Below are 143,482 nucleotides of genomic sequence, written 5' to 3'. Positions count from 1 at the left end.
GTCCGAGTGTCGCCTAGCTAGGGGTCTCACACTCCGTCCGAATGTCGTCTAGCTAGGTGGCCCACACTCCGTCCGAGTGTCGCCTAGCTAGGGGGCCCACACTCTTTCCGAGTGTCACCTAGCTAAGGGGCCCACACTCCGTCCGAGTGTCGCCTAGCTAGGGGGCCCACACTCCGTCCTAGTGTCGCCTAGCAAGGGGGCCCACACTCCGTCCGAGTGTCGCCTAGCTAGCGGGACCACACTCCGTCCGAGTGTCGCCTAGCTAGGGGGCCCACACTCCGTCCGAGTGTCGCCTAGCTAGGGGGCCCACACTCAGTCAGAGTGTCGCCTAGCTAGGGGGCCCAAACTCCGTCCTAGCGTCGGCTAGCTAGGGGGCCCACACTCCCTCCGAGTGTCGCCTAGCTAGGGGGCCCACACTCCGTCCGAGTGTCGCCTAGCTAGGGGGCCCACACTCCTTCCGAGTGTCGCCTAGCTAGTGGGCCACACTCCGCCCGAGTGTCGCCTAGCTAGGGGGACCACACTCCGTCCGAGTGTCGCCTAGCTAGGGGGCCCACACTCCGTCCGTGTTTCGTCTAGCTAGGGGGCCCACACTCCGTCCGAGTGTCGCCTAGCTAGGGGGCCCACACTCTTTCCGAGTGTCACCTAGCTAAGGGGCCCACACTCCGTCCGAGTGTCGCCTAGCTTGGGGGCCCACACTCCGTCTTAGTGTCGCCTAGCAAGGGGGCCCACACTCCATCCGAGTATCGCCTAGCTAGGGGGCCCACACTCCGTCCGAGTGTCGCCTAGCTAGGGGGCCCACACTCCTTCCGAGTGTCGCCTAGCTAGGGGGCCCACACTCCTTCCGAGTGTCGCCTAGCTAGGGGGCCCACACTCCGTTAGAGTGTCGCCTAGCTAGGGGGCCCACACTCCGTCAGAGTATCGCCTAGCTAGGGGGCCCACACTCCCTCCGAGTGTCGCCTAGCTAGGGGGCCCACACTCCGTCCGAGTGTCGCCTAGCTAGGTGCCAACACTCCGAGTGTCGCCTAGCTAGGGGTCCCACACTCCGTCCGAGTGTCGCCTAGCTAGGGGGCCCACACTCCGTCCGAGTGTCGCCTAGCTAGGGGGCCCACACTCCGCCCGAGTGTCGCCTAGCTAGGGGGACCACACTCCGTCCGAGTGTCGCCTAGCTAGGGGGCCCACACTCCGTCCGTGTTTCGTCTAGCTAGGGGGCCCACACTCCGTCCGAGTGTCGCCTAGCTAGGGGGCCCACACTCTTTCCGAGTGTCACCTAGCTAAGGGGCCCACACTCCGTCCGAGTGTCGCCTAGCTTGGGGGCCCACACTCCGTCTTAGTGTCGCCTAGCAAGGGGGCCCACACTCCATCCGAGTATCGCCTAGCTAGGGGGCCCACACTCCGTCCGAGTGTCGCCTAGCTAGGGGGCCCACACTCCTTCCGAGTGTCGCCTAGCTAGGGGGCCCACACTCCTTCCGAGTGTCGCCTAGCTAGGGGGCCCACACTCCGTTAGAGTGTCGCCTAGCTAGGGGGCCCACACTCCGTCAGAGTATCGCCTAGCTAGGGGGCCCACACTCCCTCCGAGTGTCGCCTAGCTAGGGGGCCCACACTCCGTCCGAGTGTCGCCTAGCTAGGTGCCAACACTCCGAGTGTCGCCTAGCTAGGGGTCCCACACTCCGTCCGAGTGTCGCCTAGCTAGGGGGCCCACACTCTGTCCGAGTGTCGCCTAGCTAGGGGGCCCACACTCCGTCCGTGTTTCGTCTAGCTAGGGGGCCCACACTCCGTCCGAGTGTCGCCTAGCTAGGGGGCCCACACTCCTTCCGAGTGTCGCCTAGCTAGGAGGCCCACACTCCGTTAGAGTGTCGCCTAGCTAGGGGGCCCACACTCCGTCAGAGTGTCGCCTAGCTAGGGGGTCCACACTCCCTCCGAGTGTCGCCTAGCTAGGGGGCCCCCACTCTGTCCGAGTGTCGCCTAGCTAGGGGGCCCACACTCCGTCCGTGTTTCGTCTAGCTAGGGGGCCCACACTCCGTCCGAGTGTCGCCTAGCTAGGGGGCCCACACTCTTTCCGAGTGTCACCTAGCTAAGGGGCCCACACTCCGTCCGAGTGTCGCCTAGCTTGGGGTCCCACACTCCGTCTTGGTGTCGCCTAGCAAGGGGGCCCACACTCCGTCCGAGTATCGCCTAGCTAGGGGGCCCACACTCCGTCCGAGTGTCGCCTAACTATGGGGCCCACACTCCTTCCGAGTGTCGCCTAGCTAGGAGGCCCACACTCCGTTAGAGTGTCGCCTAGCTAGGGGGCCCACACTCCGTCAGAGTGTCGCCTAGCTAGGGGGCCCACACTCCCTCCGAGTGTCGCCTAGCTAGGGGGCCCACACTCCGTCCGAGTGTCGCCTAGCTAGGGTGCCAACACTCCGAGTGTCGCCTAGCTAGGGGGCCCACACTCCGTCCGAGTGTCGCCTAGCTAGGGGGCTCACACTCTTTCCGCGAGTCGTCTAGCTAGGGGGCCCACACTCCGTCCGAGTGTCGCCTAGCTAGGGGGCCCACACTCCGTCCGAGTGTCGCCTAGCTAGGGGGCTCACACTCTTTCCGCGAGTCGTCTAGCTAGGGGGCCCACACTCCGTGCGAGTGTCGTCTAGGTAGGGGGCCCACACTCTTTCCGAGTGTCGCCTAGCTAGGGGGCCCACACTGCGTCAGAGTGTCGCCTAGCTAGGGGGCCACACTCAGTCCGAGTGTCGCCTAGCAAGGGGGCCCACACTCAGTCCGAGTGTCGCCTAGCTAGGGGGCCCACACTCCGTCTGAGTGTCGCCTAGCTAGGGGGGCCACACTCCGTCAGAGTGTCACCAAGCTAGGGGGCCCACACTCCTTCCGAGTGTCGCCTAGCTAGGGGGCCCACACTCCGTCAGAGTGTCGCCTAGCTAGGTGGCCCACCCTCCGTCCGAGTGTCGCCTAGCTAGGGGGCCCAAACTCCGTCCGAGTGTCGGCTAGCTAGGGGGCCCACACTCCCTCCGAGTGTCGCCTAGCTAGGGGTCCCACACTCCGTCCGAGTGTCGCCTAGCTAGGGGGCCCACACTCCTTCCGAGTGTCGCCTAGCTATTGGGCCCACACTCCGTCCGTGTTTCGTCTAGCTAGGGGGCCCACACTCCGTCCGAGTGTCGCCTAGCTAGGGGTCCCACACTCCGTCCGAGTGTCGCCTAGCTAGGGGGCCCACACTCCGTTAGAGTGTCGCCTAGCTAGGGGGCCCACACTCCGTCAGAGTATCGCCTAGCTAGGGGGCCCACACTCCCTCCGAGTGTCGCCTAGCTAGGGGGCCCACACTCCGTCCGAGTGTCGCCTAGCTAGGTGCCAACACTCCGAGTGTCGCCTAGCTAGGGGTCCCACACTCCGTCCGAGTGTCGCCTAGCTAGGGGGCCCACACTCTGTCCGAGTGTCGCCTAGCTAGGGGGCCCACACTCCGTCCATGTTTCGTCTAGCTAGGGGGCCCACACTCCGTCCGAGTGTCGCCTAGCTAGGGGGCCCACACTCCTTCCGAGTGTCGCCTAGCTAGGAGGCCCACACTCCGTTAGAGTGTCGCCTAGCTAGGGGGCCCACACTCCGTCAGAGTGTCGCCTAGCTAGGGGGTCCACACTCCCTCCGAGTGTCGCCTAGCTAGGGGGCCCCCACTCTGTCCGAGTGTCGCCTAGCTAGGGGGCCCACACTCCGTCCGTGTTTCGTCTAGCTAGGGGGCCCACACTCCGTCCGAGTGTCGCCTAGCTAGGGGGCCCACACTCTTTCCGAGTGTCACCTAGCTAAGGGGCCCACACTCCGTCCGAGTGTCGCCTAGCTTGGGGTCCCACACTCCGTCTTGGTGTCGCCTAGCAAGGGGGCCCACACTCCGTCCGAGTATCGCCTAGCTAGGGGGCCCACACTCCGTCCGAGTGTCGCCTAACTATGGGGCCCACACTCCTTCCGAGTGTCGCCTAGCTAGGAGGCCCACACTCCGTTAGAGTGTCGCCTAGCTAGGGGGCCCACACTCCGTCAGAGTGTCGCCTAGCTAGGGGGCCCACACTCCCTCCGAGTGTCGCCTAGCTAGGGGGCCCACACTCCGTCCGAGTGTCGCCTAGCTAGGGTGCCAACACTCCGAGTGTCGCCTAGCTAGGGGGCCCACACTCCGTCCGAGTGTCGCCTAGCTAGGGGGCTCACACTCTTTCCGCGAGTCGTCTAGCTAGGGGGCCCACACTCCGTCCGAGTGTCGCCTAGCTAGGGGGCCCACACTCCGTCCGAGTGTCGCCTAGCTAGGGGGCTCACACTCTTTCCGCGAGTCGTCTAGCTAGGGGGCCCACACTCCGTGCGAGTGTCGTCTAGGTAGGGGGCCCACACTCTTTCCGAGTGTCGCCTAGCTAGGGGGCCCACACTGCGTCAGAGTGTCGCCTAGCTAGGGGGCCACACTCAGTCCGAGTGTCGCCTAGCAAGGGGGCCCACACTCAGTCCGAGTGTCGCCTAGCTAGGGGGCCCACACTCCGTCTGAGTGTCGCCTAGCTAGGGGGGCCACACTCCGTCAGAGTGTCACCAAGCTAGGGGGCCCACACTCCTTCCGAGTGTCGCCTAGCTAGGGGGCCCACACTCCGTCAGAGTGTCGCCTAGCTAGGTGGCCCACCCTCCGTCCGAGTGTCGCCTAGCTAGGGGGCCCAAACTCCGTCCGAGTGTCGGCTAGCTAGGGGGCCCACACTCCCTCCGAGTGTCGCCTAGCTAGGGGTCCCACACTCCGTCCGAGTGTCGCCTAGCTAGGGGGCCCACACTCCTTCCGAGTGTCGCCTAGCTATTGGGCCCACACTCCGCCCGAGTGTCGCCTAGCTAGGGGGCCCACACTCCGTCCGAGTGTCGCCTAGCTAGGGGGCCCACACTCCGTCCGAGTGTCGTCTTGCTAGGGGGCCCACACTCCGTCCGAGTGTCGCCTAGCTAGGGGGCCCACACTCTTTCCGAGTGTCACCTAGCTAAGGGGCCACACTCCGTCCGAGTGTCGCCTAGCTTGGGGGCCCACACTCCGTCTTAGTGTCGCCTAGCAAGGGGGCCCACACTCCGTCCGAGTATCGCCTAGCTAGGGGGCCCACACTCCGTCCGAGTGTCGCCTAGCTAGGGGGCTCACACTCTTTCCTCGAGTCGTCTAGCTAGGGGGCCCACACTCCGTGCGAGTGTCGCCTAGGTAGGGGGCCCACACTCTTTCCGAGTGTCGCCTAGCTAGGGGGCCAACACTGCGTCAGAGTGTCGCCTAGCTAGGGGGCCCACACTCAGTCCGAGTGTCGCCTAGCAAGGGGGCCCACACTCAGTCCGAGTGTCGCCTAGCTAGGGGCCCACACTCCTTCCGATTGTCGCCTAGCTAGGGGGCCCATACTCCGTCCGAGTGTCGCCTAGCTAGGGGGCCCACACTCCGTCCGAGTGTCGCCTAGCTAGGGGGCCCACACTCCGTTAGAGTGTCGCCTAGCTAGGGGGCCCACACTCCGTCCGAGTGTCGCCTAGCTAGGGGGCCCATACTCCGTCCGAGTGTCGCCTAGCTAGGGGGCCCACACTCCGTCGGAGTGTCGCCTAGCTAGGGGGCCCACACTCCGTCCGAGTGTCGCCTAGCTAGGGGTCCCACACTCCGTCCGAGTGTCATCTAGCTATGGGGCCCACACTCCGTCCGAGTGTCACCTAGCTAGGGGGCCCACACTCTTTCCGAGTGTCACCTAGCTAAGGGGCCCACACTCCGTCCGAGTGTCGCCTAGCTAGGGGGCCCACACTCCGGCCGAGTGTCGTCTAGCTAGGGGGCCCACACTCCGTCCGAGTGTCGCCTAGCTAGGGGGCCCACACTCCGTCCGAGTGTCGCCTAGCTAGGGGGCCCACACTCCGTCCGAGTGTCGCCTAGCTAGGGGGCCCACACTCCGTCGGAGTGTCGCCTAGCTAGGGGTCCCACACTCCGTCCGAGTGTCGCCTAGCTAGGGGGCCCACACTCCGTCCTAGTGTCGCCTAGCAAGGGGGCCCACACTCCGTCCGAGTGTCGCCTAGCTAGGGGGCCCACAGTCCGTCCAAGTGTCGCCTAGCTAGGGGGCCCACACTCCTTACGAGTGTCGCCTAGCTAGGGGGCCCACACTCCGTCAGAGTGTCGCCTAGCTAGGGGCCCCACACTCCTTCCGAGTGTCGCCTAGCTAGGGGGCCCACACTCCGTCCGAGTGTCGCCTAGCTAGGGGGCCCACACTCCGTCCGAGTGTTGCCTAGCTAGGGGGCCCACACTCCGTCCGAGTGTCGCCTAGCTAGGGGGCCCACAATCCGTCCAAGTGTTGCCTAGCTAGGGGGCCCACACTCCGTCCGAGTGTCGCCTAGCTAGAGGGCCCACACTCCGTCCAAGTGTCGACTAGCTAGGGGGCCCACACGCTGTCTGAGTGTCGCCTAGCTAGGGGGCCCACACTCCGTCCGAATGTCGCCTAGCAAGGGGGTCCACACTCCGTCAGAGTGTCGCCTAGCTAGGGGGCCCACACACCGTCCGAGTTTTGCCTAGCTAGGTGGCCCACACTCCCTCCGAGTGTCGCCTAGCTAGCGGGCCCACACTCCGTCCGAGTGTCGCCTAGCTATGGTGCCAACACTCCGAGTGTCGCCTAGCTAGGGGGCCCACACTCCCTCTGAGTGTCGCCTAGCTAGGGGGCCCACACTCCATCCGAGTGTCGCCTAGCTAGGGTGCCAACACTCCGAGTGTCGCCTAGCTAGGGGGCCCACACTCCGTCCGAGTGTCGCCTAGCTAGGGGGCCCACACTCCGTCCGAGTGTCGCCTAGCTAGGGGGCCCACACTCCGTCCGTGTTTCGTCTAGCTAGGGGGCCCACACTCCGTCCGAGTGTCGCCTAGCTAGGGGGCCCACACTCTGTCCGAGTGTCACCTAGCTAAGGGGCCCACACTCCGTCCGAGTGTCGCCTAGCTTGGGGACCCACACTCCGTCTTGGTGTCGCCTAGCAAGGGGGCCCACACTCCGTCCGAGTATCGCCTAGCTAGGGGGCCCACACTCCGTCCGAGTGTCGCCTAACTAGGGGGCCCACACTCCTTCCGAGTGTCGCCTAGCTAGGAGGCCCACACTCCGTTAGAGTGTCGCCTAGCTAGGGGGCCCACACTCCGTCAGAGTGTCGCCTAGCTAGGGGGCCCACACTCCCTCCGAGTGTCGCCTAGCTAGGGGGCCCACACTCCGTCCGAGTGTCGCCTAGCTAGGGTGCCAACACTCCGAGTGTCGCCTAGCTAGGGGGCCCACACTCCGTCCGAGTGTCGCCTAGCTAGGGGGCTCACGCTCTTTCCGCGAGTCGTCTAGCTAGGGGGCCCACACTCCGTCCGAGTGTCGCCTAGCTAGGGGGCCCACACTCCGTCCGAGTGTCACCTAGCCAGGGGGCCCACACCCCTTCCGAGTGTCGCCTAGCTAGGGAGCCCACACTCCGTCCGAGTGTCGCCTAGCTAGGGGGCCCACACTCCTTCCGAGTGTCGCCTAGCTAGGGGGCCCCCACTCCTTCCGAGTGTCGCCTAGCTAGGGAGCACACACTCCGTCCGTATGTCGCCTAGCTGTGGGCCCACACTCCGTCTGGGTTAGTCGTAGCCCCCAATGCCGGTTCAGCTTCGCCTTGGTAGCAGTGTACAGCAGCCCGGCTGAAGGTAGCTGTTCCTGCCTTTATCCACTGGGTATGCTGAGTCCGGTTGGGGCATTGTCTTTGCAGGTAGCCCAGCTGACGGCAGGTGTGGCATCGCGCCCCAGGGGGACTGTGGTAGGCCGGGTTTCCAGATGGTCCCCCTACAATCTTTGGTGGTTTGGGGCCCTCCAGGTCCATGGGCGGGCCCCTAGTGACCACCTTTGATCCGGACAACTGCGGCCTCCTGGCATCATGATGTTCATCGGCCAGACGAGCGGCTTCCTCAAGTTTCGTTGGCCGCCTGTCCCGAAGCCATTCCTGTGTCTCAGGGTTTAGTCCATTAAAGAATCGTTCTAACAGGAAGAGCTGGAGGACGTCCTCATTAGTGGTTGCTTGGCTCCCTTGTACCCACTGTAGCAGTGACCGCCGTAATTTACAGGCCCATTCAGCGTGGGTATCGGTTACGCGTTTTATAAGTCTGCGGAACTTTTGGCGGTAGGCCTCTGGTGTCAACGCATACCGGGCCAAGATCACTTCTTTGATCCGCTCATAGTCCATACAGTCCTCATCAGGTACCGTGCGATAGGCATCCGCTGCCCGGCCTGTCAGCTTGCTGGCCAGAATCTGAACCTGTTCCTCCGGCTTTACTTGATGAAGGGCACACTGCCGCTCAAAGTCCTGTAGAAAGCCATCAATGTCTTCCTCTGCCTCCCCCAACTGTTGGAAGGCATTGTACTGGATCTTTTTGTGGCTTACTGTTGAAGGTACCTGGTCGAAGGCCAGTGCTTCCCCTGCTCGCTGGCTCTCCTCTCTGCCATCTGCATCTTGGCCAGCTCCACTTTGGTCCGCTCTATCCTGGTCCGCTTGGCCATCTTTTCCTTCAGATCAGTTCGCACATCCGCCATCACCTCTCGTATGATCTCTACTGCAGGGTTTAGGCCATAGAAAGCCAGTCTGCTCTTTATCTCCCTCTGGAATTCGGTCTCCTCCACATTCACATTGGGGGGCGCTGCACTGTCGTGTTCCATGATGGCTGCTATCAAATCCGCTTTTGTTTTGTTTCTGGCGATCAACCCTTGGGCTTCCACCAGATCTTTTAATGTAGTCCTCTTTAACTTCTGGTAGTTATTTTCCATTCATTCCTTTCCTCCTGTAGAATGGGTATCAAATCCTGCTGGCCGCCACCAGCGTAACAGGGTCTTCCAAGCTGGGGTACCTCTTTCAGTACCACCCCGTGTTTTTGGAGGTCCGCTCTGCGTTGGCTGGAGTCTGAATGAAGGATGCTGGCTGGAATTCCTCTGAGTGCATGGGCGCATATTAAAGATCACTGCTTCTCCATGTATTTCCAGTCAGACAACACTTTACTCACAGGACACAGAATATATCACACAGATACAGAGGGCCGGCCAATAGACAGGCGTCAGGCCAGACATGCATTACAAAAGCCGCAGGTGGCCGGAGCTGCGGATGTTTACTGTGGTAATTAGAAAGGTGGGGGGAGGGCGGACACTGCTGATACATGTAGGGAACCTATTATATATACATATAACTGCACAACATATTCTGGGTGCTGAGTGGTTCTGTAACACCATATACCCATCATACATATCCTCCATCCCATAGTCCCGTGCCCATATACCCATCATATATATCTTCCATCCCATAGTCCCGTGCCCATATACCCATCACACATCCTCCATCCCATAGACCCGTACCCATATACCCATCATGCATATCCGTCTTCCCATAGTCTCGTGCCCATATACCCGTCATACATATCCTCCATCCCATAGTCCAGTGCCCATATACTCATCACACATCCTCCATCCCATAGTCAACCATTATGACATGATAATGAGCGGCGGGGCTTGCAACCTATGATGACATCAGCGTCACCATGGCAACCATTATGACATCATAATGAGGGGCGGGGCTTGATACACACACTTTTTCCCCATTATGTAGATAGGGGCTAAATTGTTTGGTGAATTAGAATGCGTGGGGTTAAAATTTCACCTCACAACATAGCTTAAGACACTCTCGGGGTCCAGACGTGTGACTGTGCCAAATTTTGTGGCTGTAGCTGCGAAGGTGCGGATGCCAATCCCGGACATACACACACACACACACACACACACATACATACATACTGTACATACACACACACACACACACACATATACATACATACATACATACACACATACACACTTGAGCTTTATATATTAGATATCACCTATTCTATACCCTGTGTAATACTCCTATAATGTGTACATATATATACTGTATATACACCCCTGCTGTATACTCTGTGTGAACCTATATACATCCTGCAGTATAACCCTATAATATGTGCATATATGTACACCCCTGCTCCCTTCAGTGAACGATGGGTGTCAGCGACCCAGTAAGATCCGTTTGCAGTCTCATGGGGACTAAAATGGCAGTTGTCGACGGCTGATGAAAACGAGCGCCAGAAAGCCACACTGCCCATCACTACTTGTCCTATAATTCACAAGTCCCTGTCATGAAAACCATCTGCCCCAGAGAAGCTCTTGAGGACTTACCTTGCTTTCTCTCTTCCCTCTGTTACCTTAGCTGCTGTCCTGGTCACTTGATCTCGGTGTTCTGACTTACTGTGATGTCACATCACCTTATCTCTGAGTTCCGGTCTCTGGAGTCTATTGTGACATCACAATCACGTGACATCATACCGTGTGGTGTGCAGGGCCCCATCCAACAGCTGATGTGCAGTATGTACACCCCCTGCTCTATACCTGTGTAATATTTATGTACAACCCTGCTCTATACCTGAGTAATATATACACACCCTGCTGTGTACCCCTATAATGTATATATACACTGTGTTCCAAATTATTATGCAAAAAATATTTCCTCATATTTTCTCTAAATTACCTATATGAATTGCAGTCATTGTTATTTTCCAGTCATCTAATATTCTAGTATAATTGCAATGTTTTTGAATAAATTGCCTATGAAAACAGTATATTTTTAAAAATAAGAAACGCTCAAAATGCATGTTCCAAATTATTATGCACAGCAGAGTTTTCAACCTTTTTATTTTTATTTTGAACAAAAAAATGGTCAATTGTGAAATTATAAGCATTATCAGCTTATTACAAAATGAAATCAAACAGATTTCAAGTCAAAACTTTCTTCTAGGTGATGTTACATTTGCACATAGGACCCCTTGTTGGAAAGAAGCTTCTGAACTCTCTGGTCCATTGAATTTGTCAGTTTTTGGATGGTTTGTGCTTCATTTGTTTTGCATGTGGACAGAATACCCTCCCAGAGCTGTTTCTTAGATGTGAACTGCCTCCCGCCATCATAGACACTCCTTGTGATGGTGCTCCAGAGGTTCTCAATGGGGTTGAGGTCAGGGGAAGATGGTGGCCACACCATAAGTTTGTCCTCTTTTATGCCCATAGCAGCCAGAGATGCAGATGTGTTATTTGCAGCATGAGACGGTGCATTATCATGCATGAAAATGATCTTGCTGCGGAAAGCACGGTTCTTCCTCTTGAACCATGGCAGGAAGTGCTGTTTTAGAAACTCCACATAGATTATGGAGTTCATCTTTACCCCTTCAGGGATCCTAAAGGGGCCGACAATCTCTCTCACCATGATTCCAGCCCAAAACATTACTCCACCTCCTCCTTGTTGGCGCCTTAGCCGTGTTTTCATGGGGTGTCCATCAACCAGCCATCCTCCACTCCATCCATCTTGACCATCGAGCGTTGCACGGCACTCATCGGTGAACAAAACATTTTGGAAGTCAGTCTTCATGTATCGTTTGGCCCACTGGAGCCGTTTCTGCCTGTGTGCAGTGGATAGAGGTAGTTGACAGGATGGCTTACACACAGCTGCAAACCACTGAAGGACCCTGCATCTTGTTGTTCGGGGACGTTGGAGGCACCAGCAGCTTCAAAAACTTGTCTGCTGCTATGACAAGGCATTTTTGCAGCTGCTCTTTTAACCTGACGCAATTGCCTGTTGGAAAGAGTCCTCAATTTTTCCTTATCAGCACGCACACGTGTGTGCTGGGAATCGGCTACATACTTCTTGATTGTGCGATGATCACGATGAAGTGTCTTGGCAATGTTGATTGTAGTCATGCCTTGATCTAAATATTCCACAATTTGTTGCTTCTCAGCACCCGACACATCCTTTTCCTTTCCCATTTTTCCAAAAAATGTAGGCTGCTTAATAATGTGGAACAGCCTTCTTAAGTAGTCTTGCCTTTATTTGGACACACCTGCCAAACTAACTTGCAAAGGTATCTGCAATTGCTTTCAGTGACATAAAGAGCCCTGACACACATCACCATTATTGAGTTTAAATGACAAACAAAAAAATTCTAACCTTATCACTCCTAATCTCTTTTTGCATAATAATTTGGAACACAGTGTACTGTACACCTCGCTATATACCTGGGTAACATATATACATTATAGGGGGTTGTAAGGTTTGCACTCAGCTGCATAGGAGGATACAGGAGGCACATTCTCTTCAACGTTCATGTGGGTTTATTTGCTTCATAAACCATGAAACCCACAACAGAAAGGTAAACAGTCCTAAACCCCTTTCTGACATCAGACGTACTATTCCGTCCACGGTACCCGGGCCCGTATGACCGGGGACGGGATAATACGTCTAAGCGATCAGCGGCCCTCCCGAGGGGGGGACGCCGCTGATCGCTGGCGGGGTGTCAGCTGATTATCACAGCTGACACCCGGCACTATGTGTCAGGGGCTGTCACGGACCGCTCCCGACACGTTAACCCCTGGCACACTGCGATCAAACATGATCGCAATGTACCAGGGGATTAGGGAAGCATCGGCAGGGAGGGGGCTCCCTGCATGCTTCCCTGGACCCTCGAAACGATGTGATCGCGCTGTTCCGAGGGCCTTCCTCCCTGCAGGCCCTCGGATCCAATATGGCTGAGGGAGCCTTCGGGGGCCTGCAGGTAGGCATCTCAGCAGGCATTGAGCAAGCCTGTGCAGCACCTGTCAGATCGCTGATCTAATTGAGTGCTGTCCAAACTGTCAGATCAGCGATCTGACACATTACAGTAATGTCCCCCCCCGGGACAAAATAATTTATAAAAAAAATCACTAAATAAATTAAAAAAATATATATATATTCCCTAATAAATTAAATTTTTGAAAATAAAAAAAACAAACAATTAAAGTACACATATTTAGTATCGCCGCGTCCATAACGACCCGCCCAAAAAAACTGTCCCACTAGTTAACCCTTTTAGTGATCCCCTTCAAAAATTAAAAACAAAGCAAAAAACAATGCTTTATCATCATACCGCCGAACATAAAGTGCAATAACATGCAATCAAAAAGACAGATATAAATAACCATGGTATCGCTGAAAACGTCATCTTTTCCCACAAAAAATGAGCCGCCATACAGCATCATCAGCGAAAAAATAAGTTATAGCTCTCAGAATAAAGCAATGCAAAAATAATTAATTTTTATATATAATTGCTTTCATTGCATAAAAGCGCCAAAACATAAAGAATGACATAAATGTATCACTGTAAAAAAAGTAAAAAGTATCGCTGTAATAGTACTGACCCGAAGAATAAAACCGCCTTATCAATTTTACCACACATGGAACCCTGTAAACGCACCCCCCAAAAGAAATTCATGACATGCTGGTTTTTGTTCATTCTGCATCCCAAAAATCGGAATAAAAAGCGATCAAAAAATTCACATGCCTGAAAATGGTACCAATAAAAACGTCAACTCGTCCCGCAAAAAATAAGACCTCACATGACTCAGTGGATCAAAATATGGAAAAATTATAGCTCTCAATATGTGGTGATGCAAAAACTATTTTTACAATAAAAAGTGTATTTTAGCGTGTGACAGCTGCCGAACATAAAACCCGCCATAAATAGTAAATCAAACCCCCCGTTATCACCCCCTTAGTTAGGGAAAAATAATAAAATTAAAAAAAGCATTTATTTCCATTTTCCCATTAAGTTAAGGGCTAGGGTTAGGGCTGAGATTAGGGTTAGGGGTGTGTGGGAGTTAGGGTTGGAGTTAGAATGGGGGGGTTTCCACTGTTTAGGCACATCTCATGGCGTCTAATCTCAATTCCAGACAATTCTGCGTTGAAAAAGTCAAATGGTGCTGTAACTGGGTCTACCCAAGCTGGGGTACCTCTTTCAGTACCACCCCGTGTTTTCGGAGGTCCGCTCTGCGTTGGCTGGAGTCTGAATGAATGAAGCTGGCTGGAATTCCTTGGTTACATGGGCGCATATAAAAGATCACTGCTTCACCACGTATTTCCAGACAACACTTTACTCACAGGACACAGAATATATCACACAGATACAGAGGGCAGGCCAATAGAAAAGTGGCAGGCCAGACATACATTACAAAAGCCGCAGGTGGCCGGAGTCTGCCGATGTTTACTGTGGGAATTACAAAGGTGGGGGAAGGGCAGACAAAAGGAGAATATCGTGTCCCCTCTACCCAGGGGCGCAGCCTGTGGGCTGATGCACTAGGGACATGCATCTCACATAGAACCTATTATACATACCAAATAGACATAATATTGAAATTTACTTGGTGCTTCCAATAAATAATAGAAAAACCGAAAGAACAATGGAAGTGTTACACCGCTCCGCCATACTCACCCGGCCTCCGCTCCCACGCCACAGTCTGCCTCTGCTCCCATGCCGCATCCTCTCTCCACCTGAAGGCCGCGGCGGTCACCTGAGACGGGCTCGCGACCGATGCCTTCCCTGCATGCTATGCGCATGCGCCATAGGCCGCGGCCGCGCCTCCTTCCTGCTTCTTATGCTCTGGCTGTGCCCTGACCTGGAAGCACCTTTGGACCAATGGCTGACCAGACGGGGCCATATCAGGCCGCTTCCCCCTGAGGGAGGCCCCTGATCGTTGTGTTTCCTAACACTCTGGCCTCGCTTCATCGTGTGCACTCTGCTCCTGCAGTTCCAGTGTCGGCTGCTCCTCACAGCAGCTTCTCAGTCCTGCTACCCGTGTTCCTTGTTCTCTTCCGCAGTTCTGTCTCCAGTGTTCCTGCCGTCCTGCTACAGTCCTGTCTTCAGTGTTCCTGCCATCCTACTCCAGTCCTGCCTTCAGTGTTCCTGCCGTCCTACTCCAGTCCTACCTTCAGTGTTCCTGCCGTCCTACTCCAGTCCTGCCTTCAGTATTCCTACCATCCTACTCCAGTCCTGCCTTCAGTGTTCCTGCCATCCTACTCCAGTCCTGTCTTCAGTGCTCCTGCTGTCCTACTCCAGTCTCAGTCTTACTCCGGTCCATCCTGAGCCGCCCCTCTCGGTACCGGCTACTGTGGTACTCGAACCCCTGGGCCTGCTCCTAACGGTCCCTGTATAGGGGTCGGTTCCACCTGGCAGCTCGCCCGGGGACCCTCGGTGCCACTGTCCAGAGGGTCCACTCCCGGAGGTTCCTGCTCCAGACCACCCACGCTAACAGTACGATCAGGCCATGGACCCCGCCGGTACTACGGCTGCTACCCAGAAAGAGTTGCTATTCCTACGGGAGAATCAGGGGCGCATTATGTCAGTCATGAAGTCGATGGACACCCGTTTGTCGGCTTTACAGGTGGCCGATCCTGGAAATGCCACTCAGCTGGCCAGTCTTCAACAGGAGCTGGGTCAGCAGCAAGATTATCAAGCCCACATTTTGTCCTACATGGCCTCCTTTGATAGTCACTGGTCGGCCCTCCAGGCTGCCACTGCAGTGCCGACTCCTCCTCCTGTGTCTACTGCTCTCCCGACGCCCCGCCTCGCCAAGCCACCTCGTTTCACCGGGGATCCCAAGCTCTGTAGTGGGTTCTTAAATCAGTGTAGTCTCTACTTTTAATGGCTGCCACAGCAATATCCCTCGGATCGAGCCAAAGTGGCCTTCATCATGTCCCACCTGGAGGGAGAGGCCCTGTCTTGGGTGAACCCGCTCTGGGAACGTGACGACCCGATCGTCTCGAGTCTCCCGGTTTTCCTGGATACGTTTCGTAAGGTTTTCGATGAGCCGGGTCGGTTAGCCTCTCTCACTGAGTCACTCTTTAACTTACACCAGGGCTCTCTCACAGTCGGACAGTACGCTATTCGTTTTCGCCGAGCTCGGCTTGAATAACGCGGCTTTGTTGGGGGGCATTCTGGCGCGGTCTTTCTAGTAGAATAAAGAATGAACTCGCAGGTCGAGATAACCCGTCCACCTTAGAGGACCTTATCTCGCTGGCTACCCGCATTGATCTGCGCTTTCAGGAGCGTGCTCGGGAGTCAGCGAGAGACAGGCGGTCCTCCAGGTCAGTTTCTCCTTTGACCCGGTCTGCCAGCTCCCGTTCGGTCGGGTCCTCTTCCTTCTCTTCGGGTGAGCCCATGTAGATAGATCGTCTCAGGTTGGCCGAGTTGCGTCAGAGAGAGAGACGGGCACAAGGTCTGTGCCTCTATTGCGGTGATTCGTCACACTATATCAGCACCTGTCCTAAGACACAGGGAAACAACTCCACCTAGGTCAGGTAAGAGAGGCCTTCCTAGGTGATGATGATCCCTCTCAACCCCTTACGATTTCTGTGCTTTTGGTTTCAGGGAGGAGGCGTGGTTCCGAGGTGGCCTACGTGGATTTGGGCTCAGCGGGTAACTTCATTCGGCCGGAAGAGGTGGACAAATACCAAATTCCTGTAGTCTCACTATCTAATCCAATTCAGATTGCCACCGTGGATGGCAAACCGCTACAGGTGACCGTCACCTTGGTCACTGAAGAGGTGGAGTTGCAAGTCGGAGCCTTACATTGAGAGAAGATAGCCTTTTACGTTTTACCTAAGCTCTCTCACGCCATTCTACTCGGTCTTCCATGGTTAAGGACTCATCAGCCTGTTCTCGACTGGTCTTCTGGGGAGATACTCCGCTGGGGGCACCCGTGCCAAGCTCACTGTCTGGCTCCTGTCCCCCAGGTGGCCACTCCTCGGTCACCTCCAGACCTCCCGGGTCTTTCTCCAGCTTACAGCTCCTATGCCGATGTTTTTGATAAGAAGGAAGCGGAGGCCCTCCCTCCACACCGCCCGTTTGACTGCCTAATTGAACTTGTTCCCGGTTCAACCCCTCCAAGGGGCAGAATCTACCCTTTGTCTCCCGCAGAGACCACCGCCATGTCTGAGAACGTCCGAGAGAACCTCGCCAAAGGCTTTATACGGAAATCCTCTTCGCCCGCGGGAGCCGGGTTCTTCTTCATCAAAAAGAAGGACGGAACTCTTCGGCCATGCATTGACTATAGGGGCTTGAATGAGATTACCATCAAGAACAGGTACCCTCTTCCACTCATTCCGGAGCTGTTTGACCGTCTCAGAGGGGCTCGGGTCTTTTCCAAGCTGGACCTCAGAGGAGCCTACAACCTGGTCCGTATCCGTGCAGGTGACGAGTGGAAGACTGCTTTCAACACTCGAGATGGCCATTACGAGAACCTGGTCATGCCCTTCGGTCTTTGCAATGCTCCTGCAGTCTTTCAAGAGTTCGTCAATGAGATCTTCCGGGATCTCTTGTACTCCTGTGTGGTCGTGTACTTAGACGACATCCTCGTCTTCTCGTCGGACCTCTCGTCCCACAGAAAGAGTGTCCGCCTGGTGCTTCAGCGTCTTCGGGAGAACCGCCTGTATGCGAAGATCGAGAAATGTCTCTTTGAACAGACCTCTCTGCCTTTTCTGGGATTCATTATCTCCGATGCTGGTCTAAGGATGGATCCCGAAAAGTTGTCTGCCATCCTCAAATGGCCTCGCCCCGTCGGATTAAAGGCGATACAACGATTCCTCGGGTTCGCCAACTATTACCGACAATTTGTCTCCCACTTCTCCGCGATCACAAGACCCATTTCTGCGCTCACCCGTAAAGGGTCTACTTCCAAGGATTGGTCTCCTGAGGCAGAGGAGGCCTTTCTAACCCTAAAACGGACCTTCTCCACGGCTCCGGTCCTGCATCGCCCTGAGAGCGACCAACCTTTTGTACTCGAGGTGGACGCTTCCTCGACAGGTGCCGGGGCGGTACTGTCCCAGAGAATCGCCTCCGGTCGCCTGCACCCTTGTGGCTTCTTCTCGAAGGCCTTTTCTCCATCCGAGTGTAACTACTCGATCGGTGACCGGGAACTTTTGGCCATCAAGTTGGCCTTGGAGGAATGGCGCCACCTCCTGGAAGGAGCTGTCCATCCTTTTGTCATCTTCTCGGACCACAAGAATTTAGCCTATCTCCAGTCTGCCCAGAGACTTAATCCTCGCCAGGCCAGATGGTCCCTATTTTTCGCCCGATTTGATTTCGAGCTCCTATTCCGTCCTGGCAACAAGAATTCCAAAGCCGACGCCCTGTCCAGGGTCTTCCAGCCACACGAATCCACGGAAGAACCTTCGCACATCATTGATCCCACTAGGGTCATCACCGTGGCTCCGGTGAACTGGCTTACTCCTCCACCTGGCTTGACGCTTGTGCCAGAGAATCTCAAGCAAAAGGTTCTTCTATGGGGGCACTCTTCCAAACTGGCCGGCCATGCCGGAACTAAGAAGACCCTTGATCTTATCACGCGTCACTACTGGTGGTCCACGCTTCGCCAAGATGTACTCGACTTTGTGGCTTCTTGTCCATCCTGTGCAAGAAACAAAGTGCCACGGAGACCTCCGTCCGGCTTGTTGCTTTCGTTGCCCGTCCCTACGGTTCCTTGGGAGAACATCGCCATGGATTTCATCACCGACCTACCCTGCTCTGCGGTCTGCACAGTCATCCTGGTGGTGGTGGATCGTTTTTCCAAGATGGCTCACTTCGTCCCTTTGCCCGGTCTTCCCTCAGTGCCGGAGCTGGCCAAAATCTTCATTCGTCAAATCTTCAGACTTCACGGATTACCTCGACGCATTGTGTCTGACCGAGGGGTTCAGTTTACCTCCAAGTTCTGGCGTTCGCTTTGTAAGCTCATGAACGTTTCCCTCGACTTCTCCTCGGCCTACCATCCACAGTCCAATGGACAGGTAGAGCGTACCAACCAGACGCTTACGGGGTACTTACGGCACTTCTCCAACGCCCACCAGAATGATTGGGTCAACTTACTCCCCTGGGCAGAGTTCGCTTATAACAACCATGCTGTTGAGTCTTCGGCCAAGTCTCCGTTTTTCATCGTTTTTGGCAAACATCCTGGTGTTCCCCTTCCGATAACCCCTGCCTCCGAGGTACCCGCGGCCAACGCTTTGTCCTCCGAGTTTTCCAAGATCTGGGCCGAAACCAACACGTCACTCAAGAAGTCCGCTGATCGGATGAAGAATTTTGCCGACAAGAAGAGATTGGATCCTCCACCCTATCATGTTGGGGACAAGGTCTGGGTCTCATCCAAATTCATCCGGTTGAAACTGCCATCCTACAAGTTGGGGCCACGCTACATCGGTCCGTTTGAAATTCTTGGGCGTATCAACGAAGTCGCCTACAAATTGAAGATGCCTGCTTCCCTCCGGGTCCCGAACACCTTCCTTGTCTCTCTCCTGAAACCTGTGGTACTGAATCGCTTCCATTCCTCGCTTGATCCTGGTCCTCAGCCGGTGGGTGCCGACGACGTTTTTGAAGTGCAGGACATTCTCGCTGTGAAAAGGGTTAGAGGTAGGACTTTCTTTCTTGTTGATTTGAAGGGTTTTGGTCCTGAGGAGAGATCCTGGGAGCCTCGGGAGAATATCAATGCTCTCCGTATCCTCAGGAGGTTTCTTGTTAACCTCCGGGGAGGGCGGCTTAGGGGGGGGTACTGTTACACCGCTCCGCCATACTCACCCGGCCTCCGCTCCCACGCCGCAGTCGGCCTCTGCTCCCATGCCGCAGCCTCTCTCCACCCGAAGGCCGCGGCGGTCACCTGAGACAGGCTCGCGACCGATGCCTTCCCTGCATGCTATGCGCATGCGCCATAGGCCGCGGCCGCGCCTCCTTCCTGCTTCTTATGCTCCGGCTGTGCCCTGACCTGGAAGCACCTTTGGACCAATGGCTGACCAGACGGGGCCATATCAGGCCGCTTCCCCCTGACGGAGGCGCCTGATCATTGTTTCCTAACACTCTGGCCTCGCTTCATCGTGTGCACTCTGCTCCTGCAGTTCCAGTGTTGGCTGCTCCTCACAGCAGCTTCTCAGTCCTGCTACCCGTGTTCCTTGTTCTCTTCCGCAGTTCTGTCTCCAGTGTTCCTGCCGTCCTGCTACAGTCCTGTCTTCAGTGTTCCTGCCATCCTACTCCAGTCCTGCCTTCAGTGTTCCTGCCGTCCTACTCCAGTCCTGTCTTCAGTGTTCCTGCCGTCCTACTCCAGTCCTACCTTCAGTGTTCCTGCCATCCTACTCCAGTCCTGCCTTCAGTGTTCCTGCCATCCTACTCCAGTCCTGACTTCAGTGTTCCTGCCATCCTACTCCAGTCCTGTCTTCAGTGCTCCAGCTGTCCTACTCCAGTCCTGCCTTCAGTGTTCCTGCCATCCTACTCCAGTCCTGTCTTCAGTGCTCCTGCTGTCCTACTCCAGTCTGAGTCTTACTCCGGTCCATCCTGAGCCGCCCCTCTCGGTACCGGCTACCGTGGTACTCGAACCCCTGGGCCTGCTCCTAACGGTCCCTGTATAGGGGTCGGTTCCACCTGGCAGCTCGCCCGGGGACCCTCGGTGCCACGGTCCAGAGGGTCCACTCCCGGAGGTTCCTGCTCCAGACCACCCACACTAACAGGAAGCTCAAATACCATAAAAAATGGATTTTTATTTAGTATATGCAACAATGCAAATTTTACATATTTTCATAATAAAAGACAAATTTTATTTAATAAATGCAACAATGCCGATTAAAAGCGGGTAACACCAATACAACAAAATTGCTGTACAAATATCCTATGGTATAGATGGATGATGCATTCCCTGCATAAATGTATGCCCAGAAAAAGTTGTGCTTAATAAAGAGTACAAAAAAGGTTATCTTACCAAAAACTGTCCAAAAGACTAGCCTACATGACCAAATCCTTATAAAATATGTATGTATATACAAAGGCTAGTACCAAGTATTAGAGAGAAGTCTCTTTTGATAGAGCAATGCAAGCATAACAATAATAAAGTGAATAAAGTGACTGTGCAAACAGAAGAACCAATTCCAGATAAACAAATCTACAAGAGGGACAAGTCCATGGTCCTTAAAGTATATAATTAAATTGCTATACTAGCATTGCCCAAGATGGAGCAAATAACCGAGACAAACAAGTCTCATTACCATAAGAAAGTGCTACAAAAAAACACTGGTTATGCAAAAGGTGCCCATATAAGGAATCTGTATCTATACCTGTTAGCAGCAATGACCCCAACGCGCGTTTCGCACTTGTCTTTGTCTTTGTACATCTCCCCTGGACAAAGCCAAGTGCGAAACGCGCGCTGGGGTCATTGCTGCTAACAGGTATAGATACAGATTCCTTATATACTTTCTTATGGTAATGAGACTTGATTGTCTCGGTTATTTGTTCCATCTTGGGCAATGCTAGTATAGCAATTTAATTATATACTTTAAGGACCATGGACTTGTCCCTCTTGTAGATTTGTTTATCTGGAATTGGTTCTTCTGTTTGCACAGTCACTTTATTCACTTTATTATTGTTATGCTTGCATTAGAATCATAGAATCATAGAGTTGGAAGGGACCTCCTGGGCCATCTGGTCCAACCCCCTGCTCAAAGCAGGATTCGCTAAATCATCCCAGTCAGATGTCTGTCCAGCCTCTGTTTGAAGACTTCCATTGAAGGAGAACTCACCACTTCTCGTGGCAGCCTGTTCCACTCATTGATCACTCTAACTGTCAAAAAGTTTTTTCTAATATCTAATCTGTGTCTCCTCCCATTCAGTTTCATCCCATTGCTTCTAGTCTTTCCTTGTGCAAATGAGAATAAAGTTGATCCTTCTACAATGTGACAGCCCTTTAGATATTTGTAGACAGCTATTAAGTCTCCTCTCAGTCTTCTCTTTTGCAAACTAAACATTCCCAAATCCTGCAACCTTTCCTCATAAGACAGGGTTTGCAGACCGGTCACCATTCTAGTCACTCTTTTCTGAACTTGCTCCAGTTTGTTGATGTCTTTTTTAAAATGTGGTGCCCAAAACTGGACACAATATTCCAGATGAGGTCTGACCAAAGAGGAGTAGAGGGAAATAATGACTTCACGTGATCTAGACTGTATGCTTCTGTTAATACATCCTAGAATTGCATTTGCCTTTTTTGCTGCTGCATCACACTGTTGACTCATATTCAGTCTGTGATCTATTAGTATACCCAAGTCTTTTTCACATGTGCTGTCACATAGCCCTATTCCTCCCATTCTATATATGCTTTTTTCATTTTTATTGCCCAGATGTAGTACTTTGCATTTCTCCCTGTTAAAAACCATTCTGTTAGTTGCTGCCCACCTCCAGTTTATTTAAATCGTTTTGAATCCTCTCTCTCTCTTCTCTAGTATTAGCTATCCCTCCTAGCTTTGTGTCATCAGCAAATTTAATCAGTTTACCCTCAATTCCTTCATCTAAATCGTTGATAAAGATGTTGAACAGTACAGGGCCCAGGACAGAGCCCTGTGGTACCCCACTTGAGACATTCTTCCAACTGGATGTGCAGCCATTTACGACCACTCTTTGGGTCCGATCACTAAGCCAGTTATGAATCCACCTAACAGTTGCCTTGTCCATTCCATACTTAGTCATTTTTTCAATAAGGATTGTATGAGAGACTTTGTCAAATGCTTTGCTGAAGTCAAGATATACTATATCTACAGCATTTCCTTGATCCACCCAATCAGTGATACCGTCATAGAAGGAAATTAAGTTAGTCTGACATGACTTATTAGTTACAAACCCATGCTGACTCTGTTTAATCACTTCATTCTTATCCAGGTATTGACATACATGTTGTTTAATAATTTGTTCAAAGATCTTTCCTGGTATAGAAGTCAGACTCACTGGCCTATAGTTGCCTGGGTCCACCTTCTTCCCCTCTTTGAAGATAGGAACAACATTTGCTCTTCTCCAGTCTTCTGGCACTTCTCCTGTCCTCCAAGAATTTTCAAAGATTATGGAGAGGGGTTCAAAAATTTCTTCTGCTATCTCCTTCAGTATTCTGGGGTGTAATTCATCTGGACCTGGAGACTTGAATTCATTTAGGTTAGCTAAGTGTTTCCTCACTATCTTTCTGTTTATAGATATCCTGGATTCTTCTATTCCCTTAATAGGACAGTGAATAACAGTTGATGTTACATTTCCTTTCTGAGAGAAAACAGATGCAAAATAGGAATTTAAAAGTTCAGCCTTCTCAACATCCTGTCTTACCATTTCATCATTTTCATCCTGTAAAAATCCTATAGCATCTTTGACTTTTCTTTTACTTTTGACATATCCCCAAAATCCTTTATTATTGCTTTTGACATCTCTTGCAAGCCTCAATTCATTTTCAGCTTTAGTTAATCTGATTTGTGCCCTGCAGGTTCTGCAGACAGCATTATATTCTTCTTTAGATATGCCTCCCTCTTTCCATTTTATAAACATTTTTTTCTTCCTTTTTAGCATTGCTCTATCAAAAGAGACTTCTCTCTAATACTTGGTACTAGCCTTTGTATATACATACATATTTTATAAGGATTTGGTTATGTAGGCTAGTCTTTTGGACAGTTTTTGGTAAGATAACCTTTTTTGTACTCTTTATTAAGCACAACTTTTTCTGGGCATACATATATGCAGGGAATGCATCATCCATCTATACCATAGGATATTTGTGCAGCAATTTTGTTGTATTGGTGTTACCCGCTTTTAATCGGCATTGTTGCATTTATTAAATAAAATTTGTCTTTTATTATGAAAATATGTAAAATTTGCATTGTTGCATATACTAAATAAAAATCCATTTTTTATGGTATTTGAGCTTCCATTGTTCTTTCGGTTTTCCTATTATACATAAATATAACTGCACAACATATTCTGGGTGCTGAGTGGTTCTGTAACACGGCTACCCTTTTCAGCGACGCGATCGGCATACACAGTCTGATCCTCAACGGATCGGTTTGGGGATGACCGAAGTTTATGGGGTTGGTACAAGTTCCGTTTGTCGACTTAGTCCATCGGCGTTACCGGTTTGTTTGCCGGGTCTGTGGTGGATGGTGAAGTCCAGAGGTTGTAGGGCTAAACTCCACCGCAGCAATCTGGCGTTGTCTCCGGAGACCCGATTAAGCCAAACTAGGGGATTATGGTCCGTTAGGAGGGAAAACTGTCATCCATACAAATACGGTTGCAACTTCTTGAATGCCCATACTACCGCCAGGCACTCCATCTCGATGGCCGCATAGCTTACTTCACGGGGCAGTAGTTTCCGACTCAGGTAAGCTACCGGGTGTTCTTGGCCGTCCGGCCCGACTTGGCTCAGTACTGCCCCCAATCCAAACATAGAAGCGTCTGTGTGAACAAGGAAACGTTTAGTTGGATCGGGTGCGGCCAATACAGGGGTATTGGTGAGGGCGTCCTTTAGTTGGCGGAAGGCTTCCTCACACTCTGAGGTCCAGGTTACCTGGCTGGGTTGGTTCTTACGGGTCAGATCAGTGAGGGGCTTGGCTACGCTGCTGTAATTGGGAACGAATTTCCTGTAATACCCCGCTGTCCCTAGAAACGCCATGACCTGGGTTTTAGTGCGTTGGATGGTCCACTTGGCTATGGCCTCAATCTTGGCTGGTTCTGGTTGCTGTTTCCCTCTTCCCACCCAATGCTGTTGTGAGTTCATTTTCCCCTCCGTCACTGAGGCCTGGTGAACTCCCTATTCTAGTGAAGGAAGGTAGTGAGCCTGATTATCAGACACCTGGGACTAATGAAGACGATTGGCTGAGTGGAGTCACTGACTGGATTTAAGGCAGCCTACGCCCTTTCTGCCCTGCGGGTGATTTCTCTGTGGACTCTTGGACACCAGTCTGATTCCTGCTCTCCTAAAGCTAAGTTTTCTGTTTTGCCTTTTTGCATCTAAGATTTGTTTTTGTTTTTATTGCTTTTTGGATTCTGCCACTCCCTGCTGGAGTGTGCAGTGTTCCTTGAGCTCTGTCTTCTGAAAGTACCTGAGTGCTGATTTAGTTTTTGAAGCTTAGTTGCTTCAGGGCCATTTTTATATCAGCTTGTTGGCTTTTGTCTCTGATAGGGTTTTGGCAGATTGCAGACAGCAGCCTTCCTATCCGTTCCTATCTAGGTAGTGCTTGGGCCCCGTCTTTGCTCAGCCTGTCTTTCTGTCTGTGTAAGTGTTTTCATCTTGCTTCACCGTCATTATATGTGGGGAGCTGCCTATTGCTTTGGGGTCTGCTCTGGGGCAGTTAGATTTCCCCTTTCCTTCTTTAGACCTATGTATCTCTCCGGCTGTGATCGAGGGGTCTAGGTCATCGTAGGAAACCCCCACGGCTACTGCTAGTTGTGTTGATAGGTTCAGGGGTCTGCAATCTGATAGTTGCCAACTTCTCCGGTTTTCAGGACTTAGCTAGCATTTCTGTTTTTGCCTCCTACGGTGACTCAATCATAACACAATGCCCTAAATACTGAACCTCTGCTTTGCCCACGTGACAATTGTTTGGGTTCAGGGTGATTCCGGCCTCGTGGATCCTGTCCAATACTGTCTCTAGGTGATTTAGATGCTCTTCCCATGTCGCACTGTAGATGGCCTTCCCATGACGCACTGTAGATGGCGATGTCTTCCAGGTAGGCACAAGCATAGTCCTGGAGACCATCCAGAAGCCAGTCAGCCAGCCTTTGGAAGGTCGCCAGGGCATTCTTCATCCCAAATGGCATAACTCGAAACTGGAATAAGCCGAACGGGGTGACAAATGCCGACTTGGGAATAGCGTCAGGACTAAGGGGAATCTGCCAGTAGCCTTTGCATAGATCGATGGTGGTCAAATACTTTTCCCCCGCCAGCCGGTCTAACAACTCATCCACACACGGCATGGGGTATGCATCCGTCACTGTTTTCTCATTGAGCCTACGATAGTCTACACAAAACCATGTAGTCCCATCCTTCTTGGGCACTAACACTACGGGGGATGCCCAGGGACTGACTCTTCAATGACCCCTAAACGCAGCATCTCTTGTATCTCTTGTCGCATCCCCTCTCATACAGACTCAGGGACGCGGAAGGGGTTTTGTCGCAGGGGGGTCTGATCCTGGGTCTCAACCTTGTGTTGTGCCAGGCGAGGGAACCCTGTTCTCCCCGAAAACATCCTCTGTCGCTGCCTCAACAACTCCTCCGCCTGCTGTCTCTCCCGGGGGCCTAGGTCTTCACCCAAGTGTACCTGGTCCCATGTTTTAGACTGAGTCCTTTCCTCTAAGACATTCGGCAAGGGAAGTCCGGCTAAATCCTCTGCTTCAGGTGCACAGATGGCCACTACCTCTTCAGGGCGCTCCCGGTAGGGCTTCAGCATATTCACGTGGAACCTGCGGATAACCCTGGGGTCATCACAATCGGAGACATTATAGGTTGTTTCGGCTATTTTCCCTACTACCTGGTACCATGCAGCTTAAAACTTATTCTGCTTAGTGGGCTATAACACCAGGACCTTCTGTCCTATTTCCAAAGTGCGCTCTCTGGCCCTCCGATCGTAGCATATGCGCTGGCGCCACTGGGTCGCCTGCATGTTCTCACATACAGCTTGAGTCAGCTCCTGTAGGCGGTCCCGGAATTCCAGCACATAGGGTACAATAGGTACACCTTCTATGAGGCCCTCCCCTTCCCAGTGTTCCAGCACTAAGTCTAGGGTCCCCTTACCCGTCTCCCGTATACCAGCTCGAACGGGGAGAACCCAGTGGATTCTTGGGGCACCTCCCGATAGGCAAACAGGAGGTGTGGCAAGAATTTCTCCCAGTCCCTGTATGTCCTGGTAAAAGTCCCTATGAGCTGTTTTAATGTCCCGTTAAAGCGTTCACACAACCCATTGGTTTGCGGGTGGTACGGGGCGTTTCTAATGGACTTTACGCCGCACAGCTTCCACAGTTGGTTGGTCACCTCTGCTGTAAACTGGGTACCCTGGTCCGAGATAATCTCCCGGGGAAATCCAAGCCGTGAGAACACCTGGAGCAGGGCGGCCGCCACCGTCTCTGCCAGTATGTTAGGTAACGCAACCGCCTCTGGATACCGTGTGGCATAATCTACCACTGTCAATATATACTTTTTCCCTGACGGACTGGGTTTGGCTAATGGCCCTATCAGATTGACCGCTACTCGGCTAAATGGTTCCTCCACAATGGGGAGGGGGCGTAATTTGGCCTTGCATCGATCCCCCCTCTTGCCAATGCGCTGGCAACTGTCACAGGTCTGGCAGTACTGACGAACATCATAGGTTACCCCCGGCCAAAAGAAGTTTTGTGTCAGACGATGCCTTGTTGCGACTGACGCCGAAGTGCCCGGCTAAGGGTATGTCATGAGATTCTCAGTAGCTCCTGCCTATACTTCTTGGGAACTACCAGCTGTCGTTTCATAGTGGGGCTCGTTCCTGTGTGGTGCTGCTCTGTGATCCGGTAGAGGAGTCCCTGCTTCCATACAAACTGTTCCCCTTCCAGTACCCCTCTCCCCTCCTGTGCCTTCCCACGACATCCCTCTAATGAAGGATCCTCAAGTAACTCCCTCTTAAATTCATCTGGGGTGGCCCAAGAAATGTGTCTGTCTGGCTATGGGAATACATGTAGGGCTGGGATGTCTTACCTGGGCCTCCTCTGAGTGTGATTCCGCCTCCGCAGCTCGAGCTTGTCTCCGGGTGGTCACAGGATATGTCTCAGCCAGAGGGGCCACCGAGAATGCAGACAACATGGGCCCCAAGTCATTTCCCAGCAAGACGTCTGCAGGCAAATCCTCCATCAAGCCGACCTCAACAAGGCCATCCACGACTCACCATTTCAGGTGAATCCTGGCAGTGGGCAGTCGATGTATGGCTCCCCCTGCTACAGGGACTGCCACTGTCCCGTCCGTCTTCTCTTGGTCCCGGACGAGATGAGGCTTCTCAAGGGTCAAAGTTGCTCCGGAATCTCTTAGTCCCTGCATACGTTTCCCATTAACCCACACGACCTGTCGATGCTGTTGTCGATTATCTGCCCGGGCTGCCTGCACGGGGTCTACTTCATGCAGCACTTCTTCCATCTCTTCCACTCCTTGGTTAGTCGTAGCCCCCAATGCGGGGTTAGCTTCGCCTTGGTAGCAGTGTACAGCAGCCCGGCTGAAGGTAGCTGTTCCCGCCTTTGGCCACTGGGTATTCTGAGTCCGGTTGGGACATTGTCTTTGCAGGTGGCCCAGCTGACGGCAGGTGTGGCATCGCGCCCCAGGGGGACTGTGGTTGGCCGGGTTTCTAGCTGGTCCCCCTACAATCTTCGGTGGTTTAGGGCCCTCCAGGTCCATGGGCAGGCCCCTAGTGACCACCTTTGATCCGGACAACTGTGGCCTCCTGGCATCATGATGTTCATCGGCCAGACGAGCGGCTTCCTCAAGAGTCGTTGGCCGCCTGTCCCGAAGCCATTCCTGTGTCTCGGGGGTTAGTCCATTAAAGAATCGTTCTAACGAGAAGAGTTGGAGGACGTCCTCCTTAGTGGTTACTTGGCTCCCTTGTACCCACTGTAGCAGTGACCGCCGTAATTTACAGGCCCATTCAGCGTGGGTATCGGTTACGCGTTTTATAAGTCCGTGGAACTTTTGGCGGTATGCCTCTGGTGTCAGCGCATACCGGGCCAAGATCACTTCTTTGATCCGCTCATAGTCCATACAGTCCTCATCAGGTACCGTGCGATAGGCATCCGCTGCACGGCCTGTCAGCTTGCTGGCCAGAATCTGAACCTGCTCTTCCGGCTTCACTTGATGAAGGGCACACTGCCGCTCAAAGTCCTGCAGAAAGCCATCAATGTCTTCCTCTGCCTCCCCCAACTGTCAGAAGGCATTATACTGGATCTTTTTGTGGCTTACTGTTGAAGGTACCTGGTCGAAGGCCAGAGCTCCCCCTGCTAGCTGACTCTCCTCTCTCCGCTCTGCCATCTCCATCTTGGCCAGCTTCACTTTGGTCTGCTCTGCCATCTCCATCTTGGCTAGCTCTATCCTGGTCCGCTCGGCCATCTTTTCCTTCAGGTCAGTACGCACATCAGCCATCACCTCTCGTATGATCTCTACCGCAGGGTTTGGGCCATAGAACGCCAATCTGTTCTTTACCTCCCTCTGGAATTCGGTCTCCTCTACATTCACATTGGGGGGCGCTGCACTGTCGTGTTCCATGATGGCTGCTATCAAATCCGCTTTTGTTTTGTTGCTGGCGATCAACCCTCGGGCTTCCACCAGATCTTTTAATGTAGTCCTCTTTAACTTCTGGTAGTTGTTTTCCATTCATTCCTTTCCTCCTGTAGAAGGGGTATCATATCCCGCCGCTGCCACCAGTGTAATGGGGTCTACCAAGCTGGGGTACCTCTTTCAGTACCACCCCGTGTTTTCGGAGGTCCGCTCTGCGTTGGCTGGAGTCTGAATGAATGACGCTGCCTGGAATTCCTTGGTTACATGGGCGCATATAAAAGATCACTGCTTCTCCATGTATTTCCAGTCTGACAACACTTTACTCACAGGACACAGAATATATCACACAAATACAGAGGGCCAGCCAATAGAAAAGCAGCAGACCAGACATACATTACAAAAGCAGCAGGTGGCCGGAGCCTGCCGATGTTTACTGTGGGAATTACAAAGGTGGGGGGAGGCCGGACACTGTTGATACATTAGGGACATGCATCTCACATGGAACCTATTATATATACATATAACTGCACAACATATTCTGGGTGCCGAGTGGTTCTGTAACACGGCTACCCTTTTCAGCGACGCGATCGGCATACACAGTCTGATCCTCAGCGGATCGGTTTGGGGATGACCGAAGTTTATGGGGTTGGTACAAGTTCCGTTTGTCGACTTAGTCCATCGGCGTTACAGTTTTGTTTGCCGGGTCTGTGGTGGATGGTGAAGTCCAGAGGTTGTAGGGCTAAACTCCACCGCAGCAATCTGGCGTTGTCTCCGGAGACCCGATTAAGCCAGACTAGGGGATTATGGTCCGTTAGGAGGGAAAACTGTCATCCATACAAATATGGTTGCAACTTCTTGATCATAAAATATGACATAGAATATCAATATATGCAAAAAGACATCATACATTAAATATTGTGAGCAGACTATGTGAAACGAGGGTACATATATAGTTTAAGGTGACCTCAATACCCTAGAGCGTAGCATGGGTGGTCTGCCATCACAACAGGTGCATGTGGGACAAAAGGTGTGCTGCCACTAGTCATGCCAGTCTCCTATGGACAAAAATAATCCCAAGAGTAGCAAGCATAATGCTAAACCACAGTATTGAGGGCTCCCCAAGGTATAAACATAACAAAAGTATTTAAAGTCAGTAAACCTAGGATCATGTTACAAACTGAAGGAGCACTGGATTCTGAGGCGTGTTGTGGGACTCAAGTCCAATGGTTAGATGTAACAATACAGGGCAGGACAGTTGGAATACTTAAATCAGTAATAGTACATCATTAATAGGTAATTAGCCGTCATGCTTCCAGTCGTGAGGGAAGGAGAAACAGACCCCTTGGTGGGTCTAGTTTCCAAAATGGGGTCACTTGTGGGGGGTTTCAACAGTTTAGGCACATCAGAGGCTCTCCAAGCGCAACATGACACCCGCAGACCATTCCATCAAAGTCTGCATTCCAAAATGTCACTACTTCCCTTCAGAGCCGCGACGTGTGCCCATACAGTAGTTTTCTCCCACATACGGGGTATCAGCGTACTCGGGACAAATTGCACAACAACTTTTGGGGTCCAATTTCTCTTGTTACTCAAAGGAAAATAAGAAAAATTGGGGACTAAAAGATCATGTTTGTGGAAAAAATATGATTTTTTTATTTTCATGCCCGGGCGTTATAAACTTCTGTGAAGCACTTGGGGGTTCAAAGTATTCACCACACATCTAGATAAGTTCCTTGGGGGGTCTAGTTTCCAAAATGGTGTCATTTGTGGGGGATTTCCACTGTTTAGGTACATCAGGGGCTTTCCAAACGCGATGTGGCGTCCAATCTCAATTCCAGCCAAAAAGTCAAATGGCGCTGCTTCCCTTCCGAGCTCTGCCATGCCTCCAAATAGTCGTATACCCCCACATATGGGGTATCAGCGTACTCAGGACAAATTGCCCAATAAGTTTTGGGGTCCTGTTACCCCTGGGAAAATAAAAATTAGGGGTGAAAAGATCATTTTTGTGGAAAAAATTTGATTTTTTAATTGTACGGCTGTATGTTATAAACTTTTGTGAAGCCCTTGGGGGTTCAAAGTTCTCTCCACATATCTAGTTACGTTCCTTGGGGTCTAGTTTCCAAAATGGTGTCATTTGTGGGGGGTTTTCACTGTTTAGGCACATCAGGGGCTTTGCAAACGTGACATGGCGTCCGATCTGAATTTCAGCCAATTTTGCATTGAAAAAGTCAAACGGCAGAATAACTTTTGTGTCCAATTTCTCCTGTTACTCTTGGTAAAATAAAAAAAATTGGACCTGAAGTATTTTTTTTTGTGAAAAAAGTTAAATGTTCATTTTTTTAAAAAACATTCAAAAAATTCCCGTGAAGCACCTGAAGGGTTAAATAAGTTGCCCACTACCATAACTTTTTTTTTCATAAATCTTGCTATTATGTGCCACTAAAAACATCCACTGTGTTTATTTTAGCAATATTACCTTTTATCATGCTCTAGCAGCACATCCTCAGTGCTGGCTCCAGCTCTCATGGGGTTAATCGACAACTTCCTTTCTCCTGACTTACTGTGCTCTAATACTACAAGTTCCATGATGCATTGCACTGCCCTGTAAGCCAGCACTTATCACACCCACTCCAAACCACACCCAAACCCCTCCCTCCTCTATCTTCAAGCTGAAGGATCTTATTGTAAGGGTACGTGCACACGTTGCGGATTCAGCTACGGATTTTTCCTCGCGGATTTTGCTGACTCCGCAGGTAAAGTGACCTGCGTTTTACCTGCGGATTTAGTGCGGAGTTTCTGCAGATTTTGTGCGGATTTCACACCTGCAGATTCCTAGAATGGAAGAGGTGTAAAAACGCAGCGGAATACGCACAAAGAATTGACATGCTGCGGAAATGAACCTGCAGCGTTTATACTGTGGATTTTTCCGCAGCATGTGCACATTGGTTTTTGTTTTACATTGGATAGAATGGTACTGTACGCCGCAGGAGATTCTGCTGCGGATCCACAGTAGAATCCTCAACGTGTACTACGGATCCGCAGCGGATTTGGCCCTGTGGATCTGCAGCAGATTCTCCTGCGTTGCACAGTACCATTATTTTCAATGTACAACAAAAAACGCTGTGCACATGCTGCGGAAACTCCACAGCATAAACACTGCGGGTTCATTTCTGCAGCATGTCAATTCTTTGTGCGTATTCCGCTGCGTTTTTACACCTGCTCCATTATAGGAATCCGCAGGTGTAAAAACGCAGGGGAAATCCACACAAAAGCTGCAGGAAATCCGCATGACCGCATATGGCGACTCCAGTTTTTCTCTCTTCTCCCAAAAAACCTCCCCGACTCCTAGTATCCCCTATTCTTAAAATAACACAGACTACCATTTTTTTCTTTGGATAATTGTGGCCACAGCGGCCGATTTTATTAACAAACAATAAACATTAACAATAAACATCCAAATATTAAATGCAAATAATATGAGGGGAGGGTTCTTGGAGCTAAAAGATCTGGCTATAAAACCTTTTTGGCCCAAGACCAAGAACTAAACCACCATGTTACCCTCAGCCGTCCAACCCAGCTCAAGGGCACCGTAACTCCCGTTCCGGGAGACTCACCACCAGAGCTCCCGAGGTAAAAACCCCGTCCAGAGCCCATAACCAAAAAGCCAGATCCCCCATACTATTTTTAAAACTGTCGGGAATATTACTTCCAACTCCTTCCCCGACCAATCACCGTCAACTCCAAGAACCCCACCCCCCGCCAACCACAAACAGCCCTGACCACCTCAGGCTCGTGAGTGCCCCAAAACCACCAAGGCCCTCTCGATCCCCTCCTGTATTGACAATGCCCACAGGTCAATGCCGATAGAATTTAAATGAACCCCATCACCCAACCAAAAATTACCGACACCTGCCTCCAACTCAAAGTGCCTGACACTAATGCCCCCATTCCTAGACACAAATTCCGACACTGCCCGATTCAATTTGACCCTTGCCCTGTTAATGCCCTTTAAAGACCTCGCCTGCCTCCACTTTTTCCTCGGAACCACGTCCGACCATACAGTCAACACTTCCGGGAAAGATGCCCACAATCTTAAAAAATCGGAACGTATGTCCCTAATTAAGTCCCTCACTGGCCTGACCCCCAAATCGTTACCTCCAGCATGTATGACGATAACATCGGGGGTTCGGTCCAGGCGGACGGACTTGGCAAATTCCGGGAACACCCTGCTCCACACCATACCACGAAAACCCAACCACCGAACCAGAACCTGTCCCCTCCTAAAACCCAACTGCCTACCATCTGGCCTCGCATCAGCTCGCAGCGCACCCCAATACACATACGAATGTCCAAATATCCAGGCAAGCAAGGGGTCGCCACCTGAGAAAACATAACAGATTATGGAAAAACAAATTACTGGACAAAGCCACAACCCCTATTAACGTCGAACATACAGTAAATAGCGATCCGACTGCCACCCGCCAATTCCTTTGATTGCCTCCGCCCCCCAGACCAAGACTGTCCGCTTCAGTTGCCGCCCCAATCCTAAAAGAATGGGACCCGTACCTGTCCTGGGGAAGGCCCAACTCCAACAATCCCCTCTTCAAGACTGCAATGAACTGGAAGCGAGACAAATAGGTGCCATCCGCATGGCACAAAAGAGGCCCCGTCCTACCTGCCCACACATTCCAATATGATTCCAAACAACTACTTGGGCACATTAGTGCCCCACCAATGCGCCCCAAAACTACCCTTCTGCCCCTACCTCCCCCTAGTTGATCAGTTTTAGAACGCCGGATCCAAAAAACGATGCCCCCTGACCAAAATTCCACATCTTCTGCCTGCACCCCACCAGGTGAGACCTTGCTGCATGACACCACCTCACCAAAAAAGGCCAAAGAAAAAGCCAACCTAAACAGCACCAACTCGAATCCTGAAGTACAAATACCCTCCAGGACTCTGCCTAAGCTTTCCAACGTATTAAACGAAATAGGTCTTCGTTTATCACAAACTTTCTTACCCCTACGAAAGCCTTTTAACGCCTGTCTTACCAAAAAATTCTTTGTCACGTCCGTCATCCCCTGTAACTTGAAACCGAAAGCCATGCCCGACACAAATTTGTTTACCTTAGCGGCGGACCAACCGCTATCGGCCGCCTTCCCGACCAAAAACAATACCGCCAACATCCTATCCTCCTCACTATCAACCCCATCCCATTCTGCCATCCAACGCTGTCATACTCGCCACGAGGATTCGTATGCCGACCAGGTCTGCTGCGATAACGATTCCCGGATTAGTCTTCCCGCTCTTCCAAAATCACCTTCCACAGCTGAGAAGGGCATTCCACGCCCGCGGCATCCGCTCCTGGTGCCAACTCTCGAAAACGCCCCCACTGAAAACGAGACAAAGAGTCTGCTATTGAGTTCGTAACACCGGGCACATGCACTGCCGAAATCCCTGCATTCAACTCCAAACAGCGAAGAACCAAAACTCTAACCAATCTGATCACTGGGGGAGAAGAGGCCGACAAGCTGTTAATCACCGCCACTACACTGGCGTTGTCACAATGAAAACGCACTTTCCGGTTCGCAAACATAGGACCCCACACGAAAACCGCCACCACAATAGGAAACAGTTCCAACAATGCCAAGTTTTTCGTATGGCCCAGCAACTTCCATGCCTGAGGCCAATGCCCCACGCTCCACTTTCCTTTGCAGTAGGCGCCGTAACCAGAACCACCCGCTGCATCCGTATAAATCTCAAAATCAAAATTGCTCAATACCTCCTCCTGCATCAGTGACCGACCATTGTAATTCTGCAAAAAACGCTGCCAAACCAACAAGTCCACCCTATGCTCTTTATTCAAACGAACAAAATGGTGCGGAGCCTTTACTCCTGCCGTCGCACCTGCCAAGCGACGAGAAAAAATGCGGCCCATAGGCATGATCCTACAGGCAAAATTCAAACGCCCCAACACTGAGTGCAACTCCTTCAGGGTCACTTTACGCAACTTCACAATCCTATCCACCTCCTGTTTCAACAATGACAACTTGTCCTCTGGCAAACGACACTCCATCCAAACCATGGCTGCCAACGCATTCCTACACAACGGTGAATCCGGGGGACCAATAAAAAGAAAGTCATCCAGATAGTGAATGATCGATTCCACACCCGCAACATCCCTTACCACCCACTCCAAAAAAGTACTAAACATCTCGAACAACGAACACGAAATTGCACAACCCATCGGCAAACACCTATCAAGGTAGAAATTCCCGTCCCAAAAACAACCCAACAGCGGAATGCTTTCTGCATGAACCGGCAATAACCGAAACGCGGACTCGATGTCCGTCTTTGCCAACAAAGCCCCTGACCCATAACGTCGCACCCAATGCACCGCCGTATCAAAGGAGGTCTACTCCACTGAGCACAACTCTCGGTCAATACCGTCATTAACTGACAAGCCCTTTGGGTAAGACAAATGTTGAATCAAACGAAACTTGTTCGGCTCCTTCTTTGGCACTACCCCCAATGGGGAAACAACCAAACCCGCCACTGGAGCCGCGGGGAACGGTCCCGCCATCCTGCCCAATTCCACTTCCTTATTTAACTTCGCATCAACCACCTCCGCATGCATTACTGCCGACCGCAAATTTTTAAACGAAAGCGGAACCACATGGCCGGGAGCCGGAATCCTGAAACCCTCAACAAAACCGTGCCAAAGAACACTAGCCTCTGCCCTAGATGGGTATCTATTTAGAAAGGGGGCCATCTTTTGAACTCTCACCGGGCTCTCCCCCTTGACCGGCACCCACGATTGGCTTACCCTTCCCCTTCTTAAAACATTTTGAAGCCCCGTGGGAGCCACCGTTACAGTGGGAGCACGCATGCCTGAACTTGCAGTTGGTCCCATACTTGCACTGCCCATCATTAAATTGCCAGCACGTCCCTGACTTTTCTCTTCCTCCCTGGGTTGCCTGACCACCGCTTCCATGACCTGCTGGCTGACTACTACCGCCCCCGCTCCCGTGAAAGGACTGCCCATACCTCACTGGAGCCATCACCTTCAACCACAGCCCGATATCTTTCTGGTCCCACTTTATCTCTGGCCTTACCGCCTTCCTCTGTCTAAACTGCTCGTCATATCGCAGCCACGCCTGCCCCCCGTATATACGATGCGCCTCCCCAATAGCATCCAAATAACAGAACAAGCCAGAACAATTATCCGGAGACTTTTCACCTATGACACTCGCCAAAATAGCGAATGCCTGCATCCAATTCACAAAAGTCTGTGGAACCAGACGCCACCTCCTCTTTTCCTCCTCTTCTTTCTTACTATCATCTTTTTTCCCCTTATCCAGATTAAATTTTTCTAACGGAAGCAGGGAAAATATCTCAACATACTCGTCACGCCAAATCTTTTCTTTCACCTCTTTTTTCAAATGGGCACCCAGAGGCCCCTCAAAACACACATAAACCTCCCCCTTTGCCCTATCGTCCAGTTTTATCTTATCCCCCTTATCCGTTTCCGTCTGCACCGAGACAGATACCCCCGCCGATGCTCCCTCATCACCTTCCACAGAGCGAACCGCCTCACCTACTGACTGAGTGACGGAACCACGCCCCACTAACCATGCCCCCGCCGGGGATGGAGCTGCCTCCCCAATTACCCCCCCTTCCATTCTCCTCAATATTTTTGACATAGTATCTAAAATATCCCTCAGTCCGGGCACCTCAGCCCCGGTAGGACCCCTACGCCCCCCCTGCTCCCTAACATCTCCCATCCTATCTCCAATCTCTTGTAATACAGCCCCTGCGGGCAACAAACAAGACATAGAGCCATACTCACCAAGCTGCGCGGGTGCTGTGTCCCCGCCAGCCGGATATCCAGAATCCTGACGCCTTCCGTCATCCTGAAGCACGCTCGGCTGCTCAAGGCCCGCGCCCCTGGCCTCCTCGTCACCAGGGGGAACCCGAGCACGTGAATCCCGACGCTCCCTTGAACTCCCGCCTGAACGGGATCTGCGACGGTCTCTAGACCCGGACCAGCCTGACCGGTCCGTATAACACTCCAGCCGACTACCGGACATCCGGTCGGGGGTGCCCATCGCTCTCTCTACCCTCCTTTCTGTGTTGGGGCCAGGTCGGGCGGTCTCCAACTGCCTCCTCCCACCCGCCGCTCTCTCCGCCGTCCGCGCTGTGTTGGGGCCAGGTGGGGTGTCCTCCCGCTGCCCCCTCCCGCCCGCTGCTCCCTCTGCTCTCCCTGCCGTGTTGGGGCCAGGCAGGGCGTCCCCTCGCTGCCCCTACCCGCCCGTCGCGCCACTCCGTCTGGCGCCCCGACTGCCAGGTACCCCGGAGCAGTCCTCATCCCTGGGGGTACCTGCCGCCACTCCAACCGCCGCCGTCCTTCCTGTCGCCGCCCGCTGCCGTCCCCCCCGTGTGGAAGCAGACCTGCCACGGCCTGCTCCGTCTCCCTGGGGCCGGCTGGACGCTGCTGGGCCCCGCGATGATTCGTCTCCCGCCCGCGACGTCACATCCGGTCTTGCTTCCTGCTCCTGCGCGGCCTCCGTTCTCCGGCTGTAAGCGCCCACAGGCCGGCTGAGCGGATTCCTGCCGGGACGGGCGCTAGGAGGGGAAGCGACCCCAGTGCCTGCGCCGCCCGCAGGGTCCCTGGAGGGGCTCCGCAGCCGTCGCCTGCTGCGCCGCGTCACCTTCGGCGACAGCCTTTCGGGGGGTCTGGTCCTCCTTCCTCGCCGGCTGGTCCCTGGAAGGTCTGTTGCTCTGAGGAGGGAGGAAAGCTAGGTTTGAAGCCATCCTCCCCTCCTGGACCGGGCTGCCTCCTGAAGTCTGGCCATCAGCTGCTCCACAGTCTCCATCTGGTTGCTGTCCGTAAGGTAGGGTCTTCTCTCCTTCAGTTACGTTGGTGAAGTGTGGCTTTTCCCGCACTTTTTCACTGACCAGGCTGCCCCCCCCACCCCAAACCCCTCCCCTGGCCCATCCCAGCCAATCACTATTACCCGGCTATAACAAGTTCAAAAACTTACCCGCCCATTGCAGTCATGGGGGGATTCCTTTAGGCTGTGCCCCCTCCAGCCCCCTTCTGGAAATCTGCACTAAATCCGCAGGTAAAGTGAAGGTCATTTTACCTGCGGATTTAGCAAAATATGCAGCACCATCCGCAACGTGTGCACATACCCTAAGGCGATGTGTACACAGTGCAGCATCTGCTGAGGAATTTTCCGCGCAGATTTTACTAAATCCGCAGGCAAAATGAAGGTCATTTTACCTGCAGATTTAGTGCAGATGTACTGCGGATTTACTGCAGTTTTTGTGCTGTTTTCCCCTGCAGTTTTAGGCTGTGTGCACACGATGCGGATATATAGCGGATCCGCAGCGGATTTTACCGCGCAGAAACGTTGCATTTCTGCATTGTGATGTACAGTAGCCTTAAAATCAATGAAAAAACAAACGCTGTGCAGACGCTGCGGATTTTTCCGCGCGGTTTTCCTGCGGTACAAAATCCGCAGCATGTTACTTTTGTGCGGTTTTCCATCTCCCCTGTCACCAAATCCGCAGGGGGAAAACCGCAGTGGAAAACCACACAAAAACCGCAATAAAACCGCAGGAAAAATGGAATAAATCCGCAGGAAAAATGCAGGTCATTTGACCTGCGGATTTCTTCCATTCTGCGCGGAAAAATCCGCAGGGCTAAAAAGTCCGTCTGCACTCAGCCTTACACCTGCGGATTTCTAGAATGGAGCAGGTGTAAAACTGCAGCAGATCCGCACAAAGGAAGTGACGTGCTGCAGATTTCAATCTGCAGCAAATCTGTGAGGAAAAAACCGCAGCATGTGCACTGCGGATTTTCATTTACATTGCCTTTAATGGTACTGTACATCACTTGCTGTTCTGCTGCAGATCCGCAGGGCAAAATCCGCTGCGGAACTGTGCACATACCCTAAAACACATTGCAAGCATCATGAGCACACACACGAGCGTGCACAAACACAGACAATGTTTTTTTAAAAAATAATGAATATGTACCCATGTACATACCTTTATAGTGCTGAAAGCTATAAGGCTACTTGCACACGTTGCGGATTTTTCCGCACAGAATCCGCATATCTTTGGTAGAAAACGCTGGTGCATTTTTTATGCAATTTTTCATGCATTTTTTTTTCAGGCGGATTTGTATGCGTTTTTGTAACCTAAATAAAGATATGTTACGAGGGGCGATCCAAAAGTAATGATAATCAATAATAAACACAATGAATATAGTCAAAAAAAATTTTTATTTTTCTACATAGTCTCCTAACAAGTCTATACATTTAGTCCATCTCTTTTCTAAACTTAGAATTCCCTTCGAAAAAAATTCTTGATCTTGACCCTCAAAAAACTCCCCAACAGCGGTTATCACGTCGCTATTGTTGTCAAATTTCTTGCCCCGAAGGTGTTCCTTGAGCCGAGGAAAGTGAAAGAAGTCACTGGGGGGCTAGATCTGGCGAATAGGGGGGGTGTTCCACCAGTTCCAAGCCCGCTTCTTGAATGGTAGCCATGGCAACTGCAGCTTTGTGAGCCGGTGCGTTATCTTGGTGAAACAGCACTCCAGCCCGCAGTTTGCCACGCCTTTTCTCCTTGATAGCCTCCAGCAATCTTATTACTTGTTCTGCGTAGTAGGAGCCCGTAATAGTGGCTCCCTTCTCCAAATAGTCCACCATAATAATTCCTTCAGCATCCCAAAAAAGGACGCCATAACCTTCCCTGCTGAGCTTGACACTTTGAATTTCTTCGGCGTCGGTTTGTCGGCTCGTTTCCATGTCATCGATTGTTGTTTCGTTTCGGGATCAAAGTGGTGGATCCAGGTCTCATCCATGGTCAAAAAACGTGACAAAAAATTCTCCTTGTCTGCTTGGAACTTTTCGAGATTTGCTATTAAAATGTCAACTCGTTTCTTCTTTTGCTCGTCGGTTAACATTTTTGGCACCCAACGCGCGGAGACCTTTCTCATATGCAATTCTTTTGCAAGGATTCTTTGAATACTGCCATATGAGATCCCCGTGACCTCAGCTACATGCCTCATAGTCACTCTTCGATCTGCCAACACAACTTCTTCAACTTTTTTCATGTTTTCTTCATTGAGGGACGTGGATGGGCGTCCTTCGCGATGTTCATCTTCCGTCGATGTTCTTCCAAGCATAAATTCCTTGGCCCAACGTGCAACTGTGGAATATGGAGGAGAAGAGTCCCCCAATGTTTCCACCAAGTCGCTGTGTATGTCTTTGGTAGGGATTTTTTTCAAGCAGAGGTATTTGATGACAGCTCTGAGCTCGTTTTTTTCCATTTTGATGTTCACTCCTTGGCAGTTCATATTCAAATGAATGTAGCTCCTGGGAATCGTGGCATATTTAAGTGATTTTTTTTTTCCTGGACTAGTGGGTACCTAAGAGAGAAGAAAACATTTTATTTTAATTTCTTTGTGCAATAGAAATAACCGATTATCATTACTTTTGGATCGCCCCTCGTATTTAACAAAAAAAAAACATTTGTGATGTCATTTCTGTCCACCCTCCTCTTTTACATTTGTCTAAACCACACTCCATTACACACACAGATAGACAGATAGATATAGATAGATCTACCTATAGATACACTGTATATCCATAGATAGTTCCATAGATATATACATATCCATGTTTATTAATGAACCATATATTTAAAAAAAAAAAAAAATGGCATGGGCTCCCACGCTATTTTGTGCCAGAGGGGGAAAGCCGGGGGGCCAATATTTGTAGCCTGGGAAGGGGGTAATACCCATGGCCCCTTCCCAGGCTATGAATATCAGCCAGCAGCTTTCTGACTAGCCTTTACTGGCTATTAAAATAGGGGGACTAACAGGAGACAATGGCTCCTGCAGTCCATCACTGAGGATACCTGAGTTCAGGATCTCACTTTATGGCAATGCTGCGTGAGAATTAGGGTTACAGGACTTCTTTCCTGGCGGCGAAGGAATCCTCTGCCTGTCATTTCAGTGCTGGAGCCCCTGGAGAGCGGTCACATCAGCTGATGTGGCAGCTCTCCAAGGGAGATCGTTGTGGGACCCTCGTTATTATCTAGACTACGGCGGAAAGGTGATTGTAACGGGGTCTTCCAAGCTGGGGTACCTCTTTCAGTACCACCCCGTGTTTTCGGAGGTCCGCTCTGCGTTGGCTGGAGTCTGAATGAAGGATGCTGGCTGGAATTCCTCTGAGTGCATGGGCGCATATAAAAGATCACTGCTTCTCCATGTATTTCCAGTCTGACAACACTTTACTCACAGGACACAGAAAATATCACACAGATACAGAGGGCCGGCCAATAGACAGGCGTCTGGCCAGACATGCATTACAAAAGCCGCAGGTGGCCGGAGCCTGCGTTTGTTTACTGTGGGAATTACAAAGGTGGGGGGAGGGCGGACACTGCTGATACATTAGGGACATGCATCTCACATGGAACCTATTATATATACATATAACTGCACAACATATTCTGGGTGCTGAGTGGTTCTGTAACACGGCTCCCCCTTTTCAGCGACGCGATCGGCATACACAGTCTGATCCTCAACAGATCGGTTTGGGGATGACCGAAGTTTATGGGGTTGGTACAAGTTCTGTTTGTCGACTTAGTCCATCGGCATTACCGTTTTGTTTGCCGGGTCTGTGGTGGATGGTGAAGTCCAGAGGTTGTAGGGCTAAACTCCACCGCAGCAATCTGGCGTTGTCTCCGGAGACCCGATTAAGCCAGACTAGGGGATTATGGTCCGTTAGGAGGGAAAACTGTCGTCCATACAAATATGGTTGCAACTTTTTGAGTGCCCATACTATCGCCAGGCACTCCTTCTCGATGGCCGCATAGGTTACTTCACGGGGCAGTAGTTTCCGACTCAGGTAAGCTACCGGGTGGTCTTGGCCGTCCGGCCCGACTTGGCTCAGTACTGCCCCCAATCCAAACATAGAAGCGTCTGTGTGAACCAGGAAACGTTTAGTTGGATGGGGTGCAGCCAATACAGGGGTATTGGTGAGGGCGTCCTTTAGTTGGCGGAAGGCTTCCTCACACTCTGAGGTCCAGGTTACCTGGCGGGGTTGGTTCTTACGGGTCAAATCAGTGAGGGGCTTGGCTATGCTGCTGTAATTGGGAACGAATTTCCTGTAATACCCCGCTGTCCCTAGAAACGCCATGACCTGGGTTTTAGTGTGTGGGATGGGTCATTTGGCTATGGCCTCAATCTTGGCTGGTTCTGGTCGCTGTTTCCCACTTCCCACCCAATGCCCTAAATACTGAACCTCTGCATTGCCCACGTGACACTTGTTTGGGTTCAGGGTGATTCCGGCCTGGTGGATCCTGTCCAATACTGTCTCTAGGTGATTTAGATGCTCTTCCCATGTCGCACTGTAGATGGCGATGTCGTCCAGGTAGGCACAAGCAGAGTCCTGGAGACCATCCTGAAGCCGGTCAGCCAGCCTCTGGAAGGTCGCCGGGGCATTCTTCATCCCGAATGGCATAACTCGAAACTGGAATAAGCCGAACGGGTTGACAAATGCCGACTTGGGAATAGCGTCAGGACTAAGGGGAATCTGCCAGTAGCCTTTGCATAGATCGATGGTGGTCAAATACTTTGCCCCCGCCAGCCGGTCTAACAACTCATCCACACGCGGCATCTGATATGCATCCGTCACTGTTTTTTCATTGAGCTTACGATAGTCTACACAAAACCGTGTAGTCCCATCCTTCTTGGGCACTAGCACTACGGGGGATGCCCGGGGACTATCTGACTCTTCAATGACCCCTAAATGCAACATCTCTTGTATCTCTTGTCGCATGCCCTCTCGTACAGACTCAGGGACGCGGAAGGGGTTTTGTCGCAGGGGGGTCTGATCCTGGGTCTCAACCTTGTGTTGTGCCAGGTGAGTGTACCCAGGTCTCTGAAAACATCCTTTGTCCCAGCCTCAACAACGCCTCCGCCTGCTGTCTCTCCCGGGGGCCTAGGTCTTCACCCAAGTGTACCTGGTCCCATGTTTTAGACTGAGTCCTTTCCCCTAAGACATCCGGCAAGGGAAGTCCGGCTAAATCCTCTGCCTCAGGTGCACAGATGGCCACTACCTCTTCAGGGCGCTCCCGGTAGGGCTTCAGCATATTCACGTGGAACATGCGGATAACCCTGGGGTCGTCACAATCGGCGACATTATAGGTTGTGTCGGCTCTTTTCCCCACTACCTGGTAGGGCCCCTGCCATGCAGCTTGGAACTTGTTCTGCTTAGTGCGCTCTAACACCAGGACCTTCTGTCCTATTTCCAAGGTGCGCTCTCTGGCCCTCCGGTCGTACCATACGTGCTGGCACCGCTGGGTCGCCTGCAGGTTCTCACGTACAACCTGGGTCAGCTCCTGTAGGCGGTCCCGGAATTCCAGCACATAGGGTACAATAGGTACCCCTTCTATGAGGTCCTCCCCTTCCCAGTGTTCCAGCACTAAGTCTAGGGGTCCCCTTACCCGTCTCCCGTATACCAGCTCGAACGGGGAGAACCCCGTGGATTCTTGGGGCACCTCCCGATAGGCAAACAGGAGGTGTGGCAAGAATTTCTCCCAGTCCCTGTAGGTCCTGGTAAAAGTCCCAATGAGCTGTTTTAATGTCCCGTTAAAGCATTCACACAACCCATTGGTTTGCGGGTGGTATGGGGCGCTTCTAATGGACTTTACGCCGCACAGCTTCCACAGTTGGTTGGTCACCTCTGCTGTAAACTGGGCACCCTGGTCCGAGATAATCTCCCGGGGAAATCCAACCCGTGAGAAAACCTGGAGCAGGGCGGCCGCCACCGTCTCTGCCAGTATGTTAGGTAACGCAACCGCCTCTGGATACCGTGTGGCATAATCTACCACTGTCAATATATACTTTTTCCCGGACGGACTGGGTTTGGCTAACGGCCCTATCAGATCGACCGCTACTCGGCTAAATGGTTCTTCCACAATGGGGAGGGAGCGTAATTTGGCCTTGCATCGATCCCCCCTCTTGCCAATGCGCTGACAACTGTCACAGGTCTGGCAGTACTGACGAACATCATAGGTTACCTCCGGCCAAAAGAAGTTTTGCGTCAGACGATGCCTGGTGCGACTGACGCCGAAGTGCCCGGCCAAGGGTATATCATGAGAGATTCGCAGTAACTCCTGCCTATACTTCTTGGGAACTACCAGCTGTCGTTTTATAGTGGGGCTCGTCCCTGTGTGGTGCTGCTCTGTGATCCGGTAGATGAGTCACGGCTTCCATACAAACTGTTCCCCTTCCAGCACCCCTCTCCCCTCCTGTGCCTTCCAACGATATCCCTCGAATGAAGGATCCTCAAGTAACTCCCTCTTAAATTCATCTGGGGTGGCCCAAGAAATGTGTCTGGCTATGGGAATACGTGCAGGGCTGGGATGTCTTACCTGGGCCTCCTCTGAGTGTGATTCCGCCTCCGCAGCTCGAGCTTGTCTCCGGGTGGTCACAGGATATGTCTCAGCCAGAGGGGCCACCGAGAATGCAGACAACATGGGCCCCAAGTCATTTCCCAGCAAGACGTCTGCAGGCAAATCCTCCATCAAGCCGACCTCAACAAGGCCATCCCCGACTCCCCAGTTCAGGTGAATCCTGGCAGTGGGCAGTCGATGTATGGCTCCCCCTGCTACACGGACGGCCACTGTCCCGTCCGTCTTCTCTTGGTCCCGGACGAGATGAGGCTTCACAAGGGTCAAAGATGTCCCGGAATCTCTTAGTCCCTGCATACATTTCCCGTTAACCCACACGACCTGTCGATGCTGTTGTCGATTATCTGCTCGGGCTGCCTGCACGGGGTCTACTTCATGCAGCACTTTCTCCATCTCTTCCACCCCTTGGTTAATCGTAGCCCACAATGCCGGGTCAGCTTCGCCTTGGTAGCAGTGTACAGCAGCCCAACTTAAGGTAGCTGTTCCCGCTTTTGGCCACTGAGTAAGCTGAGTCCGGTTGGGACATTGTCTTTGCAGGTGGCCCAGCTAACGGCAGGTGTGGCATCGCACCCCAGGGGGACTGTGGTAGGCCGGGTTTCTAGCTGGTCCCCCTACAATCTTCGGTGGTTTAGGGCCCTCCAGGTCCATGGGCGGGCCCCTAGTGACCACCTTTGATCCGGCCAACTGCGGCCTCCTGGCATCATGATGTTCATCGGCCAGACGAGCGGCTTCCTCAAGAGTCATTGGCCGCCTGTCCCGAAGCCATTCCTGTGTCTCGGGGTTTAGTCCATTAAAGAATCGTTCTAACAGGAAGAGCTGGAGGACGTCCTCCTTAGTGGTTGCTTGGCTCCCTTGTACCCACTGTAGCAGTGACCGCCGTAATTTACAGGCCCATTCAGCGTGGGTATCGGTTACGCGTTTTATAAGTCCGCGGAACTTTTGGCGGTAGGCCTCTGGTGTCAACGCATGCGGGCCAAGATCACTTCTTTGATCCGCTCATAGTCCATACAGTCCTCATCAGGTACCGTGCGATAGGCATCCGCTGCCCGGCCTGTCAGCTTGCTGGCCAGAATCTGAACCCGTTCCTCCGGCTTTACTTGATGAAGGGCACACTGCCGCTCAAAGTCCTGCAGAAATCCATCAATGTCTTCCTCTGCCTCCCCCAACTGTCGGAAGGCATTGTACTGGATCTTTTTGTGGCTTACTGTTGAAGGTACCTGGTTGAAGGCCAGAGCTCCCCCTGCTCGCTGGCTCTCCTCTCTCAGCTCTGCCATCTCCATCTTGGCCAGCTCCACTTTGGTCCGCTCTGCCATCTCCATCTTGGCTAGCTCTATCCTGGTCCGCTCGGCCATCTTTTCCTTCAGATCAGTACGCACATCCGCCATCACCTCTCGTATGATCTCTACTGCAGGGTTTAGGCCATAGAACGCCAGTCTGCATTTTTATCTCCTTCCGGAATTCGGTCTCCTCCACATTCAAATTGGGGGGCGCTGCACTGTCGTGTTCCATGATGGCTGCTATCAAATCCGCTTTTGTTTTGTTGCTGGTGATCAACCCTCGGGCTTCCACCAGATCTTTTAATGTAGTCCTCTTTAACTTCTGGTAGCTATTTTCCATTCATTCCTTTCCTCCTGTAGAAGGGGTATCAAATCCCGCTGTCTGCCACCAGTGTAACGGGGTCTTCCAAGCTGGGGTACCTCTTTCAGTACCACCCCGTGTTTTCGGAGGTCCGCTCTGCGTTGGCTGGAGTCTGAATGAAGGATGCTGGCTGGAATTCCTCTGAGTGCATGGGCGCATATAAAAGATCACTGCTTCTCCATGTATTTCCAGTCTGACAACACTTTACTCACAGGGCACAGAATATATCACACAGATACAGAGGGCCGGCCAATAGACAGGCGTCAGGCCAGACATGCATTACAAAAGCCGCAGGTGGCCGGAGCCTGCCGATGTTTACTGTGGGAATTACAAAGGTGGGGGGAGGGCGGACACTGCTGATACATTAGGGACATGCATCTCACATGGAACCTATTATATATACATATAACTGCACAACATATTCTGGGTGCTGAGTGGTTCTGTAACAGTGATTATAGGTTGGATTATTATTTTATGTTTATTACAGGTGATCGATAGCTTCAGGGAATTAGGTGATTGGTGAGTATGTACTCTATGTTATGTGTTGTATGTTCTGTATGTGTTTGTTTTTTTACTTTCAACACATTAGCCGGATGATGGGACTACAACTGTCCCATCTTTGGCTAAAGTGTCAGTCACTGACGGTGTAGCAGGCATAGCCCGATGGGACTTGTAGTCTCATCGGACGATACCTGCATACAGAACCCAGCATGGCCCGCCCACCCCTCACACATCGCCGCCGCCCCCCCCGCACTCTTGATGAGTGACAGCAGTGTGCAGAGGCTGGGTCACGCCTGCTGACGTCACGTCAATTTCCAGAGTCAGGAAATTGACGTGACATCAGCGGATGTTAGCGGCAGCTGCAGCCTGGGGGTCACGTGACCCGGACTCAGCCGCCGGCATAGCGCCATTCAGAGGCAGAATTGGCAGCGCAAGGTAATGACAAAAATCATTAGGGGCACCGGGGGGGATACAATGGGGTGTTACTATAAAGTAGTGGACAACCCTTTAATAAACTTCTTGAATGTGATTTTGAGCACCTTGAGGGGTGCAGTTTTTAGAACGGTGTCACTTTTGGGTATTTTCTATCATACAGACCCCTCAAAGCGACTTCAAATGTGATGTGGCCCCTAAAAATAAAATGGTGTTGTAATAATGAGAAATGGCTGGTCAACTTTTAACCCTTACAACTTCCTAACAAAAAAAAATGTTGGTTCCAAAATTGTGCTGATGTAAAGTAAACATGTGGGAAATGTTACTTATTAAGTTTTTTGTGTGCCGTATCTCTGTGATTTAAGGGCATAAAAATTCAAAGTTGGAAAAATCGCAAAATTTTCACCAAATTTCCATTTTTTTAACAAGTTATATCAATGAAATTTTACCACTATCATGAAGTACAATATGTCAGGAGAAAACAATGTCAGAATCACCAGGATCCATGGAAGTGTTCCAGAGTTATTACCTCATAAAGGGACAGTGGTCAGAATTATAAAAACTGGCCTGGTCATGAACGTGCAAACCACCCTTGGGGGTAAAGGGGTTAAACAACACCAAACAGTCCTTAGCTGGGCTTCATTCCCTCAGGCCCCGGGCACACAGAGGCCAGGGCAAGGTCCAGCCCGGAGGCTCCGTCTTGGGCCATACACACAGGAGGACTTGTCCGTCTCTACACAAAGACCCCTCTGTAGTGTCCCACCGAGACACATGGAAGCCTGAGCACACCGCGAGACTGCCAAACCCTCGCTCACATGTGCAACGCACACCTTCCAGAGCCTCAGTAGTCAGTACAACGCCGGCTCCCTGCTCTCGAGTCTTCAATGGACTGAATGACGCTCCGCCTTTTCCGGTGACATCATCTAATATATAAAGCTCAAAGTGTGTATGTATGTGTGTATGTATGTATGTGTGTGCATGTATGTGTGTGTGTATGTCCGGGATAGGCATCCGCACCGTCGCAGCTACAGTCACAAAATTTGGCACAGTCACACGTCTGGACCCCGAGAGCGTCCTAAGCTATGTTGTGAGGTGAAATTTTAACCCCGCGCATTCCAATTCACCAAACAATTTTGCCCCTATCTACATACTGGGGGTAAAAGTGTGTGCGTGTCATGCCCCGCCCCTCATTGTGATGTCATAATGCCCCTATTTGCATACTGGGGAAGCAGTGTGTGCGTATCAAGCCCCGCCCCTCATTATGATGTCACAACGGTTGCCATGGCGACGCTGATGTCATCACAGGTCGCAAGCTCCGTCGCCGCTCATTATGATGTCATAATGGTTGACTATGGGATGGAGGATGTGTGATGGGTATATGGGCTCTGGACTATGGGATGGAGGATATGTATGACGGGTATATGGGAACGGGACTATGAAATGGAGGATGTGTGATGGGTAGATGGGCACTTGACTATGGGATGGAGGATATGTTTGATGGGTATATGGGTACGGGACTATGGGATGGCGGATATGTATATGGGCATGGGACTATGGGATGGAGGATGTGTGATGGGTATATGGGCATTGGACTATGGGATGGAGGATATGTATGACGGGTATATGGGCACGGGACTATGAGATGGCGGATATGTATGATGGGTATATGGGCACGGGACTATGGGATGGAGGATATGTATGATGGGTATATGGGCATGGGACTATGGGATGGCGGATATGTATGATGGGTATATGGGCACGGGACTATGGGATGGCGAATATGTATGATGGGTATATGGGCACTGGACTATGGGATGGAGGATATGTATGACGGGTATATGGGCACGGGACTATGGGATGGAGGACATGCATGATGGGTATATGGGCACAGGACTATGGGATGGTGGATATGTATATGGGCACGGGACTATGGGATGGAGGATGTGTGATGGGTATATGGGCACTTGACTATGGGATGGAGGATATGTTTGACGGGTATATGGGCACGGGACTATGGGATGGCGGATATGTATATGGGAACGGGACTATGGGATGGAGGATGTGTGATGGGTATATGGGCATTGGACTATGGGATGGAGGATATGTATGACGGGTATATGGGCACGGGACTATAAGATGGCGAATATGTATGATGGGTATATGGGCATGGGACTATGGGATGGAGAATATGTATGATGGGTATATGGGCATGGGACTATGGGATGGAGAATATGTATGATGGGTATATGGGCATGGGACTATGGGATGGATGATGTGTGATGGGTATATGGGCACTGGACTATGGGATGGAGGATATGTATGATGGGTATATGGGCATGGGACTATGGGATGGAGAATATGTATGATGGGTATATGGGCATGGGACTATGGGATGGAGAATATGTATGATGGGTATATGGGCATGGGATTATGGGATGGAGGATGTGTGATGGGTATATGGGCACTGGACTATGGGATGGAGGATATGTATGATGGGTATATGGGCACGGGCCTATGGGATGGCGGATATGTATGATGGGTATATGGGCACTTGACTATGGGATGGCGAATATGTATGATGGGTGTATGGGCATGGGACTATGGGATGGAGGATGTGTGATGGGTGTATGGGCATGGGACTATGGGATGGAGGATGTGTGATGGGTATATGGGCACGGGCCTATGGGATGGAGGATGTGTGATGGGTATATGGGCACTCGACTATGGGATGGAGGATGTGTGATGGGTATATGGGCACGGGACTATGGGATGAAGGATAATTATAATTTGCTACAACTAACCACAGTTAGTTACTATGCCCGGGCAGCGCCGGGCTCTTCAGCTAGTTCCCTCTAAAAGTCAACTCCGTTCTAGTCGCTACCCTGCGCACACACCAGCATATGCGGTGACAGCTCACACGTGACCCACAGCCTGGCCCCGCCCACTGTCACTGCTCCCGTGGTGATGACGTCATCACAGGTCCTGTAGCCATCCTGATGCGTGGTATGTGGAGGGCAGGCATGGCACAGGAGATCGGGAGAGCGCTCACCACAGTGAGGGAGCAGGTGCAGCGTGCGGCAGCCCGGAGGCGAGTATTTGTTTCGCAGTTTAGTTCTGTAGTGGGCATGTCAGGGGGGTGGCAGTGTTTGTGAGCTGCAGTGCTGATTGGTTTTACCACGGCAGTGAGGGCGGTGCATTTATGAGCGCGCTCACATCCAGATCCTGGGGCAGGCTGGGAAAGTCGCACATTCATGAGCGCGCAATTTTACCAGACGTGGCGCATTTCACAGGTGCAGCGGCTGCGCTTTTCACAAGTGCAGTGTCTGCGCTTTTCACAGGTGCTGGGCGCGCTTTTCACGGGTGCAGCGTCTGCGCATTTCACAAGTGCTGGACTCGCCTTTCACGGATGCAGCATCTGCGCATTTCACAGGTGCTGGGTACGTTTTTCACCGGTGCAGCATCTGCATTTCACAGGTGCTGGGATCGCTTTTCACCGGTGCAGCGTCTGCGCATTTCACAGGTGCTGGACTCGCCTTTCACAGGTGCAGCGTCTGCGCATTTCACAGGTGCTGAGCGCGCTTTTCACCGGTGCGTCTGCATTTCACAGGTGCTGGGCGCGCTTTTCACCGGTGCAGCGTCTGCGCATTTCACATGTGCTGGGCGCGCTTTTCAGCGGTGCAGCGTCTGCGCTTTACACAGGTGCAGCATCTGCGCATTTCACAGGTGCTGGGCGCGCTTTTCACCGGTGCAGCGTCTGCGCATTTCACAGGTGCTGGGAGCGCTTTTCAGCGGTGCAGCGTCTGCGCATTTCACAGGTGCTGGGCGCATTTCACAGGTGCAGCGTCTGCACATTTCACAGGTGCTGGGCTCGCTTTTCATAGGTGCAGCGTCTGCGCTTTTCACAGGTGCATCTGCGCATTTCACAGGTGCTGGGCGCGCTTTTCACTGGTGCAGCATCTGCGCATTTCAAAGGTTCTGGGCGCATTTGACAGGTGACAGCGTCTTCACATTTCACATGGCTGGGCGCGCTTTTCACCGGTGCAGCGTCTGCGCATTTCACAGTTGATGGGAGCGCTTTTCACCGGTGCAGCGTCTGCGCATTTCACAGGTACTGGGCTCGTTTTTCAGCGGTGCAGCGTCTGCGCATTTCACAGGTGCTGGGCGCGCTTTTCAGTGGTGCAGCGTCTGCGCATTTCACAGGTGCTGGGCTCGCTTTTCACAGGTGCTGGTTGCGCTTTTCACCGGTGTAGCGTCTGCGCATTTCACAGGTGCTGGGCTCGCTTTTCACAGGTGCAGCGTCTGCGCTTTTCACAGGTGCAGTGTCTGCGCATTTCACAGGTGCTGGGCGCGCTTTTCACCGGTGCAGCGTCTGCGCATTTCACAGGTGCTGGGCACGTTTGACAGGTGCAGCGTCTGCACATTTCAGAGGTGCTGGGCTCGCTTTTCACAGGTGCAGCGTCTGCGCTTTTCACAGGTGCAGCGTCTGCGCTTTTCACAGGTGCTGGGTACGTTTTTCACCGGTGCAGCATCTGCATTTCACAGGTGCTGGGATCGCTTTTCACCGGTGCAGCGTCTGCGCATTTCACAGGTGCTGGACTCGCCTTTCACAGGTGCAGCGTCTGCGCATTTCACAGGTGCTGAGCGCGCTTTTCACCGGTGCGTCTGCATTTCACAGGTGCTGGGCGCGCTTTTCACCGGTGCAGCGTCTGCGCATTTCACATGTGCTGGGCGCGCTTTTCAGCGGTGCAGCGTCTGCGCTTTACACAGGTGCAGCATCTGCGCATTTCACAGGTGCTGGGCGCGCTTTTCACAGGTGCAGCGTCTGCGCATTTCACAGGTGCTGGGAGCGCTTTTCAGCGGTGCAGCGTCTGCGCATTTCACAGGTGCTGGGCGCGTTTCACAGGTGCAGCGTCTGCACATTTCACAGGTGCTGGGCTCGCTTTTCATAGGTGCAGCGTCTGCGCTTTTCACAGGTGCATCTGCGCATTTCACAGGTGCTGGGCGCGCTTTTCACTGGTGCAGCATCTGCGCATTTCAAAGGTTCTGGGCGCATTTGACAGGTGACAGCGTCTTCACATTCCACATGGCTGGGCGCGCTTTTCACCGGTGCAGCGTCTGCGCATTTCACAGTTGATGGGAGCGCTTTTCACCGGTGCAGCGTCTGCGCATTTCACAGGTACTGGGCTCGTTTTTCAGCGGTGCAGCGTCTGCGCATTTCACAGGTGCTGGGCGCGCTTTTCAGTGGTGCAGCGTCTGCGCATTTCACAGGTGCTGGGCTCGCTTTTCACAGGTGCTGGTTGCGCTTTTCACCGGTGTAGTGTCTGCGCATTTCACAGGTGCTGGGCTCGCTTTTCACAGGTGCAGCGTCTGCGCTTTTCACAGGTGCAGTGTCTGCGCATTTCACAGGTGCTGGGCGCGCTTTTCACCGGTGCAGCGTCTGCGCATTTCACAGGTGCTGGGCACGTTTGACAGGTGCAGCGTCTGCACATTTCAGAGGTGCTGGGCTCGCTTTTCACAGGTGCAGCGTCTGCGCTTTTCACAGGTGCAGCGTCTGCGCTTTTCACAGGTGCTGGGCGCGCTTTTCACTGGTGCAGCGTCTGCGCATTTCACAGGTGCTGGGCGCGCTTTTCACAGGTTCAGCGTCTGCGCATTTCACAGGTGCTGGGCGCGCTTTTCACCAGTTCAGCGTCTGCGCATTTCACTGGTGCTGGGCGCATATTTCACAGGTGCTGGGCGTGCTTTTCACAGGTGCAGCGTCTGCGCATTTCACAGGTGCTGGGCGCGCTTTTCACAGGTGCAGCGTCTGCGCATTTCACAGGTGCTGGGCGCGCTTTCCACAGGTGCAGCGTCTGCATTTCACAGGTGCTGGGCGTGCTTTTCACCGGTGCAGCGTCTGCGCATTTCACAGGTGCTGGGCGTGCTTTTCACCGATGCAGCCTCTGCGCATTTCACAGGTGCTGGGTGCGCTTTTCACAGGTGCAGCGTCTGCGCATTTCACAGGTGCTGGGCGCGCTTTTCACAGGTGAAGCGTCTCCATTTCACAGGTTCTGGGCGCACTTTTCACAGGTGCAGCGTCTGCGCATTTTGCAGGTGCTGGGCGCGCTTTTCACAGGTGCAGCGTCTGCGCATTTCACAGGTGCTGGGCGCGCTTTTCACAGGTGAAGCGTCTCCATTTCACAGGTTCTGGGCGCACTTTTCACAGGTGCAGCGTCTGCGCATTTCACAAGTGCTGGGCGTGTTTGACAGGTGAGAAACTGAGTCTGAGCAGAAAAAGTAAATAAATGTGCATGCAAAATGTAATTGCATATGAACACATGACATTTACACAGAGAAAACCAAAAGCAAAACACAAAACAAATATCCTGGAATAAAAAAGTAAAAAAATATATTGCAAAAATTGCATGAAGGTAGTAATAATAGTAATAATAAGGGTATTTAGTTAACATAATTTTGATCAAAATAATGTAGAAGCCATCCCGGCACGTCACGGCAACCCTTGTGGGACAGTCCTAACTCTTGTATTTAAAACCTTTCCACTTGTCAAGTGACGTAAATGTGAACAAGGACAGAGGGACTGAACCACCAGTAATAGTATAGACCAGACAGGTTGGATTTTCCAACTCAGAAACAGGGCGGTCACACCCTTATATGCACAGAATGCACAATGAAACAAATGAGAAACTGAGTCTGAGCAGAAAAAGTAAATTAATGTGCATGCAAAATGTAATTGCATATGAACACTTGACCTTTATACAGAGAAAACCAAAAGCAAAACACAAAACAAATATCCTGGAATAAAAAAGTAAAAAAATATATTGCAAAAATTGCATGAAGGTAGTAATAATAGTAATAATAAGGGTATTTAGTTAACATAATTTTGATCAAAATAATGTAGAAGCCATCCCGCCACGTCACGGCAACCCTTGTGGGACAGTCCTAACTCTTGTATTTAAAACCTTTCCACTTGTCAAGTGACGTAAATGTGAACAAGGACAGAGGGACTGAACCACCAGTAATAGTATAGGCCAGACAGGTTGGATTTTCCAACTCAGAAACAGGGCGGTCACACCCTTATATGCACAGAATGCACAATGAAACAAATGAGAAACTGAGTCTGAGCAGAAAAAGTAAATTAATGTGCATGCAAAATGTAATTGCATATGAACACTTGACCTTTACACAGAGAAAACCAAAAGCAAAACACAAAACAAATATCCTGGAAAAAAAAGTAAAAAAATATATTGCAAAAATTGCATGAAGATAGTAATAATAGTAATAATAAGGGTATTTAGTTAACATAATTTTGATCAAAATAATGTAGAAGCCATCCCGCCACGTCACGGCAACCCTTGTGGGACAGTCCTAACTCTTGTATTTAAAACCTTTCCACTTGTCAAGTGACGTATATATTTTTTTACTTTTTTATTCCAGGATATTTGTTTTGTGTTTTGCTTTTGGTATTCTCTGTGTAAAGGTCATGTGTTCATATGCAATTACATTTTGCATGCACATTAATTTACTTTTTCTGCTCAGACTCAGTTTCTCATTTGTTTCATTGTGCATTCTGTGCATATAAGGGTGTGACCGCCCTGTTTCTGAGTTGGAAAATCCATCCTGTCTGGCCTATACTATTACTGGTGGTTCAGTCCCTCTGTCCTTGTTCACATTTACGTCACTTGACAAGTGGAAAGGTTTTAAATACAAGAGTTAGGACTGTCCCACAAGGGTTGCCGTGACGTGGCGGGATGGCTTCTACATTATTTTGATCAAAATTATGTTAACTAAATACCCTTATTATTACTATTATTACTACCTTCATGCAATTTTTGCAATATATTTTTTTACTTTTTTATTCCAGGATATTTGTTTTGTGTTTTGCTTTTGTGTTTGACAGGTGCAGCGTCTGCACATTTCACAGGTGCTGGGCTCGCTTTTCACAGGTGCAGCGTCTGCGCTTTTCACAGGTGCAGCGTCTGCGCTTTTCACATGTGCAGCGTCTGCGCATTTCACAGGTGCTGGGCGCGCTTTTCACCGGTGCAGTGTCTGCGCATTTCACAGGTGCTGTTCGCGCTTTTCACAGGTGCAGCGCCTGAGCATTTCACAGGTGCTGGGCGCGCTTTTCACCGGTGCAGCCTCTGCGCATTTCACAGGTGCTGGGCGCGCTTTTCACAGGTGCAGCGTCTGCATTTCACAGGTGCTGGTCACGCTTTTTACAGGTGCAGCGTCTGCATTTCACAGGTGTTGGGCGCGCTTTTCACCGCTGCAGCGTCTGCGCATTTCACAGGTGCTGGGCGCGCTTTTCACAGGTGCAGCGTCTCCATTTCACAGGTTCTGGGCGCGCTTTTCACAGGGGCAGCGTCTGCGCATTTTGCAGGTGCTGGGCACGCTTTTCAGCGGTGCAGCGTCTGCGCATTTCACAGGTGCTGGGCGTGTTTGACAGGTGCAGCATCTGCACATTTCACAGGTGCTGGGCTCGCTTTTCACAGGTGCAGCGTCTGCGCTTTTCACAGGTGCAGCGTCTGCGCATTTCACAGGTGCTGGGCGCGCTTTTCACCGGTGCAGTGTCTGAGCATTTCACAGGTGCTGGTCGCGCTTTTCAAAGGTGCAGCGCCTGCGCATTTCACAGGTGCTGGGCGCGCTTTTCACCGCTGCAGCCTTTGCGCATTTCACAGGTGCTGGGCGCGCTTTTCACAGGTGCAGCGTCTGCATTTCACAGGTGTTGGGCGCGTTTTTCACCGCTGCAGCGTCTGCGCATTTCACAGGTGCTAGGCGCGCTGTTCACAGGTGCAGCGTCTGCGCATTTTGCAGGTGCTGGGCGTGCAATTCACCGATGCAACGTCTGCGCATTTCACAGGTGCTGGGCGCGCTTTTCACAGGTGCAGGATCTGCGCATTTCACAGGTGCTGGGCGCGCATTTCACAGGTGCTGGGCGCGCTTTTCACAGATGCAGCGACTGCGCATTTTGCAGGTGCTGGGCGTGCAATTCACCGATGAAACGTCTGCGCATTTCACAGGTGCTGTGCGCGCTTTTCACAGGTGCAGCGTCTGCGCATTTCACAGGTGCTGGGCGCGCATTTCACAGGTGCTGGGCGCGCTTTTCACAGGTGCAGCGACTGCGCATTTTGCAAGTGCTGGTCGCGCTTTTCAGCGGTGCAGCGTATGCGCATTTTACAGGTGTTGGGCTTGTTTGACAGGTGCAGCGTCAGCATATTTCACAGGTGCTGGGCTCGCTTTTCACAGGTACAGCGTCTGCGCTTTTCACAGGTGCAGCGTCTGCGCTTTTCACAGGTGCAGCGTCTGCGCATTTCACAGGTGCTGGGCGCGCTTTTCACCGGTGCAGTGTCTGCTCATTTCACAGGTGCTGGGCGCGCTTTTCACAGGTGCAGCGTCTGCATTTTACAGGTTCTGGGCGCGCTTTTCACAGGTGCAGCGTCTCCATTTCACAGGTGCTGGGCGCGTTTTTCATCGGTGCAGTGTCTGCGCATTTCACAGGTGCTGTGCGTGCTTTTCACTGGTGCAGCGTCTGCGCATTTCACAGGTGCTGGGCGCGCTTTTCACCGGTGCAGCCTCTCCGCATTTCACAGGTGCTGGGCGCGCTTTTCACAGGGGCAGCGTCTGCGCATTTTGCAGGTGCTGGGCGTGCTTTTCACCGGTGCAGCGTCTGCGCATTTCACAGGTGCTGGGCGCGCTTTTCACAGGTGCAGCGTCTGCGCATTTCACAGGTCCTGGGCGCGCTTTTCACAGGTGCAGCGTCTGCGCATTTTGCAGGTGCTGGGCGTGCAATTCACCGATGCATCGTCTGCGCATTTTGCAGGTGCTGGGCGCGCTTTTCACAGGTGCAGCGTCTGCGCTTTTCACAGGTGCAGCGTCTTCGCTTTTCACAGGTGCAGCGTCTGCGCATTTCACAGGTGCTGGGCACGCTTTTCACCGGTGCAGTGTCCGCGCATTTCACAGGTGCTGGGCGCGCTTTTCAAAGGTGCAGCGTCTGCGCATTTCACAGTTGCTGGGCGCACTTTTCACAGGTGCAGCGTCTGCATTTCACAGGTGCTGGGCGCGCTTTTCACAGGTGCAGCGTCTGCATTTCACAGGTGCTGGGTGCGCTTTTCACCGGTGCAGCGTCTGCGCATTTCACAGGTGCTGGGCGTGCTTTTCACAGGTGCAGCGTCTGCGCATTTCACAGGTGCAGCGTCTGCGCATTTCACAGGTTCTGGGCGCGCTTTTCACAGGTGCAGCGTCTGCATTTCACAGGTGCTGGGCGCGCTTTTCACAGGGGCAGCGTCTGCGCATTTTGCAGGTGCTGGGCGTGCTTTTCACCGGTGCAGCGTCTGCGCATTTCACAGGTGCTGGGCACGCTTTTCACAGGTGCAGCGTCTGCGCATTTCACAGGTCCTGGGCGCGCTTTTCACAGGTGCAGCGTCTGCGCATTTTGCAGGTGCTGGGCGTGCAATTCACCGATGCATCGTCTGCGCATTTTGCACGTGCTGAGCGTGCAATTCACCAGTGCAACGTCTGCGCATTTCACAGGTGCTGGGCGCGCTTTTCACAGGTGCAGCGTCTGCGCATTTCACAGGTGCTGGGCACGCATTTCACAGGTGCTGGGCGCGCTTTTCACAGATGCAGCTTCTGTGCATTTCACAGGTGCTGGGCGCGCATTTCACAGGTGCAGCGTCTGCATTTCACAGGTTCTGGGCGCGCTTTTCACAGGTGCAGCGTCTGCGCATTTTGCAGGAGCTGGGCGCGCTTTTCAGCGGTGCAGCGTCTGCGCATTTCACAGGTGGTGGGCTTGTTTGACAGGTGCAGCGTCTGCACATTTCACAGGTGCTGGGCTCGCTTTTCACAGGTGCAGCATCTGCGCTTTTCACAGGTGCAGCGTCTGCGCATTTCACAGGTGCTGGGCGCGCTTTTCACCGGTGCAGTGTCTGCGCATTTCACAGGTGCAGCGTCTGCATTTCACAGGTTCTGGGCGCGCTTTTCAAAGGGTGCAGCGTCTGCGCATTTCACAGGTGCTGGGCGTGTTTGACAGGTGCAGCGTCTGCGCATTTCACAGGTGCTGGGCGCGCTTTTCACAGGTGCAGCGTCTGCGCATTTCACAGGTGCTGGGCGCACATTTCACAGGTGCTGGGCGCGCTTGTCACAGGTGCAGCGTCTGCATTTCACAGGTTCTGGGCGTGCTTTTCACAGGTGCAGCGTCTGCATTTCACAGGTTCTGGGCGCGCTTTTCAGCGGTGCAGCGTCTGCGCATTTCACAGGTGCTGTGCGTCTTTGACAGGTGCAGCGTCTGCACATTTCACAGGTGCTGGGCTCGCTTTTCACAGCTGCAGCGTCTGCACTTTTCACAGGTGCAGCGTCTGTGCTTTTCACAGGTGCAGAGTCTGCGCATTTCACAGGTGCTGGGCGCGCTTTTCACCGGTGCAGTGTCTGCGCATTTCACAGGTGCTGGGCGCGCTTTTCACAGATGCAGCGTCTGCGCATTTCACAGGTGCTGGGTGCACTTTTCACAGGTGCAGCGTCTGCATTTCACAGGTGCTGGGCGCGCTTTTCACAGGTGCAGTGTCTGCATTTCACAGGTGCTGGGCGTGCTTTTCACCGGTGCAGCGTCTGCGCATTTCACAGGTGCTGGGCTCGCTTTTCACAGGTGCAGCGTCTGCGCTTTTCACAGTTGCAGCGTCTGTACATTTTGCAGGTGCTGGGCTCGCTTTTCACCGATGCAGAGTCTGCGCATTTCACAGGTGCTGGGCTCGCTTTTCACAGGTGCAGCATCTGCGCTTTTCACAGGTGCAGCGTCTTCGCTTTTCACAGGTGCAGCGTCTGCGCATTTCACAGGTGCTGGGCGCGCTTTTCACCAGTGCAGTGTCTGCGCATTTCACAGGTGCTGGGCGCGCTTTTCACAGGTGCAGCGTCTGCGCATTTCACAGGTGCTGGGCGCACTTTTCACAGGTGCAGCGTCTGCATTTCACAGGTGCTGGGTTCGCTTTTAACAGGTGCAGCGTCTGCAATTCACAGGTGCTGGGCGCGCTTTTCATCGGTGCAGCGTCTGCGCATTTCACAGGTGCTGTTCTCGCTTTTCACAGGTGCAGCGTCTGTGCTTTTCACAGTTGCAGCGTCTGTACATTTTGCAGGTGCTGGGCTCGCTTTTCACAGGTGCAGCGTCTGCGCATTTCACAGGTGCTGGGCTCGATTTTCACAGGTGCAGCGTCTGCGCTTTTCACAGGTGCAGCGTCTTCGCTTTTCACAGGTGCAGCGTCTGCGCATTTCACAGGTGCTGGGCGCGCTTTTCACTGGTGCAGTGTCTGCGCATTTCACAGGTGCTGGGCGCGCTTTTCACAGGTGCAGCGTCTGCGCATTTCACAGTTGCTGGGCGCACTTTTCACAGGTGCAGCGTCTGCATTTCACTGGTGTTGGGCGCGCTTTTCACAGGTGCAGCGTCTGCATTTCACAGGTGCTAGGTGCGCTTTTCACCGGTGCAGCGTCTGCGCATTTCACAGGTGCTGGGCGCGCTTTTCACAGGTGCAGCGTCTGCGCATTTCACAGGTGCTGGGCGCGCTTTTCACAGGTGCAGCGTCTGCGCATTTCACAGGTGCTGGGCGCGATTTTCACAGGTGCAGCGTCTGCATTTCACAGGTGCTGGGCGCGCTTTTCACAGGGGCAGCGTCTGCGAATTTTGCAGGTGCTGGGCGTGTTTTTCACCGGTGCAGCGTCTGCGCATTTCACAGGTCCTGGTCGCGCTTTTCACAGGTGCAGCGTCTGCGCATTTTGCAGGTGCTGGGCGTGCAATTCACCGATGCATCGTCTGCGCATTTCTCAGGTGCTGGGCGGGCTTTTCACAGGTGCAGCGTCTGCGCATTTCACAGGTGCTGGGAGCGCTTTTCACAGTTGCAGCGTCTGTACATTTTGCAGGTGATGGGCTCGCCTTTCACCGGTGCAGCGTCTGCGCATTTCACTGGTGCTGGGCGCATATTTCACAGGTGCTGGGCGTGCTTTTCACAGGTGCAGCGTTTGCGCATTTCGCAGCTGGTGGGCGCGCTTTTTACAGGTGCAGCGTCTGCGCATTTCACAGGTGCTGGGCGCGCTTTTCACAGGTGAAGCGTCTGCATTTCACAGGTTCTGGGTGCGCTTTTCACAGGTGCATCGTCTCCATTTCACAGGTGCTGGGCGCGCTTTTCATCGGTGCAGTGTCTGCGCATTTCAAAGGTGCTGGGCGCGCTTTTCACTGGTGCAGCGTCTGCGCATTTCACAGGTGCTGGGCGCGCTTTTCACCGGTGCAGCCTCTGCGCATTTCACAGGTGCTGGGCGCGCTTTTCACAGATGCAGCGTCTGCATTTCACAGGTGCTGGGCACGCTTTTCACAGGTGCAGCGTCTGCATTTCACAGGTGCTGGGCGCGCTTTTCACCGCTGCAGCGTCTGCGCATTTCACAGGTGCTGAGCGCGCTTTTCACAGGTGTAGCGTCTGCGCATTTTGCAGGTGCTGGGCGTGCAATTAACCGATGCAACGTCTGCGCATTTCACAGGTGCTGGGCGCGCTTTTCACAGGTGCAGCGTCTGCGCATTTTACAGGTGCTGGGCGCGCATTTTACAGGTGCTGGGCGTGCTTTTCACAGATGCAGCTTCTGCGCATTTCACAGGTGCTGGCCGCGCTTTTCACAGGTGCAGCGTCTGCATTTCACAGGTTCTGGGCGCGCTTTTCACATGTGCAGCGTCTGTGCATTTTGCAGGTGCTGGGCGCGCTTTTCATCATTGCAGCGTCTGCGCATTTCACAGGTGCTGGGCTTGTTTGACAGGTGCAGCGTCTGCACATTTCACAGGTGCTGGGCTCGCTTTTCACAGGTGCAGCGTCTGCATTTCACAGGTTCTGGGCGCGCTTTTCACAGGTGCAGCGTCTGCGCATTTTGCAGGAGCTGGGCGCGCTTTTCAGCGGTGCAGCGTCTGCGCATTTCACAGGTGGTGGGCTTGTTTGACAGGTGCAGCGTCTGCACATTTCACAGGTGCTGGGCTCGCTTTTCACAGGTGCAGCGTCTGCGCTTTTCACAGGTGCAGCGTCTGCGCATTTCACAGGTGCTGGGCGCGCTTTTCACCGGTGCAGTGTCTGCGCATTTCACAGGTGCAGCGTCTGCATTTCACAGGTTCTGGGCGCGCTTTTCAAAGGGTGCAGCGTCTGCGCATTTCACAGGTGCTGGGCGTGTTTGACAGGTGCAGCGTCTGCGCATTTCACAGGTGCTGGGCGCGCTTTTCACAGGTGCAGCGTCTGCGCATTTCACAGGTGCTGGGCGCACATTTCACAGGTGCTGGGCGCGCTTGTCACAGGTGCAGCGTCTGCATTTCACAGGTTCTGGGCGTGCTTTTCACAGGTGCAGCGTCTGCATTTCACAGGTTCTGGGCGCGCTTTTCAGCGGTGCAGCGTCTGCGCATTTCACAGGTGCTGTGCGTGTTTGACAGGTGCAGCGTCTGCACATTTCACAGGTGCTGGGCTCGCTTTTCACAGCTGCAGCGTCTGCACTTTTCACAGGTGCAGCGTCTGTGCTTTTCACAGGTGCAGAGTCTGCGCATTTCACAGGTGCTGGGCGCGCTTTTCACCGGTGCAGTGTCTGCGCATTTCACAGGTGCTGGGCGCGCTTTTCACAGATGCAGCGTCTGCGCATTTCACAGGTGCTGGGCGCACTTTTCACAGGTGCAGCGTCTGCATTTCACAGGTGCTGGGCGCGCTTTTCACAGGTGCAGTGTCTGCATTTCACAGGTGCTGGGCGTGCTTTTCACCGGTGCAGCGTCTGCGCATTTCACAGGTGCTGGGCTCGCTTTTCACAGGTGCAGCGTCTGCGCTTTTCACAGTTGCAGCGTCTGTACATTTTGCAGGTGCTGGGCTCGCTTTTCACCGATGCAGAGTCTGCGCATTTCACAGGTGCTGGGCTCGCTTTTCACAGGTGCAGCATCTGCGCTTTTCACAGGTGCAGCGTCTTCGCTTTTCACAGGTGCAGCGTCTGCGCATTTCACAGGTGCTGGGCGCGCTTTTCACCAGTGCAGTGTCTCCGCATTTCACAGGTGCTGGGCGCGCTTTTCACAGGTGCAGCGTCTGCGCATTTCACAGGTGCTGGGCGCACTTTTCACAGGTGCAGCGTCTGCATTTCACAGGTGCTGGGTTCGCTTTTAACAGGTGCAGCGTCTGCATTTCACAGGTGCTGGGCGCGCTTTTCATCGGTGCAGCGTCTGCGCATTTCACAGGTGCTGTTCTCGCTTTTCACAGGTGCAGCGTCTGCTTTTCACAGTTGCAGCGTCTGTACATTTTGCAGGTGCTGGGCTCGCTTTTCACAGGTGCAGCGTCTGCGCATTTCACAGGTGCTGGGCTCGATTTTCACAGGTGCAGCGTCTGCGCTTTTCACAGGTGCAGCGTCTTCGCTTTTCACAGGTGCAGCGTCTGCGCATTTCACAGGTGCTGGGCGCGCTTTTCACTGGTGCAGTGTCTGCGCATTTCACAGGTGCTGGGCGCGCTTTTCACAGGTGCAGCGTCTGCGCATTTCACAGTTGCTGGGCGCACTTTTCACAGGTGCAGCGTCTGCATTTCACAGGTGTTGGGCGCGCTTTTCACAGGTGCAGCGTCTGCATTTCACAGGTGCTAGGTGCGCTTTTCACCGGTGCAGCGTCTGCGCATTTCACAGGTGCTGGGCGCGCTTTTCACAGGTGCAGCGTCTGCGCATTTCACAGGTGCTGGGCGCGCTTTTCACAGGTGCAGCGTCTGCGCATTTCACAGGTGCTGGGCGCGATTTTCACAGGTGCAGCGTCTGCATTTCACAGGTGCTGGGCGCGCTTTTCACAGGGGCAGCGTCTGCGCATTTTGCAGGTGCTGGGCGTGTTTTTCACCGGTGCAGCGTCTGCGCATTTCACAGGTCCTGGTCGCGCTTTTCACAGGTGCAGCGTCTGCGCATTTTGCAGGTGCTGGGCGTGCAATTCACCGATGCATCGTCTGCGCATTTCTCAGGTGCTGGGCGGGCTTTTCACAGGTGCAGCGTCTGCGCATTTCACAGGTGCTGGGAGCGCTTTTCACAGTTGCAGCGTCTGTACATTTTGCAGGTGATGGGCTCGCCTTTCACCGGTGCAGCGTCTGCGCATTTCACTGGTGCTGGGCGCATATTTCACAGGTGCTGGGCGCGCTTTTCACAGGTGCAGCGTTTGCGCATTTCGCAGCTGGTGGGCGCGCTTTTTACAGGTGCAGCGTCTGAGCATTTCACAGGTGCTGGGCGCGCGTTTCACAGGTGCAGCGTCTGCGCATTTCACAGGTGCTGGGCGCGCTTTTCACAGGTGAAGCGTCTGCATTTCACAGGTTCTGGGTGCGCTTTTCACAGGTGCATCGTCTCCATTTCACAGGTGCTGGGCGCGCTTTTCATCGGTGCAGTGTCTGCGCATTTCAAAGGTGCTGGGCGCGCTTTTCACTGGTGCAGCGTCTGCGCATTTCACAGGTGCTGGGCGCGCTTTTCACCGGTGCAGCCTCTGCGCATTTCACAGGTGCTGGGCGCGCTTTTCACAGATGCAGCGTCTGCATTTCACAGGTGCTGGGCACGCTTTTCACAGGTGCAGCGTCTGCATTTCACAGGTGCTGGGCGCGCTTTTCACCGCTGCAGCGTCTGCGCATTTCACAGGTGCTGAGCGCGCTTTTCACAGGTGTAGCGTCTGCGCATTTTGCAGGTGCTGGGCGTGCAATTAACCGATGCAACGTCTGCGCATTTCACAGGTGCTGGGCGCGCTTTTCACAGGTGCAGCGTCTGCGCATTTTACAGGTGCTGGGCGCGCATTTTACAGGTGCTGGGCGTGCTTTTCACAGATGCAGCTTCTGCGCATTTCACAGGTGCTGGCCGCGCTTTTCACAGGTGCAGCGTCTGCATTTCACAGGTTCTGGGCGCGCTTTTCACATGTGCAGCGTCTGTGCATTTTGCAGGTGCTGGGCGCGCTTTTCATCATTGCAGCGTCTGCGCATTTCACAGGTGCTGGGCTTGTTTGACAGGTGCAGCGTCTGCACATTTCACAGGTGCTGGGCTCGCTTTTCACAGGTGCAGCGTCTGCGCTTTTCACAGTTGCAGCGTCTGCGCATTTCACAGGTGCTGGGCGCGCTTTTCACCGGTGCAGTGTCTGCGCATTTCACAGGTGCAGCGTCTGCATTTCACAGGTTCTGGGCGCGCTTTTCACCGGTGCAGTGTCTGCGCTTTTCACAGGTGCAGCGTCTGCATTTCACAGGTTCTGGGCGCGCTTTTCAAATGGTGCAGCGTCTGCGCATTTCACAGGTGCTGGGCGTGTTTCACAGTTGCAGCGTCTGCGCATTTCACAGGTGCTGGGCGCGCTTTTCACAGGTGTAGCTTCTGCGCATTTCACAGGTGCTGGGCGCGCTTTTCACAGGTGCAGCGTCTGCATTTCACAGGTTCTGGGCGCGCTTTTCAGCGGTGCAGCTTCTGCGCATTTCACAGGTGCCGGGCGTGTTTGACAGGTGCAGCGTCTGCACATTTCACAGGAGCTGGGCTCGCTTTTCACAGGTGCAGCGTCTGCACTTTTCACAAGTGCAGCGTCTGCGCTTTTCACAGGTGCTGGGCTCGCTTTTCACAGGTGCAGCGTCTGCGCTTTTCACAGGTGCAGCGCCTGCGCATTTCACAGGTGCTGGGCGCGCTTTTCACCGGTGCAGTGTCTGCGCATTTCACAGGTGCAGCGTCTGCATTTAACAGGTTCTGGGCGCGCTTTTCAAAGGGTGCAGCGTCTGCGCATTTCACAGGTGCTGGGCGTGTTCAACAGGTGCAGCGTCTGCGCATTTCACAGGTGCTGGGCGCACTTTTCACAGGTGCAGCGTCTGCGCATTTCACAGGTGCTGGGCGCGCATTTCACAGGTGCTGGGCGCGCTTTTCACAAGTGCAGCTTCTGCGCATTTCACAGGTGCTGGGCGCGCTTTTCACAGATGCAGCATCTGCGCATTTCACAGGTGCTGGGCGCACTTTTCACAGGTGCAGCGTCTGCATTTCACAGGTGCTGGGCGTGCTTTTCACAGGTGCAGCGTCTGCATTTCACAGGTGCTGGGCGTGCTTTTCACCGGTGCAGCGTCTGCGCATTTCACAGGTGCTGGGCTCGCTTTTCACAGGTGCAGCGTCTGCGCTTTTCACAGTTGCAGCGTCTGTACATTTTGCAGGTGCTGGGCTCGCTTTTCACCGATGCAGCGTCTGCGCATTTCACAGGTGCTGGGCTCGCTTTTCACAGGTGCAGCATCTGCACTTTTCACAGGTGCAGCGTCTTCGCTTTTCACAGGTGCAGCATCTGCGCATTTCACAGGTGCTGGGCGGGCTTTTCACAGGTGCAGTGTCTGCGCATTTCACAGGTGCTGGGCGCGCTTTTCACAGTTGCAGCGTCTGTACATTTTGCAGGTGCTGGGCTCGCTTTTAACAGGTGCAGCGTCTGCATTTCACAGGTGCTGGGCGCGCTTTTCATCGGTGCAGCGTCTGCGCATTTCACAGGTGCTGGGCTCGCTTTTCACAGGTGCAGCGTCTGCGCTTTTCACAGTTGCAGCGTCTGTACATTTTGCAGGTACTGGGCTCGCTTTTCACATGTGCAGCATCTGCGCTTTTCACAGGTGCAGCGTCTGCGCATTTCACAGGTGCTGGGCGTGCTTTTCACCGGTGCAGTGTCTGCGCATTTCACAGGTGCAGCGTCTGCATTTCACAGGTTCTGGGCGCGCTTTTCAAATGGTGCAGCGTCTGCGCATTTCACAGGTGCCGGGCGTGTTTCACAGGTGCAGCGTCTGCGCATTTCACAGGTGCTGGGCGCGCTTTTCACAGGTGCAGCTTCTGCGCATTTCACAGGTGCTGGGCGCGCTTTTCACAGGTGCAGCGTCTGCATTTCACAGGTTCTGGGCGCGCTTTCCACAGGTGCAGCGTCTGCATTTCACAGGTTCTGGGCGCGCTTTTCAGCGGTGCAGCTTCTGCGCATTTCACAGGTGTCGGGCGTGTTTGACAGGTGCAGCGTCTGCACATTTCACAGGTGCTGGGCTCGCTTTTCACAGGTGCAGCGTCTGCACTTTTCACAGGTGCAGCGTCTGCGCTTTTCACAGGTGCTGGGCTCGCTTTTCACAGGTGCAGCGTCTGCGCTTTTCACAGGTGCAGCGCCTGCGCATTTCACAGGTGCTGGGCGCGCTTTTCACCGATGCAGTGTCTGCGCATTTCACAGGTGCAGCGTCTGCATTTCACAGGTTCTGGGCGCGCTTTTCAAAGGGTGCAGCGTCTGCGCATTTCACAGGTGCTGGGCGTGTTTGACAGGTGCAGCGTCTGCGCATTTCACAGGTGCTGGGCGCACTTTTCACAGGTGCAGCGTCTGCGCATTTCACAGGTGCTGGGCGCGCATTTCACAGGTGCTGGGCGCGCTTTTCACAGGTGCAGCTTCTGCGCATTTCACAAGTGCTGGGCGCGCTTGTCACAGGTGCAGCGTCTGCATTTCACAGGTTCTGGGCGTGCTTTTCACAGGTGCAGCGTCTGCATTTCTCAGGTTCTGGGCGCGCTTTTCAGCGGTGCAGCGTCTGCGCATTTCACAGGTGCTGGGAGTGTTTGACAGGTGCAGCGTCTGCACATTTCACAGGTGCTGGGCTCGCTTTTCACCGATGCAGCGTCTGCGCATTTCACAGGTGCTGGGCTCGCTTTTCACAGGTGCAGCATCTGCACTTTTCACAGGTGCAGCGTCTTCGCTTTTCACAGGTGCAGCGTCTGCGCTTTTCACAGTTGCAGCGTCTGTACATTTTGCAGGTGCTGGGCTCGCTTTTCACCGATGCAGCGTCTGCGCATTTCACAGGTGCTGGGCTCGCTTTTCACAGGTGCAGCATCTGCACTTTTCACAGGTGCAGCGTCTTCGCTTTTCACAGGTGCAGCGTCTGCGCATTTCACAGGTGCTGGGCGGGCTTTTCACAGGTGCAGTGTCTGCGCATTTCACAGGTGCTGGGCACGCTTTTCACAGTTGCAGCGTCTGTACATTTTGCAGGTGCTGGGCTCGCTTTTAACAGGTGCAGCGTCTGCATTTCACAGGTGCTGGGCGCGCTTTTCATCGGTGCAGCGTCTGCGCATTTCACAGGTGCTGGGCTCGCTTTTCACAGGTGCAGCATCTGCGCTTTTCACAGTTGCAGCGTCTGTACATTTTGCAGGTGCTGGGCTTGCTTTTCACAGGTGCAGCGTCTGCGCATTTCACAGGTGCTGGGCTCGCTTTTCACAGGTGCAGCGTCTGCGCTTTTCACAGGTGCAGCGTCTTCGCTTTTCACAGGTGCAGCGTCTGCGCATTTGACAGGTGCTGGGCGCGCTTTTCACCGGTGCAGTGTCTGCGCATTTCACAGGTGCTGGGCGCGCTTTTCACAGGTGCAGCGTCTGCGCATTTCACAGTTGCTGGGCGCACTTTTCACAGGTGCAGCGTCTGCATTTCACAGGTGTTGGGCGCGCTTTTCACAGGTGCAGCGTCTGCATTTCACAGGTGCTGGGTGCGCTTTTCACCGGTGCAGCGTCTGCGCATTTCACAGGTGCTGGGCGTGCTTTTCACAGGTGCAGCGTCTGCGCATTTCACAGGTGCTGGGTGCGCTTTTCACAGGTGCAGCGTCTGCGCATTTCACAGGTGCTGGGCGCGCTTTTCACAGGTGCAGCGTCTGCATTTCACAGGTGCTGGGTGCGCTTTTCACAGGGGCAGCGTCTGTGCATTTTGCAGGTGCTGGGCGTGCTTTTCACCGGTGCAGCGTCTGCGCATTTCACAGGTGCTGGGCACGCTTTTCACAGGTGCAGCGTCTGCGCATTTCACAGGTCCTGGGCGCGCTTTTCACAGGTGCAGCGTCTGCGCATTTTGCAGATGCTGGGCGTGCAATTCACCGATGCATCGTCTGCGCATTTCTCAGGTGCTGGGCGGGCTTTTCACAGGTGCAGTGTCTGCGCATTTCACAGGTGCTGGGCGTGCTTTTCACAGTTGCAGCGTCTGTACATTTTGCAGGTGCTGGGCTCGCTTTTCACCGGTGCAGCGTCTGCGCATTTCACTGGTGCTGGGTGCATATTTCACAGGTGCTGGGTGCGCTTTTCACAGGTGCAGCGTCTGCGCATTTTGCAGGTGCTGGGCGTGCTTTTCACCAGTGCAGCTTCTGCGCATTTCACAGCTGCTGGGCGCGCTTTTCACAGGTGCAGCGTCTGAGCATTTCACAGGTGCTGGGCGTGCTTTTCACAGGTGCAGCGTCTGCGCATTTCACAGGTGCTGGGCGCGCTTTCCACAGGTGCAGCGTCTGCATTTCACAGGTGCTGGGCGTGCTTTTCACCGGTGCAGCGTCTGCGCATTTCACACGTGCTGGGCGTGCTTTTCACCGATGCAGTGTCTGCGCATTTCACAGGTGCTGGGCGCGCTTTTCACTGGTGAAGTGTCTGCATTTCACAGGCTCTGGGCGCGCTTTTCACAGGTGCAGCGTCTGAGCATTTTGCAGGTGCTGGGCGCGCTTTTCAGCGGTGCAGCGCCTGCGCATTTCACAGGTGCTGGGCGTGTTTGACAGGTGCAGCGTCTGCACATTTCACAGGTGCTGGGCTCACTTTTCACAGGTGCAGCGTCTGCGCTTTTCACAGGTGCAGCGTCTGCGCTTTTCACAGGTGCAGCGTCTGCGCATTTCACAGGTGCTGGGTGCGCTTTTCACAGGTGCAGCGTCTGCTCATTTCACAGGTGCTGGGCGCGCTTTTCACAGGTGCAGCGTCTGCATTTTACAGGTTCTGGGCGCGCTTTTCACAGGTGCAGCGTCTGCATTTCACAGGTTCTGGGCGCGCTTTTCAGCGGTGCAGCTTCTGCGCATTTCACAGGTGCCGGGCGTGTTTGACAGGTGCAGCGTCTGCACATTTCACAGGTGCTGGGCTCGCTTTTCACAGGTGCAGCATCTGCACTTTTCACAGGTGCAGCGTCTGCGCTTTTCACAGGTGCTGGGCTCGCTTTTCACAGGTGCAGCGTCTGCGCTTTTCACAGGTGCAGCGTCTGCATTTCACAGGTTCTGGGCGCGCTTTTCAAAGGGTGCAGCGTCTGCGCATTTCACAGGTGCTGGGCGTGTTTGACAGGTGCAGCGTCTGCGCATTTCACAGGTGCTGGGCGCACTTTTCACAGGTGCAGCGTCTGCGCATTTCACAGGTGCTGGGCACGCATTTCACAGGTGCTGGGCGCGCTTTTCACAGGTGCAGCTTCTGCGCATTTCACAAGTGCTGGGCGCGCTTGTCACAGGTGCAGCGTCTGCATTTCACAGGTTCTGGGCGTGCTTTTCACAGGTGCAGCATCTGCATTTCACAGGTTCTGGCCGCGCTTTTCAGCGGTGCAGCGTCTGCGCATTTCACAGGTGCTGGGAGTGTTTGACAGGTGCAGCGTCTGCACATTTCACAGGTGCTGGGCTCGCTTTTCACAGGTGCAGCGTCTGCACTTTTCACAGGTGCAGCGTCTGCGCATTTCACAGGTGCTGGGCGTGCTTTTCACCGGTGCAGTGTCTGCGCATTTCACAGGTGCTGGGCGCGCTTTTCACAGATGCAGCATCTGCGCATTTCACAGGTGCTGGGCGCACTTTTCACAGGTGCAGAGTCTGCATTTCACAGGTGCTGGGCGTGCTTTTCACAGGTGCAGCGTCAGCATTTCACAGGTGCTGGGCATGCTTTTCACCGGTGCAGCGTCTGCGCATTTCACAGGTGCTGGGCTCGCTTTTCACCGGTGCAGTGTCTGCGCATTTCACAGGTGCTGGGCGCGCTTTTCACAGATGCAGCATCTGCGCATTTCACAGGTGCTGGGCGCACTTTTCACAGGTGCAGCGTCTGCATTTCACAGGTGCTGGGCGTGCTTTTCACAGGTGCAGCGTCTGCATTTCACAGGTGCTGGGCGTGCTTTTCACCGGTGCAGCGTCTGCGCATTTCACAGGTGCTGGGCTCGCTTTTCACAGGTGCAGCGTCTGCGCTTTTCACAGTTGCAGCGTCTGTACATTTTGCAGGTGCTGGGCTCGCTTTTCACCGATGCAGCGTCTGCGCATTTCACAGGTGCTGGGCTCGCTTTTCACAGGTGCAGCATCTGCACTTTTCACAGGTGCAGCGTCTTCGCTTTTCACAGGTGCAGCGTCTGCGCATTTCACAGGTGCTGGGCGGGCTTTTCACAGGTGCAGTGTCTGCGCATTTCACAGGTGCTGGGCACGCTTTTCACAGTTGCAGCGTCTGTACATTTTGCAGGTGCTGGGCTCGCTTTTAACAGGTGCAGCGTCTGCATTTCACAGGTGCTGGGCGCGCTTTTCATCGGTGCAGCGTCTGCGCATTTCACAGGTGCTGGGCTCGCTTTTCACAGGTGCAGCATCTGCGCTTTTCACAGTTGCAGCGTCTGTACATTTTGCAGGTGCTGGGCTTGCTTTTCACAGGTGCAGCGTCTGCGCATTTCACAGGTGCTGGGCTCGCTTTTCACAGGTGCAGCGTCTGCGCTTTTCACAGGTGCAGCGTCTTCGCTTTTCACAGGTGCAGCGTCTGCGCATTTGACAGGTGCTGGGCGCGCTTTTCACCGGTGCAGTGTCTGCGCATTTCACAGGTGCTGGGCGCGCTTTTCACAGGTGCAGCGTCTGCGCATTTCACAGTTGCTGGGCGCACTTTTCACAGGTGCAGCGTCTGCATTTCACAGGTGTTGGGCGCGCTTTTCACAGGTGCAGCGTCTGCATTTCACAGGTGCTGGGTGCGCTTTTCACCGGTGCAGCGTCTGCGCATTTCACAGGTGCTGGGCGCGCTTTTCACAGGTGCAGCGTCTGCGCATTTCACAGGTGCTGGGCGCGCTTTTCACAGGTGCAGCGTCTGCGCATTTCACAGGTGCTGGGCGCGCTTTTCACAGGTGCAGCGTCTGCATTTCACAGGTGCTGGGTGCGCTTTTCACAGGGGCAGCGTCTGTGCATTTTGCAGGTGCTGGGCGTGCTTTTCACCGGTGCAGCGTCTGCGCATTTCACAGGTGCTGGGCACGCTTTTCACAGGTGCAGCGTCTGCGCATTTCACAGGTCCTGGGCGCGCTTTTCACAGGTGCAGCGTCTGCGCATTTTGCAGATGCTGGGCATGCAATTCACCGATGCATCGTCTGCGCATTTCTCAGGTGCTGGGCGGGCTTTTCACAGGTGCAGTGTCTGCGCATTTCACAGGTGCTGGGCGCGCTTTTCACAGTTGCAGCGTCTGTACATTTTGCAGGTGCTGGGCTCGCTTTTCACCGGTGCAGCGTCTGCGCATTTCAGTGGTGCTGGGTGCATATTTCACAGGTGCTGGGTGCGCTTTTCACAGGTGCAGCGTCTGCGCATTTTGCAGGTGCTGGGCGTGCTTTTCACCAGTGCAGCTTCTGCGCATTTCACAGCTGCTGGGCGCGCTTTTCACAGGTGCAGCGTCTGAGCATTTCACAGGTGCTGGGCGTGCTTTTCACAGGTGCAGCGTCTGCGCATTTCACAGGTGCTGGGCGCGCTTTCCACAGGTGCAGCGTCTGCATTTCACAGGTGCTGGGCGTGCTTTTCACCGGTGCAGCGTCTGCGCATTTCACACGTGCTGGGCGTGCTTTTCACCGATGCAGTGTCTGCGCATTTCACAGGTGCTGGGCGCGCTTTTCACTGGTGAAGTGTCTGCATTTCACAGGCTCTGGGCGCGCTTTTCACAGGTGCAGCGTCTGAGCATTTTGCAGGTGCTGGGCGCGCTTTTCAGCGGTGCAGCGCCTGCGCATTTCACAGGTGCTGGGCGTGTTTGACAGGTGCAGCGTCTGCACATTTCACAGGTGCTGGGCTCACTTTTCACAGGTGCAGCGTCTGCGCTTTTCACAGGTGCAGCGTCTGCGCTTTTCACAGGTGCAGCGTCTGCGCATTTCACAGGTGCTGGGTGCGCTTTTCACAGGTGCAGCGTCTGCTCATTTCACAGGTGCTGGGCGCGCTTTTCACAGGTGCAGCGTCTGCATTTTACAGGTTCTGGGCGCGCTTTTCACAGGTGCAGCGTCTGCATTTCACAGGTTCTGGGCGCGCTTTTCAGCGGTGCAGCTTCTGCGCATTTCACAGGTGCCGGGCGTGTTTGACAGGTGCAGCGTCTGCACATTTCACAGGTGCTGGGCTCGCTTTTCACAGGTGCAGCATCTGCACTTTTCACAGGTGCAGCGTCTGCGCTTTTCACAGGTGCTGGGCTCGCTTTTCACAGGTGCAGCGTCTGCGCTTTTCACAGGTGCAGCGTCTGCATTTCACAGGTTCTGGGCGCGCTTTTCAAAGGGTGCAGCGTCTGCGCATTTCACAGGTGCTGGGCGTGTTTGACAGGTGCAGCGTCTGCGCATTTCACAGGTGCTGGGCGCACTTTTCACAGGTGCAGCGTCTGCGCATTTCACAGGTGCTGGGCACGCTTTTCACAGGTGCAGCTTCTGCGCATTTCACAAGTGCTGGGCGCGCTTGTCACAGGTGCAGCGTCTGCATTTCACAGGTTCTGGGCGTGCTTTTCACAGGTGCAGCATCTGCATTTCACAGGTTCTGGCCGCGCTTTTCAGCGGTGCAGCGTCTGCGCATTTCACAGGTGCTGGGAGTGTTTGACAGGTGCAGCGTCTGCACATTTCACAGGTGCTGGGCTCGCTTTTCACAGGTGCAGCGTCTGCACTTTTCACAGGTGCAGCGTCTGCGCATTTCACAGGTGCTGGGCGTGCTTTTCACCGGTGCAGTGTCTGCGCATTTCACAGGTGCTGGGCGCGCTTTTCACAGATGCAGCATCTGCGCATTTCACAGGTGCTGGGCGCACTTTTCACAGGTGCAGAGTCTGCATTTCACAGGTGCTGGGCGTGCTTTTCACAGGTGCAGCGTCAGCATTTCACAGGTGCTGGGCATGCTTTTCACCGGTGCAGCGTCTGCGCATTTCACAGGTGCTGGGCTCGCTTTTCACAGGTGCAGCGTCTGCGCTTTTCACAGTTGCAGCGTCTGTACATTTTGCAGGTGCTGGGCTCGCTTTTCACTGATGCAGCGTCTGCGCATTTCACAGGTGCTGGGCTCGCTTTTCACAGGTGCAGCATCTGCACTTTTCACAGGTGCAGCGTCTTCGTTTTTCACAGGTGCAGTGTCTGCGCATTTCACAGGTGCTGGGCGCGCTTTTCACAGGTGCAGCGTCTGCGCATTTCACAGGTGCTGGGCGCACTTTTCACAGGTGCAGCGTCTGCATTTCACAGGTGCTGGGCTCGCTTTTAACAGGTGCAGCGTCTGCATTTCACAGGTGCTGGGCGCGCTTTTCATCGGTGCAGCGTCTGCGCATTTCACAGGTGCTGGGCTCGCTTTTCACAGGTGCAGCGTCTGCGCTTTTCACAGTTGCAGCGTCTGTACATTTTGCAGGTGCTGGGCTCGCTTTACACAGGTGCAGCGTCTGCGCATTTCACAGGTGCTGGGCTCGCTTTTCACAGGTGCAGCGTCTGCGCTTTTCACAGGTGCAGCATCTGCGCATTTGACAGGTGCTGGGCGCGCTTTTCACCGGTGCAGTGTCTGCGCATTTCACAGGTGCTGGGCGCGCTTTTCACAGGTGCAGCGTCTGCATTTCACAGGTGTTGGGCGCGCTTTTCACAGGTGCAGCGTCTGCATTTCACAGGTGCTGGGTGCGCTTTTCACCGGTGCAGCGTCTGCGCATTTCACAGGTGCTGGGCGCGCTTTTCACAGGTGCAGCGTCTGCGCATTTCACAGGTGCTGGGCGCGCTTTTCACAGGTGCAGCGTCTGCGCATTTCACAGGTGCTGGGCGCGCTTTTCACAGGTGCAGCGTCTGCATTTCACAGGTGCTGGGCGCGCTTTTCACAGGGGCAGCGTCTGCGCATTTTGCAGGTGCTGGGCGTGCTTTTCACCGGTGCAGCGTCTGCGCATTTCACAGGTGCTGGGCACGCTTTTCACAGGTGCAGCGTCTGCGCATTTCACAGGTCCTGGGCGCGCTTTTCACAGGTGCAGCGTCTGCGCATTTTGCAGATGCTGGGCGTGCATTTTAGAGGTTCTGGGCTCGCTTTTCACAGGTGCAGCGTCTCCATTTCACAGGTGCTGGGCGCGCTTTTCATCGGTGCAGTGTCTGCGCATTTCACAGGTGCTGGGCGCGCTTTTCACTGGTGCAGCGTCTGCGCATTTCACAGGTGCTGGGCGCGCTTTTCACAGGTGCAGCGTCTGCATTTCACAGGTGCTGGGCACGCTTTTCACAGGTGCAGCGTCTGCATTTCACAGGTGCTGGGCTCGCTTTTCACCGCTGCAGCGTCTGCGCATTTCACAGGTGCTGGGCGCGCTTTTCACAGATGCAGCGTCTGCGCATTTTGCAGGTGCTGGGCGTGCAATTCACCGATGCAACGTCTGCGCATTTCACAGGTGCTGGGCGCGCTTTTCACAGGTGCAGCGTCTGCGTATTTCACAGGTGCTGGGCTCGCATTTTGCAGGTGCTGGGCGCGCTTTTCACAGATGCAGCTTCTGCGCATTTCACAGGTGCTGGCCGCGCTTTTTACAGGTGCAGCGTCTGCATTTCACGGGTTCTGGGCGCGCTTTTCACAGGTGCAGCGTCTGCGCATTTTGCCGGTGCTGGGCGCGCTTTTCAGAGGTGCAGCGTCTGCGCATTTCACAGGTGCTTGGCTTGTTTGACAGGTGCAGCGTCTGCACATTTCACAGGTGCTGGGCTCGCTTTTCACAGGTGCAGCGTCTGCGCTTTTCACAGGTGCAGCGTCTGTGCATTTCACAGGTGCTGGGCGCGTTTTTCACCGGTGCAGTGTCTGCGCATTTCACAGGTGCAGCGTCTGCATTTCACAGGTTCTGGGCGCGCTTTTCAAAGGGTGCAGCGTCTGCGCATTTCACAGGTGCTGGGCGTGTTTGACAGGTGCAGCGTCTGTGCATTTCACAGGTGCTGGGCGCGCTTTTCACAGGTGCAGCTTCTGCGCATTTCACAGGTGCTGGGCGCGCTTTTCACAGGTGCAGCGTCTGCATTTCATAGGTTCTGGGCGCGGTTTTCACAGGTGCAGCGTCTGCATTTCACAGGTTCTGGGCGCGCTTTTCAGCGGTGCAGCGTCTGCGCATTTCACAGGTGCCGGGCGTGTTTGACAGGTGCAGCGTCTGCACATTTCACAGGTGCTGGGCTCGCTTTTCACAGGTGCAGCGTCTGCACTTTTCACAGGTGCAGCGTCTGCGCTTTTCACAGGTGCAGCATCTGCGCATTTCACAGGTGCTGGGCGCGCTTTTCACCGATGCAGTGTCTGCGCATTTCACAGGTGCTGGGCGCGATTTTCAGAGATGCAGCGTCTGCGCATTTCACAGGTGCTGGGCGCACTTTTCACAGGTGCAGTGTCTGCGCATTTCACAGGTGCTGGGCGCACTTTTCACAGGTGCAGCGTCTGCATTTCACAGGTGCTGGGCACGCTTTTCACAGGTGCAGCGTCTGCATTTCACAGGTGCTGGGCGCGCTTTTCACCGGTGCAGCGTCTGCGCATTTCACAGGTGCTGGGCTCGCTTTTCACAGGTGCAGCGCCTGCGCTTTTCACAGTTGCAGCGTCTGTACATTTTGCAGGTGCTGGGCTCGCTTTTCACCGGTGCAGCGTCTGCGCATTTCTCAGGTGCTGGGCTCGCTTTTCACAGGTGCAGCGTCTGCGCTTTTCACAGGTGCAGCGTCTTCGCTTTTCACAGGTGCAGCATCTGCGCATTTCACAGGTGCTGGGCGCGCTTTTCACCGGTGCAGTGTCTGCGCATTTCACAGGTGCTGGGCGCGCTTTTCACTGGTGCAGCGTCTGCGCAGTTCACAGGTGCTGGGCGCACTTTTCACAGGTGCAGCGTCTGCATTTCACTGGAGCTGGGCGCGCTTTTCTCAGGTGCAGCGGCTGCATTTCACAGGTGCTGGGTGCGCTTTTCACAGGTGCAGCGTCTGTGCATTTCACAGGTGCTGGGCGCGCTTTTCACAGGTGCAGCGTCTGCGCATTTCACATGTGCTGGGCGAGCTTTTCACAGGTGCAGCGTCTGCGCATTTCACAGGTGCTGGGCGCGCTTTTCACAGGTGCAGCGTCTGCATTTCGCAGGTGCTGGGTGCGCTTTTCACAGGGCAGCGTCTGCGCATTTCACAGGTCCTGGGCGCGCTTTTCACAGGTGCAGCGTCTGCGCATTTTGCAGGTGCTCTGCGTGCAATTCACCGATGCAACGTCTGCGCATTTCACAGGTGCTGGGCCCGCTTTTCACAGGTGCAGCGTCTGCGCATTTCACAGGTGCTGGGCGCGCTTTTCACAGTTGCAGCGTCTGTACAATTTGCAGGTGCTGGGCTCGCTTTTCACCGGTGCAGCGTCTGCGCATTTCACAGGTGCTGGGTGCGCTTTTCACAGGTGCAACGTATGCGCATTTCACAGGTGCTGGGCGCGCTTTTCACAAGTGCAGCGTCTGCATTTCACAGTTGCTGGGCGCGCTTTTCACAGGTGCAGCGTCTGCGCATTTTGCAGGTGCTGGGCGCGCTTTTCACAGGTGCAGCGTCTGCGCATTTCACAGGTGCTGGGCGTGCTTTTCACAGGTGCAGCATCTGCGCATTTCACAGGTGTTGGGCGCGCTTTTCACAGGTGCAGCGTCTCCGCACGTTTCTGCCTCTCCACCGTTTGCCACTCTGCCATGTGATCCATAATCTACCTATAGTAAGCTGTTGCCATTATTCCCAGGTGCTGCGTGTCCACGCATTCCGGAGCACGCATTTCTGCCTCTCGCTGCACATTTAGGGTGTGTGCACACGTTGCGGATTCTGCCATGTTACCACTCAGAGTCTCCACTCAGAGACACAGAACTTAGCAAAACTAGGAGAGCTCATCATTTGCAGTCTGAGAGGAGCCCTACTGCTGATGGAGGAAGCCAGAGAAGGGATTTAACAGTGTCCTAGCCAGTGTTCAGGAGCATTACGTCGAAGCTTGCTAAATGTGTAGGAAAAATGTTTAGGCTCGCTTCAGACTAGTGTTTCCGGGCGCAGCGCAGGGCCTCTGTGCAGCTCCGCCCCCGGCAGCGCCCCCTGCGGTCAATTCTTCTAGGGTCGCACATCGCTCCATGCGATCTGCACACCCTATCTGTAGCATAGGGTGCACAAACCATGCACTAGGATGATTTGGAGTGCGCTGCGCCCTTTTGACGTTGCATTTTGGCACGCTCAGCGCACCGTCAAAAGGGAGCAGCGCACTCACAATCATCCTAGCGCACGGTCTGCGCACCCTATGCTAAAGATGGGGTGTAAGAACAAAACAAACTAGTGATGTGAATGAGAGAATCAGAATAATGAAGATGTATAAAAATAAAACATACATAATAAAATAAGCCTTTATTGTAAATTTGGCCAGACAACAACAACGGCAATAAAAATAAATAAGTATAAAAAAAGGCAAGAAAAACCACTTATTGAATTAATCAACAAGTATCTATGCTTATAATGGTATCACCACTGTACAGCAAAAATAGTTCAGGTAAAGCATATGTAATGTTCCCCATGTTGAACAGCAAAGAGGCATATATAATAAGTGTAAGAAATGGTGAAGTGATGATAATGACAATAAACAATAAAAATCATAAAGATAAATATATGTGTATATATAAATCAATATTAATAAATAGTGCAAAAAATGCTGTGAAAAAATTGTGTCTATATGTATATACCAAAAGTGAAAGCAGTGATGGTAAAATCAATAATAATAACGACTGTATCACATCTTATATAAATATTTTTCTGTATAGATATCTTTAATATATGTATCTGTGTACATGTACATGGTTTTGTCTCTTTCTCTTTTTTTGTGAAGTTTATATAATTTTTTTATATTTTTATTTTATTATGTATTATTGGTCATACACAGTTTATTATGATTATGTGCTTGACTTTGATATATTATATATGCTGATTATATGTCTATATTTTGTTATTATTATTTTGCCATGTATTAGTTATATATTCATATAGAGATTTATCCCCGTGTTGCATTGGTGATTGGCTATCACTGTTACTTCGGTATTTATATTATATATATGTTTTAGACGAGATATATATGTGCATTTATAAACTCAGGTTTTGTATATTGCTGTGCGCATCGCTGTCTGATGTCCTGGTAGACTGCAAGGCATTGGCATCTTTATGCTCTTGATTATATGCACGGCTGTGTACTAACTAATTGCATGACGTCAATTGTCTTTCATGTCTCGGGTTGACGGTGACGGCGCATGCGCCGTTTTGCTCTATGCATCAGAACCTGTGGACTATAAATAGACCTTCTGATTGATTCATTAACATCCCCCTGACGAAGGAGATTTTCCGAAACGCGCGTCGGGGCGCGTTCTTTAGGCACACCGCTCTCACCACTGTCTGCCTTATTTCTTTTCAGGTAATACATTATGTTGCATTGCGCTGTATATCTTATTGTATAGGCATTGTATTAGGGTATGTCCTATTAGTATATCGGTCCCATCATTGCATGGTCAATTGCCTTGTGGGCAGCACACTGCGCTGTATTGTGCTGGATTATCCGGGCCGGTTCCTCTTTTCTCCGGTTTTTAACAGGCGCCTTATTACCTTTTGCGCTTTTTTGTGCTGGGTCTGTATTTGATTCGGCCCATTTCTATTGTGCAGCGTTGTCCAGCGTGTGTGCTGCCTGATTCCTGTCTTTGGCCCACTTCTACTACATAGCGCTTTGCATGACTCCTTTCAGTGACCTTTTGTATAGTCATTATATGGTGCACATTTACTATCTATTTTATTAGTGCACCATTACTTCAAGAATATTGGATTTATATCTATATTCAGCTTATTGTTTACAGCGCTATTTTTATTATTGTTTAGCGTCTTTTGTGTTTGTTCAGCAAAGAGCTTTGTCGTTATTATTATTGATTTTACCATCACTGCTTTCACTTTTGGTATATACTAGAGTTGAGCGACTTTGGTCGGATCGGGTTTCGTGAAACCCGAATGAAACAAAATAAGTTTCAGATGAAACTCGTCCGACTAGAGCAAAAAAAGTCGGAGTTTCGTCCGACTTTTATTTCCCATTGACTTGCATTGGGGTGGGGTTTCGGACGAAACTCCGACTTTGTTTTGCTCTAGTCGGACGAGTTTCATCTGAAACTTATTTTGTTTCATTCGGGTTTCACGAAACCCGATCCGACCAAAGTCGCTCAACTCTAGTATATACATATAGACAATTTTTTCACAGCATTTTTTGCACTATTTATTAATATTGATTTATATATACACATATATTTATCTTTATGATTTTTATTGTTTATTGTCATTATCATCACTTCACCATTTATTACACTTATTATATATGCCTCTTTGCTGTTCAACATGGGGAACATTACATATGCTTTACCTGAACTATTTTTGCTGTACAGTGGTGATACCATTATAAGCATAGATACTTGTTGATTAATTCAATAAGTGGTTTTTCTTGCCTTTTTTATACTTATTTATTTTTATTGCCGTTGTTGTTGTCTGGCCAAATTTACAATAAAGGCTTATTTTATTATGTATGTTTTATTTTTATACATCTTCATTATTCTGATTCTCTCATTCACATCACTAGTTTGTTTTGTTCTTATGCATACCGGATGGTCTGCCATCCATCTTTGAAAGAAACACATCGGTTATTTATTAATTTATACCTTGTTGTATAATATTCTTTATTACACATTATTGTGTTTCTTTTTTCATTTTTTCCTAAAGATAGAGTGTGCAGATCGCATGCAGCGATGTGCGAACCGAGGAGGAGCTGACCAGAGGGGGCACGGCCGGGGGCGGAGCTGCACGGAGGCCCTGCGCTGCGCCCGGAAACGCTAGTCTGAAGCTAGCCTTAAGGCCCCGTCACACTAAGGCTAGTTTCACACTTGCTTTTTTTTGCAGCGCGTTTTTCCCGCAAAAAAACGCATTGAAAAAACGCATACAAAAGCATACAACTGCTGCGTTTTTTTCAAGCATTTTTATGAGCATGCATGAAAAAAACGCAGCGTTTTTATGCGTTTGTATGCGTTTTTAGTGCGTTTTTACCGCGTTTGCGTTTTTTTCCAACATTAGGTGGCCCCTCACACTAACCCAAACCATGACTTTACTAACCCTAACCCTGACCCTAACCCTAACCCTGACCCTAACCCTACTTAACCCTAACCCAAACCCTAAACCCTAACTAACCCTAACCCTGACCCTAACCCTGACCCTAACCCTTAACAAAACCATACTTAACCCTAACCCTGACCCTAACCCTGACCATAACCCTAACCCTGACCCTAACCCTGACCCTAACCCTGACCCTGACCCTTAACAAAACCATACTTAACCCTAACCCTGACCCTAACCCTAACCTTAACCCTGACCCTAACCCTTAACCAAACCATACTTAACCCTAATCCTGACCCTAACCCTGACCCTAACCCTTAACAAAACCATACTTAACCCTAACCCTGACCCTAACCCTGACCCTAACCCTGACCCTAACCATAACCCTAACCCTGACCCTAACCCTTAACCAAACCATACTTAACCCTAATCCTGACCCTAACCCTGACCCTAACCCTTAACCAAACCATACTTAACCCTAACCCTGACCCAAACCCCAACCCTAAACCCCCTTAACTAACCCTAACTCTAACCCAAACCCCTAAATTCCATGGTTAAAAAAAAAAAACGCATATGCAAAAAAACGCATACATGAGCATGCCAGTGCGCACATATGCGCATCCATAGGCTATAATGGCCATTTTTAGCGCAAAACGTGCGCATATGTGCGCATGCGCTTTTTTGCAGGGCCAAAAAATGCAACATGCTGCGTCTGGAAAATCCAAACGCACACCCCAAAAAAACGCAGCGCATGAAAATCGCATACATGCGCTTACAAGCGCGCAGGTATGCGCACCCATGTTAAATATAGGGGAAAAAACGCATGCGCACATATGCGTTTTTTTCCAGCGCTAAAAAACGCAAATGTGAAACCAGCCTAAGCGACTTACCAGCGATCCCGACACCGATATCAAGGTGTCAGGATCGCTAGTAAGTCGCTATGTGATCACTGGTGAGCTGTCACACAGACAGCTTCACCAGCGATCAGCACAGCGATGCCGAGCGCCCGGCATCGCTGGCCATCGCTGAAAAAAATAGAATCAAAATAAAAAATATAGTTATTCTCACCTTCCGACGTCCCACGCAGCCATCCCGCCTCTCTCCACGCTCCGGTCCCAGTGAGCCTTTGCACGAATGACCGCGAGACTTTGTTATCCCGCGAGACCGTGACATGTCGCGGTCATTCGTGCAAAGGATCACTGGGACCGGAGCGTGGAGAGAGGAGGGATGGCTGAACAGGACGTCGGAAGGTGAGAATAACTAGATTTTTTATTTTTTTATTATTTTTTACACCTGATCGCTGGTCTCCCGCTGTCACACACAGCGATGCGTGCTGGCCAGCGGGAGACCAGCGACCAAAGAAATGTCCAGAGGTTTCTTCCAGCGATCAGCGATACAGGCAGGGGGGCCGCTCGCTGATCGCTGTCACACACAGCGATCTCGCTGGTGAGATCGCTGTTGTGTCACAAAAGTTGTGACTCAGCAGCGATCTCGCTACCGAGATCGCTTAGTGAGACGGGGCCTTTACTCTTTAAAATTCCACCATTATTGCTTATTGTTCACACAGGCACAGGATCTTTCTGATGGGTGCTTGTTGCCTAATGTATATAAAGCATGTCACGGTTGGCACATGTAATATGAAAATGTTTACAAATTTAACAATAAAAGAGTTAAAATACATTTTTTATTAAAGTCACTTTGGGAAAATAGGTGTGGTGTTGGCTGAGGGACAGGAAAAGTGATTTCTGAGTGGCCTGTCAGCATGGAAATGCGATGGCAAATTCAGTAGCCAGCAAAATGAATGTGATTGCAGGAAATCTCGTCCCCATGCTGCGATCATTTTTCCTACAAAATCAATGCGGAAGTTGACATGCGCAGCACCACACGGGCGGGAGGGCTCTACAGAATGGCGGCTCCACAGCGTCACAGGCAGGAGCCGCCGTGTGCAGACATCTTGGCCAACATCCATGTCGCCAGGTTACTGTTTCATGTGTGACACATCAGTCAGCAGCGTCACCGGGAGCCTCCACAAGTAATTAGGGGGCAGATGACTGCCGCAGCCTCCACACACCTTGGAAACGCCAGTTAGAAAGGTTACAGCAGTGGGCGGTGTGGGGGTGACACTACAATACTCCGACTCCTCACTTTCCCGTTAAAGCGGTTGTCCATGACTTTAAAGGCCCTAACAAATAAGTGGGTAGCGCCCCCAGCGCTAGAAACTATCCAGGGAACATGATTCTGGTCATTTTTTACAGATGTATGGGCACAAAAAATCAAATCTGGATAATTGCAAAATTTCTAAATGTATTGGCAAATTACTGGTTTGTTTCAGAAATAACCGCAAGGCATATCAACCAAAATTTAACACTATCATTAAGTACAATATTAAAAAAGTCAACGTTGACCCTTTAACGAGCCTAGTTACATGACTTAGGATAAAAGCCAAGCCAGAATCTCCATTTGCAGACACTGTGTTTCGGGGTACTGCCCCTCATCAGTGCAAAGTGGGAGAAGATCTGGTTTGGCTGTGAGAGAGGCGTCTGACCGATATCCAAGAAGTATCATTTCTCCTTGCGGAGAATAACATGCTAAGCATGTCGAGGTGAGGAGACTTAAAGCTGCAATGCTCCTCTGGGAAATATGCTAATTATGCAAATTGTCTCTTCAGAGAGGAAGAGGACTAGAACTCTAACTCCAATAGGTGGCACTAGAGTTCTAGTCCTCTTCCTCTCTGAAGAGACAATTTGCAAAATTAGCATATTTCCCAGAGGAGCATTGCAGCTTTAAGTCTCCTCACCTCGACATGCTTAGCATGTTATTCTCCGCAAGGAGAAATGATACTTCTTGGATATCGGTAAGTACAATATGTCACACAAAAACAATCTCAGAATCAGCGGGATCCATTGAAGCTCCAGAGCTCCTCAAAAGGGACAGTGGTTAGAAATGTAAAAATTGGCTTGGTCATTAAGCTCAAAATTGGCGTGGTCAATAAGGGGTTAACATTAATAACCCATGTTTAGCACTGGTTACACCCGCCATCTTGGCTGTTAGGTCTTCCCTGGTGTCGGCTGGAGCTGCTCAGTCACCGACACCCACAGCACAGCGGCGTCACTGGAGCTGTGTCCACGGTCGGGTATTGCACGTCTGTCGGCGGAGCTGTGCAGCTCAGGGACTGACAAGTTCCAGCCAACACCTAATAGCCGCAGGTGCCGGTGTCGCACCCCCCATTGATCACACACACGGATGACCTATTCTAAGGAGAGACTGTCAATATCACAGTCCTGGACAACCCCTTTAAAAAGAGAACAGCTCAAGGGATGAAAGCTCATGCCCACCATGGCAGCCCCTCCAACGCTGCTGCAGCAGCAGCTCAGCTCATCGTCGACCGTACCAATGACATCTGGACACGAGATGCTTGAGGACGAGGACCACGAGCCGCTGGTGTTTATATCGTGGCAGTTGTGTTCATGCAAGAATGATATGTTTAGATTTACTGCTTGCAAACAGCTACAAGAATACATTACTTACTCTACGCCAGCTGGACCCACCGTTATCACACACTTCTAAAAAGTGGGCAGGGCTTAGTGGGAAGGGCAGAGTCTGCTAGCGTTTTAATTACTATAACCCATAAACTTGATGTAACTTACCGTATATACTCCTGTATAAGCTGACCACCCTAATTTTGCCACAAAAAAACTGGGAAAACTTATTGTCTCGTGTATAAGCCTAGGGTGGAAAATGCAGCAGCTACTGGTAAATTACAAAACTAAACATAGATACCAATAAAAGTAAAATTAATTGAGACATCATCATTAGGTTCAATGTTTTTGAATATCCATATTGAATCAGGAGCCCCATATAATGCTCCATACTAAATACACCCCATATAATGCTGCACAAAGGTTAATAATGGGCCCATGAGATGCTCTATAGAATAATATGCCCCATATAATGCTCCATAAAGGTTATGGCCCCATAAGATGCTCCATAGATTCTGCCCCCATATGCTGCCCCATAGAATATGCCCCCATATGCTGCCACATAGAATATGCCCCATATATTATGCCCGCATATGCTGCCCCATAGAATATGCCCCCATATGCTGCCCCATAGAATATGCCCCCATATGCAGCCCTATATATTATGGGGGATATGCTGCTGCTGCCAAAAAAAAAAAAAAAATGCCATACTCACCTCTCCTGCTCAGGACCCAGCACATGTGATATTCACCTGTCCCCCGGTCCATTGCTGCTCACCACCGTCTGCGCGTCCTCTGTCAGTGACTGTTCAGCCAGCAGAGGGCGCGGTGCGCACTAAGAACGTCACCACGCCCTCTGCAGCCTAAACGTCACTGACACAGGAAGCAGCAGACAGCGGTGAGCAGCGTGGGAACGAGGACAGGTGAATATCGCTATACTGACCCGTCCTGGAACGTCTCTGCAGCCTCGCTTCTCCACTGTCTCCCTTCCTGCCTTCAGCGGTCACGTGATACCGCTCATTATCACTCATGAATATGCGCATATTCATGAGATTAATGAGCGGTACCACATGACCGCTGAAGGCAGTGGAAAAGCGAGGGGGCTGCAGAGAGTGCCACGAGGGGTGAGTATGATCTGTGACACCCCTGCCGAACCCCAGGTATATGACTCGTGTATAAGCCGGGGGGGGGCGTTTTCAGCACAAAAAAATGGTCTGAAAATCTCGGCTTATACACGAGTATATACGGTATCTAACGCTGAGGACACGGCCCATTACCGAGAAACCAGTGACTCCGGATTGCAAAAACATAGAAAATATTAAATTTTATTATACAAAAAATGACTACACACAGGTATAAAAGGGAAAACCATGAAGCACAGAGCGGCGCTAGCTTCTCCGGCGCATGAGCAGATGCGACGTGGAGTCTCCCAAGTTCTGAAAGTAGTAGTTGAGTTTGCCATTGAGCTTCTCCCGCAGCTGTAAAGGAAATGGAGGAAGACATTAATGGCGCACACATGGTCCGAGCCCGGCTGCCATGGCTCTAATACATCACAGTTTATGAGTGTGGCATTATGTCACCATACATGACATCACCATTAGTCACCACGGTCATGTGATGTGAAAGCGCGCTATTAACGGTCAGGGAGTCCAGGCGCATGCGGAGGACAAGCTTTGGCTTTTCCGGTTCTCGTCCTTACATGTCAATCATCCCAGTAGCACCAGGCAGCACAGACTTAGAATGGGGCCTATCGTGGCATCCGGTAAGTTGCGGCAGAATGTGCAGCGACTAATGGGGGACAAGTCCTATAATTGGAGCATATACCAAGCCCCCCGAATACCACATGCATGTGTGACGGTGACTGCGGCTCTTACCTCTTGGTGTAGCCGACTTTTATTCTCTTCCAGCGCTTGCAGAAGGTGATCGATGGAGGAATGCGGCATCCAAACCAAAGGAGACAAGGCGGACAGAGGCCACTGTGAGAAGTATACAGGATGGAAAAGATTAAAAATCATGGTAGCTTGCCTTTAAAAACTGTGCCTCCTTAGTCTGCAGGTTGTGTCAGATATTACAGATGAGCTCCAAAGAGAATGTTTTCCAAATTCTGTAGGACCCCTTTTACAATTGTGCCTCATGTAGATAATGTATGTATGTGTTAAGGGACAATGAAAACAAGCTTTTTTCTGCTGTGTGATACAAGTCAACAATCTGGAGTCTCCAAACTCCATCTGATGCCGGATTCCAGACCGCTGACCTTCAACCTATAGCCCACGTGGTCCTTACCAGCTAGGGGTCTCCTGATCCAAATACGCTAGCCTCATATGTACAGTATTAGATGAGACTGTTCAGTTTGTATACAAGTGGATTTTGGGGCAGCAAAGTGGCTCAGTGGCTAGCATGCAGTGGCTCAGTGGTTACCATTGCAGAACTGAGGTCCTGGATTCAAATCGCAACAAGGACAACACCTGCAAGCAGTTTGTATGTTCTCTGTTTTCTCTCACACTCCACAGACATCCCGATAGGGAATGTAGATAGTGTGCCCGGATAGGATCAGCAATGACATCAGTAAAGCTGGGGAATTAATGGTGCTACATGGGGGGGGGGTGAGGAACCAACCAGACCCTAATATTCCTGCCCTCCTGACCGCAGCGTGTAACTGGGACCTACTCTGGCTAAGTGAGGTTTAAAGGGACAATGTCACATGGTTTTGGCCCTGGAAGCTGCGGCCTACGGCTATCAGGGCTTATCTACAGTATTCTATGATGCTGTAGATAAGCCCCAGATCAAACCTGAAGAAGACAAACAAGTTTTATTATACTCACCCGGGTGCGGTTCAGTCCGATGGGCGTCGCAGGTCCAGGTCCACCGCCTCCCATCTCCATGCGATAACGTCCTCTCCTGCGCAAGCATACTTCTTTGCCCTGTTGAGGGCACAGCAAAGTACTGCATTGTGCAGGCGCCAGGAAATGTCAGAGATGTCCCGCTCCTGCGCACTGCAGTACTTTACTCTGCCCTCAACAGGGCAGAGCAGTGCGCCTATGCTGAGGTAGAAGTAAGGAGGAGGACGTCATTGCATGATGTTGGGAGGCACCGGATCACGACACCCACAGCGCACAGTGATGTTTCTGCCCATTGCCGTTTCCTGCGGTGCCTTTAATACATTCTCAACCACTGAGGTGCATGTACGTTACAGGCGAGGAGCGGGTGTACGGAGCGGCTCAAGATCAGAGACAGACACGAAAGAGATGCTTCCATCCTCCATCTGGCCATGTATGGAGCATACGCTGGGGTCTAAGGCTCAGGCAGAACATTCTCATCTCCGCCCCACACCACGAGCTGTCAGCCCTGCACCCCACACTACGCTCAGTCCTGCACCCCACACCATGAGCCATTAGACCTCCGCCCCACACCACGAGCCAGCGGACCTCAAACTCACCTGCTATGTTCGGGAATATGTGCGAGAGCGTCGTACGACTGGCTGTTCTGTCCCAAATCCAGGTGATACTTGAAGGTACGAGTCCTCAAAGTCGCCTACAATCAGGAGACATCTGGTCACTCACCAAAAAATATCATAGATACATAGAGACGAGAGCTTGTACAAGGCATTACCTGACTTTTCAGGTCGTCCGCAGTCTCCAAAATAGGCAATGTGGCTAATTGAATCAGCAGCTCTTTCCAACCCACAACTTCCAGGAGACGCAGCACCTGGGAATAAAGGCAACAGCTTGCTAGAGGCAGAATACGGATCATACGGCAGAGTGGCAAATGGTGGAGACACAGAAATGCGCGCTCATGAATGTGCGCCTTCTGCTCCTTAGGGTTCACGTTGCAGATTGTGGTGCAGATTTTTGCACGCAGATTTGGCTAAAAATGCAGGTCAAATGACCTGCGTTTTACCTGCGGATTAGCCTGCGGTTTGACACCTGTAATGGAGCAGGTGTGAAACCGCTGTGGATTCCGCACAAAGAAGTGACATGCTGCAAATTTTAAACCACAGCAAATCGACGCGGAAAAATACGTATGCAGTGCGTTTTTCATTCTCCAAAGACTTAAATGGTACTGTACAACGCAGCAGAAACTGTTGCGGATCTGCAGGGCCAAGTCCGCAGCAGAATCCGCAACGTGTGCACACACCCTAAATGTGCACCAAGAGGCAGAAATGTGTGCTCCGGAATGCGTGGACACGCATCACCTGGGAATAATGGCAACAGCTTACTATAGGTAGAATATGCGCCCAGCAACAGTGAAATGCGCAGACGGAGCACCGGTGAAAAGCGAGCCCAGCACCTGTGAAATGCGCAGACGCACCTGTGAAAAGCGCGCCCAGCACCTGTGAAATGCGCAGACGCTGCACCTGTGAAATGCGCAGATGCTGCACCTGTGAAATGCGAGCCCAGCACCTGTGAAATGCGCAGACACTGCACCTGTGAAAAGCGAGCCCAGCACCTGTGAAATGCGCAGACGCAGCATCTGTGAAAAGCAAGCCCAGCACCTGTGAAATGCGCAGACGCTGCACCTGTGAAATGCGCAGATGCTGCACCTGTGAAATGCGAGCCCAGCACCTGTGAAATGCGCAGACACTGCACCTGTGAAAAGCGAGCTCAGCACCTGTTAAATGCAGACGCTGCACCTGTGAAAAGCGAGCCCAGCACCTGTGAAAAGCGAGCCCAGCACCTGTGAAATGCGCAGATGCTGCACCTGTGAAAAGCGAGCCCAGCACCTGTGAAATGCGCAGACGCTGCACCTGTGAAAAGCGAGCCCAGCACCTGTGAAATGCGCAGACGCAGCATCTGTGAAAAGCAAGCCCAGCACCTGTGAAATGCGCAGACGCTGCACCTGTGAAAAGCGAGCCCAGCACCTGTGAAATGTGCAGACGCTGCACCTGTCAAACACGCCCAGCACCTGTGAAATGCGCAGACGCTGCACCGCTGAAAAGCGCGCCAAGCACCTGCAAAATGCGCAGACGCTGCACCTGTGAAAAGCGTGCCCAGCACCTGTGAAATGTGCGCCCAGCACCTGCAAAATGCGCAGACGCTGCACCTGTGAAAAGCGCGCCCAGGACCTGTGAAATGCAGACGCTGCACCTGTGAAAAGCGCGCCCAGCACCTGTGAAATGCGCAGACGCTGAACCTGTGAAAAGCGCGCCCAGCACCTGTGAAATGCGCGCCCAGCACCTGTGAAATGCGCAGACGCTGCACCTGTGAAAAGCGCGCCCAGCACCTGTGAAATGCACGCCCAGCACCTGTGAAATGCGCAGACGCAGCACCTGTGAAAAGCGAGCCCAGCACCTGTGAAATGCGCAGACGCACCTGTGAAAAGCGCGCCCAGCACCTGTGAAATGCGCAGACACTGCACCTGTGAAAAGCGCGCCCAGCACCTGTGAAATGCGCAGACGCAGCACCTGTGAAAAGTGCGCCCAGCACCTGTTAAATGCAGACGCTGTACCTGTGAAAAGTGCGCCCAGCACCTGTTAAATGCAAACGCTGCACCTGTGAAAAGCGAGCCCATGTCTTGTGAAATGCGCAGACGCAGCACCTGTGAAAAGCGAGCCCAGCACCTGTGAAATGCGCAGACGCACCTGTGAAAAGCGCGCCCAGCACCTGTGAAATGCGCAGACGCAGCACCTGTGAAAAGCGCGCCCAGCACCTGTGAAATGCGCAGACGCAGCACCTGTGAAAAGCGCGCCCAGCACCTGTGAAATGCGCAGACGCTGCACCTGTCAAAGGAGAGCCCAGCACCTGTGAAATGCGCAGACGCTGCACCTGTGAAAAGCGAGCCCAGCACCTGTGAAATGCGCAGACGCTGCACCTGTGAAATGCGAGCCCAGCACCTGTGAAATGCGCAGACACTGCACCTGTGAAAAGCGAGCTCAGCACCTGTTAAATGCAGACGCTGCACCTGTGAAAAGCGCGCCCAGCACCTGTGAAAAGCGAGCCCAGCACCTGTGAAATGCGCAGATGCTGCACCTGTGAAAAGCGAGCCCAGCACCTGTGAAATGCGCAGACGCTGCACCTGTGAAAAGCGAGCCCAGCACCTGTGAAATGCGCAGACGCAGCATCTGTGAAAAGCAAGCCCAGCACCTGTGAAATGCGCAGACGCTGCACCTGTGAAAAGCGAGCCCAGCACCTGTGAAATGTGCAGACGCTGCACCTGTCAAACACGCCCAGCACCTGTGAAATGCGCAGACGCTGCACCGCTGAAAAGCGCGCCAAGCACCTGCAAAATGCGCAGACGCTGCACCTGTGAAAAGCGTGCCCAGCACCTGTGAAATGTGCGCCCAGCACCTGCAAAATGCGCAGACGCTGCACCTGTGAAAAGCGCGCCCGGGACCTGTGAAATGCAGACGCTGCACCTGTGAAAAGCGCGCCCAGCACCTGTGAAATGCGCAGACGCTGAACCTGTGAAAAGCGCGCCCAGCACCTGTGAAATGCGCGCCCAGCACCTGTGAAATGCGCAGACGCTGCACCTGTGAAAAGCGCGCCCAGCACCTGTGAAATGCACGCCCAGCACCTGTGAAATGCGCAGACGCAGCACCTGTGAAAAGCGCGCCCAGCACCTGTGAAATGCGCAGACACTGCACCTGTGAAAAGCGCGCCCAGCACCTGTGAAATGCGCAGACACTGCACCTGTGAAAAGCGCGCCCAGCACCTGTGAAATGCGCAGACGCAGCACCTGTGAAAAGTGCGCCCAGCACCTGTTAAATGCAGACGCTGTACCTGTGAAAAGTGCGCCCAGCACCTGTTAAATGCAGACGCTGCACCTGTGAAAAGCGAGCCCATGTCTTGTGAAATGCGCAGACGCAGCACCTGTGAAAAGCGAGCCCAGCACCTGTGAAATGCGCAGACGCACCTGTGAAAAGCGCGCCCAGCACCTGTGAAATGCGCAGACGCAGCACCTGTGAAAAGCGCGCCCAGCACCTGTGAAATGCGCAGACGCAGCACCTGTGAAAAGCGCGCCCAGCACCTGTGAAATGCGCAGACGCTGCACCTGTCAAAGGAGAGCCCAGCACCTGTGAAATGCGCAGACGCTGCACCTGTGAAAAGCGAGCCCAGCACCTGTGAAATGCGCAGACGCTGCACCTGTGAAAAGCGAGCCCAGCACCTGTGAAATGCGCAGACGCTGCACCTGTGAAAAGCGAGCCCAGCACCTGTGAAATGCGCAGACGCTGCACCTGTGAAAAGCGAGCCCAGCACCTGTGAAATGCGCAGACGCTGCACCTGTGAAAAGCGAGCCCAGCACTTGTGAAATGCGCAGACGCAGCACCTGTGAAAAGAGCAGACGCACCTGTGAAAAGTGCGCCCAGAACCTGTGAAATGCGCAGACGCTGCACCTGTGAAAAGTGCGCCCAGCACCTGTGAAATGCGCAGACGCTGCACCTGTGAAAAGCGCGCCCAGCACCTGTGAAATGCGCAGACACTGCACCTCTGAAAAGCGAGCCCAGCACCTGTGAAATGCACAGACGCTGCACCTGTGAAAAGTGCGCCCAGCACCTGTTAAATGCAGATGCTGCACCTGTGAAAAGCGCGCCCAGCACCTGTGAAATGCGCAGACGCTGCACCTGTGAAAAGCGCGCCCAGCATTTGTGAAATGCGCAGACGCTGCACCTGTGAAAAGCGCGTCCAGCACCTGTGAAATGCGCAGACGCAGCACCCGTGAAAAGCGAGCCCAGCAGCTGTGAAATGCGCAGACGCTGCACCTGTGAAAAGCGCGCCCAGCACCTGTGAAATGCGCGCCCAGCACTTGTGAAATGCGCAGACGCTGCACCTGTGAAAAGTGCGCCCAGCACCTGTGAAATGCAGACGCTGCACCTGTGAAAAGCGCGCCCAGCACCTGTGAAATGCGCGCCCAGCACTTGTGAAATGCGCAGACGCTGCAACTGTGAAAAGCGAGCCCAGCACCTGTGAAATGCGCAGACGCTGCACCTGTGAAAAGCGAGCCCAGCACCTGTGAAATGCGCAGACACTGCACCTGTGAAAAGCGAGCCCAGCACTTGTGAAATGCGCAGACGCAGCACCTGTGAAAAGCGCAGACGCACCTGTGAAAAGTGCGCCCAGAACCTGTGAAATGCGCAGACGCTGCACCTGTGAAAAGTGCGCCCAGCACCTGTGAAATGCGCAGACACTGCACCTGTGAAAAGCGAGCCCAGCACCTGTGAAATGCACAGACGCTGCACCTGTGAAAACTGCGCCCAGCACCTGTTAAATGCAGACGCTGCACCTGTGAAAAGCGCGCCCAGCACCTGTGAAATGCGCAGACGCTGCACCTGTGAAAAGCGCGCCCAGCACTTGTGAAATGCGCAAACGCTGCACCTGTGAAAAGCGCGTCCAGCACCCGTGAAAAGCGAGCCCAGCAGCTGTGAAATGTGCAGACGCTGCACCTGTGAAAAGCGCGCCCAGCACCTGTGAAATGCGCAGACACTGCACCTGTGAAAAGCGAGCCCAGCACCTGTGAAATGCACAGACGCTGCACCTGTGAAAAGCGCGCCCAGCACCTGTTAAATGCAGACGCTGCACCTGTGAAAAGCGCGCCCAGCACCTGTGAAATGCGCGCCCAGCTCTTGTGAAATGCGCAGACGCTGCACCTGTGAAAAGCGAGCCCAGCACTTGTGAAATGCGCAGACGCAGCACCTGTGAAAAGCGCGCCCAGAACCTGTGAAATGCGCAGACGCTGCACCTGTGAAAAGTGCGCCCAGCACCTGTGAAATGCGCAGACGCTGCACCTGTGAAAAGCGCGCCCAGCACCTGTGAAATGCGCAGACACTGCACCTGTGAAAAGCGAGCCTAGCACCTGTGAAATGCAGACGCTGCACCTGTGAAAAGTGCGCCCAGCACCTGTTAAATGCAGACGCTGCACCTGTGAAAAGCGCGCCCAGCACCTGTGAAATGCGCGCCCAGCACTTGTGAAATGCGCAGACACTGCACCTGTGAAAAGCGAGCCCAGCACTTGTGAAATGCGCAGACGCAGCACCTGTGAAAAGTGCGCCCAGCACCTGTTAAATGCAGACGCTGCACCTGTGAAAAGCGCACCCAGCACCTGTGAAATGCGCGCCCAGCACTTGTGAAATGCGCAGACGCTGCACCTGTGAAAAGCGCGTCCAGCGCCTGTGAAATGCGCAGACGCAGCACCCGTGAAAAGCGAGCCCAGCACCTGCGAAATGCGCAGACGCTGCACCTGTGAAAAGCGAGCCCAGCACCTGTGAAATGCACAGACGCTGCACCTGTGAAAAGTGCGCCCAGCACCTGTGAAATGCACAGTCGCTGCACCTGTGAAAAGTGCGCCCAGCACCTGTGAAATGCACAGACGCTGCACCTGTGAAAAGCGCGCCCAGCACCTGTGAAATGCGCGCCCAGCACTTGTGAAATGCGCAGACGCTGCACCTGTGAAAAGCGAGCCCAGCACGTGTGAAATGCGCAGACGCAGCACCTGTGAAAAGCGCAGACGCACCTGTGAAAAGTGCGCCCAGAACCTGTGAAATGCGCAGACGCTGCACCTGTGAAAAGCGCGCCCAGCACCTGTGAAAAGCGAGCCCAACACCTGTGAAATGCAGACGCTGCACCTGTGAAAAGTGCGCCCAGCACCTGTTAAATGCAGACGCTGCACATGTGAAAAGCGCGCCCAGCACTTGTGAAATGCGCAGACGCTGCACCTGTGAAAAGCGCGTCCAGCGCCTGTGAAATGAGCAGACGCAGCAACCGTGAAAAGCGAGCCCAGCACCTGTGAAATGCGCAGACGCTGCACCTGTGAAAAGCGCGCCCAGCACCTGTGAAATGCGCAGACGCTGCACCTGTGAAACGTGCGCCCAGCACCTGTGAAATGCAGACGCTGCACCTGTGAAAAGCGAGCCCAGCATCTGTGAAATGCGCAGACGCTGCACCTGTGAAAAGCGAGCCCAGCACTTGTGAAATGCACAGACGCAGCACCTGTGAAAAACGAGCCCAGCACCTGTGAAATGTGCAGACGTGGCACCTGTCAAACACGCCCAGCACCTGTGAAATGCGCAGACGCTGCACCGCTGAAAAGCGCGCCCAGCACCTGCAAAATGCGCAGACGCTGCACCTGTGAAAAGTGCGCCCAGAACCTGTGAAATGCAGACGCTGCACCTGTGAAAAGCGCGCCCAGCACCTGTGAAATGGGCAGACGCTGCACCTGTGAAAAGCGTGCCCAGCACCTGTGAAATGTGCGCCCAGCACCTGCAAAATGCGCAGACGCTGCACCTGTGAAAAGCGCGCCCAGGACCTGTGAAATGCAGACGCTGCACCTGTGAAAAGCGTGCCCAGCACCTGTGAAATGCGCAGACGCTGCACCTGTGAAAAGCGCGCCCAGCACCTGTGAAATGCGCAGACACTGCACCTGTGAAAAGCGCGTCCAGCACCTGTGAAATGCGCAGACGCAGCACCCGTGAAAAGCGAGCCCAGCACCTGTGAAATGCGCAGACGCTGCACCCGTGAAAAGCGAGCCCAGCACCTGTGAAATGCGCAGACGCAGCACCTGTGAAAAGCGCAGACGCACCTATGAAAAGTGCGCCCAGCACCTGTGAAATGCGCAGACGCACCTGTGAAAAGTGCGCCCAGCACCTGTGAAATGCGCAGACGCTGCACCTGTGAAAAGCGCGCCCAGCACCTGTGAAAAGCGAGCCCAGCACCTGTGAAATGCGCAGACACTGCACCTGTGAAAAGCGAGCCCAGCACCTGTGAAATGCACAGACGCTGCACCTGTGAAAAGCGAGCCCAGCACCTGTTAAATGCAGACGCTGCACCTGTGAAAAGTGCGCCCAGCACCTGTGAAATGCGCGCCCAGCACCTGTGAAATGCGCAGACGCTGCACCTGTGAAAAGCGAGCCCAGCACTTGTGAAATGCGCAGAGGCAGCACCTGTGAAAAGTGCGCCCAGCACCTGTGAAATGCGCGCCCAGCACTTGTGAAATGCGCAGACGCTGCACCTGTGAAAAGCGCGTCCAGCGCCTGTGAAATGCGCAGACGCAGCACCCGTGAAAAGCGAGCCCAGCACCTGTGAAATGCGCAGACGCTGCACCTGTGAAAAGCGCGCCCAGCACCTGTGAAATGCGCAGACACTGCACCTGTGAAAAGCGAGCCCAGCACCTGTGAAATGCGCAGACGCTGCACCTGTGAAAAGCGCGCCCAGCACCTGTGAAATGCGCAGACACTGCACCTGTGAAAAGCGAGCCCAGCACCTGTGAAATGCACAGACGCTGCACCTGTGAAAAGTGCGCCCAGCACCTGTTAAATGCAGACGCTGCACCTGTGAAAAGCGCGCCCAGCACCTGTGAAATGCGCGCCCAGGACTTGTGAAATGCGCAGACGCTGCACCTGTGAAAAGCGAGCCCAGCACTTGTGAAATGCGCAGATGCAGCACCTGTGAAAAGCGCAGACGCACCTGTGAAAAGTGCGCCCAGAACCTGTGAAATGCGCAGACGCTGCACCTGTGAAAAGTGCGCCCAGCACCTGTGAAATGCGCAGACGCTGCACCTGTGAAAAGCGCGCCCAGCACCTGTGAAATGCGCAGACACTGCACCTGTGAAAAGCGAGCCCAGCACCTGTAAAATGCAGACGCTGCACCTGTGAAAAGTGCGCCCAGCACCTGTTAAATGCAGACGCTGCACATGTGAAAAGCGCACCCAGCACCTGTGAAATGCGCAGACGCTGCACCTGTGAAAAGCGCGCCCAGCACTTGTGAAATGCGCAGACGCTGCACCTGTGAAAAGCGCGTCCAGCGCCTGTGAAATGCGCAGACGCAGCACCCGTGAAAAGCGAGCCCAGCACCTGTGAAATGCGCAGACGCTGCACCTGTGAAAAGCGCGCCCAGAACCTGTGAAATGCACAGACGCTGCACCTGTGAAAAGTGCGCCAAGCACCTGTTAAATGCAGACGCTGCACCTGTGAAAAGCGCGCCCAGCGCCTGTGAAATCCACAGACGCTGCACCTGTGAAAAGCGCGCCCAGCACTTGTGAAATGCGCAGACGCTGCACCTGTGAAAAGCGCGCCCAGCACCTGTGAAATGCGCAGACGCACCCGTGAAAAGCGAGCCCAGCACCTGTGAAATGCGCAGACTCCACCTGTGAAAAGCGCAGACGCTGCACCTGTGAAAAGCGAGCCCAGCACCTGTGAAATGTGCAGACGCTGCACCGCTGAAAAGCGCGCCCAGCACCTGCAAAATGCGCAGACGCTGCACCTGTGAAAAGCGCGCCCAGAACCTGTGAAATGCAGACGCTGCCCTTGTGAAAAGCGCGCCCAGCACCTGTGAAATGCGCAGACGCTGCACCTGTGAAAAGCGTGCCCAGCACCTGTGAAATGTGCGCCCAGCACCTGCAAAATGCGCAGACGCTGCACCTGTGAAAAGCAGACGCTGCACCTGTGAAAAGCGAGCCCAGCACCTGTGAAATGCGCAGACGCTGCACCTGTGAAAAGCGCGCCCAGCACTTGTGAAATGCGCAGACGCTGCACCTGTGAAAAGCGCGTCCAGCACCTGTGAAATGCGCAGACGCAGCACCCATGAAAAGCGAGCCCAGCACCTGTGAAATGCGCAGACGCTGCACCCGTGAAAAGCGCGCCCAGCACCTGTGAAATGCGCAGACGCTGCACCTGTGAAAAGCGAGCCCAGCACCTGTGAAATGCGCAGACGCTGCACCTGTGAAAAGCGAGCCCAGCACCTGTGAAATGCGCAGACGCTGCACTTGTGAAAAGCGCAGACGCACCTGTGAAAAGTGCGCCCAGCACCTGTGAAATGCGCAGACGCACCTGTGAAAAGTGCGCCCAGCACCTGTGAAATGCGCAGACGCTGCACCTGTGAAAAGCGCGCCCAGCACCTGTGAAATGCGCAGACACTGCACCTGTGAAAAGCAAGCCCAGCACCTGTGAAATGCACAGACGCTGCACCTGTGAAAAGCGAGCCCAGCACCTGTTAAATGCAGACGCTGCACCTGTGAAAAGCGCGCCCAGCACCTGTGAAATGCGCGCCCAGCACTTGTGAAAAGCGAGCCCAGCACTTGTGAAATGCGCAGACGCAGCACCTGTGAAAAGTGCGCCCAGCACCTGTTAAATGCAGACGCTGCACCTGTGAAAAGCGCACCCAGCACCTGTGAAATGCGCAGACGCTGCACCTGTGAAAAGCGCGTCCAGCGCCTGTGAAATGCGCAGACGCAGCACCCGTGAAAAGCAAGCCCAGCACCTGTGAAATGCGCAGACGCTGCACCTGTGAAAACCGCGCCCAGCACCTGTGAAATGCGCAGACACTGCACCTGTGAAAAGCGAGCCCAGCACCTGTGAAATGCACAGACGCTGCACCTGTGAAAAGCGAGCCCAGCACCTGTGAAATGCGCAGACGCTGCACCTGTGAAAAGCGCAGACGCACCTGTGAAAAGTGCACCCAGCACCTGTGAAATGCGCAGACGCACCTGTGAAAAGTGCGCCCAGCACCTGTGAAATGCGCAGACGCTGCACCTGTGAAAAGCGCGCCCAGCACCTGTGAAATGCGCAGACACTGCACCTGTGAAAAGCGAGCCCAGCACCTGTGAAATGCAGACGCTGCACCTGTGAAAAGCGAGCCCAGCACCTGTTAAATGCAGACGCAGCACCTGTGAAAAGCGCGCCCAGCACCTGTGAAATGCGCAGACGCTGCACCTGTGAAAAGTGCGCCCAGCACCTGTGAAATGCGCAGACACTGCACCTGTGAAAAGCGAGCCCAGCACCTGTGAAATGCACAGACGCTGCACCTGTGAAAACTGCGCCCAGCACCTGTTAAATGCAGACGCTGCACCTGTGAAAAGCGCGCCCAGCACCTGTGAAATGCGCAGACGCTGCACCTGTGAAAAGCACACCCAGCACCTGTGAAATGCGCAGATGCTGCACCTGTGAAAAGCGAGCCCAGCACCTGTGAAATGCGCAGACGCTGCACCTGTGAAAAGCGAGCCCAGCACCTGTGAAATGCGCAGACGCAGCATCTGTGAAAAGCAAGCCCAGCACCTGTGAAATGCGCAGACGCTGCACCTGTGAAAAGCGAGCCCAGCACCTGTGAAATGTGCAGACGCTGCACCTGTCAAACACGCCCAGCACCTGTGAAATGCGCAGACGCTGCACCGCTGAAAAGCGCGCCAAGCACCTGCAAAATGCGCAGACGCTGCACCTGTGAAAAGCGTGCCCAGCACCTGTGAAATGTGCGCCCAGCACCTGCAAAATGCGCAGACGCTGCACCTGTGAAAAGCGCGCCCAGGACCTGTGAAATGCAGACGCTGCACCTGTGAAAAGCGCGCCCAGCACCTGTGAAATGCGCAGACGCTGAACCTGTGAAAAGCGCGCCCAGCACCTGTGAAATGCGCGCCCAGCACCTGTGAAATGCGCAGACGCTGCACCTGTGAAAAGCGCGCCCAGCACCTGTGAAATGCACGCCCAGCACCTGTGAAATGCGCAGACGCAGCACCTGTGAAAAGCGAGCCCAGCACCTGTGAAATGCGCAGACGCACCTGTGAAAAGCGCGCCCAGCACCTGTGAAATGCGCAGACACTGCACCTGTGAAAAGCGCGCCCAGCACCTGTGAAATGCGCAGACGCAGCACCTGTGAAAAGTGCGCCCAGCACCTGTTAAATGCAGACGCTGTACCTGTGAAAAGTGCGCCCAGCACCTGTTAAATGCAAACGCTGCACCTGTGAAAAGCGAGCCCATGTCTTGTGAAATGCGCAGACGCAGCACCTGTGAAAAGCGAGCCCAGCACCTGTGAAATGCGCAGACGCACCTGTGAAAAGCGCGCCCAGCACCTGTGAAATGCGCAGACGCAGCACCTGTGAAAAGCGCGCCCAGCACCTGTGAAATGCGCAGACGCAGCACCTGTGAAAAGCGCGCCCAGCACCTGTGAAATGCGCAGACGCTGCACCTGTCAAAGGAGAGCCCAGCACCTGTGAAATGCGCAGACGCTGCACCTGTGAAAAGCGAGCCCAGCACCTGTGAAATGCGCAGACGCTGCACCTGTGAAATGCGAGCCCAGCACCTGTGAAATGCGCAGACACTGCACCTGTGAAAAGCGAGCTCAGCACCTGTTAAATGCAGACGCTGCACCTGTGAAAAGCGCGCCCAGCACCTGTGAAAAGCGAGCCCAGCACCTGTGAAATGCGCAGATGCTGCACCTGTGAAAAGCGAGCCCAGCACCTGTGAAATGCGCAGACGCTGCACCTGTGAAAAGCGAGCCCAGCACCTGTGAAATGCGCAGACGCAGCATCTGTGAAAAGCAAGCCCAGCACCTGTGAAATGCGCAGACGCTGCACCTGTGAAAAGCGAGCCCAGCACCTGTGAAATGTGCAGACGCTGCACCTGTCAAACACGCCCAGCACCTGTGAAATGCGCAGACGCTGCACCGCTGAAAAGCGCGCCAAGCACCTGCAAAATGCGCAGACGCTGCACCTGTGAAAAGCGTGCCCAGCACCTGTGAAATGTGCGCCCAGCACCTGCAAAATGCGCAGACGCTGCACCTGTGAAAAGCGCGCCCGGGACCTGTGAAATGCAGACGCTGCACCTGTGAAAAGCGCGCCCAGCACCTGTGAAATGCGCAGACGCTGAACCTGTGAAAAGCGCGCCCAGCACCTGTGAAATGCGCGCCCAGCACCTGTGAAATGCGCAGACGCTGCACCTGTGAAAAGCGCGCCCAGCACCTGTGAAATGCACGCCAAGCACCTGTGAAATGCGCAGACGCAGCACCTGTGAAAAGCGCGCCCAGCACCTGTGAAATGCGCAGACACTGCACCTGTGAAAAGCGCGCCCAGCACCTGTGAAATGCGCAGACACTGCACCTGTGAAAAGCGCGCCCAGCACCTGTGAAATGCGCAGACGCAGCACCTGTGAAAAGTGCGCCCAGCACCTGTTAAATGCAGACGCTGTACCTGTGAAAAGTGCGCCCAGCACCTGTTAAATGCAGACGCTGCACCTGTGAAAAGCGAGCCCATGTCTTGTGAAATGCGCAGACGCAGCACCTGTGAAAAGCGAGCCCAGCACCTGTGAAATGCGCAGACGCACCTGTGAAAAGCGCGCCCAGCACCTGTGAAATGCGCAGACGCAGCACCTGTGAAAAGCGCGCCCAGCACCTGTGAAATGCGCAGACGCAGCACCTGTGAAAAGCGCGCCCAGCACCTGTGAAATGCGCAGACGCTGCACCTGTCAAAGGAGAGCCCAGCACCTGTGAAATGCGCAGACGCTGCACCTGTGAAAAGCGAGCCCAGCACCTGTGAAATGCGCAGACGCTGCACCTGTGAAAAGCGAGCCCAGCACCTGTGAAATGCGCAGACGCTGCACCTGTGAAAAGCGAGCCCAGCACCTGTGAAATGCGCAGACGCTGCACCTGTGAAAAGCGAGCCCAGCACCTGTGAAATGCGCAGACGCTGCACCTGTGAAAAGCGAGCCCAGCACTTGTGAAATGCGCAGACGCAGCACCTGTGAAAAGAGCAGACGCACCTGTGAAAAGTGCGCCCAGAACCTGTGAAATGCGCAGACGCTGCACCTGTGAAAAGTGCGCCCAGCACCTGTGAAATGCGCAGACGCTGCACCTGTGAAAAGCGCGCCCAGCACCTGTGAAATGCGCAGACACTGCACCTCTGAAAAGCGAGCCCAGCACCTGTGAAATGCACAGACGCTGCACCTGTGAAAAGTGCGCCCAGCACCTGTTAAATGCAGATGCTGCACCTGTGAAAAGCGCGCCCAGCACCTGTGAAATGCGCAGACGCTGCACCTGTGAAAAGCGCGCCCAGCATTTGTGAAATGCGCAGACGCTGCACCTGTGAAAAGCGCGTCCAGCACCTGTGAAATGCGCAGACGCAGCACCCGTGAAAAGCGAGCCCAGCAGCTGTGAAATGCGCAGACGCTGCACCTGTGAAAAGCGCGCCCAGCACCTGTGAAATGCGCGCCCAGCACTTGTGAAATGCGCAGACGCTGCACCTGTGAAAAGTGCGCCCAGCACCTGTGAAATGCAGACGCTGCACCTGTGAAAAGCGCGCCCAGCACCTGTGAAATGCGCGCCCAGCACTTGTGAAATGCGCAGACGCTGCAACTGTGAAAAGCGAGCCCAGCACCTGTGAAATGCGCAGACGCTGCACCTGTGAAAAGCGAGCCCAGCACCTGTGAAATGCGCAGACACTGCACCTGTGAAAAGCGAGCCCAGCACTTGTGAAATGCGCAGACGCAGCACCTGTGAAAAGCGCAGACGCACCTGTGAAAAGTGCGCCCAGAACCTGTGAAATGCGCAGACGCTGCACCTGTGAAAAGTGCGCCCAGCACCTGTGAAATGCGCAGACACTGCACCTGTGAAAAGCGAGCCCAGCACCTGTGAAATGCACAGACGCTGCACCTGTGAAAACTGCGCCCAGCACCTGTTAAATGCAGACGCTGCACCTGTGAAAAGCGCGCCCAGCACCTGTGAAATGCGCAGACGCTGCACCTGTGAAAAGCGCGCCCAGCACTTGTGAAATGCGCAAACGCTGCACCTGTGAAAAGCGCGTCCAGCACCCGTGAAAAGCGAGCCCAGCAGCTGTGAAATGTGCAGACGCTGCACCTGTGAAAAGCGCGCCCAGCACCTGTGAAATGCGCAGACACTGCACCTGTGAAAAGCGCGCCCAGCACCTGTGAAATGCGCAGACGCAGCACCTGTGAAAAGTGCGCCCAGCACCTGTTAAATGCAGACGCTGTACCTGTGAAAAGTGCGCCCAGCACCTGTTAAATGCAAACGCTGCACCTGTGAAAAGCGAGCCCATGTCTTGTGAAATGCGCAGACGCAGCACCTGTGAAAAGCGAGCCCAGCACCTGTGAAATGCGCAGACGCACCTGTGAAAAGCGCGCCCAGCACCTGTGAAATGCGCAGACGCAGCACCTGTGAAAAGCGCGCCCAGCACCTGTGAAATGCGCAGACGCAGCACCTGTGAAAAGCGCGCCCAGCACCTGTGAAATGCGCAGACGCTGCACCTGTCAAAGGAGAGCCCAGCACCTGTGAAATGCGCAGACGCTGCACCTGTGAAAAGCGAGCCCAGCACCTGTGAAATGCGCAGACGCTGCACCTGTGAAATGCGAGCCCAGCACCTGTGAAATGCGCAGACACTGCACCTGTGAAAAGCGAGCTCAGCACCTGTTAAATGCAGACGCTGCACCTGTGAAAAGCGCGCCCAGCACCTGTGAAAAGCGAGCCCAGCACCTGTGAAATGCGCAGATGCTGCACCTGTGAAAAGCGAGCCCAGCACCTGTGAAATGCGCAGACGCTGCACCTGTGAAAAGCGAGCCCAGCACCTGTGAAATGCGCAGACGCAGCATCTGTGAAAAGCAAGCCCAGCACCTGTGAAATGCGCAGACGCTGCACCTGTGAAAAGCGAGCCCAGCACCTGTGAAATGTGCAGACGCTGCACCTGTCAAACACGCCCAGCACCTGTGAAATGCGCAGACGCTGCACCGCTGAAAAGCGCGCCAAGCACCTGCAAAATGCGCAGACGCTGCACCTGTGAAAAGCGTGCCCAGCACCTGTGAAATGTGCGCCCAGCACCTGCAAAATGCGCAGACGCTGCACCTGTGAAAAGCGCGCCCGGGACCTGTGAAATGCAGACGCTGCACCTGTGAAAAGCGCGCCCAGCACCTGTGAAATGCGCAGACGCTGAACCTGTGAAAAGCGCGCCCAGCACCTGTGAAATGCGCGCCCAGCACCTGTGAAATGCGCAGACGCTGCACCTGTGAAAAGCGCGCCCAGCACCTGTGAAATGCACGCCCAGCACCTGTGAAATGCGCAGACGCAGCACCTGTGAAAAGCGCGCCCAGCACCTGTGAAATGCGCAGACACTGCACCTGTGAAAAGCGCGCCCAGCACCTGTGAAATGCGCAGACACTGCACCTGTGAAAAGCGCGCCCAGCACCTGTGAAATGCGCAGACGCAGCACCTGTGAAAAGTGCGCCCAGCACCTGTTAAATGCAGACGCTGTACCTGTGAAAAGTGCGCCCAGCACCTGTTAAATGCAGACGCTGCACCTGTGAAAAGCGAGCCCATGTCTTGTGAAATGCGCAGACGCAGCACCTGTGAAAAGCGAGCCCAGCACCTGTGAAATGCGCAGACGCACCTGTGAAAAGCGCGCCCAGCACCTGTGAAATGCGCAGACGCAGCACCTGTGAAAAGCGCGCCCAGCACCTGTGAAATGCGCAGACGCAGCACCTGTGAAAAGCGCGCCCAGCACCTGTGAAATGCGCAGACGCTGCACCTGTCAAAGGAGAGCCCAGCACCTGTGAAATGCGCAGACGCTGCACCTGTGAAAAGCGAGCCCAGCACCTGTGAAATGCGCAGACGCTGCACCTGTGAAAAGCGAGCCCAGCACCTGTGAAATGCGCAGACGCTGCACCTGTGAAAAGCGAGCCCAGCACCTGTGAAATGCGCAGACGCTGCACCTGTGAAAAGCGAGCCCAGCACCTGTGAAATGCGCAGACGCTGCACCTGTGAAAAGCGAGCCCAGCACTTGTGAAATGCGCAGACGCAGCACCTGTGAAAAGAGCAGACGCACCTGTGAAAAGTGCGCCCAGAACCTGTGAAATGCGCAGACGCTGCACCTGTGAAAAGTGCGCCCAGCACCTGTGAAATGCGCAGACGCTGCACCTGTGAAAAGCGCGCCCAGCACCTGTGAAATGCGCAGACACTGCACCTCTGAAAAGCGAGCCCAGCACCTGTGAAATGCACAGACGCTGCACCTGTGAAAAGTGCGCCCAGCACCTGTTAAATGCAGATGCTGCACCTGTGAAAAGCGCGCCCAGCACCTGTGAAATGCGCAGACGCTGCACCTGTGAAAAGCGCGCCCAGCATTTGTGAAATGCGCAGACGCTGCACCTGTGAAAAGCGCGTCCAGCACCTGTGAAATGCGCAGACGCAGCACCCGTGAAAAGCGAGCCCAGCAGCTGTGAAATGCGCAGACGCTGCACCTGTGAAAAGCGCGCCCAGCACCTGTGAAATGCGCGCCCAGCACTTGTGAAATGCGCAGACGCTGCACCTGTGAAAAGTGCGCCCAGCACCTGTGAAATGCAGACGCTGCACCTGTGAAAAGCGCGCCCAGCACCTGTGAAATGCGCGCCCAGCACTTGTGAAATGCGCAGACGCTGCAACTGTGAAAAGCGAGCCCAGCACCTGTGAAATGCGCAGACGCTGCACCTGTGAAAAGCGAGCCCAGCACCTGTGAAATGCGCAGACACTGCACCTGTGAAAAGCGAGCCCAGCACTTGTGAAATGCGCAGACGCAGCACCTGTGAAAAGCGCAGACGCACCTGTGAAAAGTGCGCCCAGAACCTGTGAAATGCGCAGACGCTGCACCTGTGAAAAGTGCGCCCAGCACCTGTGAAATGCGCAGACACTGCACCTGTGAAAAGCGAGCCCAGCACCTGTGAAATGCACAGACGCTGCACCTGTGAAAACTGCGCCCAGCACCTGTTAAATGCAGACGCTGCACCTGTGAAAAGCGCGCCCAGCACCTGTGAAATGCGCAGACGCTGCACCTGTGAAAAGCGCGCCCAGCACTTGTGAAATGCGCAAACGCTGCACCTGTGAAAAGCGCGTCCAGCACCCGTGAAAAGCGAGCCCAGCAGCTGTGAAATGTGCAGACGCTGCACCTGTGAAAAGCGCGCCCAGCACCTGTGAAATGCGCAGACACTGCACCTGTGAAAAGCGAGCCCAGCACCTGTGAAATGCACAGACGCTGCACCTGTGAAAAGCGCGCCCAGCACCTGTTAAATGCAGACGCTGCACCTGTGAAAAGCGCGCCCAGCACCTGTGAAATGCGCGCCCAGCTCTTGTGAAATGCGCAGACGCTGCACCTGTGAAAAGCGAGCCCAGCACTTGTGAAATGCGCAGACGCAGCACCTGTGAAAAGCGCGCCCAGAACCTGTGAAATGCGCAGACGCTGCACCTGTGAAAAGTGCGCCCAGCACCTGTGAAATGCGCAGACGCTGCACCTGTGAAAAGCGCGCCCAGCACCTGTGAAATGCGCAGACACTGCACCTGTGAAAAGCGAGCCTAGCACCTGTGAAATGCAGACGCTGCACCTGTGAAAAGTGCGCCCAGCACCTGTTAAATGCAGACGCTGCACCTGTGAAAAGCGCGCCCAGCACCTGTGAAATGCGCGCCCAGCACTTGTGAAATGCGCAGACACTGCACCTGTGAAAAGCGAGCCCAGCACTTGTGAAATGCGCAGACGCAGCACCTGTGAAAAGTGCGCCCAGCACCTGTTAAATGCAGACGCTGCACCTGTGAAAAGCGCACCCAGCACCTGTGAAATGCGCGCCCAGCACTTGTGAAATGCGCAGACGCTGCACCTGTGAAAAGCGCGTCCAGCGCCTGTGAAATGCGCAGACGCAGCACCCGTGAAAAGCGAGCCCAGCACCTGCGAAATGCGCAGACGCTGCACCTGTGAAAAGCGAGCCCAGCACCTGTGAAATGCACAGACGCTGCACCTGTGAAAAGTGCGCCCAGCACCTGTGAAATGCACAGTCGCTGCACCTGTGAAAAGTGCGCCCAGCACCTGTGAAATGCACAGACGCTGCACCTGTGAAAAGCGCGCCCAGCACCTGTGAAATGCGCGCCCAGCACTTGTGAAATGCGCAGACGCTGCACCTGTGAAAAGCGAGCCCAGCACGTGTGAAATGCGCAGACGCAGCACCTGTGAAAAGCGCAGACGCACCTGTGAAAAGTGCGCCCAGAACCTGTGAAATGCGCAGACGCTGCACCTGTGAAAAGCGCGCCCAGCACCTGTGAAAAGCGAGCCCAACACCTGTGAAATGCAGACGCTGCACCTGTGAAAAGTGCGCCCAGCACCTGTTAAATGCAGACGCTGCACATGTGAAAAGCGCGCCCAGCACTTGTGAAATGCGCAGACGCTGCACCTGTGAAAAGCGCGTCCAGCGCCTGTGAAATGAGCAGACGCAGCAACCGTGAAAAGCGAGCCCAGCACCTGTGAAATGCGCAGACGCTGCACCTGTGAAAAGCGCGCCCAGCACCTGTGAAATGCGCAGACGCTGCACCTGTGAAACGTGCGCCCAGCACCTGTGAAATGCAGACGCTGCACCTGTGAAAAGCGAGCCCAGCATCTGTGAAATGCGCAGACGCTGCTGAAATGCACAGACGCAGCACCTGTGAAAAACGAGCCCAGCACCTGTGAAATGTGCAGACGTGGCACCTGTCAAACACGCCCAGCACCTGTGAAATGCGCAGACGCTGCACCGCTGAAAAGCGCGCCCAGCACCTGCAAAATGCGCAGACGCTGCACCTGTGAAAAGTGCGCCCAGAACCTGTGAAATGCAGACGCTGCACCTGTGAAAAGCGCGCCCAGCACCTGTGAAATGGGCAGACGCTGCACCTGTGAAAAGCGTGCCCAGCACCTGTGAAATGTGCGCCCAGCACCTGCAAAATGCGCAGACGCTGCACCTGTGAAAAGCGCGCCCAGGACCTGTGAAATGCAGACGCTGCACCTGTGAAAAGCGTGCCCAGCACCTGTGAAATGCGCAGACGCTGCACCTGTGAAAAGCGCGCCCAGCACCTGTGAAATGCGCAGACACTGCACCTGTGAAAAGCGCGTCCAGCACCTGTGAAATGCGCAGACGCAGCACCCGTGAAAAGCGAGCCCAGCACCTGTGAAATGCGCAGACGCTGCACCCGTGAAAAGCGAGCCCAGCACCTGTGAAATGCGCAGACGCAGCACCTGTGAAAAGCGCAGACGCACCTATGAAAAGTGCGCCCAGCACCTGTGAAATGCGCAGACGCACCTGTGAAAAGTGCGCCCAGCACCTGTGAAATGCGCAGACGCTGCACCTGTGAAAAGCGCGCCCAGCACCTGTGAAAAGCGAGCCCAGCACCTGTGAAATGCGCAGACACTGCACCTGTGAAAAGCGAGCCCAGCACCTGTGAAATGCACAGACGCTGCACCTGTGAAAAGCGAGCCCAGCACCTGTTAAATGCAGACGCTGCACCTGTGAAAAGTGCGCCCAGCACCTGTGAAATGCGCGCCCAGCACCTGTGAAATGCGCAGACGCTGCACCTGTGAAAAGCGAGCCCAGCACTTGTGAAATGCGCAGAGGCAGCACCTGTGAAAAGTGCGCCCAGCACCTGTGAAATGCGCGCCCAGCACTTGTGAAATGCGCAGACGCTGCACCTGTGAAAAGCGCGTCCAGCGCCTGTGAAATGCGCAGACGCAGCACCCGTGAAAAGCGAGCCCAGCACCTGTGAAATGCGCAGACGCTGCACCTGTGAAAAGCGCGCCCAGCACCTGTGAAATGCGCAGACACTGCACCTGTGAAAAGCGAGCCCAGCACCTGTGAAATGCGCAGACGCTGCACCTGTGAAAAGCGCGCCCAGCACCTGTGAAATGCGCAGACACTGCACCTGTGAAAAGCGAGCCCAGCACCTGTGAAATGCACAGACGCTGCACCTGTGAAAAGTGCGCCCAGCACCTGTTAAATGCAGACGCTGCACCTGTGAAAAGCGCGCCCAGCACCTGTGAAATGCGCGCCCAGGACTTGTGAAATGCGCAGACGCTGCACCTGTGAAAAGCGAGCCCAGCACTTGTGAAATGCGCAGATGCAGCACCTGTGAAAAGCGCAGACGCACCTGTGAAAAGTGCGCCCAGAACCTGTGAAATGCGCAGACGCTGCACCTGTGAAAAGTGCGCCCAGCACCTGTGAAATGCGCAGACGCTGCACCTGTGAAAAGCGCGCCCAGCACCTGTGAAATGCGCAGACACTGCACCTGTGAAAAGCGAGCCCAGCACCTGTAAAATGCAGACGCTGCACCTGTGAAAAGTGCGCCCAGCACCTGTTAAATGCAGACGCTGCACATGTGAAAAGCGCACCCAGCACCTGTGAAATGCGCAGACGCTGCACCTGTGAAAAGCACGCCCAGCACTTGTGAAATGCGCAGACGCTGCACCTGTGAAAAGCGCGTCCAGCGCCTGTGAAATGCGCAGACGCAGCACCCGTGAAAAGCGAGCCCAGCACCTGTGAAATGCGCAGACGCTGCACCTGTGAAAAGCGCGCCCAGAACCTGTGAAATGCACAGACGCTGCACCTGTGAAAAGTGCGCCAAGCACCTGTTAAATGCAGACGCTGCACCTGTGAAAAGCGCGCCCAGCGCCTGTGAAATCCACAGACGCTGCACCTGTGAAAAGCGCGCCCAGCACTTGTGAAATGCGCAGACGCTGCACCTGTGAAAAGCGCGCCCAGCACCTGTGAAATGCGCAGACGCACCCGTGAAAAGCGAGCCCAGCACCTGTGAAATGCGCAGACTCCACCTGTGAAAAGCGCAGACGCTGCACCTGTGAAAAGCGAGCCCAGCACCTGTGAAATGTGCAGACGCTGCACCGCTGAAAAGCGCGCCCAGCACCTGCAAAATGCGCAGACGCTGCACCTGTGAAAAGCGCGCCCAGAACCTGTGAAATGCAGACGCTGCCCTTGTGAAAAGCGCGCCCAGCACCTGTGAAATGCGCAGACGCTGCACCTGTGAAAAGCGTGCCCAGCACCTGTGAAATGTGCGCCCAGCACCTGCAAAATGCGCAGACGCTGCACCTGTGAAAAGCAGACGCTGCACCTGTGAAAAGCGAGCCCAGCACCTGTGAAATGCGCAGACGCTGCACCTGTGAAAAGCGCGCCCAGCACTTGTGAAATGCGCAGACGCTGCACCTGTGAAAAGCGCGTCCAGCACCTGTGAAATGCGCAGACGCAGCACCCATGAAAAGCGAGCCCAGCACCTGTGAAATGCGCAGACGCTGCACCCGTGAAAAGCGCGCCCAGCACCTGTGAAATGCGCAGACGCTGCACCTGTGAAAAGCGAGCCCAGCACCTGTGAAATGCGCAGACGCTGCACCTGTGAAAAGCGAGCCCAGCACCTGTGAAATGCGCAGACGCTGCACTTGTGAAAAGCGCAGACGCACCTGTGAAAAGTGCGCCCAGCACCTGTGAAATGCGCAGACGCACCTGTGAAAAGTGCGCCCAGCACCTGTGAAATGCGCAGACGCTGCACCTGTGAAAAGCGCGCCCAGCACCTGTGAAATGCGCAGACACTGCACCTGTGAAAAGCAAGCCCAGCACCTGTGAAATGCACAGACGCTGCACCTGTGAAAAGCGAGCCCAGCACCTGTTAAATGCAGACGCTGCACCTGTGAAAAGCGCGCCCAGCACCTGTGAAATGCGCGCCCAGCACTTGTGAAAAGCGAGCCCAGCACTTGTGAAATGCGCAGACGCAGCACCTGTGAAAAGTGCGCCCAGCACCTGTTAAATGCAGACGCTGCACCTGTGAAAAGCGCACCCAGCACCTGTGAAATGCGCAGACGCTGCACCTGTGAAAAGCGCGTCCAGCGCCTGTGAAATGCGCAGACGCAGCACCCGTGAAAAGCAAGCCCAGCACCTGTGAAATGCGCAGACGCTGCACCTGTGAAAACCGCGCCCAGCACCTGTGAAATGCGCAGACACTGCACCTGTGAAAAGCGAGCCCAGCACCTGTGAAATGCACAGACGCTGCACCTGTGAAAAGCGAGCCCAGCACCTGTGAAATGCGCAGACGCTGCACCTGTGAAAAGCGCAGACGCACCTGTGAAAAGTGCACCCAGCACCTGTGAAATGCGCAGACGCACCTGTGAAAAGTGCGCCCAGCACCTGTGAAATGCGCAGACGCTGCACCTGTGAAAAGCGCGCCCAGCACCTGTGAAATGCGCAGACACTGCACCTGTGAAAAGCGAGCCCAGCACCTGTGAAATGCAGACGCTGCACCTGTGAAAAGCGAGCCCAGCACCTGTTAAATGCAGACGCAGCACCTGTGAAAAGCGCGCCCAGCACCTGTGAAATGCGCAGACGCTGCACCTGTGAAAAGCACACCCAGCACCTGTGAAATGCACAGACGCTGCACCTGTGAAAAGCGAGCCCAGCACCTGTTAAATGCAGACACTGCACCTGTGAAAAGCGCGCCCAGCACCTGTGAAATGCGCGCCCAGCACTTGTGAAAAGCGAGCCCAGCACTTGTGAAAAGCGCAGATGCAGTACCTGTGAAAAGTGCGCCCAGCACCTGTTAAATGCAGACGCTGCACCTGTGAAAAGCGCACCCAGCACCTGTGAAATGCGCGCCCAGCACTTGTGAAATGCGCAGACGCTGCACCTGTGAAAAGCGCGTCCAGCGCCTGTGAAATGCGCAGACGCAGCACCCGTGAAAAGCAAGCCCAGCACCTGTGAAATGCGCAGACGCTGCACCTGTGAAAAGTGCACCCAGCACCTGTTAAATGCAGACGCTGCACCTGTGAAAAGCGCGCCCAGCACCTGTGAAATGCGCGCCCAGCACTTGTGAAATGCGCAGACGCTGCACCTGTGAAAAGCAAGCCCAGCACTTGTGAAATGCGCAGACGCAGCACCTGTGAAAAGCGCAGACGCACCTGTGAAAAGTGCGCCCAGAACCTGTGAAATGCGCAGACGCTGCACCTGTGAAAAGTGCGCCCAGCACCTGTGAAATGCGCAGACGCTGCACCTGTGAAAAGCGCGCCCAGCACCTGTGAAATGCGCAGACACTGCACCTGTGAAAAGCGAGCCCAGCACCTGTAAAATGCAGACGCTGCACCTGTGAAAAGTGCGCCCAGCACCTGTTAAATGCAGACGCTGCACATGTGAAAAGCGCACCCAGCACCTGTGAAATGCGCAGACGCTGCACCTGTGAAAAGCGCGCCCAGCACTTGTGAAATGCGCAGACGCTGCACCTGTGAAAAGCGCGTCCAGTGCCTGTGAAATGCGCAGACGCAGCACCCGTGAAAAGCGAGCCCAGCGCCTGTGAAATGCGCAGACGCTGCACCTGTGAAAAGCGCGCCCAGCACCTGTGAAATGCGCAGACGCTGCACCTGTGAAATGCACAGACGCTGCACCTGTGAAAAGTGCGCCAAGCACCTGTTAAATGCAGACGCTGCACCTGTGAAAAGCGCGCCCAGCACCTGTGAAATCCGCAGACGCTGCACCTGTGAATAGCGCGTCCAGCACCTGTGAAATGCGCAGACGCTGCACCCGTGAAAAGCGCAGACGCTGCACCTGTGAAAAGCGCAGACGCTGCACCTGTGAAAAGCGAGCCCAGCACTTGTGAAATGCGCAGACGCACCTGTGAAAAGCGAGCCCAGCACCTGTGAAATGCGCAGACGCTGCACCTGTGAAAAGTGCGCCCAGCACCTGTGAAATGCAGACGCTGCACCTGTGAAAAGTGCGCCAAGCACCTGTTAAATGCAGACGCTGCACCTGTGAAAAGCGCGCCCAGCACCTGTGAAATCCGCAGACGCTGCACCTGTGAATAGCGCGTCCAGCACCTGTGAAATGCGCAGACGCAGCACCCGTGAAAAGCGAGCCCAGCACCTGTGAAATGCGCAGACGCTGCACCTGTGAAAAGCGCAGACGCTGCACCTGTGAAAAGCGAGCCCAGCACTTGTGAAATGCGCAGACGCAGCACCTGTGAAAAGCGAGCCCAGCACCTGTGAAATGCGCAGACGCTGCACCTGTGAAAAGTGCGCCCAGCACCTGTGAAATGCACAGACGCTGCACCTGTGAAAAGTGCGCCAAGCACCTGTTAAATGCAGACGCTGCACCTGTGAAAAGCGCGCCCAGCACCTGTGAAATCCGCAGACGCTGCACCTGTGAATAGCGCGTCCAGCACCTGTGAAATGCGCAGACGCAGCACCCGTGAAAAGCGAGCCCAGCACCTGTGAAATGCGCAGACGCTGCACCTGTGAAAAGCGCAGACGCTGCACCTGTGAAAAGCGAGCCCAGCACTTGTGAAATGCGCAGACGCAGCACCTGTGAAAAGCGAGCCCAGCACCTGTGAAATGTGCAGACGCTGCACCTGTCAAACACGCCCAGCACCTGTGAAATGCGCAGACGCTGCACCGCTGAAAAGCGCGCCCAGCACCTGCAAAATGCGCAGACGCTGCACCTGTGAAAAGCACGCCCAGAACCTGTGAAATGTGCGCCCAGCACCTGCAAAATGCGCAGACGCTGCACCTGTGAAAAGCAGACGCTGCACCTGTGAAAAGCGATCCCAGCACCTGTGAAAAGCGCGCCCAGCACCTGTGAAATGCGCAGACGCTGCACCTGTGAAAAGCGCGTCCAGCACCTGTGAAATGCGCAGACGCAGCACCCGTGAAAAGCGAGCCCAGCACCTGTGAAATGCGCAGACACTGCACCCGTGAAAAGCGCAGACGCTGCACCCGTGAAAAGCGCACCCAGCACCTGTGAAATGCGCAGACGCTGCACCTGTGAAAAGCGAGCCCAGCACCTGTGAAATGCGCAGACGCTGCACCTGTGAAAAGCGCAGACGCACCTGTGAAAAGTGCACCCAGCACCTGTGAAATGCGCAGATGCACCTGTGAAAAGTGCGCCCAGCACCTGTGAAATGCGCAGACGCTGCACCTGTGAAAAGCGCGCCCAGCACCTGTGAAATGCGCAGACACTGCACCTGTGAAAAGCGAGCCCAGCACCTGTTAAATGCAGACGCAGCACCTGTGAAAAGCGAGCCCAGCACTTGTGAAATGCGCAGACGCTGCACCTGTGAAAAGCGCGTCCAGCACCTGTGAAATGCGCAGACGCAGCACCCGTGAAAAGCGCGCCCAGCACCTGTGAAATGCGCAGACGCAGCACCCGTGAAAAGCGCGCCCAGCACCTGTGAAATGCGCAGACGCTGCACCCGTGAAAAGCGCGCCCAGCACCTGTGAAATGCGCAGACGCTGCACCTGTGAAATGCGCAGACGCTGCACCTGTGAAAAGCGCAGACGCACCTGTGAAAAGTGCGCCCAGCACCTGTGAAATGCGCAGACGCACCTGTGAAAAGTGCGCCCAGCACCTGTGAAATGCGCAGACGCTGCACCTGTGAAAAGCGAGCCCAGCACCTGTGAAATGCGCAGACGCTGCACCTGTGAAATGCGCAGACGCTGCACCTGTGAAATGCGCCGCGTCCGGTAAAAATGCGCGCTCATGAATGCGCGCCGCCGCCTTCTGCGAATCTGCGCGCTCTTGAATGTGCGACTTTCCCAGCCTGCCCCAGGATCTGGATGTGAGCGCGCTCATAAATGCACCGCCCTCACTCAAACCAATCAGCACTGCAGCTCACAAACACTGCCACCCCCTGACACGCCCACTACAGAACTAAACTGCGAACCAAATACTCGCGTCCCGGCCCATACTCCAATGCGAGTAACTGACTCCCTGACGGCGGCCCTGTGTGACTGACTGATTCCCCAGCCCGGATCCCTCACACTATATATATCACTGGTGACGTCACCGCTCTGTTTCCTCACACCTCTCGCCGTTATCAGACGCGAGGCCTGTCCTTTTATCTGTACTGCGCATGCGCTGACGTGTAGCGAGCGCCTGGGAGTCGCCGCAGGACTTGGCAGTGACTGAGGACGGGCCAGCAGTGTCAGCCAATCAGCGCTCAGCTCCAACTGCTTCCCGGCGTGCACCGCTCCTGTCTTCATCCAGAGACGTCAGTCCAATTTCAGCTGCTCCTCCGGGTGTCGCTGTCTCCGCAGTACTGGCCAGGTAAGACTGGAAGTACGGAAGCCTAGAGACACACTGGATGCTGTATGAGAGAGCGGTGTGTACAGTGTAGGGCGCCCTATATACAGTGCAGGGTGCACATATATACTGCAGTGCCCTATATACAGTGCAGGGCGCCGATATATCCTGCAGTGCCCTATATACAGTGTAGGGTGCCCATATATCCTGCAGTGCCCTATATACCGTGCAGGTTGCCCATATATACTGCAGTCCCCAATATACAGAGCAGGGTGCCCATATATACTGCAGTGCCCTATATACAGTGCAGGGCGCCGATATATCCTGCAGTGCCCTATATACAGTGTAGGGTGCCCATATATACTGCAGTGCCCTATATACCGTGCAGGTTGCCCATATATACTGCAGTGCCCTATATACAGTGCAGGGTGCACATATATCCTGGAGTACCCTATATACAGTGCAGGGTGCACATATATACTGCAGTGCCCTATATACAGTGCAGGGTGCACATATATACTGCAGTGCCCTATATACAGTGCAGGGTGCACATATATACTGCAGTGCCCTATATACAGTGCAGGGTGCACATATATACTGCAGTGCCCTATATACAGTGCAGGTGCCCTATATACAGTGCAGGTATCCTATATACTGCAGTGCCCATATATACAGTGCAGGGGCCCTATGTACATCGCAGTGCCCTATATACAGTGCAGGGTGCCCTATATACAGTGGAGGGTGCACATATATAATGCAGTCCCCTATTTACAGTGCAGGGTGCCCTATATACAGTGCAGGTATCATATACTGCAGTGCCCATATATACATTACAGGGTGCCCTATATACAGTGCAGGTATCCTATATACTGCAGTGCCCATATATAAAGTGCAGGGGCCCTATGTACATCGCAGTGCCCTATATACAGTGCAGGGTGCCCTATAAACAGTGGAGGGTGCACATATATACTGCAGTCCCCTATTTACAGTGCAGGGTGCCCTATATACAGTGCAGGTATCATATACTGCAGTGCCCTATATACAGTGCAGGGTGCCCTATATACAGTGGAGGGTGCACATATATACTGTAGTCCCCTATATACAGTGCACGGTGCCCTATGTACAGTGCAGGTATCCTATATACTGCAGTGCCCATATATAAAGTGCAGGGTGCCCTATATACACTGGAGAGTGCACATATACAGTCATGGCCAAAAGTTTTGAGAATGACACAAATATTAATGTTTACAAAGTCTACTGCTTCATTTTTTCTAATGGCAATTTGCATATACTCCAGAATGTTATAAAGAGTGATCAGCTTAACAGCAATTACTTGCAAAGTCAATATTTGCCTAGAAAATGAACTTTATCCCCCAAAACACATTTCAACATCATTGCAGCCCTGCCTTAAAAGGACCAGCTAACATCGTTTCAGTGATTGCTCCATTAGCACAGGTGTGGGTGTTGATGAGGACAGGGCTGGAGATCAATTTGTCATGATTAAGTAAGAATGACACCACTGGACACTTTAAAAGGAGGCTGGTGCTTGGCATCATTGTTTCTCTTCTGTTAACCATGGTTATCTCTAAAGAAACACATGCAGTCATCATTGCACTGCACAAAAATGGCCTAACAGGGAAGAGTATCGCAGCTAGAAAGATTGCACCTCAGTCAACAATCTATCGCATCATCAAGAACTTCAAGGAGAGAGGTTCCCTTGTTGCCAAAAAGGCTCTAGGGCGCCCAAGAAAGACCAGCAAGCGCCAGGACCGTCTCTTAAAAGTGTTTCAGCTGCGGGATCGGGCTACCAGCAGTGCAGAGCTTGCTCAGGAATGGCAGCAGGCAGGTGTGAGTGCATCTGCACGCACTGTGAGGCGGAGACTCTTGGAGCAAGGCCTGGTCTCAAGGAGGGCAGCAAAGAAGCCACTTCTCTCCAGAAAAAACATCATGGACAGACTGATATTCTGCAAGAGGTACAGGGAGTGGACTGCTGAGGACTGGGGTAAAGTCATTTTCTCTGATGAATCCCCTTTTCGATTGAGACATCTGGAAAACGGCTTATTCGGAGAAGACCAGGTGAGCGCTACCACCAGTCTTGTCTCATGCCAACTGTCAAGCATCCTGAAACCATTCATGTGTGGGGTGACTTCTCAGCCAAGGGAATGGGCTCTCTCTCAGTCTTGCCTAAAAACACAGCCATGAATAAAGAATGGTACCAGAATGTCCTCCAAGAGCAACTTCTCCCAACCGTCCAAGAGCAGTTTGGTGATCAACAATGCCTTTTTCAACATGATGGAGCACCTTGCCATAAAGCAAAGGTGATAACTAAATGGCTCAGGGAACAAAACATAGAGATTTTGGGACCATGGCCTGGAAACTCCCCAGATCTTAATCCCATTGAGAACTTGTGGTCAATCATCAAGAGACGGGTGGACAAACAAAAACCTTCAAATTCAGACAAAATAAAAGCATTGATTTTGCAAGAATGGACTGCTATCAGTCAGGATTTGATCCAGAAGTTGATTGAGAGCATGCCAGGGAGAATTGCTGAGGTCCTGAAGAAGAAGGGTCAACACTGCAAATATTGACTTGCTGCATTAACTCATTCTGACTGTCAATATAACCTTTTGTTACTCATAATATGATTGCAATTATATTTCTGTATGTGATAAAAACATCTGACAAACACACATAAAAACCAGAGGGCAGCAGATCATGTGAAAATATAATATTTGTGTCATTCTCAAAACTTTTGGCCATGACTCTATACTGCAGTGCCCATATATACAGTGCAGGGTGCCCTATATACAGTCATGGCCAAAAGTTTTGAGAGACACAAATATTATATTTTCACATGATCTGCTGCCCTCTGGTTTTTAAAGGTACTGTCACACTTAGCGATGTACCAGCGATCCCGACCAGCGATATGACGCGGTCAGTATCGCTGGTACATCGCTAAGTGGTCGCTAGTGAGCTGCCACATAGGCAGATCTCACTAGCGACATCGCTGGGGACGGGGGTCGCTACTTACCTGTCAAACCAGGCGATCCTGCGTCCTCCCGCCCGGCTCCACACGTCCTCACAGCAGGAAGCAGACGACGAGAAACAGTCCTGAACGTTCTCGCGCGATCAGCGATAACCAGCGGGGGAGCCGGTCGTAGGTAAGTATCAGACACAGAGATATCGCTAGCAATATCGCTATAACGTCACTAGTTATAGCGATATTGCTAGCGATATCTCTTAGTGTGACAGGCCCTTATGTGTGTTTGTCAGATGTTTTTATCACATACAGAAATATAATTGCAATCATATTATGAGTAACAAAAGGTTATATTGACAGAATGAGTTAATGCAGCAAGTCAATATTTGCAGTGTTGACCCTTCTTCTTCAGGACCTCAGCAATTCTCCCTGGCATGCTCTCAATCAACTTCTGGATCAAATCCTGACTGATAGCAGTCCATTCTTGCAAAATCAATGCTTTTATTTTGTCTGAATTTGAAGGTTTTTGTTTGTCCACCCGTCTCTTGATAATTGACCACAAGTTCTCAATGGGATTAAGATCTGGGGAGTTTCCAGGCCATGGTCCCAAAATCTCTATGTTTTGTTCCCTGAGCCATTTAGTTATCACCTTTTCTTTATGGCAAGGTGCTCCATCATGTTGAAAAAGGCATTATTGATCGCCAAACTGCTCTTGGACGGTTGGGAGAAGTTGCTCTTGGAGGACATTCTGGTACCATTCTTTATTCATGGCTGTGTTTTTAGGCAAGACTGAGAGAGAGCCCATTCCCTTGGCTGAGAAGCAACCCCACACATGAATGGTTTCAGGATGCTTGACAGCTGGCATGAGACAAGACTGGTGGTAGCGCTCACCTGGTCTTCTCCGAATAAGCCGTTTTCAAGATGTCTCAAACAATCGAAAAGGGGATTCATCAGAGAAAATGACTTTACCCCAGTCCTCAGCAGTCTACTCTCTGTACCTCTTGCAGAATATCAGTCTGTCCATGATGTTTTTTCTGGAGAGAAGTGGCTTCTTTGCTGCCCTCCTTGAGACCAGGCCTTGCTCCAAGAGTCTCCGCCTCACAGTGCGTGCAGATGCACTCACACCTGCCTGCTGCCATTCCTGAGCAAGCTCTGCACTGCTGGTAGCCCGATCCGCAGCTGAAACACTTTTAAGAGACGGTCCTGGTGCTTGCGGGTCTTTCTTGGGCGCCCTGGAGCCTTTTTGGCAACAAGGGAACCTCTCTCCTTGAAGTTCTTGATGATGCGATAGATTGTTGACTGAGGTGCAATCTTTCTAGCTGCGATACTCTTCCCTGTTAGGCCATTTTTGTGCAGTGCAATGATGACTGCACGTGTTTCTTTAGAGATAACCATGGTTAACAGAAGAGAAACAATGATGCCAAGCACCAGCCTCCTTTTAAAGTGTCCAGTGGTGTCATTCTTACTTAATCATGACAGATTGATCTCCAGCCCTGTCCTCATCAACACCCACACCTGTGTTAATGGAGCAATCACTGAAACGATGTTAGCTGGTCTTTTTAAGGCAGGGCTGCAATGATGTTGAAATGTGTTTTGGGGGATAAAAGTTAATTTTCTAGGCAAATATTGACTTTGCAAGTAATTGCTGTTAAGCTGATCACTCTTTATAACATTCTGGAGTATATGCAAATTGCCATTAGAAAAAATGAAGTAGTAGACTTTGTAAAAATTAATATTTGTGTCATTCTCAAAACTTTTGGCCATGACTGTACAGTGGAGATTGCACATATATACTGCAGTGCCCATATATACAGTGCAGGGTGCCCTATATACAGTGGAGGGTGCACATATATACTGCAGTCCCCTATTTACAGTGCAGGATGCCCTATTTACAGTGCAGGTATCCTATATACTGCAGTGCCCATATATACAGTGCAGGGGCCCTATGTACATTGCAGTGCCCTATATACAGTGGAGGGTGCCAATATATACTGTGCAGGGTGCCCTATATACAGTGGAGGGTGCACATATATACTGCAGTCCCCTATTTACAGTGCAGAGTGCCCTATATACAGTGCAGGTATCCTATATACTGCAGTGCCCTATATACTTAGCAGGGCACCCATATATAGAGTGGAGGGTGACCATATATACAGTGCAGAGCATCCTATATACAGTGCAGGGTGACCATATATACAGTGCAGGGTGCCCTATATACACTGGAGGGTGACCATATATACAGTGCAGGGTGCCCATATATACTGCAGTGCCCTATGTACAGTGCAGGTACCCTGTATACAGTGATATATATATAATATATACACACATATATAAACTGCAGGCCGTATACAGTTGTGCTCAAAAGTTTACATACCCCGGTAGAATTTTTGCTTTCTTGGCCTTTTTTCAGAGAATATGAATGATAACACCAAACATTTTCTCCACTCATGGTTAGTGGTTGGGTGAAGACATTTATTGTCAGAGTACTGTGTTTTCTCTTTTTAAATCATAATGACAACCCAAAACATCCCAATGACCCTGATCAAAAGTTCACATACCCTGGTGATTTTGGCCTGATAACATGCACAGAAGTTGACACAAATGGGTTGAATGGCTACTAAAGGTAACATCCTCACCTGTGACCTGTTTGCTTGTAATGTTTGAGGATGTGTGAGCTACAAAGGCACAGGAAATTTGGTCAAAGTAGAAGGAAAGATGAATGCAGCACGTTACGTACTTGGACATTCCAATTTGACAATGATCCAAAACACACGGTCAAGTCGACCTGTCATTGCCTACAGCAGAACAAAGTGAAGGTTCTGGAGTGGAGAAAATGAGCCGTTACGAACCCTTGCCCTTCTCCACATTTTTCGCAGCAGGATCATGTGTATGACCTACACTGGACTCCGACCCCATCCATCAATATTAGGGCCTGTTCGACTCTGTCCTGTAAGCTGGACAGAAAACTGTCAAGACCAATGTCCATGAGGTGAACTCCATCCCGTCTTAATAGTGCAGAGTTATCACCTTCCAGCTGGTGGTGATGAACCACAATACCACGTCTTCCCCTAACAAATTTCGCCATCTGCGCATTTATCTTCCTCCTTGAACACTCTATGGCTTTTGCATCCCTTGCGCCACGCCCGACGAGTCATGGTACTGTCTGTGACCATACCAACATTATATCCGGGAAGAAAAAAAGTAAAACATTCAATGTCTGTAATGCTGTAGATAAGCCCCCTATGTAACCTGAAAGGTAAGAAAAATAGTTAGATTATACTCACCGGGGGGGGGGGGGGTCCGATGGGTGTCTCCGTCCGGTCCGGCTCCTGCCATCTTCATACGATGCCGTTCTCTTCTCTCCTTCCTGTCGTGGCGCAGGCGCACCGCTCTGCCCTGTTGGGGGCAGAGCAGATTCCTGCAGTTCGCAGGCGTCGGGAGAGGTCCGGAGCCACGACAGGCAGCAAAGAAGAGGACGTCACCGTTAGAAGAAGGGAATCGCCGGACCGCAACACCCATCGGACCAAGACCGGACCGCCCCTGGGTGAGTATAATCTAAAGTGTTTTTCTTATCTTTCAGGTTACATTGGGGGCTTATCTACAGCATAACAGAATGTTGTAGATAAGCCCCTGATGTCAGTGCCGGCAGCTCATATTCTAAAAAAGGGGTGACAGATTCCCTTTAATGTTCCTAACAAATAAAAACATGAGAATTGGTCAGTATCACAAATAAAATTTACATCCAGGTACCTTATAGATGACATAATCTCTGGAGTTTTTCTTTTTTTCTTCTTCTTCTTGTCCAGACCCCGTGATGAGTTTTCTCATCCACAGCCGTCTCTGCAGACGTCCATCTTCTCCGGTCTTCTGCAGAAAATCTCCACACAATGCCCTTAAAGATAGAAGTGTCATTATAATGCTCCTGAATAAAAATATCTGCAATATACTGTCGCCTCACACTATTCCCCTCCCTCCTCATACTGTCTCCTCTAACATCCCTCCTGTTCACCATACTGTCTCCTCATATATTTACCCCCTCATGCTCTACTGTCTGTTCACACATATCCCCGACTCCCCATACTGTGTCTGCACACATCCCATCACCCTCATTCCCCATACTGTGTCCACATACATTTTTCCCATCGCTACTCACTGTATCCACATACATTTATCCGTTCGCTCCCCATACTGTCTGCATCCACCCCCCCACTCACCATTCTGTGTCTGCACCCATCCCCCATACTGTTTCCTCATACATACTCTTCATTTTGTGTCCTCAAATCTCCCCACACACATTAAATCCCCACTCCAAATCCCCCCACACACATTAAATTCCCCCTTCCCCATTCCAAATCTCCCCACACATTAAGTACCCCTCCCTGTGTAAAACGGCTTTATATGCTCATGGCCCACAAGGGAGGGGTGGAGACCTCCCAAATCTTTGCAAAAGCAAGAAACCAATTTACTATACATATACAGTGTATATTACACACAGCCCTACATTATACACACATACAATATAGAGCTACACTATACAGCTGTGGCCAAAAGTATTGACACCCCTGCAATTCTGTCAGATAATACTCAGTTTCTTCCTGAAAATTATTGCAAACACAAATTCTTTGGTATTATTATCTTCATTTAATTTGTCTTAAATGAAAAAACACAAAAAGAATTGTCCTAAAGCCAAATTGGATATAATTCCACACCAAACATAAAAAGAGGGTGGACAAAAGTATTGGCACTGTTCGAAAAATCATGTGATGCCTCTCTAATTTGTGTAATTAACAGCACCTGTAACTTACCTGTGGCACCTAACAGGTGTTGGCAATAACTAAATCACACATGCAGCCAGTTGACATGGATTAAAGTTGACTCAACCTCTGTCCTGTGTCCTTGTGTGTACCACATTGAGCATGGAGAAAAGAAAGAAGACCAAAGAACTGTCTGAGGACTTGAGAAACCAAATTGTGAGGAAGCATGAGCAATCTCAAGGCTACAAGTCCATCTCCAAAGACCTGAATGTTCCTGTGTCTACCGTGCGCAGTGTCATCAAGAAGTTTAAAGCCCATGGCACTGTGGCTAACCTCCCTAGATGTGGACGGAAAAGAAAAATTGACAAGAGATTTCAACGCAAGATTGTGCGGATGTTGGATAAAGAACCTCGACTAACGTCCAAACAAGTTCAAGTTGCCCTGCAGTCCGAGGGTACAACAGTGTCAAACCGTACTATCCGTCGGCGTCTGAATGAAAAGGTACTGTATGGTAGGAGACCCAGGAAGACCCCATTTCTTACCCCGAGACATAAAAAAGCCAGGCTGGAGTTTGCCAAAACTTACCTGAAAAAGCCTAAAACGTTTTGGAAGAATGTTCTCTGGTCAGATGAGACAAAAAGTAGAGCTTTTTGGGCAAAGGCATCAACATAGAGTTTACAGGAGAAAAAAAAGGCATTCAAAGAAAAGAACACTGCCCCTACAGTCAAACATGGCGGAGGTTCCCTGATGTTTTGGGGTTGCTTTGCTGCCTCTGGCACTGGACTGCTTGACCATGTGCATGCCATTATGAAGTCTGAAGACTACCAACAAATTTTGCAGCATAATGTAGGGCCCAGTGTGAGAAAGCTGGGTCTCCCTCAGAGGTCATGGGTCTTCCAGCAGGACAATGACCCAAAACACACTTCAAAAAGCACTAGAAAATGGTTTGAGAGAAAGCACTGGAGACTTCTAAGGTGGCCAGCAATGAGTCCAGACCTGAATCCCATAGAACACCTGTGGAGAGATCTAAAAATGGCAGTTTGGAGAAGGCACCCTTCAGATATCAGGGACCTGGAGCAGTTTGCCAAAGAAGAATGGTCTAAAATTCCAGCAGAGCATTGTAAGAAACTCATTGATGGTTACCGGAAGCGGTTGGTCGCAGTTCTTTTGGCTAAAGGTTGTGCAACCAAGTATTAGGCTGAGGGTGCCAATACTTTTGTCTGGCCCATTTTTGGAGTTTTGTGTGAAATGATCAATGTTTTGCTTTTTGCTTCTTGCTTCATTCTCTTTTGTGTTTTTTCATTTAAGACAAATTAAATGAAGATAATAATACCAAAGAATTTGTGCAATCATTTTCAGGAAGAAACTGAGTATTATCTGACAGAATTGCAGGGGTGTCAATACTTTTGGCCACAACTGTACATACACAGTATATATATTACACACAGCCCTACATTACACACATGTACGGTGTAGAACTACACTATACATATACAGTATATATTACACACAGTCCTACATTACACACATGCACAGTGTAGAGCTACACTATACATATACAGTATATATTATACACAGCCCTACATTACACACATGTACGGTGTAGAGCTACACTATACATATACAGTATATATTACACACAGCCCTACATTACACACATGTACGGTGTAGAGCTACACTATACATATACAGTATATATATTACACACAGCCCTACATTACACACATGTACAGTGTAGAGCTGCACTATACATATACAGTATATATTTTACACACAGCCCTAAATTACACACATGTACGATGTAGAGCTACACTATACATATACAGTATATGTATTACACACAGCCCTACATTACACACCTGTACGGTGTAGAGCTACACTATACATATACAGTATATATTACACACAGCCCTACATTACACACATGTACGGTGTAGAGCTACACTATACATATACAGTATATATATATTACACACAGCCCTACATTACACACATGTACGGTGTAGAGCTACACTATACATATACAGTATATATATTACACACAGCCTTACATTACACACATGTACGGTGTAGAGCTAAACTATACATATACAGAATATATATTACACACAGCCTTACATTACACACATGTACGGTGTAGAGCTACACTATACATATACAGTATATTTATTACACACAGCCTTACTTTACACACATGTACAGTGTAGAGCTACACTATACATATACAGTATATATATTACACACTGCCCTACATTACACACATGTACGGTGTAGAGCTACACTATACATATACAGTATATATTACACACAGCCCTACATTACACACATGTACGGTGTAGAGCTACACTATACATATACAGTATATATATTACACACATGTACAGTATAGAGCTACACTATACATATACAGTATATATTACACACAGCCTTACATTACACACATGTACAGTGTAGAGCTACACTATACATATACAGTGTATATATATATTACACACAGCCTTACATTACACACATGTACAGTGTAGAGCTACACTATACATATACAGTATATATATTACACACAGCCTTACATTACACACATGTACGGTGTAGAGCTACACTATACATATACAGTATATATTACACACAGCCCTGCATTACACACGTACAGTGTAGAGCTACACTATACATATACAGTATATATCACACAGCCTTACATTGCACACATGTACAGTGTAGAGCTACACTATACATATACAGTATATATTATACACAGCCTTACATTGCACACATGTACGGTGTAGAGCTACACTATACATATACAGTATATATTACACACAGCCCTACATTATACACATGTACGGTGTAGAGCTACACTATACATATACAGTATATATAACACACTGCCCTACATTACACACATGTACAGTGTAGAGCTACACTATACATATACAGTATATATGCACAACATAAAGAAGGATTTTTCCAGCGTCTCCAGGAGATAAAATAATAATTGCCTTATTGAGAATATAAAATCTTCATACCATCAGGTAAAAACGACATAAAGAGGCGTATGGAGGGGAGCCCTACATTACACACCTGTACGGTGTAGAGCTACACTATACATATACAGTATATATTACACACAGCCCTACATTACACACATGTACGGTGTAGAGCTACACTATACATATACAGTATATATATATTACACACAGCCCTACATTACACACATGTACGGTGTAGAGCTACACTATACATATACAGTATATATATTACACACAGCCTTACATTACACACATGTACGGTGTAGAGCTAAACTATACATATACAGAATATATATTACACACAGCCTTACATTACACACATGTACGGTGTAGAGCTACACTATACATATACAGTATATTTATTACACACAGCCTTACTTTACACACATGTACAGTGTAGAGCTACACTATACATATACAGTATATATATTACACACTGCCCTACATTACACACATGTACGGTGTAGAGCTACACTATACATATACAGTATATATTACACACAGCCCTACATTACACACATGTACGGTGTAGAGCTACACTATACATATACAGTATATATATTACACACAGCCCTACATTACACACATGTACGGTGTAGAGCTACACTATACATATACAGTATATATATTACACACAGCCTTACATTACACACATGTACGGTGTAGAGCTAAACTATACATATACAGAATATATATTACACACATGTACGGTGTAGAGCTACACTATACATATACAGTATATTTATTACACACAGCCTTACTTTACACACATGTACAGTGTAGAGCTACACTATACATATACAGTATATATATTACACACTGCCCTACATTACACACATGTAAAGTGTAGAGCTACACTATACATATACAGTATATATTACACACAGCCTTACATTACACACATGTACGGTGTAGAGCTACACTATACATATACAGTATATATATTACACACAGCCTTATATTACACACAGCCTTACATTACACACATGTACAGTGTAGAGCTACACTATACATATACAGTATATATATTACACACATGTACAGTATAGAGCTACACTATACATATACAGTATATATTACACACAGCCTTACATTACACACATGTACAGTGTAGAGCTACACTATACATATACAGTGTATATATATTACACACAGCCTTACATTACACACATGTACAGTGTAGAGCTACACTATACATATACAGTATATATATTACACACAGCCTTACATTACACACATGTACGGTGTAGAGCTACACTATACATATACAGTATATGTTACACACAGCCCTACATTATACACATGTACAGTGTAGAGCTACACTATACATATACAGTATATATAACACACTGCCCTGCATTACACACGTACAGTGTAGAGCTACACTATACATATACAGTATATATCACACAGCCTTACATTGCACACATGTACAGTGTAGAGCTACACTATACATATACAGTATATATTATACACAGCCTTACATTGCACACATGTACGGTGTAGAGCTACACTATACATATACAGTATATATTACACACAGCCCTACATTATACACATGTACGGTGTAGAGCTACACTATACATATACAGTATATATAACACACTGCCCTACATTACACACATGTACAGTGTAGAGCTACACTATACATATACAGTATATATGCACAACATAAAGAAGGATTTTTCCAGCGTCTCCAGGAGATAAAATAATAATTGCCTTATTGAGAATATAAAATCTTCATACCATCAGGTAAAAACGACATAAAGAGGCGTATGGAGGGGAGCAATTTCCTACGCGTTTCACCCTAAGAGGGCTTAATCATGGAATGCATTCCATGATTACGCCCTCTTAGGGTGAAACGCGTAGGAAATTGCTCCCCTCCATACGCCTCTTTATGTCGTTTTTACCTGATGGTATGAAGATTTTATATTCTCAATAAAGCAATTATTATTTTATCTCCTAGAGACGCTGGAAAAATCCTTCTTTATGTTGTGCATGCACTATACACCCGGGTCAGGGTGGGGTCAGGGTGTTTCCGTGCGTCGGAGGTGTGATCAGGAGTGAAGAGGGGTGAGCTGAATACTTCTTGTTTGTGTATACAGTATATATATTACACACAGCCTTACATTACACACATGTACAGTGTAGAGCTACACTATACATATACAGTATATATTACACACAGCCCTATATTATACACATGCACGGTGTAGAGCTACACTATACATATACAGTATATATATTACACACAACCCTACATTACACACATGTACAGTGTAGAGCTGCACTATACATATACAGTATATATTTTACACACAGCCCTACATTACACACATGTACGGTGTAGAGCTACACTATACATATACAATATATATTACACACATGTACAGTGTAGAGCTACACTATACATATACAGTATATATATTACACACATGTACAGTATAGAGCTACACTATACATATACAGTATATATATTACACACAGCCTTACATTACACACATGTACAGTGTAGAGCTACACTATGCATATACAGTATGTGTGTGTGTGTATATATATATATATATATATATATATATATATATATATATATATATATATATATATATATATAATATATTACTCACTGCCCTACATTACACACATGTAAAGTGTAGAGCTACACTATACATATACAGTATATACAGCTCTGGCAAAAATTAAGAGATCACTGCAACATTTTCAGTTTGTCTGATTTTTCTCTTTATAGGTATATTTTTGTGTAAAATGTAAATTGCTCTTTTATTCTATAAACTACTGACATGTCTTCAAATTTCCAAGCACTAAATTTTGTATTTATTTTCAGAAAATGAGAAATGGTCAAAATAACAAAAAAAAATGCAGTGTTTGCAGACCTCAAATAATGCTAAGAAAGCAAGTTCATAATCATTTAGAAACAATAATACTAATATTTTACCTCAGGAAGAGTTCAGAAATCAATATTTTGCTGAATAACCATGATTGTTAATCACAGCTTTCATGCGTCTTGGCATGCTTTCCACCAGTCTTCCACACTGCTTTTGGGTGACCTTATGCCACTTCTGGTACAAAAATTTATGCAGTTCTTTGATGGCTTGTGACTATCCATCTTCCTCTTGATTACATTCTAGTGGTTTTCAATGGGGTTCAGGTCTGGAGATTGGGCTGGCGGCGACAGTGATTTGATGTAGTGGTCCTTCATCCACACATTGATTGACCTAGCTGTGTGGCATGGCACATTTACTGCTGGAAAATCCAGTCCTCAGAGTTGGGGAACATTGCCTGAGCAGAAGTAATCAACTGTTTTTCCAGGATAACCTTGTATGCAGCTTGATTCATACGCCCTTTGCAAAGATTACCCTGCCCAATTCCAGCCTTGCTGAAGCATCTCCAGATCATCACCGATCCTCCACCAAATTTCACAGTGGGTGCAAGACACTGTGGCTTGTACGCCTCTCCAGGTCTCCGTCTAACCATTAGACGACCAGATGTTGGGCAAAGACATACTGATAGGGAATTTAGATTGTGAGCTCCATCGGGGACAGTGATGATAATTTGTGCAAACTGTAAAGCGCTGCGGAATATGTTAGCGCTATATAAAAATAAAGATTATTATTATTTATTATTATTATTAAAGCTGAAAATTGGACTCATCAAAGAAGATTACCTTACTCCAGTCCTCTATGGTCCAATCCTTATGTTCTTTGGCAACTTCAGCCGGGCTCTCCTTTGTTTCTCATTGATGAAAGGCTTTTTTCTATCTTTCCATGACTTGAGCCCTGCCTCTAGGAGCCTGTTACGAACTGTTCTTGCCATGCACTTCACCACAGCTGCCATTTGCCATTCCTTTTGCATGTCACTTGATGTCATGCTGCGGTTGCTGAGTGACATTCGAATAAGAGGACAGTCATCCCGGTCAGTGGAGAGTCGTTTTCCCCCTCTGTAGCTTTGTTGTCCCTAATGTCTACTGCTTGACCTTGTTGTAATGGACTGCCGTCTTAGAAATTTTAAGGATGGAGGCAACATGACGCTCCCTGTATCCCTCTGCTAGTAAAGCCAGAATTGAGCCCTTCTTTTCCTCACTCAAGACTTTTCAACTCCTTTGGCATGGTTAAAAGTTATTTTTTCATTCCTATTACTTTTGGGATGTTACTAACACTTGTTTTGCCATCCAGCTTGTCCTATTGCAAGAGGATTGTGAACAGCACCAGCAGGGTTTTTTTTCAAGTTTCCTTCGTTAAGATTTGGTTCAGGTAATCACCTAATCAGAAGCACATTAAGTAGAATGAGGTGTACTCTGGTTGGAATTCAACTGACACCGGAATGGAATGGCTGTCAGACATGTAGAAAAGCTGATTTTTATAAAACTGTGCAGTAGTCTCTTAATTTTGCCAGAGCTGTATATTACACACAGCCCTACATTACAGACATGTACAGTGTAGATTAGAGCTGATTCTAGCAATCATTTTGGCTTTAGTAGAACCCAATTACCCACACATAGATGCCCTTGTAGAAAAGCAAATATTCTGGGGCGTTGGGATGCATAAGAAGGGACCAGATAGCTGGAAAAAAAACCTTTAACAAAATTCAGTGTGAATGAACAAAGGAGGAATTTAAATGAAATGAGTATTTGGTTATCTCCCATAATTCGTTCTTCAGACTTGTACAGTTGTGCACAACAAGTGATGATTATCCTTTTCATATGCAGGTTGAAATTTGGTCATTAACAGAAACATCCGTGTAGGGGCATTAAAACTGGGAGAGTAACAGCCATACTCTGCTTTAAAAGTGAGGTTAAACACCATGAGAAGACTGAGCACAGAAACAAGACACCAGGTGGTTATACTGCATCAACAAGGTCTTTCCCAAGCAAAGATTTCAAAACAGACTGGGGTTTCAAGATGTGCTGTTCAAGCTCTTTTAAAGAAGCATCAAGAAATGGGAAAGGTTGAGGACCGCAGACGCAGTGGTCGGCCAAGGAAACTTAGTGCAGCAGATGAAACACAAATCATGCTTACTTCTCTTCTAAATCAGAAGATGTCAAGCAGTGCCATCAGCTTAGAACTAGCAGCAACCAGTGGGATCCAGTTACACCCATCTACTGTTCGGAGAATTTTGTCCAGAAGAGGAAGAGTTGGATCCAAAAAGCCAAGCCTTCAACATGGGAAAATGTCCAAGCAAGTTGACTATTCAGAAAAACAAGAGGTATAATCTATAGATATAAAGGTATTATATGTTGGGTTGTGGATGTAGAGGGATTATATGTCGTGGTGTTGATAAAGCGGTATTGCAGATGGGTGTATAGATGCATTATATGTGGGGTGTGTCGATATAGCGGTATTACATGTAGTTGTATATAGAGGTATTGTGTCGGGGTGTCAATAGAGCGGTATTACATGTAGCTGTAAAGAGGGATTATATGTCGGGGTGTCAAAATAGCGGTATTACATGTAGGTGTGTGGAGGATGTTTATATAGCTGTATTACATGTATGTGTATAGAGGCAATATATGTTGGGGTGTTGATAAAGCGGTATTACATGTAGGAAGTGTATAGAAGTATATGTTGAACTGTCAATATAGCGGGATTACATGTAGATGTAAAGAGGCATTATATGTTGGGGTGTAAATATAGCGATATTACATCTAGGTGTATAGAGGCATTATATGTCAGGGTGTCAATACAGCGGTATCACATGTTGCGGTTGTGATGAACCCGCACCTCGCCACCCCACGTGTCGTCGCTATTACCTCAGAAGGATCATGTAGTGCGGTCTCCGCACTTGCAACAACCAACATTTCGGACCCCCTGGGGACTAGTAAAGTCAGCTTGGAACGGTTTTACACAGGCACCCCCTTTCCATACGAGACAAGGGAGGCACGGGAAGTGAGAGGATGTGGCCCACGCAGTCGCTGAGGTGGCGCCACACTCACTGACAACCCTGACGGACTGAGAGGCCCCTTTCACTAGCACCAGTAAAACAGAGCACTGCCAGCCTGGAAGGACTGACACCAGTTCCTCGTTAGATAAAATCCTGTGAACGGACCGAGCTTATATCGGGGCCAGAAAGCAGCCCCAGTAGCATGTAAAGTTAAACCAAGAATACAGACATGTGCATTCATGGATCGAGATAAAAAAGAAGTCCAAGGTTAAATTTTATATAATTGCCTTAAGGAAACACTAGACAATACACTATATACACAATTGTTATACATATACGGGTGAAGTACAAAAGATAAGAGCAGAGGGATCATGTTAATTATCTGTTTGATATTTGACCATGTTTTTGATGAGCCTCACGGGGCATGAGCTGCCAGCTGGTTCCTGTTTCCTTCACAGCACATTACTCACTTTCTTGGCTCACTCATTCGAAGCGAACAGCAAGCATAACAGAGCGAGTGACCACATTACCTTACGCTAGCTGTTATCCCCTCTGAGTCACTCCCCTGCTGACCCCTGGGCTGAACCAAAATCCCCTCCCCTTGCCTCTAGCAACTAAAAACTCCAAAACCTAAGAAGGGTCATATCTCTTTAACCTACGGTCCAAAGGAGGAGGTTTGGGTGCCATTGACCTTCCCGGGCCCCTGCTATCATTTTGGACCAAACACAAGTTTGCTACCTGGCTCCTACTAGCTATTCTACGTATCTCCCCACCCTGGGATGTTAGAATGGATCAAGACCCTGGAAGGCATTCAGTCCATTCCAGAAGTCTCAAAAATGTAACTGGTTGTCTGGAAAATATGAATGTTTACATTCCATGTACAATTCCAGGGCTCGTGCTGCCCCTCTCCCATTAAGTTTGTGCCGTGCAGCACTGAGCACTCATCTGCAGCGTCCAACCCCTGATGGAATGTCCACTCGCCTCCTCCCTCCATCTATGCCAGCTCTTGTTATGTGAGACCCTGGTCGGCCATCTCAAACAGGAAGTAAAGGTTTGAGCACATGTTTTCTTTGTTCCTTCAAACTCAAATATAATAACACAGAATAATCATAGAGGCAGGAAACTTATACATTTGGAGTATGCATAATTAAAGCTATCCACAGGTGGGTTTTGAAGCTTGTGCGGCTGCCAAAAATCGAGAAACGGATTTCTGCCCACTCCAGCCTCCCAGACACAGCATGTTCAGTCTTAAATGAAGGATAATTTGGTAAGAAAACATATAATACTCCTGTCATCACTCTGGGAGCCTCGCAGCCAGAGCTATGGCACTTGTAAGGTTTTTAGTAACTTTCAGAAGGGGAGTACATTCCTTAGCTCCGCCCACCCAGTGAGGTCAGCCAGGAAAAGGCGTAAGACTAGGATGCTCAATTAGGAAGTTGTCATTTGCCTGAGGTGCCAGCTAGGAAGCTGTGTTGATAAACCATTTTCCCTTGGTGAAGGCGCCCCTCCCCCCTCCTCCACATGGCATGCCATGGACTGATAATTGTAAGTTCTTATTTTAATTCACTTTATTTTGTAATTGTCTGTATATACAGTTATCGTGTCTCTATTTGTAACATCTTTTATATTTTTATAAACACTGCCTATATTTTCTGGAGTAAATCTATAAATTTACTAGCTTCATTTTTCCTTGCTCTATAACGTACCACCACGACCTCCGCGCTAAAAATTACGCTACCGTGTGGGTTGGCTCCTGACCCCATATTGATTTTAATGTAGAATGAGGAGCTGGTGGCAGCACAGTGTTCTGGAGATTTGGGAGACTCTGGCAATGATGCAGTGGAGGTTTTATGTGTGTATTACCCGCCCTGGGTTTTGGGACATACATACCGCCCTCACAGCAGAGTGCCCAATAGCCAGTACATGGCAAGGCAGCCTTTCTGGCGACTGCTTATCCTAGGTGTAGTTCCCTTACTGACCTGAGGGTAAAGGGGTCTCTACGGAGCTGTAAGTTCCAAAACCAGAACTGAAGGTGGAAACAAAAGTTGTGGGTGATTATATGACCCACGACCACTAATAGTAAATTTGTGACAATTGGTGGGATAAAATAAATCCCTGATAACTGGGGTAACCACATCCTCCCAGTTCATGACACCGGTGTGTGGCTGGGATGTGCGATAAGTCCATATTCTCCTTATGAAATCATAGCTGACTCAAAAAAATCAGACCACATTGTATCAGCAGAGGCTCTTCATATAAGAGCTTGGAGACTGCTAGCTGGTGGGGATGTGAATTTCTTCTCAGAAGTTAGAATCCAAGTGGTAACGTTTCTCTTTGCGGAGAGTGACATGTTAAGCATGCCGGGATGAGGAGACTTTTAAACCGCAATTCTCCTCTCAGAGGTTGAGAAGACTGGGCTACAACAGGAGGATAGTAAGCTTCCATTAATCCCTCCCATCCTTCACACCTCCCCTCTTTAGAGGCCTCAAGGGGTAGCACTCTCCGGTGTTTCCACGCACGCCCATCTGCAACCTCATCTCGTTGGGATTACTTATTGGTGTAACTGTGGTCATGGCCCTTCTTGTGGCGAATGGTGAAGTGATACTACTGGAGCTCAAGGCTCTAGTGTAGCAACCTCCTATTCATTCCAGATACGGTGTGTAACCAGCGTACAAGTATGGCTGCAGATGCTGCAGGGCCCACACCATTGCCAGAGATTAGTTCTCAATTGTGAAATATTATATGTTGGGGGTGTCGATATAGTGGTATTACATGTAAGTGTATAGACCCATTATATGTTGTGTGTCGATATAGTGGTATTACATGTAAGTGTATAGACACATTATATGTCGGGTGTCGATATAGCGGTTTTACTTGTAGGTGTGTAGAAGTATTATGTGTTGGGATGTCGATATAGTGGTATTTGTAGGTGTATACAGGCATTATATATCGTTGTGTCGATATAGCGGTATTACATGTAGGTGTATAGAGGCATTATATCTTGGGGGTGTAGATATAGCGGTATTACATGTAGGTGAGTAGAGGCATTATATCTTGGGGGTGTAGAGATGGCGGTATTACATGTAGGAGGTGTATAGAAGTATTATAAGTCTAGAATATAGATGAAGACACTTTATATGTAGAGATTTTAGGAGTTTGGTCTCTTCTGGTTGGGTAGATGATCTGGCCTCGGGGTTGTCTGCTCCTGCTCTAGCATTCTCTTTCCCCGCAGGACTGGACTTTCGCGTCTGAGGAGCGCCAGGAGTTCTGCGGTTTCTTTGATCAGATTGTGCAGGATCTGACTGCGGAGGATTGGGGTCACTCTGAGATTGGCAAAGCGATGTTGCGCTTGCGGCAGGTGAGATTCTTGATTCGTTCTTGCGCGGAGATTGTTTTCCATGGTCCTTCTGTGTCTTACACTTACATGGCGGTTTATTGTGCAGGTACTGGAGTATAATGCTGCTGGGGGTAAGTGTAATCGCGGGATGACCGTCCTGGCCTCGTATCTGGAGTTGGTGGGTCTCGAGCTGCAGAAGGATGAGAATATCCAGAGAGCATTGGCCGTGGGCTGGTGTGTGGAGCTGGTAGGTGTGCTGCCCTGTGGCTCCTGCCCCGTTATTCGCAGACCTCTCCATCCTCATCGTCTCTTCTTTTAGCTCCAGGCTTTTTTCCTGGTTTCTGATGACATTATGGATAACTCTGTGACCCGTCGCGGGCAGCCATGCTGGTACAGGAGGGTAGGTGGTTATAGAGAGGAGGGGGATATGCTGTTACACTATGGATATGCTGATCATACTTCTCCTCCTGTAGGCCGGCATCGGACTGGACGCCATCAATGATTCCTTCCTACTGGAGGCCTCCATATACCGTGTCCTGAAGAAGTACTGCCGACAGCAGCCATATTACCTCAGCCTGCTGGAGCTTTTTCTGGAGGTGAAAAGGGATCTCCACTCATCACCCCCATCTTGGGAGGCGCTATACCTGGCAGCACGTTCCACTGTGTGTGAGGGGTGTTGTGCCTGGGTGTACGTACCACTGTGAGGGGGGCGATGTACCTAGCGGCACGTTTCTCTGTGCGGGGGTGGTGGGAGGTGTGCTTTGTCTGGGTGTACATACCACTGTGTGTGAGGCAATATACCCAACAGCACGTTCCACTGTTCGGGGGTGGCTAGAGAGGTGCTTTGCCTGGGGGTGTACATACCACTGGGAGGGGGTCACTATCCAGCGGCACGTTCCACTGTGCGGCGGTGGTGGCGGCGGTGTGTGTCTGGCATTCATGCTCTTTTGCTTACAGACCACCTATGCGACGGAGCTAGGGCAGGCGGTACATACCGCTGTGCGGGTAGGGGGGAGCGCTGTACCTGTCAGTCGTGCTCGCTCTTCTGCTCGCAGACCTCCCATCAGATGGAGCTGTGACAGGCGGTACATACCACTGTGCGGGGAGGAGGGCGCTGTACCAGGCAGTCACGCTTGCTCTTTTACTTGCAGACCACCTGTACGAAGGAGCTGGGGCAGGAGGTACATACCACTGTGCGAGTAGGGAGAGTGCTGTAAAATAAAGTCCAGCTCACCAGTTATGACATCCCAGGAATCAGAGCACGGAACCGCTGTGTCAAGACGTGAAACATAGCAAAATGAGGGAAAAATCCAACTCCACAATATAGTGAAAAAAAACAATTCTTTATTCACTTGATATTTCAAGCATGGAGGATAAAAGTATCAACATAGATAGCAGCAAATGATGCGTTATCGACGCGTTTCAGGTGTCACAGCACCCTTAGTCACGATGCTGTGTCTGGCTGTCACGTTCTCTCTTCTGCTCGCAGACCTCCTATCAGACGGAGCTGGGGCAGGCGGTTCATACCACTGTGCGGGGAGGGGGCGCTGTGTCTGGCAGTCACGCTCTCTCTTCTGCTTGCAGACCTCCTATAAGACGGAGCTGGGGCAGACACTGGGCCTGATCATGGCTCAGCCAGGGAAAGTTGATTTGGATCGGTACACAGAGTGTAGGTAAGAGACGCCCCATTTTCTTGCCCTATTTTTGCCCTTTAGCGTCTCACACCCGTCTCCCTTTTAGGTATAAGTCCATTGTGAAGTACAAGACTGCCTTCTACTCCTTCTACCTGCCGGTGGCTGCCGCCATGTATTTGGTGAGTATATGGGACTGTTGCTCCGGCAGAGGATGGGGCAGTCGGATGTCACCAGTCTTCTCTCCTCTCAGGCCGGGATAGACAGCGAGGACGATCACCAGAACGCCAAAACTATCCTGCTGGAAATGGGCGAGTTCTTCCAGGTCCAGGTGAGGATGATGGTGGGGTGTGGTGACTCCAATAACTGCGGTTATTAATGTCCTTGTGTGTGGCCAGGACGATTATCTGGACTGTTACGGGGACCCCAGCATCACAGGGAAGATCGGGACCGACATCCAGGACAACAAGTGCTGCTGGCTGGTGGTGGAGGCCCTGAAGAGAGTGACCCCCGAACAGCGGGATGTTCTCCAGGTAAAGAGGGGTGCAATCAACCCAGCCATACACTACATCACACCACACCAGAGTGCAACCATCTCCTCCACCGTACACTACATCACACCCCATCAGAGCAGCCGTCACCTCTGCCATACACTATATCACACCCCACCAGTTATCAGGCCTGGTGGGCTTCACGCCATCTCCCATCCCATGCATTAACCCTTGCTTTTGTTACCAGGAGAACTATGGGCAGGATGACACAGAGAAGGTGCAGCGAGTGAAGCAGTTGTATGAGGAGCTGGACCTCTTGGGGGTCTACACGCAGTACAAGGAGGACAGTTACCAGAGACTGCAGACCCTCATCTCTCAGCATGCTAATGTTCTGTCCAAAGAGATTTTCCTGGGGCTGGCACGTAAAATCTACAAAAGGCAGACATGAAGCGATAAACTGCTTCTCATCATGCAGGTCCTGCATGATGCCCTCTGCCATGGCTGATGGCTGACATAGGGGGAGAGGGGCTGTGCCCGCGGCATGTCTCTGTATCAGTGTTACACCTTGATATTCTGGGAGATTCGGAACAGCTCTCTGTCCTGAGGAGCCACAACACTTTAGTCCACTGTAAATGGTTGCAGCCGTGACTCCTTCTGGGTTAGATGTGAATGAGGAAATAAAAAACATAAGTTGTCTACAAGAAGTATGAGGCCACGTCTTCTGCAACATTCATCAGCCCGCACTGGGGCTAAGAGCCAATGCCACCGATCATATATACTGAGCCCAGAAGTCATCACTAGTGCCACTGATCACATATACTGAGCCCAGAAGTCGTCACTAGTGTCGCCGATCGCATATACTGAGCCCAATAGTCATCATTAGTGTCTCCGATGACATATGCTGAGCCCAGAAGTTGTCACTAGTGCCACAGATCACATTTCCTAAGCCTAGAAGTTGTCAGTACCGCTGCTGATCGCATACACTGAGCCCAAGAAGTCATCACTAATGCCCTCTATCACACATACTGAGCCATGAGTCATGTCGGCCATGTCTACATGTACTTGACATGCGACCTGTTGAGGTCACTAGTTTCTACAGAAATTGAGGGGGGAAGGGGTTGTAACAGAGTGTCAACCCCAGCCTGTTTGCATGCACCATGCTGTAATCAGGCCTACATTAGCATTCCACGTCCTGCATCTGGTGGGGGCATGTGTGTCTTTGTTGTTCCTCTCTGCAGGCTGCATCTCTGAGGCTTGATGGTGAGAACCTCATGAGCTAGAAAAGCAGCTTGTTCCAATGTCGCTGGTTTCCTCTCATGCACCCATTCCCGGATCTCAGCGGGGCATTTGGAGTAGAACTGCTCTTTTAGGATGACCTGGAGCAAACTATCCCAAGTTAAGGCCCCCTCTCCCTCCAGCCAGCGGTGACATGCTTGTTTGAGCCTGTGGGCATATATCTTGAAAGACACTTCCCCCCTTACAGGCTAAGGAGCGGAACTGCCCTCTGTAAGTGTCTGGAGTTACAGCATAATGTTCCAAGATGGTCTCTTTAATATTCCCTTAATCGCAGTTCCATCGAATGTCCTTAGCTCTATAGGCTTCAGCAGCTCCACCCTCTAAGAGCCCCACTAGATGTCTGACTCGCTCCCTTTCCGGGACTTCCATTAATCGACGTTGGTGTTCGAAGTCCTGGAAGAAGCCCTCAATGTCACCTGCAGCCTCGTTAAACGGCTTAAAGTCCTTATGGGACACCCTTGGGAATTCCCTCATGGTGGGTGCTGTGGATACAGTCTGGAGCTCCTAGCTGCTTCCACCATGCGCTGCCTCTCCTTAGCTGTTCGAATGGCCTCCCTCTTATCCTCTATGGTGGCCTCATCCCCAAGCAATGCCATCTCCTCCTCATACCACACAACCCACTGACTTTTTTGGGTATTTACCTCCAGCTCCCGTCTTTCCTTCCCTTGCTGTGGAAATCCTTCCTCTGTGCCATCTTGCAGGCAAGTTTCTTCCAGAGCCTCAATCAAGTTGCTCCTTGGACAGCCCTTTGTAGCTGACTCCTAATTCACGGGCCTTTGTTTGTAAGCTCAACACAGTCCAGTTCCTGTATCCTGATACTAAAATGGGTTGCTGTTCTCCATTCCTTCTGCTCTGACCCCACTGCTTGCCACCAGTTTCTGATGGGGTATGCGACAGAACAGGAAGAGACACCAGGCCGATAAACAATCCAGCAAGATTTATTTGAACAGTGAACTGGAGCAACACAAATGAAAGTAATTCTGCAGCGTCCGTAATGTGTCCACACAAAGGGAGCAGATTCGGGGGTGCCACCCGGCAATCCAACGCCAGGAAAATAGAAATAGTCCTTGGGTGAATTCAATGGATCTCACAGATGAGGGACACAACACAGTCTCACATGGCAGCTTCTAACAATACACACGGTCACTGGTCTCTCGTCTCAGCATAAGATCCCAGCCCGTCACAGGTCACCACACAACTGAACTCAGCCAACACAAGAGTCTATTGTACTATGTCGTGAGGTCAGCCCATCTATGGGGGAGGTACACAACAACTAACATGTGGCTACATTGAGAAGTTTAAAGAAGCTATCGGCTCCATTCAGTCTTACAGGTTTTTTGTGTTGGAAGAGTCTCATGCTGAGAAAAACAAAGACAGAATCCCCCTCTAGATGTAGTACAAGTGAGGTAGACCTAGGGCTTATTACATCACAGTCCAGGAACACAGGCTGGGGGAGGGACACGCTGTTACACCCACATTCCTGTATTCTTCCTCATCTAGTGAGGAAGACCCCCAGCAAGGCGCCCTGAGACCCAGGCAACTCCTGCAGCAATCGATCCCATATGGATTGCACCACCGGAAAATTATCAGCCCGTCATTCCAAATTTGATCGTCAGCTCAGGAATCCAGTTTGACACCACTGGCCTTACTGAAATTGACTTCTTCAAATTCTTTTTCAGTGAGGAAATAAATATTATGGTGACCCAGACAAACCTGTATGTCCATCCATTTTTCACCCAAAATCCCACGTTATCAGACACCAGATGAACGCCTGTAAATGCTGCAGAGATGATGACATTTTGGGTAATTGTGTTGTATATGGGCATAATCCGAAAACCAGTGCTTCAACAATACTGGAATATATATACAGTGTCTACGGAAAGTATTCCGACCCCTTTACATTTTTCACTATTTGTTTCATTGCAGCCATTTGATAAATTCAAAAAAGTTAATTTTTTTTTTTCTCATTAATGTACACTCTGCACCCCATATTGACTGAAAAAAACATGTAGAAATTTTTGCAAATTTAATAAAGATAAAACTGAAATATCACATGGTCATAAGTATTCAGATCCTTTGCTCAGACACTCAAAGTCACATGCTGTCCATTTCTTTTTTTCCAAAAATCATATTTATTAAAATTTTACATAGTTAAACAGGTAAACAAATCAATTCTGCAAACAGTGCAGAGTGGATTAATAGGGGGGGGAGGAGGAAAGGGAAGGGCTACCATGCTCCTACATCAACAAGCGCGGTAGCTATCAAATAGAAAAATTAATGAGAGGGGGGGGGGGAATAGGTACACCTAGGTATACAACTATAAATTACTTAGATCAAAGGTCTTAACTGAAAATGACCTGCTATAGTGCAGGTTCCTGAATATCAAAGTGGCAAATAAGCTAGACACATAGCAGGGTTCATCGCGGGCAGGGAATATCAGGCCCTGAGTCGAAGTAGCACAAGCATCCTCACGGTGGGTTGAAGGAGAGCCGGCTACCAAGCCACGGTTCCCAAATCTGGGAATTTTTAGATGATGCAGATAATACCAGAGCCCTTTCGTAATGGCAATGAAGGTTCATCCTGTCAATCACAAATTGTATGGTCGGTGCGCTGTTCACTCTCCATTTGGATGCCACTGCCAGTCTAGCGGCTATAAACAAATGTGAGAACACTCCTCTCAACACATGCGGGATCACATCTAAACCGATATGCAATAAAACCATACTGGGTTGTAAGGCCATCCGGATCCCAGTTACCTCAGCTATCACGTCCTCTAGGCTAGCCCAAAAATTTAGTAATTTTGGGCACAACCACCACATGTGGCTAAGTGTCCCCAACATACCGCAGCCTCTCCAGCACAACGGAGCGCACTGAGGGCCAAAGTGAGCAACTGTAACTGGGTAATAATACCAGCGCAAGTGGACTTTTTTCAATTGTTCCAGATGGTTTGAACATGAGGAAACTCCGAACCTCTAACACCGCCTCCCGCCACCCATCAGGCGCTATGGTGACCTGCAGGTCATCCTCCCATTGTCTCATGAATTGCAGTTTAACCTCTGGGTGAGGATCATTCAAGGCTCTATACAAAATAGATACATTGCGAGTACTAGATCCGGGCACCAGAAAGAGGCCATTTACTGTACGGTCTAGGTAGGTATTAAAGAAGTACGACGGTTGTGTAGTATGTATAAGATGTCTTAGTTGTAAAAACTGATAAAATCTATGTCGAATATCTGGGTGATTTGCAACTAGGCGGTCAAACGGCTTAATCGCTGTGCCGTCAAACAGCTGATAAAGTGATTTTACACCAGCCAGTACCCATGGCTGTAAATCTATGTACGGAATATGTAATTCTAGCGCCTTCAGTGACACTTCAGTTAACGGGATTTTAATAAGGGACGGGACAGCCTGTCTCCAAAAATGCAGTGCAGTAGACATGGTCGGTAGAGGGAGGTTACAAGGCCGCGGCCCAAAGGCTTCAACCTCTAGCATGAATCGGGTGGAGCCTCTAGTCGCATAGAAATTTTCGATTTGCAACCATCTATGATCCTTATCTAGCTGCCACCAATCCTGCAGCCCCGCTGCCACTGAGGCCTTATAGTACACCATCAAATTTGGCAATCCCATTCCCCCCAGATCATAAGGGTAATACAAAAGGGACTTGGCCACTCGAGGAGTTTTGTGGGCCCATATGTATTTGTTAAGCGCTGGAGGTTTGTTATGATTTTGCTTGGGACCCTCAAAAGGAGACATCTAAAATAATATCTTGGGGAGAATTTTCATCTTGAAAATATTAATTCTAGCCACCCAGGAGGTCAAAAACTGATGTAAGGTGTCCAGCTCAGTCTTTGTCTGAATAGTGCAGTATAGTTCGCCTCTATAATATGGTGAGAGTGCGTGAGCTTTATACCAAGGCAAGGGATACCTTGATCAGTCCAACGAAAGGGAAACTTATTCTCCAATTCAGCTTTGGTGACCAAAGGGACCGCGACAGGGAATACCAATGATTTGGATGCATTCAGTTTGCAATAGGATACTGACGCAAACTCCTATAGTTCAGCCATGACGACCGCTCAAGGTCCACACAGGCTATGATAACGTCATCCGCGTAAAGGCCGATCTTGTGAGCAGCCAGACCCACTATCAGACCTGAGATATCAGAGTTAAGACGGATTTTCTCCGCCAGGGGCTCCATGCATAATGCAAATATAATAGAGGATAGTGGGCATCCCTGCCGCGTCCCGTTGGTGATCAAAAAGGGGGAAGATACAAACCCAGAGGCTAGGACTCTGGCAGATGGGGTGGAATATATAGCTAAAATTGCCGAAAGGATGGGGCCCTCCAAACCAAACTTCCGAAGAACACTTCCCAAATATCCCCAGTGCACCCTGTCAATGGCCTTCTCAGCATCCAAGGACAAGAATGCACTGGGGAGGCCCGACAGCTCCGCCACCCTAATAAGATTCAACATTCAGCGGGTACCATCCTTGGTTTCCTGGCCAGCCTCAAAACTGACCTGGTCAGGAGAGACAAGAGAGGGGATTATCAAATGAAGGCGGGAGGCTAGCAATTTGGTATATATCTTTAAATCACAATTCAATAAACCAATGGGTCTAAAATTCCCAGGACTATCCGGGGTCTTACCTGGCTTAGGGAGAGTGGTAATAGTAGCTTCCAAATTAGGGGCAGCAACTTTGCTGAATCCCGCCAACTTGAAAACAACCTTAATAAATATGGGGCCAGAAGTTCCTGAAAAGTGCGATAATATTCATTTGATAGTCCATCCGGACCAGGTGCTGTGTGTAGTCTACTGCTTTTAACAGTTTTTTTGATCTCCTCCTCTGTAAATGGGGCATTTAACAATAATAATTGTTCTTGGGATACACACGGTAAATTAACTGATTGCAGATATGAATCGATTGCTACCTGAGTGGGTTGACGGGTCTGAGGGTCAGAATGTAAGTTATATAAATAGGAGTAGTACTTTGCAAATGTCACCGCAATGTCAATCGGATTCCTAACCAGACACCCATTCTGATCCTGTAAACCATCTATTATGGATTTAGCCTCTCGTTTATGTACCCTACGAGCCAGTATTGCTCCCGCCCTATCTCCAGTGGCGTAAAAGTGAGTTTTAGGCTGTGTGCCCACGTAGCGATTTTTAAGCATTTTTGCCGCGATTTTTGGCGCGAAAACGTTTAAAAATCGTGTACAGAACGCCCCCCATGCATTCCTATGGCATTCCGCACATGCTGTGCTAATGCTGCGCTTTTTTTCGAGGCAGAATCGCATCGCGGAAAAAATCGCAGCATGCTCATTCTTTTGTGCGGAATCGCAAAGAATTGCCGCGATTCCGCACCCATAGGAATGCATGAGAATCGCTTACTTCCCGCATGTGGCTATGCCCACCATGCGGGAAGTTAAGCGTCTCATGTGCGGTTGGTACCCACGTTGTGGAGGAGAGGAGACTGTCCTCCAGGCCCTGGGTACCATACCCCTGTAAAAAAAAGAAATAATAAAAAATCGGGGTATATTTACCTTCCGATGTCCCGCGCTGCATTCCCGGGCATCAGCGTTCCCAGTAATGCCTTGCGGCAAGGCCCTGTAATGACGTAGTCTCGCGTGACTCTAGCAGTCTCGCGAGATCGCTATAGCAACGCGAGACTACGTCATCACAGGTCTCGCAAGGCATTACTGGGAACGCTGATGCCCGGGAATGCAGCGCGGGACGCCGGAAGGTAAATATACCCCGATTTTTTTTTAGCATTTTAACATTCTATCTTTTACTATTGATGCCGCATAGGCAGCCTCAATAGTAAAAACCTGGTCACACTTGTCAAACACTATGTTTGACGAGTGTGACCAACCTGTCAATCACTTTCCAAGCGATGCTTCAAATCGCTTGAAAAGTGCTTGAATATCGCACGCGAAAATCACGGCAAAATCGCGATCATAATCGCGGTGAAATCGCGCGGAAAAAAACGCGCAATTTCTGGGAAGGAGTCCGGTTTTTAGTGAGCGTTTTAAAACGCTACGTGGGCCCATAGCCTTAAGCTTACGTAAATTAAAGGCATAAGCAGAAAGCAAAATCTCCCGCAACTGAAAGCGAACCCCGTATATCTCATCCGACACCGCCTGAGAGGGTAAGGTTTTATTCAGTGATTCCAACTGGTCAAGTCTAGCTAAGAGGTCATCCCGTATCCCTCTATTGCGCTTCAGTATGGAGGCTTGTTGTATGAGATATCCCCGTATAACCACTTTATGCGCAGCCCATAGCGTTTCATCTGAAACTTCCCCATTATCGTTAACATGGAAGTAGTGAGTCAACTCAGTAGAGATACCACACGTCACCTCATTTAGTAAAAGGAGGGTTCAGATGCCACCGAAAGGCAGGGTTCGCATGATGTTTTAACGCTAACTGTAACACAATGGGTGCATGGTCAGACCAGGTAATTAGTCCTATGCTGGAGGAGACGCATCTAGGAAGAACCGTAGTATCCACCAGAATATGGTCTATCCAAGTATATGTACAGTTTCGGAAGGAATAGAAGGTATAATCTTTTTCACTCGCGTGGGAGTACCTCCAGAAATCGTGTAGGTGATATTCTTTGGCTATGCCTTTCAACTCCCCCCTAGGCCGAAAGCCACCTCGTGAACAGTCTAGATCCCTGTCCATGGGGAGATTAAAGTCTCCAGAGTATATCTTTTCACCCTGCACCAGACCATCCACTTTATGTAGTACTTTGCGGATAAATGTCTGCGAATGATTGGGGGCATAGAGGCCTGTGATAGTGTGCAACTCGCCATTCAATGTGCATATGAGGATCAGAAATCTGTCCGCAGGATCCGCTACCCTCCGGATACATTTGAAGGCTAATGTATTTTTAAAGATGATGCACACCCCAGCTTTTTTAGTGTTATTATTAGCGAAGTAAATATTAGAGAATTGTTGGTGAAGCAGCCTAAAATTATCAGCTTCTATCAGATGCGTCTCCTGCAGGCAGATAATCTCCGCACCTGATTTTTCCAGGACGTCCACCTGACAGCACCATGGAGGACG

The 143,482-nt window shown here is 51.7% G+C and overlaps 2 protein-coding genes across 12 annotated transcripts; one reads left to right on the top strand and one right to left on the bottom strand.

The window, feature by feature from the left end:
• Window positions 1-83,431: 83,431 nt before the first annotated feature.
• LOC141055654 (uncharacterized) lies at window positions 83,432-125,760 on the bottom strand. 9 transcript variants are annotated; one of them, XM_073552321.1, is made up of 6 exons: window positions 119,740-119,916; window positions 87,104-87,199; window positions 86,931-87,025; window positions 85,369-85,470; window positions 84,844-84,972; window positions 83,432-84,771 (listed from the first exon to the last, which is right to left on the bottom strand). In XM_073552321.1, exons 1-6 carry the CDS (start codon window positions 119,899-119,901, stop codon window positions 84,768-84,770), a joined length of 588 nt encoding a protein of 195 aa, XP_073408422.1. In that variant the 5' UTR covers window positions 119,902-119,916; the 3' UTR covers window positions 83,432-84,767. The 9 variants fall into 9 exon arrangements, 6 of the variants coding, with proteins under 6 accessions (XP_073408422.1, XP_073408423.1, XP_073408421.1 ...); XM_073552322.1 differs by lacking the exon at window positions 83,432-84,771 and adding an exon at window positions 125,680-125,760 and having other exon boundaries at window positions 84,804-84,972; window positions 119,740-119,881; XR_012221506.1 differs by lacking the exons at window positions 83,432-84,771; window positions 119,740-119,916 and adding an exon at window positions 112,792-112,847 and having other exon boundaries at window positions 84,804-84,972.
• LOC141055653 (farnesyl pyrophosphate synthase-like) lies at window positions 112,880-138,474 on the top strand. Of its 3 annotated transcripts, XM_073552318.1 has the most exons (12): window positions 113,008-113,033; window positions 125,736-125,842; window positions 128,496-128,992; window positions 132,900-133,025; window positions 133,111-133,251; window positions 133,324-133,404; window positions 133,478-133,600; window positions 134,589-134,677; window positions 134,745-134,817; window positions 134,889-134,966; window positions 135,034-135,168; window positions 135,374-138,474. In XM_073552318.1, exons 3-12 carry the CDS (start codon window positions 128,591-128,593, stop codon window positions 135,572-135,574), a joined length of 1,449 nt encoding a protein of 482 aa, XP_073408419.1. In that variant the 5' UTR covers window positions 113,008-113,033; window positions 125,736-125,842; window positions 128,496-128,590; the 3' UTR covers window positions 135,575-138,474. The 3 variants fall into 3 exon arrangements, with proteins under 3 accessions (XP_073408418.1, XP_073408420.1, XP_073408419.1); XM_073552317.1 differs by lacking the exon at window positions 125,736-125,842 and having other exon boundaries at window positions 112,880-113,033; XM_073552319.1 differs by lacking the exons at window positions 125,736-125,842; window positions 128,496-128,992 and having other exon boundaries at window positions 112,894-113,033.
• The last annotated feature ends 5,008 nt before the right edge of the window (window positions 138,475-143,482 follow it).

This window comes from Dendrobates tinctorius, unplaced genomic scaffold (assembly GCF_039654945.1).
Source record: "Dendrobates tinctorius isolate UK_male_01 unplaced genomic scaffold, ASM3965494v1 ptg000189l, whole genome shotgun sequence".
In the NCBI taxonomy this organism is placed as follows: domain Eukaryota; kingdom Metazoa; phylum Chordata; class Amphibia; order Anura; family Dendrobatidae; genus Dendrobates; species Dendrobates tinctorius.
This window is presented reverse-complemented; position numbering and strand designations above follow the sequence as displayed.

What these genes read in the sequence shown, in the direction of transcription:
- LOC141055654 (XM_073552320.1), bottom strand. Translation starts at nt 119,901, where the DNA reads ATGACACTTCTATCTTTAAGGGCATTGTGTGGAGATTTTCTGCAGAAG. An exon ending in CGGACGACCTGAAAAGTCAG is followed by an intron (nt 87,026 to 87,103) that starts GTAATGCCTTGT and finishes TCCTGATTGTAG; the next exon opens with GCGACTTTGAGGACTCGTAC. An exon ending in AAAGTCGGCTACACCAAGAG is followed by an intron (nt 84,973 to 85,368) that starts GTAAGAGCCGCA and finishes TTTCCTTTACAG; the next exon opens with CTGCGGGAGAAGCTCAATGG.
- LOC141055653 (XM_073552317.1), top strand. Translation starts at nt 128,591, where the DNA reads ATGAGAAGACTGAGCACAGAAACAAGACACCAGGTGGTTATACTGCAT. An exon ending in CGATGTTGCGCTTGCGGCAG is followed by an intron (nt 133,026 to 133,110) that starts GTGAGATTCTTG and finishes TTTATTGTGCAG; the next exon opens with GTACTGGAGTATAATGCTGC. An exon ending in GATCGGTACACAGAGTGTAG is followed by an intron (nt 134,678 to 134,744) that starts GTAAGAGACGCC and finishes TCTCCCTTTTAG; the next exon opens with GTATAAGTCCATTGTGAAGT.